The 142,626-nt window shown below is 45.0% G+C and overlaps 2 protein-coding genes and 1 long non-coding RNA gene across 8 annotated transcripts; 1 reads left to right on the top strand and 2 right to left on the bottom strand.

The window, feature by feature from the left end:
• Positions 1-12,792: 12,792 nt before the first annotated feature.
• On the top strand, positions 12,793-70,750 carry MXI1 (MAX interactor 1, dimerization protein). Of its 4 annotated transcripts, XR_008237025.1 has the most exons (7): positions 12,793-13,096; positions 23,987-24,119; positions 40,646-40,675; positions 51,339-51,423; positions 65,977-66,091; positions 67,301-67,472; positions 68,857-68,936. XR_008237025.1 is itself a non-coding variant. In XM_052799992.1 (6 exons), the coding sequence occupies exons 1-6, from the start codon at positions 12,913-12,915 to the stop codon at positions 69,018-69,020; spliced, it is 798 nt and encodes a 265-aa protein (XP_052655952.1). In that variant the 5' UTR covers positions 12,829-12,912; the 3' UTR covers positions 69,021-70,750. The 4 variants fall into 4 exon arrangements, 3 of the variants coding, with proteins under 3 accessions (XP_052655952.1, XP_052655953.1, XP_052655954.1); XM_052799992.1 differs by lacking the exon at positions 51,339-51,423 and having other exon boundaries at positions 12,829-13,096; positions 68,857-70,750; XM_052799993.1 differs by lacking the exons at positions 12,793-13,096; positions 51,339-51,423 and adding an exon at positions 22,767-23,261 and having other exon boundaries at positions 68,857-70,750.
• A 7,411-nt stretch (positions 70,751-78,161) lies between these two features.
• SMNDC1 (survival motor neuron domain containing 1) lies at positions 78,162-89,053 on the bottom strand. 3 transcript variants are annotated; one of them, XM_052799995.1, is made up of 6 exons: positions 88,930-89,053; positions 88,115-88,234; positions 84,077-84,219; positions 81,997-82,158; positions 80,696-80,849; positions 78,162-79,953 (listed from the first exon to the last, which is right to left on the bottom strand). In XM_052799995.1, exons 2-6 carry the CDS (start codon positions 88,232-88,234, stop codon positions 79,816-79,818), a joined length of 717 nt encoding a protein of 238 aa, XP_052655955.1. In that variant the 5' UTR covers positions 88,930-89,053; the 3' UTR covers positions 78,162-79,815. The 3 variants fall into 3 exon arrangements, with proteins under 3 accessions (XP_052655955.1, XP_052655957.1, XP_052655956.1); XM_052799997.1 differs by lacking the exon at positions 88,930-89,053 and adding an exon at positions 88,520-88,719; XM_052799996.1 differs by lacking the exon at positions 88,930-89,053 and adding an exon at positions 88,430-88,719.
• A 15,751-nt stretch (positions 89,054-104,804) lies between these two features.
• On the bottom strand, positions 104,805-121,415 carry LOC128147263 (uncharacterized). Its single transcript, XR_008236983.1, has 3 exons — positions 120,415-121,415; positions 105,811-106,108; positions 104,805-104,886 (listed from the first exon to the last, which is right to left on the bottom strand). It is a non-coding gene; the product is annotated as an uncharacterized LOC128147263 (long non-coding RNA).
• Between the last annotated feature and the right edge of the window lie 21,211 nt (positions 121,416-142,626).

The raw sequence follows: 142,626 nt of genomic DNA on the forward strand, positions 1-142,626 counted from the left end.
CAAACAGCCCCTTTTTTTTGTTGTTGTTTGTTTGCTTCCTCCCAACTTGTGTCCGAAGAGGCGTCTGTGGTGGACCCTGCGCCCAGGCGCACCCCGGGTGCCAGGTACCGGGTGCCAGGATGCCGGGCGCCGGGACAGGGTTATCTGACAGTTACCCATAAATTACCCCACGTTGTAGGTGTGGGTGTTAATGTGCAACTTGGTGACAAAGCAGCCAGTTTCATCGCCCGCCTGTGGTGTGTTAGTGACGGGAGGAGGATGCTGAGTGGTCCGGGGATGGGATGCGGGAGCCTGGTGCCATCCCAAACAAGTCTCCCCTCTGCAGGGTAGGGCAGAGCACTCGGGTTCCTGCAGACCCACGCATGAAGCGGGTGACCCACGGGAGTCACTGCTGCGCAGGCAGGATCGCACACCCACCGTCCTAAAAATACTTGGGGTGTCCAAAACCAGGTGATTCCCCAATTAATTTTAATGGCGATACTTCATTTCCAAGCATTTTAAAGCTCACTGCATGCTGGAAGTTTGCAGTCCTTTAAAAGCAATTCTGACTAACAGTGTAGTTTGTGTAAATATTTAAGGAACACTAAAATCCACCCATGATCTGTGCAATTGCCCTTCTTTCTGTATCAATATTGGGGATTGCCCATTTCTATCTTTCTTTCTAATACATGGCTGTATTAGACATGGTCATAAACACAGGTCTGTGTCCTGGGCCAGTACAAGGAAGGGCGTGTTTTGCTTTTTCAGCGCTCACATTGCAAGGGCAGGCTAATTTTTAACTCCCTCCTTCTCATTTATCTATAGCATCTGGGTGAAATCTCTCTCCCCTGGCCGAAGCCTGGGGTGCGAGGGGAGCCGGGGAGGGCAGCGATGCTCGGAGCATCACGGTGCTGCAGAGCCAGGGTGAGCAGTTGTGGCTGTGGGATGACGCTTTCCCTTTTTTGTTCCTTTTTTACCTACTTCTGCTGAAGCCAAAGTCCTAAGAAACACCAAGGGCCCATATTGGTGTAATGGCAGCCCTTCTGCCTCCTGAGTTAAAGACTTGTTGGGTTTTTAATCTCCAGCTGGGTGATTCTCAAGCAAGACCGAAGTTGCCATCTCCCATATACGTGTTCACACCACTAAGGTTAAAAAATAGCAAAGAGAGAAATCTTAAAATATCTTTACACCTGAAATTGAGGAAGAAGAAAAGGAAGTCCAAGAAAAGGGATGTGCTGAGCTGTAACAACACGTGGCCAGCCCCTGAGCTGGCACACGGCAGCCCAGCCCTGGTGACCTTGGGGGCACTTACAGCTTCACCCCAGCTTGCCGCAGCACAGGCGGGAGTCTCCTGTTATTTGACATTTTCCTTCCTCCTCCTGAAGACCGAGATGTCCGTCGCTTCGCATCCCGCCCATGTCTGGAGCCACCAGTTCCAAAGGGGAGCAGAATCAGACGGCGAAATTTCCCCGCTCTGCTGCCTTTGTGTGCAAACCGGGTTTATCTGTATTGTTTGACCAGTGCCGGCAAATTACACCCTGCCTAATGCGTCGTTAGGGAGAGGCAATTAAATACCAACCCAACAAGTATTGCAGCCAACATGACTGGGGAGAAACAGCTGCAATCTGCATGGCAGCTGGGAGAGACGGGTGGAAAATATTAACCTTTTTATTTATGTCTGTCCTCTAACCTCCGCCGTGTCTGGCTGCCCGGCTGGGTGAAACCCACGCAGGGCAGGGTTTGGCAGGCAGCGGGCAGGGATGATGCCTGGATCCAGTGAGTTTTCACCGGTTTGGCTTCAGCCCAAATGGCCGGCGATGCCCATCCTGCGTGGTGCTGGGTTGGCTCACCAGCAGCCACGGGACGCTTTGCTTTCGCCCTGCAGTCTCCGTCTCTGCCTTTCCCTGGCTGCTTTCCAGCCATTGCAGCCCTGCGGGCTGTTCCTGCTGGCAGTGGTGCCGGGTGGCCACGTCCTGTATGGCCCCGTACGACTTAGTGCTTCAGCTCCGTTGCCCATCACATGAACCCTGGTTTTCTATGGCATCTTGTGCCAGTGCTGTCCCACCCCGTCAGCCTCCCGCACCGTCCCCAGGCGGGATTTGCTGTCCCCATCCCGCTTCACCCGCCATGACCCGCAGCACGTTCACGTCTCCGTCCCACAACCTCCAACACTGGATCTCCTCAACTGTTTTGAAGACAATGAATCCTGTTGCTAATCCCGGGCACCCCGATAAATCATTCTTTCTCCATTTCCCAGAGGGCATGAGCACTCTGAAGGATGGGTCCATCTCTCTGCGGGCTGGAGTGTTTTCTCAGTGTTATAAAAATAAACAAGGGTAGGTTTGAACCAGGATCTCTGGAATCGGCTTCCCGCAGGTGCTGAAAGCATTTCTGGGTAGATTTAGAGGGGTACCTTTGTAAATAGCATCTTTAAGCATTGTCAAAGTGATGTTCATGTTGAAGCAGTCCAGCAGCTGGAGCAGGCGATGAGAAAATTGGCATCGGAGTCTCATCTCAGCCAAGGATTTAAACTGGCTGATGTGGACCAAGTCATCTGCCACTGAGTTCAGCAGTCTGAAATATAGAGCAGATAATTTGTATTCCTCTCTGTCACCGGCTTTCTGAGAGTCAACACCTGCAGGTTTGTAGAGTGTTTTGCGAGCTCTGAACGAAGGGTGGCTCAGGAAGGGAAATACCCAACACGGGGCAGCAAGTCAGTAACACGGAGCAAACATGTTTCTGCTGAAGATGTTGCCCACCATCAGCTGCTGATTTAAGCAAGGCGTGTGCTGCCTGGCCAGCCCTGCCAGGGACTCACAGTCACTCTCTCCTGCCCTGCACATTGGTTTGGGGGCATTTTATTTGGTTTTACTCTGCAAGCAGTTTGCTCTTTGGGGGATTATATGGCATCTGGGGTCTTGGAGGAAACAACAGTCAAAGGCCCAGAGAGGAAGGGGAAAGGGTTAAAAGTGCAATGAACAGGTCACGCTGATTTTGTCCTTTACAACCAGAGATTTTTCTAGGCCAGGCAATGCAACAGATCAAATCTCTTCTTCAGACACATATCTGACAGTGCCATGTGAGATGTTGTTAGTGGAACCGGAGCAGGTGAGGATTAGTGAATGAGCTGCAAAGTGGGTGACGCGGTGGCCAAGGGGAGCAGAGGGGCCGGGGATGTCACCCCCCACTCAGCGGAGCCTGGACCCGCACAAAAGGGGAGTTGGGACCGGCAGCAGCGGGTTTTGCTGCGACACGGTTGGCATAAGATGCAGGGATCTCAGTCGACTGGAAAGAAATCGGAAGCCATCCATGCAGCGTGGCTGTGGGCAGCAAACCTGGAGCCAAGATGCCGTGACTTGCCTGTGGCACTGGTGCAACCATCAGCCACGGCTGGGGTGAAGGCAAAGGATGCCGGGCAGGATCAGCCTGGGAGGATGCACAATCCTTCTCCTTAGTTACAGTGAGAGGGGGCAGAGGAAGACAAGGAGGAAGCTGTAGGGAAATACTGGGGAGAGAGAATAGCTTTTAAACCGCAGATAACGTTGGCACATGAACAAATGGCTATTAACTGGTGGGGGCTGCTGGGAGGCTGGGAAATTTGTGAAGGGGATTATATGACGCGGCTGCTCAGAATAGTTGGACAAAAATGACCCAGCAGATCCCCTCTGGTTTCGCCCTCCCCTTACAACACCAGGTGCTCTGAGTAGCAGTGGGGCCGGTCTATTTGTATTTGAATATTAGGATGTCAAGCAAGTAAAGATGAGGGTGGTGAGGCACTGGAACAGGTTGCCCAGAGAGGTTGTGGATGCCCCATCCCTGGCAGCGTTCAAGGCCAGGTTGGATGGGGCTTTGAGCAACCTGGTCTGGTGGAAGGTGTCCCTGCCCATGGCAGGGGGGTTGGAACTAGATGATCTTTAAGGTCCCTTCCAACCCAAACCATTCTGTGGTTCTATGAGCAAAACTGCATCCAAATGCTCCTGTGCTTTTTCTGTTCTTGGGATGGGCCAGGAAACCCTCCTGCATCAGCTCCTGGGGTCAACACCTGCCTGCCAGTGGCACGCAGAGGCACAGCGAGCCATGCCACAGGCCACGGAGGTGTTGGAGGGAGATGCTGGTGAGAAATGAAGGAAATCATTAGGCAACCTTAATTACACTGCGAGACTCACGAGTTGTCTCTCAATGCATGGCTCCCACGCTAACCCGGCAGAGCCGGTGGCTGGTGGCACCAGCTGCTCCCAAGGTTCCTCCCGAAGCGGAGCTCCTCCCGGGAAGGGCTGTCACCTCCGAGCCACGTGCTCACTTCCCCAGCTGGTCTCCATCATTTTTCGCATCGCAGCCAGGGGCTGCTTTCCTCTGCCTACCGTGGCACAGCAGTAGGGCCAAGCACAGCATCCTTGTGTTCCCCCAGCCCCCAAAGCCACCCCAGCAGCCTGTGCCCATCAGGCTCCTGCAGTCTTTCCCTGGGCACTGACCCCTTCTCCTGGCTGCAGGCGAGCAGTAACACCAGGTCTGGGCATGACCCCTTTAGCACATTTTTTTCTAAAATTTAATTAATTTTTAAAATTAAACCTTTATCCATCCTTTTATTCAGAATAACCAGGGACCCCCTTTGAAGGGCAGCGCGTAATTTTTCACTATTACTTTGTTGCTACCATTACTGGAGTCAAGTATTGGCTGTGCCCTGATGGATTTCCCCACCTTAACGCCAGCCCCAGCTTTTGCAAACCCCAATTTAGCCATGAAATCCAAGGGAACTAACTTGTCTGTGCAAATGCCAGGATCTCCTCTTTGTACAGACTGTGCAAGGAGTCCAAGCTCTGAAAGCTTTGGCAAAGCAGAAATGAGGTATTGCTGAAGGGATGGCCCGGGGGAGGGTGAAACCGAGCCCCTGTCCCTCCGAACCCTTGGGTGTTGTTTCCGTGTGCTCCGTCATCTTGTGGAAGAACAGCTGGAAACCTCCCAGGACGCTTCTCCTCATAAAGCCACTGCCTTTCTCTTCCTCTAGGCTTTATTTTCTGCAGCCAGCTTGCTGAGACATGAGACCCAGGGGGATGAAAGGGAAGAATGAGGCACCTGAGCAGCTAAAATTTGTGCATGGTCTCAGGGATGCATGGTTTCATAGCTGTCAGGGCCTCGGGAAGCCCATCCTGAGCTAATGCATCAAAACACAGTGGGATTGGGAGGTTATTGGCTAAGAAATCAGTTAAAAGGCCAGCTGGGGGGAGGTACACAAGGTATTCAAAAGCAAGAAGAGGCTCCAACTACCATCCATTGGGAGGTGTGGGTCCCTGTTTCCATGCTCTTCCCCTAGTGCATCCTGCAGGCCTTGCCCTAATGGCCCCACAGCCCCGGCCCAGAAAGCACAAATCTCAGCGATGTGTTGGATGTCACGGACATCGAGTTTAACATAAAAACCAAAAAAACAGTGCCTGCAAAATTGCACACTGCAAATATTACAAGTTCTTCCTGCCTGGAGCAAGGTCAAATGACCTTCTCTTTATCCACCAGCCTAGACTCGAGGATCAATCAGCCTATTCCTAGGAGTGGTGTAAAGTTTTCAGTTCAGCAGCCAGAGAACTAGATCCTCCACTTGGCCCATTTCACCAGGGACACGGTCTCGGGCCTTTTGCCACGTCCATCCTCCCACCCACCTCGGCAGATCCCATCCACCCCTTATGGAGCCACCCAGACCTGCCGGGAATATTCAGCAGTGAATCCACCCACCAAGAGATGTGCTTTTTTCTGCTGGCGCAACGCAATTTTAGACCATATGTGTGCTTTCCCTTAAGGGTGGGCAAGAAAAAATTCTTTATTATTTTTATATTACTACTGCGTAGCAACTACTGTGAAAGGCCAGACATGAACAGCAAAGAACCAGTAAGAGCCAAGAAGAGCTTGTGCCAGCTCACAGCCTCCGAGACAGAAAACTTACAATTGCAAAGAGGGAGAGCAGGGAGGGCAATTAGGAGGCAGGGGGGGGGAATAAAAAAATGCTTATTGTAAAAGGAGAGATCATAGCTCAGGTTTGCTTAATGAATGTCGGAGGAGATCGGGAGTCACCACACAGGTAGCTTGCAAGGAGGGATTTCAAAGGAAATGGAGGAGAAGCTTTAGAGGTACTAGAAGGATGAAACTGTAAATAATAGCAGCATAAATGGATCTGAGATAAACAGTATGGCTGGGCAAGACAGGGGCAGGCAAGAGGGAACATCAACACCCTTTCTAGCTTAGTGATTTCTAGCACACAAAAAAAAGAGAGCATCAAGTGACAGATCGCAAAGGCGATGCACCCTCCCTGCTGCCTGCTGTGCCCGCCGCAGCGCCGGGCAGCGTGAGCCTCCCCCAGCGAAACCACGGCACTTCCCCGAGCCCCAGCAAAGAGCCGTCGGGACCGCTCACGAGCCTAGGGAGCAACCCCACGCGTAAGGGCTGCTGGAGCAGGCACCCGAAACACTGACAAGCGCCATCCTCCTGGGGCACCTCCAAGTCATTCTGATCTCTTGTTTAAATCTCGGGAGCAAATGGCGAAGTGAAAGGTCGGTGTAACGATGGCTTCATAACAGAGGGCTGGATGCATCCCCCCACGCCAGGTCCGGCCAAGGGAGAATCAGGCTCTGACAGCATCTCTAAGGAGACACGCAACCCTTGGCTGCAAACATCTACCTGCCTCACAGAAGGACGTGTGGCCCTGCTGCAAATCCCGGTCCCGTGTCACATCTGGGGACCAGGGACAACAGGCGGCAATAGTGGCTGGCAGCCAAGGGCCTGGCGGGAGAGCCTGTAGCCAGTGCTGGGCAGAGTTTGGTTTATTAATTACTGACTAGTGAAGGATGCTCAGGAGCAGAGATACTCTCAGGCCATTAAAACGTTGCCCACAAAACTTCCCGGCTGACTCCTTGCAAAATCCGTGGGTTGAACTGGAAAATTTCATCTAAAAGTTTGAAACAAATCAGATTAATATCATAGGGGAAATGAAAATAGGAACACTCCTCCTCTTCTGCTCTTCCTCTTCAAAATGAGGATAGGTGTTTGATGGCCCATGAGGTTTCTCCGTGCTTTGAAAAAGTGAAAAAAATATTCTGATTGGAACATGAAGAAATACATCTTCTTTAAACCTCTCCTCAAGTTCCTTTTTCTTGCCATGAGCCTTTTCCCTTTTTTCTTTGAAGAAGGGAAATGTTTGATCAGTAACGCTGGATTCTTCCCCATAAATAACTCACCAACAGAATGAGTGTCATGAGGAAAGAGGGAGCTCTGGGAAGTGTCCGAGAGCTGGCTGGGTCCCCAACATCTGGAGAAATGCTGGTGCTTTGATGGACTGCTGCACCTGCACCCAGGGGCTCGGGAGATGTTTTATGGACGTGCTCTGGGCACACAGGGGACAGAGGCTGGCGGGGAAGCCCAATGCTGGTAACCACTTCTTCCCTAACCTCCTAAAGCCCAAACCTGTTGGCAGCCAGACCCTGAGGCTGGTTTTGGCTACCCTACAGAGACCACGCTTTGAACCTCTGATGATGGAGAAAACTTTCAGCCGTGGCCTTAGCAGGATCATGAATTGTCACCAACAAAGATGGGAAACCAAAAAGATGAAATACAAGATTTCAATGACCTCTGTGCATCTCTCTGTGCTGGCAGATTTCTGTACGCCGATTAAATCGCACCTGGGTGAGGAGCTGGGCACAACCTGCGCTCGCTGTCGGGCTGGGGCCACTTGGCTGACCGCAAATAGCGCTGGTAGTAACACATCTCCTGGGATGGAGCTCATCTGCAAAGCAAACCCCTATGGCCCGACACACCGCTGAATGCCAAGTCCAGGGGCTGATTTTTTTGCAAACCAGGTTGCAAATGAAAAAATGAGCACCTGGATATTTGGAAGTGAAAAGGCTGGTGTCAGAGTGGGAAAAGAAATGCTGAAAAACAAAATGCTCTTCCTCGTAGCCATGCTTCTTAGCAGGGATGGAGGCTTCCTGCTTCCCTGCTGCAACCCACAGCGTGTCCTCGTGAAGGTGGTGGTGCGGGAAGATCCCGACCCACGCGCAGCAGTTGCTGGGGTACTGCTGGGCATCCCACACGGGAACCCAAAGGGGCTGCGAGGGCTAACGGTGCCCACTAGCGCTGCTGGAATAACCACCCTGGTAGCAGCAGCAGCAGCAGCAGCTTCTTGGCTCGGGCCTGAGCTCATCAACTTCCAGGGTCCAACAGTGAAGTCGAGCCTTTAGGATTCACCCAGGATCCATCAGAGATCTGCTTTCCTTCCAGGGTACAACTGCTCCAGACGAGCTCTAGCCCATCACTGCAACAACAACTGTGTCCATACAAAAAAAAAAAGAAGACATGTGATAGTCCTCCAAACAATTTTTTAATATATTGGTATCATTCTTGTGCAGTGAGATATGCCTGCCCTTGGCAGATGGGCAGTGCAATTATCGCTTGGACAACAGGTTTGTCCTTCCAAAAGGGCAGCAGCAGACTTTTAAAGGCAGGTGAAATTTTATAAAAGGATTACAATGGGATTAGCCGGAAAGGAGAGAGAACAGGTGCCTCTAGGAGCCTTTGCAGACCAAAACCCAGGGTTGTCCTGGCCCCTACCCTTTTAAACCCTCTCCAAACCCTGCCAGGTCTGTCCAGGGGGTGGTTTAACCTGGTGCTGCCACTGGAACAAACTGAACAGGTAACACCTGCGAGGTGGGGAAATCGCAGCTGTGAGTGCGTGATACCACCAGAACAATATCAAAATACACCCACCGAAGGGGACTCACCATTCCTGCTCAGAGCGGTGGCTGTGTTTTTCACTGTTGGGCCCAACGAGGGCACGACACACACGCACGAGATGCCCACTGCAGAACGGAGTGGGATGCTCACACTTTAACCTGATGGTTTCTCATGGCAACTCACACCGCTGGGCAGGTTTGCACATAAACCCACACTTTGCTGTGTTACGGAGCACTGCAAAATAAAAGTACTCCAAAACAAAAGCACTCCAGCAATCTTACCTCTTACCTGGCCCAATGCCCGAATGATGGGGTGGCTCTTTTTCCCACTTCCACAAGTGTGAATTTGGCAGCAGCAGCACAGGCACACAACCTCCGCACCCCTGGGCCACGCTCCCCTCACCGTGCCATGCCATACTGAGGGCAGCATGCGGCCACAGGCTGCTGGTAAAAGGTCCAGGGATCTCCCACGTGGTGAGCGATGCTTTGGCAATGTGCCCAGGCAGCGGCAGCCGTGCCAATGGCGTGGGCAGTGGGGCTGTGCCAGTGGCTCGCCCTGGCTCACCCCATCTCCCATTCCCGTGGGCCCACGGGGCTGTACTCGGTCCCTCCACTTTTGTCCGAGAAGCAGCTCCACCATCGCCTTGCAGAGAAAAAATTGACAATACGACTTCAGGGTGAGCTCAAAGGTTAAACAAAGTAAAGGAGAAGGCAAATAAAGAGAGTATGCCCTTAACTGGCTGTATTTAGAAGGCTGCCATGGATGAGGGTGCTGGACCACGGCTGCTGGATGTGCAGAGCTGGCAATACTGCAAAACCTCCTCCCTTATCGCTCCTTCTGCGTTGCCTCTCTGATCTGTCCGTGTGCTTTCCCCTGTCCGCCCCTTTTTTTGCAATGTACTCCCCAGCCCATATCCCCTGGAAACCCCATTTCTCCTGAGCCAGTTCCATTGGAAATCCTGCCCTTGGACCATTCCTTTGGAAATGCTGGGATCTCCCTACGCCATTCCCTAACAAACACCATAACCCTCTGCTATCCCAGGAGCAGGCAGGACAGGCAAGTGTTCTTGCACCTCCTGGCATCACTGATGGGCAAGAGCCTGAGCTGTGCTTTGCCCTGGGCTGTCTCCGAGTACAAACCTCATGGGGACAAGGACCGTCCCCATGGGAGGTGTCCAGGGGCAGCCTCCAACACTTCTCCACCAAGGACCCAGCTGTGCATGGGCTGCCGGGATTCAGATGGGAGCTGTGATTTGGGGCCACCACAGCAAAGCACGAGGACAGCCAGGCCAATTCAGTGTCCTGCCACTGGCGGACAAGGATGGATGCCCAGAGAAAAAATGTTAGGAGAAACAGAGCATCAAAGAGTCCGGGGCATGGTCCCCCTCAGACAGGAGCTCTGGGGCTGGTAGCTGGGGCTTAACGCTGGGCCAGACCCACCACGGTTCTCGGGGGCGTCGGGGACATCCCGCAGCCTGGCCAGCCACGGCAGAGCTGCTTGAACCCTTCCAGGGCAAGCTGTTTGAGGAGACTTACAATTCAGATCACTTTACTCTGTGGAAGTAACTTTAAAGAAAAAAAATCTCAGAATTAAGCTAGAAGGGAAGGGAATCAAAATTATGATTATTCTGGCTTCAAACCCTGGGGATGTCACACTGGGAAAAGGACTACCTGCTACCAACGGCTGAATCAGCACCAATTCATACAAAGCATTCAAAAAATCCCAGAAGGTTTGCACAGGTGCACGAGGAGGATCAAGAAATGCAGTAGGTAACAGGATGCTGCCATTAGGCACGGGATCTACAGTATGAACTCCAGATGACCATACACATCCTCGTCTTCTTCTGGGAGAGGGGCAGAGATTTTTAACTCGTGATTTTTAAGCAATCTGATGCTGGCTGCCTCTGCTGCCTTTGATCTGTTTTCAGTAACGACTTCTCATACTTTAAGCTAAGGTCACAGAAAGCCTTCTCCCCGTTGGTGAGCAGGCAGAAAGATGCCCTCAGTACTATGCCAAGCTGGGCAGCCGCTTGTGCCCAGGTTTCCAGTGGATGCAGCCAGGGCTGGTCAGAGCAGAGTCGCATTCCCGGCTCAGTCTCTGCGCAACTAGAGAGCCAGAGACTTTCTGCCTGATGTTTTAATGGGAGTGTTTGCCAGTGCACGCTTGTAAAGTGGGAATTGTGTCTTACCTCAGCTAGTTAGTGGAGTTAGTAAAAACCAAGTACATTTTGAGTCCTTTGCTTGGCTGGATGTACTTTATGGCTCAGCCGGGCTCCCACCTCCACTCCTGCTCTGGTCAACCCATGCTCTTCCAGCTGAAGTCTTGCTCTTGCAGATGGCCAGACGCCCGCTGTGCTGCTCCACTCCTGGCACACCGAGCTCTCACCTCTGCCTTCCCCACTCTTCTCCAGGCCACGTCTAAATCCAGCTCATCCATCATGCCCCACTGCTTCCTAATCTTCCCAGGACTTCCCACCTCCGGGCACTGCCGGTCCATCCCGTGCCATCCATCAGCCCGTTTTGGGTGGTAGTAGCATCACTCTGCCAAACGCGGTCACGGGACAAGTCGTGGCATCTTTGACGCAGCAGCAGCCTGGGAAGAACGAGTCAGCCACGTGCTGCTGCCAGCGTGGAGGTACCATGCGGCCACGGGAAAGGCTGGGCTGAGCCACCTGGAGAGCCAGCCCAACTCCGGCACGTGCCCTGGGAAGGGCGCGTGACCGACAAAATCCTGCAGCCATGCTTCCCAAAAATAGCCTGCCGGCCCCCAGCAATTGGGAGCCGGAGGAACTTCATTGCACGCGCTGCCGTCTGGGGCATCGTCCCCTCTCGGATGATTCAGGTGCCTGTGACACTGCAGGCTCCAGGTACCAATTAACACTTACTAATAGGTCATCTTTTAAACACCACCGCGACCTCTCTTCTCTCCTTACCTCCAGCCAGTGCTGGCCCCTGCGAGGCCGGCGGAGGCCCACGGCAGCCGGGCGTTAGCAGGTCCCCGCGCCCCAGCACATCTCTGGGGCGATGCTTCGCCCTGGCCGCTCCCGCAGGGCTCCTCGGCGGATCCAGACCGACCCGACCGGCCGGGCAGGAGCGGGGTTTCGCGCTGCCGGTGTAGCACCACGGCTCGGGCGTTGCCGCCGCGGGTGGAAGCGGAGCCAGGAGGGTGTCGGAGGGCACCTGCTGCCGGCCCGGTGCCAGCGGGGTCCCCTCCTGCTGTCCCCTCCAAACTCACAGGCCCCAGACCGCAGACGGTTTGTGGAAGTGCGAAGACTCGCCTTCCTCCTCCTCCTCCTCCTCCTCCGCAGTCCGGGCCAGGTCCTGCGCTCTCTCCCCGGGGCGCAGGTGCTCGTTCTCCACCTGCCTGGATGCAAAACAAGGGGAAAATAAGGATATGCCCCAGCCACGGCGTGCCCGGCCCTGACCCCGGGTTGGGGGGAGGCTGGTGCGTCCCCTGCCTGCTCTCCAGCTGTGATTCGCTTCGGAGAAAATTAATTTATTAACTGCTTTTGGAGCCTGAACCCAGAGAGGGCTTTCTGGGGGGCATCGCTCAAAAAAGGAGGAGTAATCTGATATTAAACCGCCGGTGCTTCGTGCCGGGGGTCCACCGGAGCCAGGGGCTGCGCCCCCAGGGCTGGGCGTAGCAGAGACCCCCAGCCCGCCTGTCACCCGGGGTCCCCGGGCAGGGACGGACCCTCGGGCAGCGATGGGAGGTGACACAGGGTGACAAGGGGCACCGCGGGCCTGGCTGTGCCTCTGTGTCCCGGGTGCGGGTGCGGCAGGGCCCCCACAGCCACACTGTCCCCGCCAGCGCCCTGCCACCGTCCCCGGGGGCGCGGTGCCACCACCACCAACCCCCCCCCCGGTTCCAGGGGATCGTTGCCGCTGCCGGGGGGGGGGGTGGTGCAGGACATCCCGGGGCTGCCGGGGGGGCGACCCGCCGGTCCCGTCCCGTCCCCCCCGCCCCGAGAGCCGGGCAGCCGCCAGCGCTCGCACTCCGCAGGCGCGGCCGGGCCGGGCCGCCCCGCCGGGCCGCGGGGGGGGGGGGGGGGGGGGGGCGGGACGGCGGCGGCGGCCCGTGGGGCGACAGAGCGCCGGGGCGGGCGGGCGGCGGCGGCAGCGCTAGGACCGCGGCGGCCGCCGGGCTCGCCGGCAGAAGACGGACAGACGGACAGGCGCGCGCGCAGCGCCGCACGGGGAGGCGGCGGCGGCGCGGCGGGGCATGGGGAAGCGCGGCCGGCCGCGGAGGGAGCCGCGGGGCGCGGGGGCGGCCGGAGGGGCCCGGTGCCCCCTCGGGGACATCTGCAACACGGGCCCCGCGGCGGGCATGGACACCTTCCTCTACAACGTGCAGGTGCTGCTGGAGGCCGCCAGCTACCTGGAGCGGATCGAGAAGGAGAATAAAAGTGAGTGTGGGCTCGTGGCCGCGCGTGTGCGTGACCGGCGGGGGGGGGGGGGGAGAAAAATGATAACCCAAACTTTTGGCTGGCTGCAGGGGTCGGGGGCGCAGTGACAAAGGGCGCCGGGGCTGGCCTGCACGCCCCGCGGCGGAGGCACGCGTGGGACACCCCCCCCCCCCCCCGGCTGCGACCGGGGAGGCCGGGCCCGGGGGGAAAAGTTTGGGATGGAGAGCGGAGCGGGACGGCGGGGGGCATCTCCGCTTCTCGGGGAGGGGGGGGGCGCGGAGAGGGGTCTGGGAGGGGCGGCGGGCCCCGCGCAGAGCCGGAGCCGGTGGCGGAGCCGAAGCGGCGGGGGAGGAGGCGGTGACACGTCCCCGCTCCCCCCGCCGGGGCATGGGCAGAGTCACGTAGGCAAGCGGCAGCGCTCGCCAGGTAGCCGGCGGGGAGGGGAGCGCAGGGCAGGGCAGGGCAGGCCGAGCGCCCGGTGCGGGGCAGCGGCCGGTCGCGCCCGCCGGCCCCCTGCTCCGCGGGCGCGGAGGGTACGCGTAGCCTGCGCCTTTCCCCTGCGGAGCGGTCTCCCGAGCGGGCCGCGGGCCGCGAGGGACGGCGGCACCGTAGGGAACAGCCGCCTTGGGAACAAAGGGGCCGCGGTGCCCCCCGCGGCGGTGCGCGCCCGCGGAGCCCCACGCGCGGAGCGGACACCCGCGGCCCCGCGGCGCTGCGCCCGCCGACGCCCCGCCCCCGCAGCCACATGGTTCGCACATGGAGGCAGCTCGCCGCGCTCATTGGCGGCGGCCTCCCGAGGGGCGGGGCCGCGCGTCCCGCTCCGCCAATGCGCGGCGCCGGGGTCCCCGGTGTGACGTCACGCGTTGCCGAGCGGGGCGCGGAGCGGGCGCGGAGCGGAGCGGCGGGGGGGCGCGGGGCCCGGCGGGGGGGGGGGGAGGCGAGCCCGGGGGCTCCGGGGGCCGCAGTTCCCCCGGGGGGTGTCACATGCAGAGGCCGCCGGGAGCCCCGTGCTCCGCTCCCCCACCGGCGCTTTCCCCTTGTTTTCCTGGGCTTTCTCCGTTACTCTTTCTTTCAGTCTTTATTTTGATCGATTTTATTTTCTGTTTCTTTTTTTTTATTTCATTTTTTTTTCTCGTTTTTTCTTCCTCCCCAGTTTTCTGTTTTTCCCTTTTTTCCTCCTCTTCGTGGAGCGTGTGCTGCGTTTTCTTTTTCGTTTAACTTTACAAAGGGGTCAGCGAGTCCCTCGCCCCGTGTCTCCATCGTGCCGTCACCCTCCCCTTGCCGCTCACCCCCCTATGGCAGCTATAGGCCCCACGCAGGTGACAATATAGGGTGCCCTTGTCCTGCAGGAACTGCTGCGTGCACGCAGGCTTCCAGGGAAAGGGATCCCGCTGCGGAGAAGCTGCTCTGCTGCTAAAGCCGTGGTGGTGATGGGCTGAAAGCCCTTGTTCTCTGCTTGCCCAGAACAAATCCAGGCTGATATTTGCTGTTTTCCAAAGTTGAATTAATATTGAGGTGGGGTTTTTTTCTCACGTGCTAATCGTTGTTTCATAATGAATCTGCAAAGCCCTGCGTCTGAGGAGCTAAGCTGCACCGCGGCCGGTGGCCGCGAGCAGGAAAATGACAGGAGTTACCAGCAGAAATCGGGTTTGCGTGTGAAGGCAGCAGCACCGCTGCTTTGGAAATCAAGTGTGAGGCTGCTGGTTTGGTTTTGTTTTTTTCTTTAAGAGTGCTCTTGTCTTGCAGGGGAACGGTCAAAACTGTGCTTTTTTTCGGGGGGGGAGGGTGTAGAATTTTTCTTTCTGTTGAGATGGATAGTATCTGATCTTTTATACGCTCCATTTAAAAATGCATCATTTTATGCGGTTCCTTGTTTGGAACTGGAAAATGAGCAGGACAGCAGGATACAGGATTTTTTATTGCTAAATTTTGAAAAGAGGTGTTTCCATCCAAACAGCTCCATTCCTGAGCACTTGTTTTCACTGAAGCTTTCAGAACAATCGTCATGGTCATAGTACTGAAAATCCCCACTTTCATTAGGCAATTCTGCAAAACCTTTCAATATTTTAATTTGCTATCAGGACATTTTAGGTTTAAAAGTCCCATTTAACCGAAGGCTCAACTATCAAACGTGCTGTTCAGAATGTGACCGTCGTAAACCAGGCAGCTGTTACGTGTTGCTCCCAAACAAAGAAAAATGCTGCTGGGATTGGAAAACAATCTCTGAGCATTACGGGCCCTATTTAAACTAAGGAATAGCTGCAGAAGCAGGAGGATTATATCCTAACATATATACATAGTCTTACTGGGAAGAGATTTGCATGCGGAGCTCAGGTTCTTGCACCAAGAGGATAGGCACTATGCCCTTTCATCTGCCAGCGCAGGAGTGATTGCTCAGTGCACCCCGTGCTGGTGGCCTGGCAGAGACGTTGGTAATGGCTGGTCACTCCTCGTTACAGTCTCTGACCTGGCAATTAGCAATAACAGAGGAGACCAGCTCAAAAAAGTTTGGTGATGGAGACTGAGGCCGAACTCGGTTGCAGGCAGACTCGGTGCTCGCCCGCTTCCTGCAGGATGCCCAGGTCATTTGACCGCAGTGTTACGCAGGGCTGTAACAAGCTATTTTGGTGTTACTCCCATCAGGAAGGTGGCTGAGTCACAGCCCTGTTGTGCTAGGTGCTGTACACATAGGGGAGTGACAGTGCCCTGCCCCAAGGAAACACAGTCTTAAAAAAAGCAGAGGTAACAGGTAGATGTCTGTCTCCTCCTGGCCAGGACGGGGGACGGGGCTGGGTGAAGCACCGGGATGCTGGCTGGGATCAGCATCGCAGCTGTGTGGAAGGTGAAGGGCTTCGGGAGCCAAAGGCAGGAATTTAAGGAAGGGCTATTATGGCTGGGTGAGGTCAGGTGGTTCTGCTAGTAGTTCTACGCAGTTTCTGATAAACCACACTCAGTGCCTGCATTTGTTCTTCCAAGTCTTTGGTGGCTGTACCCGGTTGTTCACCTTTCTAAAACACTGTCCCGAGGAGGAGTGGATGCTATTTGGTAGAAGGGCCCCCTGAGACGCAGAGGCAACCCTGTCTCTTGCGGATCCAAACCCTTGGATATCCCAGAGTGTGCACGTCACACCTTCTGGTGGTAGAGGAGCAGCTACGAGGCCCTTTTCTGCCCCCAAAACACACCGGTTTCCCACCTCTGCCTGCAGGTCAGTGGTGTGAGGTGGGTGGCGGAGCCTTCCATGTCTAGGGCAGGACTTCCAGTTAAGGCAGGAGTTTCCTACCTGCTTGGTGCCCAGGGAGAAATAAGGAGATGATTTTTTTGCATTTATAAATCCCACATCCCATCGTCGTGGTCATGAATAATAGCAGAGGGGCTATGGGTTGGCTGGATGGTGTGGAAACAGAACCGCAGGGCTGAGAGCCATGGAGCAGAGTAGGATGTACCGTCAGGGCTATGGCAGGGAGAGACTATGCTTCAGGGGTGCCCTTTCAGCACCAGCAGTGAAACCACCCTTGTAGTATTCACTTGCCTTAAAAAAAATTGGAATAAAAATTATCTGTATTACGGTAAGGTGACGAGGGAGCCTAGAGTTCTGTTATCAGACTGCTTGGGTAAACTGGATTATTTTAGCTACTGAAATATAACTGAATTATTTTTCCAGTTGAGCCTCTGGAAATGAATAACAGTGCTGCCTGCCTGCTTGCTGCAGTTCTTACGGTGAGACCACAAAACCCAATCCCAACACACCTTGCTAACTGACATGAAAGGTTTCCAAATGACCTGTTTCTAGAAATTTAAGCTTGGTATCTAAGGAATAGAAACATCACATGAAAAAAATTACAGTGGCTGTTTTCAGAAATGAAAGTTGTGCTGAGGGCAGCTCTGTTGATGTATCTGTAACCTCTGCAAATGCCACTTCATGAATAAGCATGGCTGGAAATCTGTAGCAGCTGAAATGCTGGAGTTTGGAAAATGTCTTTAGAGGGACCTGGAGTAAACTCAGCTGAAGTTTTAGTATGTGCCAAGCATCCCCTTTGTGTGTGTGGACTCACACTTTTGTCAGTAGCATAAACACGTGATGAATTCTTTGGATATGACGACTTACCTGTAATAGACATGGTATGTAATATATACTGATCTCACTACAGATACAGACCTATGCTGCCATATCCTTTTTTAAAAGCATGAAGGCGAGCAAGCCACTGTAAGAGTGGTGTCCTTACTCACAAGTCTAGTGGAGGTGTGCACGCATGGGACAGTGGACTTTGGCCCCTCACGGAAGATAGCTAGATCTTCTTCAAGTGCTGGCTATGTTTATTGACCTTCTGACCAGGAATAACAAATAGGTGACCTTAGATTTGTCCTTTGCTCCTGAATAATCCTCTCTGAAGGAGAGGAAAACTGAGCCTTGAGGGTGAGTCAACAGTATCTTTGTCATGTGTCTCCTTCCGTTGTTTATGTGCTGTTTGGGGTCTTTCTCTGACACGCCAAAGTAAAGAAGTATCAGAAAACTATGATTAGTGGAGGGCAGAAGGAGCCGAGACCTGCCTTCAGTCTGTGCGCAGAGGTGCCATTGGATCAATGAGGGCTGAACATGTGGCTCAAGGTCAGTATAGATGGTCTTGAATCTTACGGTGGTGTGATATATGGAGCAGTACAGGGCTCCTTTATTTATATATTTTTCATCCATCTCAAAATAAACCCCTTTCATTCCTCCTGGTTTGTGACCTGGCCACAGTGATTCATGTGTTAGCCACTTCCAGGCTGGGTTATTTTGACTCATGCTGTTTGGGCTTCAGCGTAAAATTCAGAAGGAAGCCACAGCAGGAGAAATGATAGGGCAGAGGTAAAACTGTGGGACTGTGCCAGAAGCGCTGCCGAGAACCGATCACGTCCTTTGTCAGCAGAGCATCCTGAGAGCTGGTGGAGAAGTACCTTCTGCCGTTGCCTGGAGAACCCTACCTTTTTCTTATTTAGCTGAGGGACCCCATCCTGTATATGATATATTTTTTTCTCATGGGAGGTCCTCTTACTTAATTTTGCAGCTGGATCAGTTGAGTGACTTGACCAAAGTCACAGAATAAGTCACTGACTCAGAATAAAATGGGGCACAGCGCAGGTCTGAAAACAGAGCAACACATCTCCCAGAGGAACAGAGCAAGTAGCCCGAAGAGCTGGTGCACCTGTGGCTTTTGCCTTATTGATTGGCAGAGTTTGCTCTTTGAACCAGAGTGAGGTATACAGCATGTGCTTTATTCCTATTCAGACTCTTCGATATCCAGGTGGTTTGGCTCTGAGAAACGTCTGTCCTCACCAGTGGATGGGTTCCAGGCACCAGTGGGAGTGCTGAAAGGGATTATCTGATGCCTTGCGAAAGAATGAGGCTCATGGATAAGAAATGAGGCCATGTCCTATAGGCGGTGTAGGTCCCTTACTGAAGGTATTGAAAGCATTGGAAGGGTGTTGAGTAGGTGGGACTTGGGATGTTCTCCAGCCCGCTGCTGCAAGTCCTCCGATGCTGAGCTGGTACAGTCATGAGTGCAAGAACAGAGACCTGGTTGTTACAGTGTGTGCTGGTAGGTGGGATATTCAGGTATGCCAGAGCCGTTGTTCCCCTGGCTAGAAAAACTGAAGAGTTTTATGGATCTGCTGTCCTCAGAAATTTGGGGAATCAATGAATCTTTTCACTAATTTGGGAGCAGCAGAGAATGATTCCTACTGGGGATCTCTGTTTGTGCCTTGGTTGCAGGGGTGTTAGGTTTCAACGCTTTGAAAGCAATATTAAGAATTTGCAGGGTTTGTGTGAAGGTGGGCAAAGGAAGCTCTTGCAACTGTTGCCATGTTTATGTTCCTCCCAGAGGTTGCAAAGAGTTGGGAATAGGAAGATTTTAGAAAAAGCTGAAGAAGGGATGGGAAACTAGGCAGTTTAACCAAAGGCATTGCCCTTATTGAAAATAACTTCGACATTGCAAAGCATTGTGTTATTTCTAAGCCTTGTGTTCAAAGCAGAGGGTTGGGCATCTTGATTCGTGAGCTGTGTTCCTGTTCCACCTCTAGCTAAGGGTGTGTCTTCAGGCAAGCGATTATGCTGCTTACACCTCAGTTTCCCTTCCTGCAGAGTGGAAAGAAAAGAGCTAAAGTCATTGCAGGTTTGAGAAGCTTAAAACATTACTTTCTGGAAAGCTCTTAGAAGATTTCCCTGATGGAAGATGCTAGTTTAATGCAAGTGATGGTCATGTTGGTAAAGAACAGACCACATCTGTTCTAGTTGATTAAAATAGTACAGCAGCGTTTCAGATGTAAATATTAATTGATTTCTGCACTGCAGATTTCTTCTTGGATATTTAAATTGTTGCTAAGGAGGAGGGAAAGGCTATCAGGGAGATTAACAAATCCATTATTAAGGCTGGAAATGGAGGGCTGCCGAAGTGCCATTTAATAAAATGTAAAAAGCCCCTTTCTAAAGGGCGAAGCAGCAGAACACACAATGAAAGTGAATCACAGCTGCCAGAAGGGATGCCAAGCAGCAAGCACTTATAATCAGAAAACTGTACTTACAGATCATTCGGAGCCACTAAATTAAATGATCTCATTCTCCCCTAAAATACTCTTCCCTTAGCCCCTCCCCAGCATTGCCTGTGGATTGCTCAACCACATTTAAAATGTGACTTTGGGGGGTTTCTGGTCAGCAGTTGAATAGCATCGGGCCCCTTCGTGCCATTCACTTTCCACCCACTTTTGTTTCTCTCACACACAACTCTGGCATTTTGCAGGCTGACCTGCCCACACGAGCACTTGGGATGGCAACTGAAAGATTTTGCAGATCTGCTGTGGCTCCGTGGTTGGCTTGCCTGCCTCTTCAGGGCTCCTTCTTTGGGAAGATGTCCCACAGTTTATTCTCAAATTTGTCTTTGTTTCGCACAGAATTTTTTTTCTAATTGTACGTTGTTTACTTCAGAAACAAAGACTTGGAAGCTGACCTGATGTGTAAATGGAAGAGCTGATCCTACATCTTTTCACACAGAACTGATCCTGCTCTTACTTCATTCCAGTGCTGATTTAATTCACTGTGTGTATCAGTGTCCCCCTCCTTCATACTCTCTTGTTTTGTATATTGAACTAGCTTCAGGAAGCTGACACTTTGATATGTTCCTAAACTACCCCTTCATTTTCCAGCCATGGCTTTCCCTATTTAATCCCTAAAGTGACACCACGTTATCTCCAAATGTGCCATCAGAAAAACGAGTGGTGGATGCTGACAAGAGCCTGTCTTACAGTGATTTTGGGGCTTCATCATGGGGTTTTTTTGGGGGGGGGAGGGGTGTTGGGGTTTTTAAATGTTTAGTATTGCTAATCCTGGGAGGCAAATGGCTCCCTGGTTTTGGAAGCAGGTTAGATGAAGCACAGTTACAGCCCAGAAATGCTCTTGCATTAACCCCGCTGTTGCAGAGTGGTGTGTGCACCTGTGTCCTTTTCCCTTTGTCAGTAATCCAAGATCATAAAAGTACTCCCTGAGACTGCTCAAATTTGAAACTTTCCATGTGCTTTTAACAATCTGCTCTATTGGCAGTTTCCAGTGTAGCAAAAAGAGGTGGGGAGAGAGAGAATACTTCCTTCCCTGAGTTCTGCCCCACACAAAAGCCAATTTTTACAAGTGCTGTGGTCTGGCTCGGTGTAGGTACGTGAACAGAGGCTGTCCTGCCTGAGTGAGGGCTGGGGCTTGCTTTTCCGCAGTGCAGAATGAGGGAGGTATGTCCCTGAAGGTGTCCCAGCTTCCTTTATTCTTCAACTGTCCCATCTTAAGAGAAACAAAACAAATCAACCCTTTGAGATTCGGAGTTGAAAAGGGCTGTGTAAGAACTGAATAGTGGTATTATTTTTACCTCCATCAGCTGCAAGCCTGCAGTTTTCTGAGGAAACCTCAGAAATGGTGAATCAGCGAAATGTGTTTAAAGAAAAGTTAGCTACCCTGAATCCACCTTTTTTCAGGCCTTCTCAAGTTGAGTGCTGCCAACTCTTGCAACTTCATCCTCAGTCTCCTGACATTTTGTGCTCTGCTTAAAGCTCTTGCTACCAGACACAAGCCATTAATTGAGAGTCTCAGCTTTTCTGTGTTTTTTTAAAGGTACTTTTCCAGCTCCCATTCTGATGGAGGAATGCTTGCAGTCATAGCCTAAAAGTTCAGAGCCATGAAACATAATCCCAATTAGAACTATAAAACAATCCTTGGACGGTTTCTAAGTCAGTATCAGTTTGAGATTCAGATTTTTACTCTGGATGTTCTGAGTCTGATTTTGAATGTTCTCCGATTGTTCCCTTTATGAGTGTAGATGAAATATTTTAGTATCATACAGTTAAACGCTAACCGTTTTTTAAGCTCCATTCCAGCAAATGTTGCAGTAGTTGGCAAAATTCAGCCACAGAAGTGATCATGAGAGTTTCTGCCTGTATGAAAATCAGGACGTAAATACATTACCAAGATGCTGAGAAGAGTGGAGATCAGACTGCAAGGTGTAGGTGTGACAGTATTTATTAAAATGTTGAGATGGTCACTGTTGTTACTTGTTTACGTGCTGCTTCAAATATACAGAATGGTCCCCATAGTGAGATTGCTGGCCGTGACATCTGTTGTCTATGGTCTCAAAGGACTGTGTTCCCATTAAAAAGTGGGACTTGCACCTCTGCCTCCCATCAGAAACACCGTATCGGTCACTCCAGGTACGACTTCCCAGAGCCTGGCACCCTGCTTTTAGTTACATCTCCACAGGTGAGATGTGGAAAGCTCCCACCCTGTGGCTGCAGCTTTTTCTTTTGTAGCCTTTCTTTGCTTTATTCTTGCCACGGTCCTGGCACTTCTACCTGCGGAAAGCCCTGGTGTTTGCAAGGAGAGGGATGAAGCGGCTGCGGGTCCCTCCTGCCTCCCAGGCGATGTCCGTCTCGCCCCCAGGGTGTTGGCGGGGCGTGGAGCTCTGGCCTGCAGGCCGCTGTGGTGTGGCAGCACCTGTCGCCCACGGGTGTCCGGTGGAGGGAAGCCATGCCCGCTCATCGCCCCACCATTTACAGCTGGGCCTATGGACTGTGGGGGTTTGCGCCGCTGATGCACCAGGGGCTGCGAGCTGGCAGCGAGGACGGCAGGATGGGGCAGACCACCCTCGCCTCAGGGCCTGGGCTGGCGCACGGCCATCTCCTCGAGGGCCTGGCCACCCTCACCTCGCAGCCTGGCTGGGCGCGGAGCCGTCGCCTCAGGCGCGAGGGCGCACGGCCGTTGCCCCGGAGAGGGGGTTTGGGCCCGGAGGGCGCTCCCAGCCCCGGCCGGGGAAGGAAGGAAGGAAGGAAGGAGCGAGCGGGGTCTGTGTGGGGCCCGGTGACGACCCCGGACAGCCACCGTCCCACAGTGCTCGGCGGCAGCCGGGGAACTACGCTTCCCAGGCGGCCCCGCGGCGGCGGGCGGCGCCCCTCCCCCTCCCGTGAGCCCCGGGCAGAGGTAAACAAAGTGGTGCGAGGCGGCGGGGGCGGCGGGCGCGCGCGGCGGGGCGGGGCGGGGCGGTCTGAGGGGCCGGTCCCGCCGCGGGGCTGAGGGGCCGCTCCGGGCGGGGGGGGCGGGCGAGGGAGCCAGCCAGCCAGCCAGCCAGCCAGCCAGCCAGCCAGCCCGGCCAGGCGGGGGCCGAGGGGGTTGGATGCTGGCAGGGCCCGAAGTGGGGGTAAATCCCGGCCGGGAGCGGCGGGGCGGGCCGCGGGCCGGGCCGGAGCGGGGTTCGCAGGTGGGGGCAGCGCTGGGACGGGTCTGGGTCAGGAATAGCTGTCGCCTCGCCGCCTCCCTCGGCGGGGAGGACCCCGGCCCCCGTCCTTCCTCCGGCATTTCCTCGCGTGTTCCCTCGCCGCCTCCGCGCGCCCACCCCTCGCCCTCCCAGGAGAGCCGCCCCCCCGGGACGAGAGGGCCGTCGGTGTGAGGAGGCCCGGGGACTGGGGAGAGACGGCGATCCCTCGCTCCTCCCCCCCGCAGCCGCCCCCGTTTCCAGCGGGGGAGCTGGGAGCGTGGGGGCGGAGGGGGGCCCGGGGCCGCGGAGTCCCCCGGCTGCCGGCCTGGGGGCCATGGAGCAGGTCCAGATGATCAACATCCAGCGGCTGCTGGAGGCGGCCGAGTATCTGGAGCGAAGGGAGAGAGGTAATGGGGGGAGGAGGGGTGCTGGGATAGCCGCCCTCCGGGAGGGGGGTTTGGGGGGGGGGGGAGCGGGGTTGGGGTCAGAGATCCCCCCGGAGGGGTGAGAGTGACCCTGGAGAAGGGGATCAGAGCGAGTGTTTGCTGGTGGGCTGGTGGTAAATCCCCAACCGTGGGGGGGTTCGATGAGGGACGGGGCTGACAGGTCCTCCTGGAGGTGGTGGCTGAGGTGGAGGGCTTTTGCGGAGGTGGGGAGATTGAGGTGGAGGCAATTTCTGGAAGGAAAAGTGGGGATTGGTGTGAAAGTTTCCCACCGGCCAGGAAGGATGGTGGTGGGTGGCTCTGGCTTTGCAGCGGCCTCGATGGCACAGTGAAATACACCTGGCTTGTCCAGTTCAGATAGCTTGGACAGGAGGAGAGAGACGAGGCGCTCTCTGCGCTGTCATGTTTTCTTTTGATGTTTTCAGGTGTTTGAGTGGTGGTGTCCTTCCTCCAAGGTTGGCAGAGCCTTTACACTCCCCTTCCTCTCTTTTCTCCACCTCCCAGTCCACTTCCCTCTGAATACATCATCAGTCATTTCCCTGAGCTGTTATGGTTAAGGGCCTCCCCAGCTAGGCTGACGGGTTAGTGGTGAGGCCTGCCTGCTGACTTCTTTTTTTTTTCTTTTCTTTTCCTTTTTTTTTTAATGGCCCTTTTTTTTTTTTATGCCCTGCCTGTTGATTCTTATGCAGAGTGCGAACATGGCTATGCCTCGACCTTCCCCTCAGTTCCAAGTCCTGGACTACAAGACCCAAAGCCCACGCGGAGGCTGAGCCGGGCAAGGAAACACAGCGGCAGTGGCAGCAATGCAAGTATTGCGAACAGGTACGATGCGGACAGGAAAGTGTGGGGTGCAGGGCTGGCCAGGAGGGTGAAGCTGGAGAAGAAAGCTGGAGGCAGAGGAGAGAAACTTACCCTGTGGGGAAAACGGGAAGAGTCTGAGCACAGGGGGATTCAGAGCTGGGACACACAAGTACAGCATCCATTCTGGATCCATAGCACTGAGAGCAGAGGGGACACAGGGGAGCTGTATCTGAAGTGGCACTGCCAGTTGACTCTGTGCCAAGGCTCAGATGCTGCAGAGGGAAGGGGAATAGGGAGATCTGTTCATAGGGTTTAGGGAGGACGTAGGCAATAGCTATTCCCATTATATACAGCTGATGTCTTTCCAACCCAGAAGTCACTGCTTTTAAGGGGTAGCATGCGTGCAGCCTGGGTGCTTTGGGATTGTAATGACAGGCATGATTTGAAGCAAGGAAATGATGTTTTGAAATGGATCCCCTGCAACAAATGGGAGAGAGGGAGATGACTGGCTGCTCTGTACAATGTGTTAAAAATTCAGTTCAGGACTGAAGCTGTCTTTCAGTCTGCCTTTCAGGGCAGTGGGATTTCCCAGCTTTCTGATTGCTTGGTAATTGTAAAACTCCACATTTTTGACATTTCTCTTATTATACAATGCCACATTTCTTGGCTTCTTGAATTTAGAAGAGACAACAGGATTAAGCCTATCACTTGGTGCTGTGGTAGGATCTGCCTCTCCCCTCTTGTTCCTGTTCTTTTTGTTTTCCTTTGCTCCCTTCTGTAGAATTGTTCAGACCTCGTTGAGACCTTCTGGGATAGAGAAACTTTAGAAAGATAAAGTATAATTTTGAAAAGGCAATTGCAAGCTTTCTTTTACTGCAGCAAGGCCTATGCAATACATAAAATGGTGGCAGGTGGCTCAGGTGATTAAAGCTTTCTTAAGGCCGTTGGGAGGGACCTGTAAAGGCCTAGGGGAAAGGTACCTTTGCTTGAAGTGATTTTGCTTTAGCAGCATTTGATAATAAAGATTGTTTGAGGTGATGTTAGGACACCTTGCTGTGGGAAAGTTTTCTTCATCAGGATCAGCATATCCTGAGCTCTTTGTATGCTGCATGTTTCCATTTGCTTCCCTCCTTCATCTAGCCTCTCCCCATTTCAGGGCAGTTGTAGCCCTTTACTGTTTCCCATGAACCAAAGTCCCAAATCCCAGTGACTTTGTGTTGGGAAATGATGGCAAATGCTGAATTGAGATCTGTATTTTTCCCCTCCAGGTTTCTCACATACTATTTTTCCATCCCACACCTCTTTCTCTCAAAGGCCTTTGTCATGGCAACCTGCCCTTCTCCAGAGGAGGGCTGGAAGCACATCCCCCTCAGGAGCTCCTTAGCACTGAATCCAGCAGCCTGTAGGCTAGAGAGGGATGCAGAGCACTCACCGTCCCTGGGGCCTGGGTGCTCAGTGTGCCCTGCCGGCACAGAGCCCCCAGGCACAGCTCTCATGGGCATCTTTCTGTGCTGAGACCAGCCCGCTGGGCCGTTTAGCGTGACAGGCTGAATATATTGATGTGGGGGGGAAAGGCAACAGAGAAGCAGAAAAGATACTTTCTAGTCTTACTTAAAACCTTCATTATACAAGAAGTACTGAGGCCAAATTGAATCGTTAAGAGTGAGAGTGTTACCCAGTGTGTTGCCTCCCATGCTTGTTTCGGCTTCAGGGAGTGACCAGCGTCAGGTCTGCTCCAGGCAGAGACCAGAGCAGGTCTTTTGGGGAGCTCAGACCTTATATGCACAGTTGGAAATGGAAGTTTCTTTTAGCACAAGTCGTAGCAGCTTGCACTTGCTGTAGGAGATGGCAGGCCTTCCAGATGGCTGCAGTGCCGGGAAGTGACAACTGTGAAGTTCAGGGTGCCTCCAAATTCGCTGCAGTGTGTTTTGTATGACGCTGAGTATAGCATCAGCCTTGTTTAAGGAAGGCTCTGTATCATCTTTTCCTGTTAAAATCAAAGGGACAATTCAGTGAGTTCTGTCTCCTGGAGTTTGAATGGACTTTGAATTAAATATCAAGTCCTTGATGAGGGGCAAAACTTACGTTTCGTGTGTGGACACGAGATTTTCTTAGATTGCTTTTGTCTCAAAGTGTTTAATTAGTGTAGAGAAATTACGCATTTAGATCTCATGCAGATCTTGTCATTTAAAAGCCTCCTGTAAAAATGTGTCTCAAGCAACCTTGGCAAAGCACAGTTGTTTTCTTTTTTTTTTTTTTTCCTTTATTTACACACTTTTAGAAATTGACACGTGCATTGTTACTGGTGTTTACTGAACCAAATAATCCATGATTATGTGGCACAGGGTATTTACAGAGCCTGGATGGTCTTTAATTCATAGTTTAAATCCAAGTATTACCCTTCAGCATTTGCAGCCCAGACATGACAGCTAATTTCTTCCTAACGGGCTCTGTGCTGTCATGGCACAAACACCCAGAAAGTTCTAAGGAACAGGCAGCCCAGCTCTGGATGCCAATGGTGGAGCAAATCTTGTAGAACTACAATGGTCTCCCAGTCCCAGCAAAATAATTTTTTTCTACCCCAAACAGGGGTGTGCAGATAAGAGGGAATACATTGCTTCATTACTTCTGATTTACATGATGCGTTTTTAAAGGAGGATGTTTTGGCTCAAGTTCTCTCTTCCTTCGTGTCAGTTGTGCAACTGACAGCATGCAGATTGCTGCAGAGGGGTTCCCCTCTGCAATCCTTGGGATGTTATCTGTATGTATGTGTAGTGTTTTGCATGGGTATTTTAAAGACCTAGTGTTGCATGCTGTGAGTTAAAACCTGAATATATTTAAAAATATGCAGTCTTCCTTTAGTCAGGGACATTTAGGTACTGAAAATTACCCACTTGCAAAAATATGTGGAGAATCACAGTCGTGACCTGGACTTCATAATAAACTCAAAATAAAGGGAAACTTTTTTGAAAAAAATCCCATTTAACACATAGCTAAAAGCCAAAAAAATGCGCAAATCAATTATCCAACCTGTATTAAATTAGAATTTAATTTTGCTTTTTTTTTAATTTGCTCTTGACAAAAGTTTTGTCTGGTTTTTGGACTGGGATGAAAAATTTGCAGAGATTTATCGTAACATACAGTATCACTTATTTAATGTTCGTTCCTTCTGAAAGCGTTTCTGGGACAGAAGCTGAGTTCTAAAAACTCACTAGAGAAGTGAAGTAGTCCATGCTGGGAGTACAGTTCTGTGGGTATGTTAACACGTATTCGATGTCACTAGAAACTGCTCTAATGGACCCTACATATGCAGTTCTAAATAGACCCAGTTATTTGAAAGGCTCATTGTAGTTAGTTAGGATTAGACTGGTTTGATATTTTTACATTTTGAAAAATAATTGAGAAGACTTTTTAATCAATTTAAATCATTGTGTCAGCAGGAAATAAAATAAACAGCAGGGATGCTAAATGATTTTTTTTTTCCCCCCATAATACAATCAGTTTAATGAAGTTAAGATTTATAACGGAATCTGAAATAATGTTACAATATTAGATTGTCATTTGTGTTTTGTTTTTATTTAGACTCTCAGGCATGTAGAAAAGCCCGTTATTTTTGGTCTGATCCCGGGGAAATGCCAAGCACCCTCCCAGCGGCACTAGGAGCCTTCAGCTCTCCCGGGAGGCCCATGTTGTTAAGGGCACTCAAAGAATCTATTGCTCAGTTCCATGGGGGAGGGTTTGATCTCTGTCCAGTTTCTTTTTCCTTTCATTTTCCTCTCTTTCCATTATCCTCCCTTGTGTCTGAGGCTGCTTCCCAAGGGCCTTTCAGACATCTACAGTCCGGTAGCAGGTTGCCTGCAGTGCTTGGAATCAGCAGCTGTAATGGGTATGGTAAGGCATTTTGGACGTGGTGTCTTGAAAATCTGGGTGTCTGGGTTTCTTTACCCTTCTGGCTATTCTAGTGATGCAGCTCCTCATTTTCTCTGTTGTTGCTCTCTCTTCTGCCCCATTTGGAACTTTTTTCCTCGCATTTCTAAATCCCATCACTTGGTTTTGTTCTGAATCTTCTCTGTAGCCCTCCACTCTCATAACCTTTGAAGCTGTTTTTTGAGGGCAGGGATGGCAGCTGTACTATTGAAACCCTCAGGTACTCTTGGCTTTAAGCTTAATTTGCTCACAGTGTCCCTGAGCAAGGATTGTGGGGGGCAGGTAGGTGTGCATTAGGTACCTCATGTGCCTCAGGTGATGGCTTCATGTGCCACAGGTTCACAAACACGGGTGCAGAAGCTGAAAGGATGCGGCATGCATAGCTGCAAGTCAACCTTGGCTGTCTGGTGCAGAAGAAAGCCTGATTTACCAGAACAGCAGTGCTGTGCAGCTGTACCTCGCTGTGTAGGGGAGGAGTAGGGGGGTTGGTGAACACTTGCTTAAGCACAGTTTTAAATATATTCTATCTTTGCTGTCAGAGGAGGTTCACTGCCCCCCACATTGTGCTGATGACTGAGTACCTGGTAATTTTCAGTCCTTCCTACAGCCTCTGGAGTTAGGACAGTGCTGTAATTCTGATTTTATTGGGAGAGAGGAGGTGCAGGGGCCTGACTGGTTTGTCTATCTTGTGTAAGAAATTCCTGAAAGAGCAAATCACCATGTCAGCCCATGTTGGTCTACTTTTCTGCACAAAGCCCCTACCCCTTTCTTCATGTCCCAGAGAGCTGGTCTCTGAGGCTTTTTGTTGACAGCTTTGCTGCTTCCTAGCCTCTCTCAGTTGTTATTTGTTTCTGGATGCTACTTTGTTTATTTGCTTGTGGCTTTTTTTTTAGCCACTTGCACTTGCACTGGATCACACCTTACTCCACAGCTAGTGGGAGTTGAGTTTTGATTCGCTGTGCGTAGGTGGGTTAGAATCTGGCCCTTGTGTAATATGCTGGGGATAGAGACTGCTTTCTGTCTCAAGCCTTGTAGTGCCAGGGAGCTCTATTCTTGGCTCAGGACTTGGCTTTGCTTCATAGAGTACAAATCCACATGTGTAAAACAGAGAATGGATGAGATTTGCTGTGCCATGTTTTGATTTATGCCACATCTTGATAATGTACAAACAGTGTGATTACTATCTGGAATCTTCATGCTGCTGTTGAAATTTTGTCTAGAAATAGTTGGAGATGGGATCTTGCCTTCCAGTTGAGAGTATACATAAATATGCTAGTTAATTTTTCAAGAAAGGAAAACTGGACAAGGCTGAGCTGTTAAGGATTGCTTCTCTGTTAGGGATGTTGAGAGGGACTGGCCAGCAGTATTGACTATACTTAAATATGAGCATGACTTCTTTTTGAGAAAGCGTAGTGACAGTTTGAGTGTTAGACTGGGAAAATGGATTGCTGGTCCACACGAGAGGTGGAATCACCCCTTGTTGAAATCCCACTGTCTTCTGTAGGTTTGTACTGGAGTACAGTTGATCGGGGCAGGTTGGCAGGTAGGGCTCTACTCAAATAGCTCAGTTCAGCCTCAGCACATCCCATCTGCCAATTTGATGTAATTTGCCCCAATGCAGTCTGCAAGTGTAGGCAAGCAAGTTGTAGTGATGCTGGAGTTTCTGAACCTGCTGGCACTAAGTTGTGCCTTTCCTTGTCTCTGCTGATCTACATCAGAAGCTGAGATCCTGCCAATGATTTGGGGGGGAAAAAAAAAAATTACCCCATGTAGGTGACGTTTGGTATGCAGTGTCTTTTCAGTGATGCTTGGCTTTGCAGTACAACTGGCGGGTTACCAGGCAAAATACAGAAAGTGAGTGTGAACCCAGAAAATGGCATGAGAAGCATAAACCCCACTCCCTAGTGAGGAATGAGGCCTCCAAAAGTGCTAGGGCTGATGTAGCAGTTTCCATGGGGGAACCTGCTGTGTTCCCCTTTGTCACCCTGTTTATTTTATGGCCCTCCAAGTGGGAAGATCCTGCAGAACTGCAGTTCGTGCTTTCCTTTTTGTATTGGTAATATAGCCACGCATAGGGAGATCTGTGTGGCAGGGAGTCTATACAGAAACCCATGATTTTGGGCTGAATTTATACTTTGATAACTTCAGTAGGTGTAAAATTTAATTTGTAGTCTCTGAGTTGTGCAAAGAGGCCTTTGTAAACTAGAAGCAGGCCCAGTTGTTGATGTTACCTGCAACGTAGCTGTAATTCACTGCTGCAGCATCTGTCTGCCATGAATTGTCACTCTCTGTGGCTGAAGGCTCATGATCCCTTTGTCCTCCAGATTTGGGGAAGCCTCTGCAGGAGCGTGCTGTTTTGCAGCAGTGGGACTGTTAGTCAGGGCTCATGCTGTTCATGTTGCAGCACTCTACCCAGGTAGAGCTGTGCTGCAACTGCCGGGGGCTGATTTGCATCACTGATAGCAGTGCTGGCACAGTAACAAGAAACTTCAGGTTTTGGTGTTTAGGGTCTTTTGAAATGTGAAGGTTGTTCACCCTGGCTCCTAGAGAGATTTGGTGCCCTGGGATGGTAGGGAGGATATTTGGGCCAAACCTGGTCATCTGTTCCTGGAATTCCCTCGTTTTCTCTTCCCACTATATTCAGAGTACAGTCAGTTCCCTGGTTTAAGTAGTATTCCTTGTTTGTCAGGTGTTTGTGTGGGGGTTTTTTCCCCCCTCTTGCCACATTTGTATCCTTTTTGTATCTTCTCTGTGTAGTGCCTCACCCACAACACATGCAGGGATTTATCCTTCATGCTTTTGTTTAACCTGACCCGATCTTTTGCTTGACAGTGAATTGGTTGTTACTTGTAACAATGCTTTGTTTCCATCTGCTCCTCTGTTTGTAGGTAAGACTGACGTTTTCCTTTCTCGCTCCTGGTTGAGCTTTCAAATCCATTTCTCTTTCTGACCCAAACAGACCAGTCCATGTCCCGCTGCTGAGTTAATTGTCTTGCTGCTGTTCCTGCTGTTGATCATCTCCTGATCCCTCCTGACAAACTTCTGTCCAAATTCAAAGACTGGCTTCTGTTTGTTCTCCTCTTGAGAGTGTTTGCTCCTACTCCCTACCCCCTTTGAACCAACAAAGATAGGATTTGATTTTGTTGACTATTTTGGGCTCTCTTGATCAGAGACTGTGGGTCTCTGGGGCTGTGCACTTGGCTGGCCTTTGCCTGGATCTCTTCTCTGTGAGACACTGCCTTGTTGATCAGTTCAGAGGGAACAGGCCTGCTTTTTCCATTCTGCTGGATATATTCCCATGTCTCATTTCTGTGCTCCCTACTGTACTTCCATTCTCTGATATGAAAGTGATTTCACTTCAGTTCTGTTTCTTTATGAATCCAGTTTGAAGCAGCCTAGATGATTTCCAACATTATCTTAATTACTTGTTTATACTTTGCTGCTTGCTCTGTGACAAGCAGGCATGTGGACTGAGAGCAATTATTTTGCCTCAGTTTTGATTAAAGTTCCTCTGCATAAATAAGTCGATTATTTTCTGAACAATTCTCATTTATCTCCTTCCATCTGTTACACCACCAAGAAGGGAGAAATTAGGGGACAGATGACATTGGGATTGCTGTTGAGACTATTACTCCAGTGGTCATTGTCCAGGTGCTTGGGCAGCCGTAAAGCAATGTATAGATATGGTAAGGTAACATGGCACCAGTTCTGGTTTGCCTTTGACAATTAGGCTACAAACTGCAGCAGTTTGTGAACTGTTTCACAAGTAGCTTGGCCATCTGGGAGCAGTGGGAGGTAGCCACCTCGCTGCCTTCATGTTAGTTGCTGCTGCTTGTAAGCCAGAACTGTAAGAACAGAAGAAATCACAGCTCTTCTGTTTTTCTCAACCTTCCTTTTTCATGGATCTCCCAGATGCTAGATGAGTATGTCCCTGTTGACAATATGACCCCAGAGATCAGGACATCTGGGTTCTCTTCCTGATATTGTTACAGCCTGTGTAAGTCTTTGTGCCTCAGTTTCCCTAATACAGTGTGTAGCTAACAGTGGTGTTAATGGATTTTCAAGTATATTTCCCCTCCCTTCATCTCCATGCACAGTATTGTGGCAATATAGTTGTAACATGAGAGATAACTAACAAGTCTAAATAGAAGTGAAGAAAGTCTGGCCTGGCCCACAGCCATACAAATGCCATCAGTTTCTTTTCAAACAAAGTGCGTTTCAGTCAGGTGGCATTTACTCAAAAAGCCTCATTTTCCCCAATGCATCTGAAGGCAGTTTCTTTAGGTCAGAAGATGCGTGTTGCAGAGAAATACATGTTCCCCAAACAGACTGTTGCTCTGCAGATGACATTGCTAAGGCTATTTCTGGATATGACCATCTTCCTTGAAAGGGTAATGTTATGTGTGGGAAGAAGCATGGTATAGGGCAAAGGGCTGGCATGCTGGGCCCTTGGATTGTTTCCTGAGTCTGCTGCCGAAAGGCTGCAAGATCTGGGCACGTCAGATGACCTACATGGGTCCTACCATCTGTACGTTACATGGTTCCCACCATCTGTACATTGGGGTAATGCGCGCACTTTTCTAATTCTGTTTTCAGGAAGCAGAATCGGTGTTTTGGAGCTTGTGGCTGTTTGAAAGAAGATGAGACTTAGGTTCCTAAGTTTTCTAGGTGGATTTGAAAATTGCCTCCTGTGACTTTATTCTCTTTCTGTGAACCACTGCAATCTCTTTGCCATGCAGGTACCAGCAACTATGATACTGGTTCTGGTGGGACCTTGGAAGAGACAGAGTCCCTGACTGTACAGTGAGACTCATGGAGCCTGCTGGAAGTCAGCGGGGCAGGGACCACATAGAGCTTTCTGCGGTGTCAGGCCTTACCCTGCTCTGTCATGCACTTGAATGTTCAACAGAGAAAATTTTGTTAGCAGAGATATTAAGGTGTTAGCAGCGGATGGATGAAGTCTGTGCCTTGTTCTACTTAAATAATTCATTTTGCTTCAAATGATCTGGCTATGATGATTGTGTAGGGAGGTTGTCCTTCCCAAGTAGCACTTGGGAGAGACCTGGGGGACAGTGCACACCTGACATTAGTGTGAGGAAGTGCCTGTATTTTGCTGTCCTCATTCTGTGCCATGCTCTTCTCTCTTCATGGAGGAGCTTGGAGGTGCCGTGGTGAAGCCACCTGACATTTCTTGTCACCAGGTCATGAAAAACATGGTTTTGTCAAGGTATTAAAAAAAAAAAAGGCAAGAATCTGTCCACAAGAAGCTCAAACTCCCTTGCATCATGAATCATAGACGGGAATCTTGCCTTGGTGAAAGCAAAGAATATACTTTTTCCTGACCTGTGAGAATCTACCTGGCCAAGTCCTAAATCATAGAAGATGTTGACTGCTGTATGTCCAAGGGAGGTAGGCTAGGGTTTCTCTACTGAAATGGCTAAGATACCTCCTGAAATGAACATAATCAGCCTTTGTGTCTGATCTGTGTGCACGAGCCCCTTCTGATGTGGTTAACTGTGGGCTGGGAGGGGAAGGAGATGGTTTCTGTAGGACGTTTGCTCACTTGTCACAGAAGTTAGAAGGCAGACAAATGGAGCAGTGAATAGGACATTGGAGAACTCGCTTCACTTCTGGCCCCTGTCAGCAGTCCTGTGTACATTCAGCAAGTCCCTTTCAGCCCAGCCTGTTGTAGGAGACCCCCAAATAGTCTATTCCTCATATTGTGATCTTTTTCCAAGACATGAGCCTGGGAACTGAGCTGCACAGCCACAAGGGGCACCAGTGGGAGCTGTGCTTTGAACACGTAAAGTGGCCCAGAAAACCTGACCCTTGGAGGTCTTCATAGAGGCACTCAGAGGGATGAGAAGCTGCAACTCTGATTTCCCTGTCTCTTAGTTTTCGATTTGGAAAGGAAGGATGCTTGACAATAAATGTGCTTGTGAACTGCCTAGCTGCTGCTCTCGGTGAGCCTGTTGAAAAGCCTGTAAGGAAACCACCGGTTCTGTATTCAGAGCAGGGCTTGGCTTGAGGCCACGTGTTGAACAATGAGGGGAAAACAAAATATTGAATAGCTGCTTGTTCAGCAAACCCAGTTCCTCTTGGCTGTGCAGGGCCCTGCATGAGGGAGTGTATGAGATGCGGCAGTTTTCCCTCAGCACTTGGGACTAGGACCAGCCTCTGCACATAGCATCTCAGGTGGTACAGGAGAAGGCCCACACCAGAACACTTGCTCCCAGCCTATACAGAGGGGAGGGAAGCCAGCTGGGGACTTCTTTGCTGACCCCAGATTGCAGCACTGGATGCAAAACAACATTCTTGCTGTTGTGTGGCCTGGCTTGGAAAACCCTTCCCCTGCAGAGTGCCACCTTGTGCTGCTTAAAGGGGTGTTGCTTTGCTTTGGGGGAGCCCAGCTCTGGGACTGGGAGAGACTTGTGGTGCTCAGCAAGGAGGAGCTGTCTTCCTGCTCTTTCCTCCCTTGTGCTGAAAAAGCAGAACATGCACCAACAGAACAGAGTGCTTTGTTTGGGACTGTGGCTGCAATTCCTTCCCCACCTGAGGGTTATGCCTGATGTGTCTGTTGGATGAGTTTTATTGGTAAACTGATACTACTTTGCTCTTGGCTCCCATTTTAGATTCTTCTGTGGCACCTCGTACAGTGGCGTCTGAGAGTAGGGCTGGCTCACTTGGCAGACAGTGGGCAAGACATGAGGGCTGGTTTAGGTTTGGGTTGTTGTTGTTTGGTTTTGGTTTTTTTTTCACTTTCCCACTTGCAGCTTACAATGATGATGTCATTTTTTTGTCTTTGACCCAAGAATCGGATAGCACAAATGTCCTTGTTACATGTCTCTTTGGGATGCCTGAGAACAGCAACCCACTGATCCAAGACTTATCCTGGGGATCAGGGAACCCAAGTTAAGTACCCTGCTCTGCCACAGGCTTCTTGTGTGGCCTTGGGAAAATCATTTAGAATTTCTGTGTGTTGGTGTTGTCCCTGCTGCATAAAAAGTGTTAGGGAAGAGTTAATTTCTGAAGTGTTGCAAACAGAAATAATGATTATGAGGAGCAGGTACCAAACTGAGAGGGGCTGTGTAAATATTGTAGGTGGCTTTGAAGTAATTTAGTTCTTCAAGGGATCTGTGCAGTGTACGTTTTAAAGTTGTTTTTGACTGAGTGTTGCAGGAAGCTTTCAGGATACTGTGTAGAAACCCAGGGGCAGGTGACTTTCTGCAGTTGTGAACGGCACAAAGGAGCTCTCTTCCCCTTGTTGAGCTGAAAACAGACTGTGGGGCCATTTCTCCTTTTCCAAAGATGAACAAACATGAACAGATGCCAGTACATCTGTGTCCCCTTCTCTGTTGGAGACGGAGAATGTGAACTTTGGAAGGGGTCTGCCTTGATCCTGGGAAAACAGCTTTGATCAGAGCCTTGGGAGGAATCTGATACCATGTCCATTTAAGAGTGACAGAAAAAACTAGTCAGAGTTTGGGGCTAGGTTAATCTGATGCATCTCCATTGACGTCAGTGAGAAGGTGAAACAGTCTGTTCTGTCTTCTCACTTCAGCTCCTCATGGAGAAGCATTTAGCCTGGACCTCGAGGCCATACAGTGTAGGGGGATCACGGGATAGTAATGACTAAGATAACTTTTGTCTCTAGTATTACTTGGAAGGAAATGTTTTGTTAGATTTGCTGATATGCAAGGATGAGGTGAGGCTCTTGTTAGACTTGAGGCTGGTACTTGCAAAGGGCTTAAGGACAGCAGCAGAAGAACTTCTGCTCCAGCTATGCCATCTTCTGTTCATCTGCATCCCACTCCTCACTGAAGGAGCTCTTGGCAATGTTTTGTTCCATAAGCTGCTGTGTTCCCAAGGCTCCTGTGCAGCCCTCCAAGAGCTAGGCTCCTGGGCCTCCCAGAGGTGAGGGGGGTTCACAACTTCCTGAGAAACTCAGCCCTTGAGCATCTCCATCTGGGCAGGAAGATTTGACTCTTGTGCAGCTATCGTTTGTCTTACCATTGGGCTGAAAGCCTTACACACTGCTGCTACTGGTGGAGCTTCTCCATAAACTTCCCAGACTATGGCTTGTGCAGTTGGTTTCATAGACTACTTATGGTGTTGATCTACTGCTGCTTGAAACCCTGGCAAAACACTGGGGTTCTTCAGCCAGTAAGTTTTGTTCTGTGGACACCGGTGGATTTAAAATTCAAAAAAGCTGTTGATGACCCTTCCTCTTCATTTGTTTTGTTTTGTCATTTGGCTGTTTCCAATAGGAGTAATTTCTGAGGAAGAAGTTGCATAAAAGAGAGAGCAGTAGTGTAGTTCACTGGTTCCAGAAGGGTGGTTGATCTTGGCTTGGGGAATGAAAGAATGCATTTCCTGCAGGGGAATTTGGTGACCAAGTGAATGGGTGTCAACAGAACCAGAAGGGGAGAAAGGTCTGTAAAATGAAGAAGAGTAACATTGTATGTACATAAGCAGCAGAGGTGGCTGAACCTGAGTGAAGTAAGACAGAAAGCGGTTGGCCTGGTCTGTGGATGGACGTTCTTGCTGTTTAAGGACATGTATTGGAAGAGGTCTTTTTTATCCCCCCTGCCCCCTTTACCTGGCAGTAGTATATGGCCAGCAGCATCTCCTGAGCCACCAGTATCTGTTGTGATGGAGATGGAGCTCTAGCTCTTGGAGTTCTGGGCTCCTCTGGACCCAGGAGCTGGTGCCAGATACAGACAGGAGGGTAACCAGGTACAAGGAGATGGCAGGGTCATCGGGTCTAAATGCCATCTGTGTATCGCATGGGACAAGGACTCTTGATTGCTGTGTTTTCCCACTAGAAAATAGTTACCTCACTAAGAAGTCAAGCCAAAATGCAGATGTGCTGCAAATGCATTTGTTGGGCTATTTATCAATATTAAATGTGTAAACCAGAAAGGTCAGCTGTGTTTAATGTCATGTGGCAGCTTTGTGATTTTAATCACAGTAAAGAACCCAATGACAAATGAATTCAGTGCTCTTTAGAGCTTGTTTCTCCCTGACACAGTTTGTTTTGTTGGCTTACCTGTGTTCAGGGAAAATTTGGCTGCCTCTGCCATGGTAGGAGAGGTTTTCTTTAAATAAAGAAAATGGGATAAAGTGACAAATTATTTACAATGTCTCATTCACTGGGGGAATTCAGTGTAGCTTAATGTTTCAGCAACACCTTGTTGCAGTGTTGGATAGCAAGGTTGCAGGTAGAATCACAGTAACTGGCGCAAAAAGATTGTTGCATCTGACCTTAAATTAGAGTTACTGACAATTGTTGCTTCCCTGTTTCTTCCTATTTTGTACACAGTTCCAGGTATCTGGGGTAGAGAGGGATAAACTTCAGTTTCTTCTCTTTCAGCTTTTTGTTGTTTAAAATCCTGATGGGGACTGCTCTGCTGGTTTTGTTGTTGTTTGCTTGGCTCCTTTATGTTAAGCTTCTAAAACTCTTTCTTGATCTTTTCCCATGCTGTTTCAAAATGTAGTCAGCAGGATCCTCCTCCTTATATAACATTCCTTCAGTTTTTAGGGGTAGTTATCAGTTTGGGTGTTTTAAACTTACTGTTAGAGAACTGACTGCTGTAGAAACCTGACTTTTAAATGAGAGCCCTGCAGACAGTTTATGCTTCAGCTACTTTTAAATTGCAGCTGAGGTTTTGAGCAGTGCCGGTACGTGTGCTTGGGCTTTTGTTTTCCTCTCTGAACGTGTCCGTACCTGCATGGCTGTGGTTTCAGCTTTGCAGGTGGGGGCAAGGTCCTGCTTGCCCTGTCCGCCTGACAGTGGGGATGTGAGCTCCTCTGGTTTGTGGTCCATGCTCAGCAGTGGTGTCCTTATTTCACTGGGTGACACAGTCTGTGACTATCAACAGCAGCAAAGCAACGCCATACTGAACGCACAAGTTCCTTGCTGCTGTAAGTGCAGAGTGTTACAAGTAACCCTGAAATGTTCCCAGAGTGCTGCAATAGTTTACAGCTGTGGTGTTCATCCTGTACCCATCAAAAAGCTGGTGATGATGTATAAAGATGGAGCTTTGATTTCAGTCTGATGATACTCTCTAGGTTCTCAGCCGATGATAAGACGAGCTCAGTTAAAGAGGTACAGTTACATTTGTTTCTGTGCCTATTTAAAAGATTTTTTTTCTGAACGTCGTATCAACAGAGGTTCCTGTACTTTTTTCCACTTCACTGACAGCACTGTCCTTGTTTAACTCCAAATAAATCTTAGTAATATGTGCAGCCCCAAGATGAGGGGAAAATATTAATCTCTAGATCAGGAGCTACAGAAAATGAAATGAATTATGAATAGAAGAGAGAGGGTTTTTTCTGTATCTGTTGTCCAAGCAAAGGGAAACTGGCACAGAAAATAAGAGTTAGTGAGTGGTGGTAGTGGGAAGCGGTGCTGGGTTTTTTTCCTAAATTTGGATGAAAGGAAAAATTAAAACTTTTCCAAATGTCCCCAGTAAGACTAAACAAAGCATAGGCAGGTAAGAGAAGTAACATCCCCATAGGACTCATTCAGCATTCCTGAGATTCTTTCCTTTGCATTCAGATTCAGTGGGAAAGGGGGGGGGGGGGGGCTTGTTTTTTTCCTTGCCACCGATATAGTTAGAAGTCACAGCATAAATTTCCTGACTTGGTGAAAAGCCCGTGACCCCTCTCAGTTGTCTTGTTCATCAGAAGGCAGATAGGTAATAAAGAGTCTCCTGTGTGAGAGGAGTAGGGAGAACCTGCTGTTTTAATTTTGTTCACAGCAGTGGGCCAAACTTTGTTCTTTCAGTGCTGGCCTTGATAATTGGCTCGATATAATACAGGAATTCAAGCCATTGCATATCTTTGGCATTATAACTGCTAATGTCATAGCCAAGCAGAGTGCAAAGTCTCCTGCAGGAACATACAGTAAATAAGAACAATAAGCATGTTCCAAAGAACATACAGGCAGTGGTTTTAAAGGGCCTCAGCTCAGCCGTGGTGGGTTAATTTGTATCCGGGTTGCCTGGACAAATGGATTTTTCTGGTTTAGATTCTGTGGGGGATATGGGTTTGATTTGGGAGATTTTCTGGACTAAATAATATGTTCATGTCTCTGATTCCTGGGAACCAGACTTAAGGGGTCCCCTCTTTTCAGGAGGGAAGGATTTGCTTTGGAAGTTTCCCCAGCTTTAGGAGTTTGGCTATAGTGTGCATGCCTTTAGGGTATCCCATATCCTGCTGCACAGGGTACCTTGCACAGACATACAGTAATGTTTTGTTTTTCCTTTGGCCACGCACAGCTCTCGGCTACGGCTAGCTAAGGCTTATTTACCTTGTTTTTTGCAGACATCCATGCTTTATTCGTCATCTTCAATGAGGTTCTAACACCTGTTAAGTGCTCCTCCTCCCTTTTTTTGGAGAAGCATTTAATTATGACAGGGTTTCCCTTGGAGCACATCCTCCATTCAGTTCCCTGATTGTAGAATTCTCTGTGGGATTCTCCAGATGGGGGATAGAGGATAATCTTCTCAGAGCTCCGGAAGAAATGTGATGCCAAATTACAGAAAATAGATCCTTTTTATTAAGCTCTTGGGCTCCTTTTACTTTTATTTTGAGGTGACCTTCTGTTAAAGAGAAGTGTTGGATAAATGGCTACCCTTTTTAAATAATCCACAACAACCTTACCTGGGTTACTAATAACGTGGTTAGATTAGAAATCCTGAAAGGATTTAAGCTGGTTTTGCCACTCTTGCTGTCATCAGAGAGGCAAGGAGAATGAACTTGCCTGTTTCCCTTTTGTTTCTAGTTGGTCTCATTTTCAAGCTGCGAGCTCTCAGTTGGGGAGTGCTGGCAGCATGCTTGGTGTGGCGGGCAGGTATAAAGACAAAGCCCCCTCCTTTGTCAAGTGGTCACAGTGCCACTTCATGGGTCACTTGCTTCGCTGCAAGCTAGTGCTGTGGTGGTGCTGTTTCAATCCCTGAGGGGTTTCCAGGCATCCTAAAAGTGCTACTCAGCGCCGCTGATGTTTGCAAACATAGCAGTACTGGCCATCCCGTTTCGTGCCCAAATGCTGGCCATATCTGGAGTTTTACTAAGTTTGCTAAATCTAGCATGTGACCACTGAAGGGCTCCAGGGGTTGTCCTTACTGAGCCAATTCTGCCAGAAGGTTCCCATGTGTTTGATGTGCATAAATTAATACTCCATGAGCTCCTGTGTTAGCAGATGATACCAATATTTTTACAGGGTGGATGGAGAAACTAAAGCACAAAGAAACATAACTACAGTCCTGTAATGAGTTGGTGGCAGAGCCAGTAGTCATCTGGAAATGGCTGACTCTGGTGCCCTCTTCCAATCATTGCCTCTCTTTGGGATTTTGTGTGCATTTAAGTCTCTAGGGAACGTTTTCTGTAGCGCCAGTAAGAGTACCAGCTTTGCACGTAGCAGGTAGATACAGACTTAGGAGGGGAGGAATCTCTTGTCGGCAGGGAGGCTGAGGTTATAGGTATAGATTTTAATGTATGTAGTTGGTTGGCTTTACGCTGTGATATGCCACTGGGGATGTGTACAGCTTGCAGTGATTGAACTTTGGTGCTGAGACGTCAAAGGTGGCTAATCCAAATTTTTGTTTATCTTCCAGGTCTACGCACAACGAACTAGAAAAGAACCGGTAAGTAGCTAATGAGCTGAATTCTAAGAAATACAAGCCTAGTGAGTGTAATGTGCTTTAACCTTACACATGCAGGTGCCGTTTGATCAGCTTAGACAGCTGTGAATGACCACACTGCATCACGTAGTTTTAAAAGTTGGGGGGGGGGAAGACAAAAAGGATCTGAAAAAGAAGCCTTGTTTTTGGTTGGTTTTTTTTCCTCTCTCTGAAAAGGCAAGAAGTGACCCAGTTTTGTGACTAATCTGTATGCAGAGTAAATACTGTTCTTCTCCTGACACAGTGAAATCTGATTGGGGCACTTTCTGTACATGAGGTTGCTACGGGATCAGGTTTCTTGGGCCCTGGGTAATACGCGTTACCATGAACTGAAGGGCAGAACCCTGTGCTCTACACCCTCTCCCTCCCACCCCTCCACTGGGCTGTGATAATCTCTGCAGTGCAGAAGGAAATACCGTTGTCCAGAAGCTTGGAGGTCTGGCTACCAGTGCTCCTGTGGAGACTCTGTCTTCTAACCTGTTTTAGGATTGTGCCTGTTTATCCTTGAATCTGAAGTTTTAGCAAGCCTTGCAGTTTTGTTACTTGGCTAGCTCTGTTATATGACTCAACCCTTTTGTAACAGGAGTTAAAGTAAGATAAATACCATTGAGACAAGGGGAGCTAGTTCACACACAGATCAGATTATCGCCTTCCATTCAGGATGCTATAGTTAAGGTTGTGTCAGAGTTCCCATTATAAACTTATCTTGGCTCTTCTGTTGGATTTTAGGGGGACTGAGGGGGGGTGTCTGTGGGGTTTTTTTGGCTGTTGGAACAAAGGCAGTGCTGCTCCTGTGAAGAAACCCCCAGGGTGGGAAAGCTGAGTCTAAATAGGTTGATTGCCTCCTCTTCCCTCTTAGCAGCCATCATTTAACAAGGGATGGGAATCCTATAAGGATGGCCAAAGATACACAGAGGCTTCGAACCAAGTGTGTATTTCCATTCAGACAAGATCTTCCCATATAGCTTCAAGGGAATCGGAGCTGAGTACCTCATGCATCACTGCCTTCAGTTTCCCCCACATCTGCCTCCCCCAGCAGCAGCAGTACTGGGAAGCAGCTTGGCCTTTGCATGGTGTGGGTGTTTTCTTCCAGGCTGTGCTTCTACCTCCTGGTAGCTTTGAGAGTTACAGAGCTGTCATGGTCCTGTCTTTCTGGGTTGATGCAGGGAGGTTTTTTATTTCGGTTATGTTGCTCTCTTGTCCCCACCCCCGAGTCTCAACCTTTCCAGTCCCACGTTGAGCTATGTTGAGAAGTGTTGGCTCCTGGGTTTTCCAGTGCTCTCTACAGTTTTATTTACCAATGAGGGAAAGAAAATGCAGTGCTTGGGTCTGACCCAGAATGGAGGGTGCTTTTTTCTCCATGACAACAGTAAACCGTCACTAATTTTCAATGTGCTTATTTGCATATCTAATTGTTACTGCAAATGCTGCTTGCCCTCAGTACAGCTTTAGAGCAGAGCTGTCTCCATCTTTCCCTGTACCAGCCTGGTCCTCTCACATTGGCCAAGTTTGCATGGATATGTGACCATCTTTTTCTACCCTCAGGCTTGTGGGGCAGGCAGTGAAGCTTCAAACTCTCTGTGGGTGAGATCTCAGCAGCTAGCGTTCCATACTTACTGTCCAGCTAAGGACTGGCAAGTATTGATGGGCTTAGGATGTGCCGGATACCAGCTATCTGTGTGAGTTGAGGAAGTTTCTGCCTTGATTCCCTGTCTTTAACTGAGGACAGTAATACTACCTAGGGTGGGGTTATCATGAGGATTGACTACTGTCCAGCACTTTGTTATACATGTTACTAGAAAGAGGAGTATTATTACCTGTGCTTCCCCTTATACCACCTTTTTCTGAATGTTGACAAGCTGTTTACTTGCTGCAGAATTTGTCTTCCCATTCCCAGTTGGTGTAATAACATCTTTCTCTCTTCCTCTCCTTCTGTCTCAGTTATGATCTCTAGTTCCCCCCCCCCGCTCCAGGCTGAAGACTGCTAACCATCAGCCTTCTCAGCAAGGTCTTTCCTCCAGGGCTTCCCATTCCGAGGCACTGTATTCCAGGTCTGTCTCTCAGACATGGTTTTACAAAGCCTTGGTTTTCACCCTTCTGGGAAGGGCACACATTTGATCACATTGGGTGGTCTGTACAGGCAAACTCCTATATCTAGGATCTTTGGTCAGGAGCCCGCTGCTTGTGGTTTGGGATTGTCTGTCCCTTAATGCAGATGCTATGGCCTGGTCAGCTATGCACATCTGCAAACCAAGCTAGACCTTGTAGTGGCTGTGCTGGGTTTGCCATGTTTGTTACCAAAGATTTGGACAGTGAGTTTCATACTGGAGGCATTTATTTTCAAACTCCACAGCAGTGTTTTCTGAGTGAAAGGGGATAGCTTCCCGGTAGATGTTTACCCTGTTTTATTTGCTGTGTCGTTAAGTTTGTCAGTGTCTCCAGACTTAACTGTTGCAAAGATAAAAGCCCTGATACTAATGGCTTTGTGGCTGGCAGGTGCTCATTTTCCCTATTATTTGTGATTATTCCTTTTGAATCTCACTGTTATCTCCATTATTGACACACACTATAATTTTCAAAATTGTCCACTATTAGGTCTCTGACTCTGGTTTTTTCCCCTCTTGTCTGTGAACAGCAGCCTTCTTACATTCAGTTAAATTTTGTTTTAACCCATTCAACAATTACACAGAGTTTTCTTTCAAGCAGTAGCAAGAGAATACTAGAAAAACAAAATGGTCTCCTCCTCCTTTTTGAATATACGATTTAACTTGGACTGAATATTGCAGAGCTGATGATGTTTCAATGTATCAGGATTAAGAATCTTGTATGCCTTGGATGTGGAAAAGTAACTAAAAATATATTAAAAAAATCATGTTTTAAGCTCCACTCCTTTTTGTAGTCTTGAAATATTTCATGAACGCTCCAGTGGTTCTGCTAAGGAGCTATTTGATTTGGTACCAAATATTACAGCTAATATATAAGTGACTTCTCTTTCTGCTTTGATTTGGGTTTGGGTTTTTTTTATCTGAAAAGATTGCATTGAAATTTATATAAGGGGCTTTGTTTGATATGTAGAAGATTAAAGTTAATTTATAGTTATTATCTGTCATTAATCCTCATGTTGGAAAATTGTTTGTGTTTTTTATTTAATGGGTATGTGTTTCAGTTTATCTCTGACCAGAATGAGTCATAGCTTGCATTTAAACAAGAAACCAGTATTCTGCTTCTCATCTTCTGCAAGGCATAACTAAAACAATATTTTTTAGTCCTTTAACATGCCTACCAAAAAACTGATTTGTAAGCAACACCCCATCATTTTCTAAAAGAAAACATGATAAAGCAAGTGACTGAAAGATGAACTTTGCTAATGTAGCATTTTCTCAAAAAAGGATAGTAAATAAAATTCAGGCTTAAGTTAAATGGTGTGTGTTATACAGATAGCAGAATTAACCATTGTCTGAACATTTTAGACACACGCCAGTTTTGGAAGGATGTGGTCAGTGTGGTATTAAGAGAAGGTACGTGGCACTGAGATTACTTTCCTGCTGCTCTGTGAAGTGGCAGTTCTGGTAGACCAACAAGGTGGTGGTGTCTGTCATAAAAGTTACGTCTCCTGATAGAACAAGAAAGATGTTTGTAAAGCTATTGATCAGATTAAAAAAAAAAAACAACCCAACAACAACAAAAAAGTTTTTCTGTATATCCTAGATTGATCTATTTGGTTTTGGTGATTATTGCATTGTAATATAACAGAAGGAAGGAAAACAAACCTGAGTAACTGGGTAAAGAATGAGTTATTAGGGCAGATTTTTCTTATGGTAACAATAATTGAATTCAAACAAAAGATAGATCCGAGGAGGGAAAGAGACCTTGGGAGAATCACTGAAATTAGAATTTTCTGAAGATCTCACAGAATTCATGGCTCTGCAAAAATACCTCATTTAAAATTAAAAAGGACAAAGTCTAAAGGAGACAAAACTTCTAAACCAAGTTGCTAAAGAGTTGTGATTCGTGTAAAAGTACAGAGTGCAGTGGTGCAAGATCCTTTCTCTCTGATACCTTTTGAGATGATCAGAAACAAAGTGAAGACAAACACATAGCAATGATCGAGCCTTTCTGACTCTTACCAGGATCCCCCCCCGTCTAACGTCTGTGATTCCCCACCCATTCTCTCTTTAACATGAGAGACTGTTATTGCAGAGTGTTTCTCCAAAACAGTTTCACACACAGAGCTGACTGTTATGCTGCGTTGCATATTTGAGGTAGCAGATGAGATAAAGGAAAAACCCTACTGAATGTTAAGGAGAAAACCATGACCTGGGTCAGGTTGCACTGAAACATGGGGCCTTCTGAGGCTCCACAGCAATTGCACAGTTTGGTTCTGTTTCTGTAGAACAGGGGCTTGAGGGTGTCTATTAGCAAAATGCAAGAGAAGAAGGGGAAAACATTTAACGTAGGGCATTTAAATAGTGCAGACATGCTGTCTAGGCTGGGAAAGATAGAGGGAAGGGAAATGAAGGTATAGTGAATTCTTGCTACTCTGAATAGACATGGATGATTGTGCTTTTGTAGTGCTATATATACTTGCCAAGGCAATCTGATCAGTGTTTGTCTTGAACCAACTAATCAATGTGGTGTTGAGTTCAGTGCTATTTATCAGGAGAGCTGGAACAAGAAACTAATCCAGTAAATTTCATTTGTTCTCTGGAGTGGGCTTTGTTTTCATGTTAACTTCATGTAGCAAATGTTGACAGTACATATTGTTTTCCTCGTTAATAAAACTGGGAACCTGTGATGTTCCCTGCAGCAGTCAAACCACATCCAGCACAGCTGAGCATGCATCTTTCTTTGCCACATCCAAAGGTCAGAGCACGCACTGATCCAGCTTGCTCCTTGTGGGAACTGTAGCTAAACCCTCCTGTCTCCATGGCCAGTATGGAACAAGAGCTGGAGGTAGCTAGCTGTCTTCAACTCTGTCGCTTGGATGACAGATGCCTCCGTTTTCAGCTGGGACTAACAATTTTTGGCAGAGCTGAAGCATGTTCCTCTAGTTTAGGAGATCCGGATAACTTATTACACTGCTGTGCCTGGTTTTGTTTTACCTGGAGAGAGTGAAGTTTGTAGTTTGTGGAGTAAGGCTATCAGACAGATGTTCCTTCTGGATACGTTTAGGGTCAGTTGTCATTGTTCAGTGTCAGTCTGCCTTTTGCTATATTGTGGTTATTTCTTTGCATTGCTCTGGGAACTCACCGGTCAGATGCTGTAAAACTGTGATCCAGTCTCTTTGGCTGACCACCACACTTGTTCATGTGAAGTGCCTCCTTGTGCAGAAGCAGTGTTTCGATTCACTTACAATCGAAAGTCTGCAAAAGGCTTTGTTTCACATTGGCTGGGCAGCAGAACATTTTGAGCTCTTGAGTAAAGCTGCTGAAAAGGGATGGTTAGTCTCCATGCCAAAATTCAAAGGAAACAAAATGATCCTCATTTTGTTGAAGTCCTTTAGTACTGCTCGTATTGGAATTTTTAGTTTCAATATAATTTTTTTTTTTATTCAAAGTGATGCAGTGAAGAATGAATCCATGCCTGCCTTCCTTTTTGCTCCCAGATCTCTGCACCTCCCTTATGAAACCAATAGCAGTTGGAGAAAGAAGAGTAAAAAGAACAGTACTACTATTTTGGATAAACTGTTGCAAAGCAAAATGTTTTTGTTTCAAGAATGTTGCACGATAAAATCACTGTTACAAGCCAGTTTTCAGAAACAGATATTTATCACAAAGCCCTTCTCAACTAAGATGTGTTTTAGGGACACTTTCTGATGTGTTTTCCTCCCATAGTGTAGAAAGAACTGTCAGCGCATTCTACTTGGCCTTGCCATAATGGTCTGATGCTGAGAATCCTTTCATTGTCTTGCCTCCCAGAAGGGGGACTTTAGAGGAAACCCCATCTTCGAAAGAAACATGCTCTGCAGTCAGGTATCCCCACTTACTGGCTGAGTTCTTGCATTCAGCACCCTGTACTTAAGATTTCCAGAGTAGTGAATAGAAGAGGTATCAAATGGTGCGTTACTGGTTATTTACTGCTTTCAGGGAGCCAGGAGGGAGTGTGGTAGCTGCTGTGGATGTGTAATGAAAGCAGTCCTACGTACTTAGATGGTATCTGATTTGGAGTGCATCATTGCCAGCTTTGGTTCTTGAATCTCTTCCCAAACTTGCATCCTCGAATTTCTACTTGGGTGTGTTGCCACAGTTTTCTTTCAGGCTGAAACCTCTCCAGTTCTGTATGTTTATGGCTGTCCTGAAAAAAACAAAGACTGGGCAAATCCCTTCTGTAATCAGTGAGCTTCGACTAGGGAAGAATCTGGCCCCAGGTAGAAAGTCAAACATTCAGCTTTCCTGGCTCAGTTTTCAGTCATGACAGGGCCCTGTACTTGCCGTATCTCTCCCAAATGCATCTCTGGGGACTTCACAGGCTTTTGTTTTGTTTTGTTTTTTGGCTTTTTGTTTTTTCCTGGGGTGCTGTTGGAAGTGCCGAGAGCCAGAAATTCTGATGCGAAAACTTTTCTTGTTAAGTGACTAACGTTGCTCATGGACCTGAAAGCATTACTAGCTAAAAGCCACTTGGGGAGTTTCTGCCTTAGAGAAGATGAGGTAATAGGAATATAATTTTTGAGAGAGATTACCTGTTAACTACAAGTTTCAGGACTTTGTACTCTTGGGACAGAAGCTGTAGTTGTGTGTGCTGATCTATATCTGTGTCTGGTATATGTGTTGAGGGTACTATAGCAACATAGCCTATGCAGACTTGTGATAACCCAAGGAAATTCAGCATGGGATAGGAAATGTAGGCAAGAAACTTTCTCATTCTCCTTTCTGTATGTGGCCCATTTTTACCAAAGTATCAACAACTTTGGGAACCTATAACCTTGTGATATGCCAATGCGTGGTGGGAAGAGTCAGATACTCCCATTTAATGGGTGAGGAGCAGAAACACACATGGATCCAGTGCCTGGAGTAATGGGTATGTGGGAACAAGTTTGCATTGACCCACTCCTTTGCTTCATTGATCCACATCTCCAGCCAGTTGCCTGCTTTTTCTCTTCTTCACAAAAGTTTCCCCTGTCCCATCTCTGCTTCCTTCAAAACTTCATGCTCACTCCTTGTGTTCCCCTTAGTGTCCTCCCTGTAAGTGTTGCCCAGGGCCAGGAGGTGCTGCATGACATTCCTCCTCCCATCTGAAGAGGAGAGGGGCACAAAGTGAAGGTACCTTTGCTGCTGTGGGTGGCTGGTGAGGCTTGGTGCAGTATGGTCTAGCTCCTTGTTTTGGGTGCTGTGGTGGGTAGTGCAAGTGTGTAACAGGCGTTCATAGCCTTGTCTGGGAAATGGAAGCAAAGGGCTTCCTCTCGCAGTTGCTGTGGTTGTTGCCTGGCTGCAAATGGTGCTGGTCACCCCGAGCAGTTTGCATAGCTGTGGGCAAACAGACCAGGCAGGTTTCATCCCAAACAGTGCATATGACAACCATAAAACAATTAAATAGGCAATATGCAATCAAGGGTCAGGAATTCTCCTCCCATGAAACCGCCAGGTAATGTGGACAGGGCTAAGTCGGGGCCATGGCAGAACATAGCAGTAGATGGTATCATCTATCTACCTGCTTCCCTTTCTATATGCCTTGGGAGTTCAAATTTGTGCCTTTTTCAGAGGTGGCACTTGAGTCTGTCTGATGCAGGCTGAATATCATATAAAGGTTTTGGATTTGTTCAAGTCTGGAGGAATGCAGAGGAATCCCTGAATCCCAGAGCAGTGGGATGAGTCAGGTCTTCTGCCCCATGTTTCATTAAAAAAAATTAAGGGCTGTCTTTTGAAGGTATCCTTTATGTGTACACTGCTGCCTGAGCATCACTTCCCATTAGCTGTGTAATAAGATTTTCTGTCCCTCTTGCCTGTTAATTATTTACCTTTGAGAGTGCATTCATAAAGCAACATGACTTATTTAGGGAAAAATGAAAAGCTTTTTCAAAGGATGGATGCTTTTTGCTCTTATTTTTTTGCCCAGCAGTTTAAGTAGAGCACCTTAAGACTCAAGATGAAGAAGGGATTGCCATGAATGGGAGATTTCGCAAATGAGCATATTCAGCTCGCAGAAGGTGAGGCAGGAAAGGGGATGTAGCAGTTACACAGTGATCTTGTAACTGTGTTTACAAGGGTTTCTGTCCAGGAGGGGCTGAGAGAAAGAAGGAGGCATTACAGAAATTGATAAAAAAAGCTTACCCACTGAAACCTCCGGTGGAAACAGGACGTGAGCTTGAAATGCACTGTTACTTTCATAGAAATAGACTCTGTGAATGGTATCAGTGGGTTCATGCATGGTGCAGGCTGATAACAGTTCATATGATAAGGGTGTGGTTTTTATCATGGTAGGTAGTAAACAGCTGCACAAAACTTAGTCATGCTTATAAAGTCAAGTGCAGGCTGCTATCTCTGAGTTGGCTGGTTGCTGAGCTAGGGTGGAATGTCTAAAAGCATCGAATCATTTAGAAGGACACCTCTTAATGACTCTCGGATGAATACTTGCTCCTTCACTTGGGCAGTTGTTGCTCCTCCCTAGTTGTCTCTACAGTGCTGTAGTTATGCCTAGTCATTTGGAGAGAGTGCCAAGGGTTCCTGTACCACACAGCTTACTGTCCAGGACAGTGAATAATGCAATAACGAAAGGAGGGCATTTGATACATGCTGCTCTTCATGTGAATCATTGAGTGTATTTGTTTGTAGAGAAAGGGCAAGGACCCTTCTACGAGGGTGAAGGCTGGCAAAGCCACACACCCATCAGAGGGGGTATGTGGAAAGGAAAAGGAAGTTGATGCCAGGCTCGATTTTGCTGCTTATTTGTGTATGGGTAGATCTCCCTGTGAGCAGCCCAGGAGAGAAAAGGAACAGAACAGGAGGGTTCAGAGATGAGATCAGTGCTGAGGAGCTTGCTGTGGCTGTCCCTAGTCTTGAAGAAGAGCCTGGTCAGCCAAGAGTGTCTCAGGACCTAAGAACAGGCAGCTGCCAGCATTTCCATCTGCTACTGCTGCGTGTTCCTCTGCTCTTTCCACTCAGAGCTGGATTGTGCAGGAGGGATTGCTCTGGCTCTCCCAGGAAGTTCTGGGTGATGTCCTCCACATTTTCCTCCCAGGAAGGACTTTCCAGTGCTACTTAAAGACATAGCCTGTTGAACACTTGGGGCAGTTCACTGTAATTCCACATGGCCAAAGTCCAGCCCTTAGATGGGAAGTGTTCTGCTCCTTCTGGAAACTCAGTGAAATTCTTGAAATAAGTTATTCTGAAAGGGGGAGCAGTGTAACAGGTTTATTGTAGAAATCAGAGGCTAAAAAGATGTTGCTTTGTGTCTCCCATGTCTGTCTCTCATTCCCACCTATTTGGCCTTGTTCCCTGGGGTGGGTTGAGTTGTGGGTTGCCCAGTCAGACTTTGCTCAGCTGTATGGGAATCTTCCATACCATTCATGAGCTGCGCTTCGGTAATGTCAAGAGGTCAAATGTGGGACGAGTACTCACATTTGCACAGATGCACACAGTTACGTGCAAGCACACACAAAGAGCTTGCAGTTAAAATCTTATGTGCCCATCTCTTTTTAACAGGGGAAGACAGCCCCAGCTGTGTATACAGCTTGGTGTTTCCCTTTGATCTGTGTTTGTTTCCAGTGTTTCTCATAGACTGGACCCTGGCACTCCTCAGAGCTGGCTGCTCTTTTCCATGTTTGCAGCTGCATAACTGCATACAGAGAAGCTCACTGGGATGACTGGGGTGTAACTGGTTTCAGCGGCTTGGGGTGGGGGTTCCTTTTCCGTGCAACCTCTCCTGTTGTTTGCTTTGCTCCTGTCCTTTCCTCCAGGGGATTGTCTCATTCTGCTGGTGGAAACTGTACCTTGCAGATGCCTCAGGATCCTCCCTTTTACTTTGCCTACCTGCTCACACACACGTGGCATTACTGCCCTTTTCCAGCTGCATGCAGCAGCTACAGCTGCCACTCTGGAGCAAATCTTTTGCTCTTTTACCAGGGTCGTAGCTCAGAGAGGCAAAATTCCCCTTCGCTTTCCAGAGACTCGGCATGCTGCCCCTGCAGCTGGCTCCGGCCCTGTGTCTAAAGGAGGGCAAGAAGGTGCACTCTTCAGACTTACGTGGTGTTTTGTGAAGCTGTCAAAGATGGGGCTGAGAGGGACCTGCAGCGCTCATTTGGTTTGTCCCCTCACCCCAAGGCAGGGTAAGCTCTATCTAAACCTTTTCTGACGGATGCCGATCTAGCATGGCCTTAAAAGCCTTTGACAGCAGGATTGCCTAGGGAGGCAGTGCAACCTATTGCCCTGATTAACCATTGTTACCACTAGAAAGTTTTTCCTAATGTCTAACTAAGAAGAAAACTATTTCAGCGTTGTTCTAGGGGAGAAAAAAAGCCATCCAAAGTTGAGTGCATCTGTGTGTGTGTGAAGGGGAGAGTCCCAAACGCTGAACATAGTAATCAGCTTTCATAGCAAGAATCGCTCTGTTAGACTCTAGAAGTATGCTGAGGAATTTTGACTGAGATAAGCAAATAGGGGAAAAAAAAAAAATTCATCTTTCCTTTTCCCAGTACATGTGTTTGCCACTTCACCTACCAGAAAAGCAACTTTGATACCAGAAGAAGTGGGAAACCGGATGGGAACACTTTGTCTCCGGTGGATATTCTACGTAATATGACCCTCTTAGGAAATGTGCAGAGCCTGCTCTCTGTGGCATGACCTCTTTTAAACTTTTCTTGGCTTGGAAAAGCAGCTTACAGGCTTGGTGTTCACTGGAAAAAGCATATATGGGGATGCGTTTCAGTGAAGGGATTGCAAAGGGAGAGAAGAAGAGAAATCTTATAGCTGGTGTCATATACTTCAGGAAAACATGCAAAGGCCCTATGGAGTCAGGAGTGTCTCTTAGAGTTTCTTTGAGTTGTGGGGTTTTTTTTTTCTTAGTGATCTCTGAGAAAAATACATGTGGTGGGGAAAGAGCAGAGTGGGAAGAGGGTTATACTGTGTGTTGGGCACATTGTAAATGGTTAGCAGTAGTCAGAGTGGAAAGCTGTTGTGCAGAATTAGGGGACTTCATTAGCCCTCCAAGCTGGCTCTCAGGTCTGTGCAGACACTGCTGCCTTGCACTTCCCCTCAGCCATCTAGGGAAAGCAAATTGCATGAGTTTCTTAAAGGCTTTTTTTTAATTCTTTTTAAAGGAGCATTTGTTAAAACTGTTCTGTTATTTAAAGTGAAAAATATGATTAAGCTTGCCAGTGCTTGTAATCTCCACTGCAACTCTGGTGATATTCTGTGATTCTCAAATCCCAGTACCCAGAGTTAAGTATTTTCTATCCCCCACATAAAACCAGTGTATGATCCAGTGTAACCTATGTACTTAAAAAACAGAAAGAAGAGGAAGCACCCTATGTAGGTGTTTATGTTTGCTTTTTAAAATCATGTGATGTCTGAGCTACTCTGGTATATTTTTTTATGGGACCTAAATCATAATCTTTTGGACACATGGGATTAACAGTAGGACATCAGAAACTAAAGGTTTTAAAGAAATAAAAAGTTTTATGACTGCTTGATTGTAAAGTTAACAATACAGCCTTCATCTTCTTGTCCTGATTCTGACTAAACTCCTTTGAACTTCACTGAATGTCATCTTGGGAATTTCTTGGGATAGAGGTAAGAGGAGACCTCAGATAGTTTTTGCTGCATATATGGGGGGGAGCAGTGAGGGGTTATTGATCCATGTTGAGAAATGTGGCGATCTTGTACTCTGGGCATTATTAACTAAGAGAGAAAGCTGAATGAATTAGCTTCCCAAAGTATCCTACTCTCTAGGCACTTCACATACCAGTGTCATTGCTGAGCTCCATGAGCACCTGAAAACCAAGAGTGGATTTATCTGTGCAGTGCTCCGTGAAGGAATTAGGATTATCTCCATTTTGTGGATGAGAGGTGCGTGCTTCAGTTCCTCAAGGGATTTACCTGAGGTCATGCAAGCTGTCTGCGGACAGGTCTCCTGACTCTCACTTAAAGGTCTCGCCTGCTGCGTAACCCTTCCCTGCTTGCAGAGAGAGTTGAAATATCGGCTCTGGTTGCTGCTTCACCCTTCCTGAACGTGCATGCAAACTCTGCAAGCTCCTGGCTAGCACAGCACTAGGAAAGTCAAGAAGTTTGTGCTTCTGGTTTGCCATTTGGCTCTCATGATGGGGAAACCCACTGCAGCCTTTCCCCAAGTGAATGGTTTGCAATGAAAACTATCTTTTTTGTTGTTTTTCTTGTTTTTTAGTTATTGTTTTTAACACCAGTGATTTTTGAAACCAACAAGGAGTGATCCCAGGATGGGATGCCGTATAGAAAATATCTGACTGTGAAGCAGTAATTTATCTTGCCTAAGATTTATCTTGCCTAATTTATCTTGGCCCTGTGAGTGACATAAGCACTACAAAATAACAGGGAAGGAGGGGTGTGATTGTGGTTATAATGTGCTACCACAGGTATTTCTGTAAGCTTGTGTAGTTATTTTCTTAATATTGTCCCAATAGTTGAGCAAATGGAAACCAGTTGCCACCAAACCAGAGGACTAGGTGTTCCAGCTCCACTCTCTTTTTTTTATTTTTATTTTTTTTAATTATTTTTCCTTCCAAAACAAGCCATGAACCTTTCAGTGTCTGGTTTGTTCCCAGGTGGGATCCTAACCCATTTCCTGCTGGGAGAATACAGAGAGAGTGATTGTGAGGCAGCTAATCCTCTCACAAATGTTAGTTTACTTAACTACAGCTGTTCTTGGTTTGGGGTAATTAAAATTGTATCTGTTTGTGGTATTGCTGACCCAGGCAAGGGTCATAATCATCTTCTCCAGCTGATCAAGAGTTCACTAGGTAGAATGTCCTGTGCTTAATATAATGACTTTTTGAGCCCTGTTGGAAGCACTAGGAGTTTTGTAGTTCAGCTGAAAAAAAGTCAAGCAATTTTTATGTCTTATGGATACATTTTGTCTTGCTTCCTGCTCCAAGGAAATGGTTTCCAAGTGGCCAGCTTCATGCTTTTTCCCTGTTTGAGGTTTGAGCAGTTTTACATCTCTTGGCCTTCACACATGCCCAGAGGAGAGAGAGAAAAAATGCAAAGAAGGTGTCAAGGGTAGTTAAAGGGAAGGGGAAAGATAGGGGGTTTGTTTTGTTGGTGGTGTGTTTTTTCCACTGAAGTTTACGTTGTTTTAATTTTCTGGGTGATAAACCCTGCTCCTCTTTGGAAGAGCTGTATTGACAGTGAGTTTGTATTAGCACATCACACCAGTTAAGCAGAAGCAAGGTGTGTTTTCACACTCTTGGTACCTGCTTTCAAAACCTCTTTTCTTTCCTGGTACCTCCATATGTATGAGATCAGGACATGACTCATTTGCTGTCATAGTACTGGGAGCTGTGCTTCTCTGTTCAGGTTCCCCTGCTGAGTAACATACATAGTTAACTTGAGTTAAAACTGTTTATCACTTAACGTTAGCTAATTCTTAGACTTTTGAAATACAGTATCACTGTTCTTTGTGTGCAAAAATCCATATCCAATAGGAAAAATACTGCTAGGATCTCTGAAGTTGTTCTTCCTAGTGCTTTTCTCCAAACATGTATCCAATAGTGAGTACCTTGGCTGGTAATTCCTTGTTTCTGGGAAGTCTGAGGTTAAATTTAAAATAATTTTACAAGGTGAAATTACATGCACTGCTTCCTCTGTTCCAGATGCATGCCCTCTATACCTGAAAGGTATAGTAGATATTTGATGACTCCTTAAATATTTCTGACAGTGTGAAGAGGTATTAGATGAAAAGCACATGCTTTCCTTCTGGCATAAAAGATTTTGTGTAAACAAGTATTCCAAATGGTCACATTCTTAGAATATTTTTTCATTAGGAATTACGATTTTCTTCCGTGAGGTGAGGAATTTGCAATGTAGCTTCAGAAAGGAAATGTATGGGGTGGAAAAACTCCATCCTATCTTAATGAACGGTAACAATATCTTTTAGTAGCAGTAGTTTATCTGTGTAATTTAAAAAATTATGTTAATGACAAAAATAACTTCTAGTACCAGATCAGAATGTATTCTCGATATCAGCGTATTCCTTGCTCATTATTTTGAAAACAGGAACTATGTTTTCCCAAATAGTCTTTCACTGATGAACAAATGTGTGTCTTACAAAGGAAGTGCTTGCTGCTTTCAACTGGTTAGTGGTGTTAACCTGACTATATTTAGTAGGCACCAAAGTCCCAGGGTCTCTTTCAGTAGTATTACAAAGAAACAGAGGCTCTAATTTGAGGTACTGTCTATGCCTTTACTGCTGTGACACCCTGTGGACCATGGGTAGCTTTTCTGCTGTAGCCAGGAGACCAGCCCAGGGGCACTCTCTAGCTGCCTGGTGGGAAGCTGCCTGATATCTCAGGTTCTTCCAGTCTCAGTGTAGGCAGGTGGCCTTCAAGGGTCTCTGCAGATACATGCTAATGCATCTGTTTTCTGGTGTGCAACATCTTTGATTTCTCCATGAGAGGCTGCAAGGACTTGATGGTAGTAGATCCAAACTGGAGAGCTCTTCCCATTGCCTGGCAGTTCTAGAGGCAGTTAAGGATTATGGGGTGAGAGCATCCCTCCTTCTTGGTGTCCGACTGTAGAAACCTTGCACGAGCCTGAAATACCTCCTCGTTTCTTTTCAAAGGCATGGTGCTTAGCCAGGAAACCTCTGAACAGAGTAATCAAGAATAGCTGGTGAGTTTGGAAAATCTTGGCTATCTTTGCTGGTGACCTAATTCTAGCAGTAAAGCTGAAAATCCGTAGGTCGCAGCAAAGCAGGTTACTGCCTCGTCTTCAGTGAGGCAGGTTTCTGATGAATGGCACAGCTGCTTTGCAGGCATGTTGGTGGTGTGGAGGAGGACTCTGTGCTGGTTGGAGCAGCGTCGCCAGACTTTGCGGCTTTGAGCACACTACATATCCCTAGAAGGATAATTATAATGGTATTAGTGAGAATGAGGGCACAGGACACCACTGGCTATTTAAAGAGCAGGTTTATTTTTAACCACCTTTTAACAAAGATGGAGTTTTTGTTAGACTGGGCTAGTCGGGGCTTTATAATTAACCAGCCTGGGTTGCACGTTGATGTTTACGGCTTGCTTTGCATGTTCTCTGACAGTCAAATGCAGGATTGTAACTATCTTACTGCCAGGGTAGCAAAACTGTGAGACTTGCATGGTTGGCAGCGAGCATGATTGAAAAGTTGGTGCCAAATGATCTTGTGCAAGAGGTACCTGGATGTGACCGTGCTGGCAGCAACTAGGCTGTGTTTTTAAATCAGAAGGAGAGTATGGTGTAGAGCATTTATGGCCTGTGATGGCTACAGGTTTAGCATGCTGTTGTAAGCACAACTCAGCCTAAAAGGGGTTTAGCTGGTAACATCATGTATTGTGCTACAGTAAAGTTCAGTTAATTATATTCACCAGGGATTAAAATACTTTATGGCTAATGGCCAAGATCAATAATAGTATATATAACTTTAGGGGGAGATTAGCTTTGATAAATAATAATAATGGGCTCTGCTCCAGAGCATCTGTTGCTATCTGACATCTCTTAACAACTGTCCAAATTGCTTTCAAAGAAAGGCAGAAAGCCATAGAGGAGCTGGGAGGAGGGAAGAGAAACTGATGAACGGGCACTGAGAGCTCGGTGCTAGATCTGGATGAAAATGAAGGGGTGAGAGAAAATGCCAGGCATTGATTGACTCCGTTCCTCTGCTGGGCAGATGGCCACCTATCCTGCTCTCATCACCTTTTCATTGTGAAGCAAAGGCTGTTATATTTGATCTTTCTGTACTGAGTTAAGTAGTCTGTCTCTTTGGTGCCTCTGAAGATCAAAGGGTTTAGGAAAGGATGAGCAGTCATGTTACTGAACAGCTGTGAGTTCATTCTGGAGGAGGCACCTTCCAAAATGGTATCATTTTTATTACTGTGAGCATCAGTATTCAAATTTTTTTGCCATTCCTTTAAGCATCCCAGGTTTGGAAGTCATGGAATTACAGATGGTCTCTTTTTTATTATTATTTTATTCTTTTAAATGAAGCTTCTGTATTCTAGCCTTCTAGTTCAAAGAGAAAGACTTCAAGATATGCAACAAATAGGACCCAAAGGCCCAGAAGTTATTGTGTGAATAAAAATAACTCCAGATACATCATTTCAGCTTCAGTATCATAATGTTGTTTCAGTCTAATTGTTTGGGATCTGCTTGATTTAGGATTTCTGGGTACAGTCATGGGATCCTGTTTAGACGTCAGTGCATTTGGCAACTGTATTCTTGTTCCAAAGAGTTTCCAATCGAGTAGACTGTCGGAGAAGAGGACAGAAACAAAAACCTGGGCAGGCTGAAGGATGAGGCTAGTGATGACAGAGCAGAACAAACAGTCCAGCCTCTGCAGTGCTGGTCAGAGGACAGAGTGAAAAGGAAGGTAACACAGACTCAGTGTGAGATGAGAGCAGTCCTAACTCCCTGAAGCGCCCAGTGAGATGAGAGTAGGACCCCGAGTCTTACAGAAGTATCCTGTTCATAGCTGTGTCTGCAGTGCTGTGGCCTTGAATCCTGGAAGTGGAAGCTCTCTCATGTGTCCACATAACTCAGGGTGTTTGTAGGCCAACCCCTACACCCACTGAACAACATGATTTACACCTAATGTCTGCACGGTGTGGACAGACTGATGAGCCTTTGGGAAATACAGCCAAAAGTGTCAATTATCCCTCCGTGTTGCAGCCCAGGAGACACCTGTCCTGCAGCAAAGCCAAATCTTTCAGCCAGATGCCCCTTATTTCCCCAAGGGGTTGGAGACTGCCTGATTTCCCCTCCCTCCATTCCTCTCTTCCCCTTTTTTGATTTTGGAAAGCCTTGAAGTGATTAATTTGCCTTCAAAATCGTAACAAGATTAGGAGAGCCCTCTCAATAATACTCAGTTTTATACCTAGAAGGATCTCAGGAAAGGGAGAGACCTTGACAGTTGTGTGACATGGAGAGAGGTGGGGAGAGCATGTCTCCCTCCAGACTGCAGTAGTAGGCTAGAAAGACTCGTGTTGGAATGGACCAGTGGTGGCAACAGACCACTTGGCATAAGGTTTGTTGGTCTTGCAGCCTCTGTTTGCCAAGAGCCTGAAGCTTTTCCAAAGTTGAAATCAGTGATGAGTCTTCCCATCCAGGAGAGTTGGGGGTTGAATAAGTTCTGTGTGCCTATGAGGGTGCGCTTGGCCATATGCTAACTCTGCAGTGGAAGGCCGTGCAGGGCTTGGGGACAGTCAGGGCAGGGTTTGTAGGACAGCCTGTTTCAAAGCTTACAATGGAGAGTGTGGGCAGTATATTGTAAGTTAAAATCCTTGTTTTATGCTTACCTTAAGGCTTGCAGCTTCTGTTGCAGATGTGGAGAAGGGTTTGTGTGCTATAAAACTGGCCATTTTTTCCAAGTATTTCAGTTGTTTGGTAAGGTGCTTCCTCTCCCAGTGTACCTCACCTTGGTTTTGTGACTGAGGTGGCCTTTGGACAAAACGCTGCTGTCGCAGAGTGCATCACTACATTGCTGTTTGTATTTCATTTCTGCTTATGAGCTTGAATCAGGATGCTGCTTTCTTGAGCGCCGTACCACCTGTTAGCTCCCTGTTATGTAGCTTGTCACCATGCAGAGGTGCATTGATTTGTGTGACTTTGAAAAGCTGCATTGCCTTGTTTTTTTGGTTTTATTACTATTATTGTTCTTACTATTGTTTAATAATAGGTCTCTTCATTTGTGGTTTGTTTTTCATCTGCCCTTGATTTGAGAATACAGTTGGGTGCATGTTCATCTTCAACTTTTGCAGACAGATCTGGTATGGTTAAGATCAGAGTGAAAATGTTGCCCATAGAACTTTTTGTTCCTTAAATTCCTCTTTATAATATGTTGTCAAGTCTTTTTATTGTCGGTCCTAAATTTTCATTTCTTTGTTTATTTTAAACGATAGAAAGGCTTTTAAAAAGTAAAGATCTAAAGGCCTTTTTTTTTTTTTTCAATTACTTTTTCATGGTACATTTTATTAGCATTTGGAATACAAATACTCCTACATGCCAGGGAGCCATTGGTAGAAATTGACTGGAAACAAAGAGGCAAATGAGCAAGTATCTCCTTCAGCGGGGAGCAAATGCAGGAAAACAAATAATCGTGAGAAAAGACCTGATTTAAAATCAGAAAGCAAGGCTTGTTCTGAATGATTTCACAGCTCACGTGGAGAATATTAACTTTTAACTGCATATTTCTGAGCCGGATTTCCTTCTAAAACATGTGTCTCGTCTCTGGTGTCCTGTGGAATTGGGGTGAAGCGGGTGTGAGCGTGTTTATTGCAGGCTGGCTGGACGCCACCGTAGCTTTATTGCGCGTGGCTGGAGGGCTCGCAGCAATTGCATAACGCTCTGCAGCAGAGAAAGCACGGGCTCAGCCCCCAGTGCCCGGCTGCTTCACCATTCCTGATCCAGGTGCTTGGCAAAACCTCTTCCTTCACTGAAGACAAGCCTTCAGTAAAGCAGGAGGCAGATACTGTTGCAGAGAGGACTGGGCTGGGGGTTAAAGACAAGAGTAAGGAAAAAACATCCAGTCATATGATGGCTGTTAGAGATATGCATGCCTCTGACCTGTGAATTGCTTTTAGAAGGAAACCATATTTTCCCCCATTTTCCCTGCTCTGTGGTTTTTGCATGTGTTTCTCATTACTTCCATCTCAAAATCATTCTCATCCAGTGAATTATTGATGTGGGGTCACTTGCATTTCTCCAGGAATTGCTTTCTTTAACCAGTGATCCCTCCTGAATTTTTTAAGCAATCTATTAGCTCTGAAATCCAAACAAAGTTGGTGGTTTCTAATTTCAGGGTTAAATTAGACTCGACTTTGAAAAGGTGTAGAGGGAAGAGGAGGAGTACAGAGAAGGAAGGATGATCATGTCCTTTTCCATGTTAGGATCTTCCTTCTGCTGGTTCTTTTGGTGCTTCTTTTGGTTTGGTTTCGTTCTGGTTTTTTAACATCTCTTGGAGATCAAGTGTCTGATTTAGCCTCAGTGGGACTTGACCGTATTCCTAATGTTGAGCATATGCTTAAGTCCACTGTTGAATTCAAGCCCTATAGACCTGCAGGCTTAGTACAAAAATATCTGGGAAATGCTTTTCTTTTCCCTCAGATGATCCCTTCTTTCAACATACAAAAATCAGCATTCAGCATTTTGAAATGCTGCTGGAGGCGAGTTGGTCATTTCCTGCTGGGAGGGAGGCTTGATCTTTTAAAGATGGGAAGAGAGTGTGTGTGTGTGTGTGTGTGAGAGTGCGTGTTCGTGTTTTGCAGATGTTTGGGCCTTGATTCAGCAAAGTCTATCAGCAATGTCTGACTAGGGGATAGTGCTGAATCTGGTAAACCTGCTGCTTCAGAGCTGAGTGTGTGCACGTGTGTTTGGCTCCTCAGCAGCAGAGGTTTCTTGTCTCAGTTTCCATCACTTCTGCCCATGGTGGAAGCTGGAAAAAACCCCCAGAAACCCAAAATCTGGTCTAGCAAAGCAGCTGCAGTCTCTCCAGGGATGTTTACATTCAGGGATGGCTCCCTGAGAGTCCTGCCCGCAGCCATTGCTTACACCATCCACAAGAGGAGAATGGACCCGAGCATGGGGGTTGTCACCCACTTGGCAAGCGGTGCACAGGGGTTTGGCTGAGCCCACCAGGGCCTAGAGAGGGAAACAGCCGGTGGCCTTCCAGCCGTGGGCTGGCCCTCTCGGGGGGCTCCTCAGGCATTGAAGGAAGGTAGGTAGGTAGGTAGGTTTCTAGCCCCTCTGTAGCCACTTTGTGACCAGCAGATACAAGGCTTTGGAGCTTCCACCACAGATTCCTCAGCTCTCTGGGGACTTCCCAGTCAGAGAAGAGGCTGGAGGCTTTATGCCCAGCTTGCTGTGGTACAGATTGGTGGGGTAGGTTGATTCCTACCCAAACTCCTCAAAAATGTCCTCAGACGAGTGGGGGAAGGAAATGGGGATTTTTTTTTTTTTTTTTTTTTTTTTTTCACCCACACCTTTTTCTGCACTGCAGTTTTGATCCAGGCAAAAGGAAGCCCAGTTCCTGCAGTGGGATTTGGGCGCGTGTTGTACAGTGAGACAGCTGAAGCTATGAGCAAAAAGCACGCATAAATAAAGGCTTCGTCCCCGTGCTTTATATAATCAGAGTGGATGATGTCATTGGTAGATGGAGAGGAGAGCAGGCTGTGAAATTACAGCCCTCTGCAGCCAGGCAGAGCCAAGTGCAAGGAGGGGGTGCATGGAGCAAGGGCCAGATTCCTCTCTGATAGAGACTGAGGACAGAGGGCCTGGGGGCTCAGCCTTGGAGGGGAGCTGAGGGGGTAGAAGTAGATGATCCAAATACAGTCGGAAGCTCTTGCACAGGTACAAAGGGAAAGGGGGGAGAACCGCATATACCCAGTGGGCAGCAGTGGGGCTGCCACTTCAGGGGCCAGCACCCCCTTCTTCCACGTGCAGCCACCTATAGCTTGTTGTGGATCAGCTGGCAGGGCTATGGGGCTGCTGAGCTTGCTCATACCTCGTCTGCTTCAGTCTTCTGGCCCATCTGTTTAGGAGCTGACGTAACTTTTCCCACAGCAGCTCCTGGCAGAGAAGAGAGGGCATCCTCACTCAGCTTGCCCTCCACATCCCAGAGGAACTTGCTTCTAGGCTCCTTCTAGCCCTGCACAGGGGAGGAAGCGAAAGTGGCAGAGGGGCTCTGTCCTAGCCAGAGTTGCCAGGTGGAACAGGATAAAAGGTTGTCCTCAGCTGTTTGGGACAGAGAGGTACATGTTAGGCTCTGGTTTTATGAAGCCCCTCGGGTGCTTTGCTCCTTTTCTGGCCACCCTGATGCCCCACGTGGGAATCTCAAACAGGAGTCTTCCCCCTCATCAGGCTGAGCAGGAGGGGGGCACCGGGCTGATCTCTTGGGAAAGAGGAGAGCCCCCTCCTTTCAAATCCTCCACAGATTCCTTCTTCAGCATATCCAGCACCTACCATGTGCTCAGGATGCTGCTGTGAGAGCCTGATTTTTTCCAAGGCCACTTACGCAGGAGAAGGGGCTCCAGCTTCTCCCATCTCCCCTGCAGCTAGCATGTAAAGGCTTTGGCCTCAGCTGAAACTGGAATTCTCTTTCTGTCATCCTCTATCTTCCCCAGGATCAAGGCAGCGAGAGGCAGCAGCCCTTCGCACCAAGCCCGAGCTGTTTCTCTGTTATATAACAATATGGGCATTTAGACTTGTTTTTCCAGATATTGGCAGATGCGTCAAATATTGGCATAATCCAGTGGTTTACATGGAAAGCCGTCTGGCTCTGTCTGGAGCCTGTACAATGCTGATATTTTCACTGAATACAAGAGCCTGCAGCTTTGTCAAAGCCATGTTGCAACAGAGTCCAGGTAAACAAGGGGAAAAGACATTCATATCATGGCCTGACCTGTGGGATTACAGCTGTCCAGGTACAGCTCCAGGACTTGATAAGGAAGGTTAATAGGTTTGTGATTGCTTTCTCTCTGAAGTGGTGTTTTAGCTAAGTTTGCTGTGATGCTTTTGAGCTCTGGAGTTTTATTTCTGGGTTTTACTGAAGCCACCCATCAGTGCATCAGACCTGCCTGTGTGCTCTGTGGTTTAAGAACCCACCATGGTCTACTCAGGCTGTTGGAAGTTGAGAGAGGTCAGGGACTGTGACCGGCTTAGATTGTAAAAATAAAAAGGCATGGTATTGAACACTGCAGAGGGGAGAGAGCTGGGGAAGCTGTTTGATTTCATCTCTCTGAAGGAAAACAACATGCTTGTGTGCCAGGATGGTTTGCAGGCTTGGTTGCTCTTTGCTATCTCAGCTGCACCGGGCCAGGGAGCTCCTGAGTGGCTCTGCCAGTGTCGTCCGCAGCAGCAAGAGGTGAGTGCTGGGACGGAAGGGCCTGGCTGTCCCTGGTCTGCACCAGCCTGTGCACCAAGGCTGGCCTGCTGCTGTATGCTAATGTAAAGCCCTGTGCATTTCCCTCGGTTAGGCTGTGGTTGGAGATATAAATGCACTTGGGTTTGCAGTGGCATCAAAACTCAGCGTGGCTCAGCTCTGAGTGCAAAATAAGGGGAAAATGCAACAGCAGCACTGAAGTGATTGCTTTGGTCAAACCTCTTCCAAACCTGCCTCGGCTCAGCCAAAGCCACCTGCCCCTGCAGTGTGCTCATTGCCTGAGCCATGCTATGTGCTGTCGTGAGCTTATCAGCTTGCACTCACACCCTCTGTCACAGGCAGGTGTCCTCTCCTGATGCCTGGTGTGCCAGCAGAGGCCATCACCCCTGCTGCAGGCCATGGCCTTTGGCCACCAGCCAGCAGAGCTGCTGGCAGGAGCGGCTTCTCTGAAAACTGTCTGTGTGAGCCTGCGCCAATCTTCTGGGCTTTGAGAGCCAATGTGGGGATCCAGAACTGGGTGGATGTCCCCTCTGGGGCCACATGTGCTGGGGAAGTAACTCTGCCAGCTCTTCCAGTGTCCTCCTGGGGACAGACCCTCTGACTGCTTTGTCCCTCTCCCTGCCCTTATCAGGGCCCGCAGAGCACAGTAACCTTCATCAATCCACCATGGTCCTGCAGCACAATGGGAAGTGTTTCAGTGTCCAGGGTTTTATTATGTGGCTGGATCTTTGCATATAGCTTTCAGGTGCTTAACATGGTTGATGTCATCAAGTCTGCACATAAACTAGCTTTTGACATGGCAGATCAGTGCCATCCTATTAACTGCTGTCTCAGCAATCCAGCCAGCACTTGCTCCTGCCCAAAGCTGATCACAGGTTCCAGGAATCGCAGTTCCTGGTGCAGCGCCTTCCCCAGTTCCTGGTAAAACCTCCAGTGCTGAGACCGAGCCCAAAGCTCAGGCTGTAGATGTGTGTCCATTTCTCTCTGCATTCAGGAGTGGACTGTGATATGTTTGATACTGGTTAGATGTTGATTCCCCAAACTTTTTGTTTTCTGTTGGACAAATAATTCAGTTTTCACCATGGGCTGGGACCTGCCCTTGCCTAGCAGGGCAGGGGGGAGTCTGCGGTTCCTACCTGTAGCCGGTGCTACGTAGCAAGTCCCTTGGTAGGTGGAACCGGCCCTGCTCCTCAGCCCCTAGATCTGTGCACACATCTTTAGCTCTACTCAAGCTGCACTTTTAACTTGGGCTGATCCTGTAGGTGAAGTGTATGGCTGGTGCTCATACTCATGCTGTGAAGAGCCCATGCTGCTCTGTGCTGCAGCTTGATAGCTGTGCTCTGACGGCTCTGAACTTGGTGACTTGCCTCTGTGGCCGTTCAGGAAACCTGTGGCATAGCCAAAAATGGGTTAAAAACCCAGCATGTCTTTAACCACAAGATCCTCCTCCTCTTCCTTTCTCTAGCTGCAAGAAGCCAGCATCCAGTCTCCTGTAGGACGACATGAACTATAGTGCCAGTGTGAACCAGCAATGCTTTTTCATTGCTGGCCCTACAGGTCATTATGGGACATTGGGCAAACACCTGTGGTGGGTGCACACAACTCCTGTTGATCAAGCTCTACATTGAAAATGGGCTTCCAGGTAGAAGAAATCCCCCTGTGTCAGCCATATGGGTTTAGTATCAGTGGGGTTTGCCCTAGAGCAAGCTGGGAAGTAAAAGATGAGATTGATGTGATTACTGGTTTTTTGCAGTTTGATTTTTTTGGATTATGATTTCCCCTTTCCCACTTCTCCAGTTGTTAATATTTAATGAAAAACACATGTTCTTCAAGGCCCTTGCTGGTCATATGCAGCCCTGTGGCTGTTCTTGAGACAGAATGGTGGACCCTTCGTAAAGAGATTTATAATAGAAACAGTGAGGAGCTCACAGCTACAGCACCTCTAGTGAACACTCCCCTGCGCTGACAGTTCATCACCAAACCCCCTGACCCTTCCACCCTTAATCATCCTTGCTTGTCACTGACATAATTGCCTGATTACAGACTCCTCTCCCCCACCCCTTTCAAACTGGATGCAATAGCGAATTTGAAAAGCAAATGGAAATGAACTGTCCATGCTCTTTTTTTCTTCTTCTTTTTTTTTTTTTTTCTTCCCCTGCATTGATATGGATCAGGCTAAGATTCAGTTTCTTTGTGCATGAGCAGGGGCTGGGATAGGCTTTCAGGACTCTTTTGCACTGGTGTTTCTTGCATGTGAATGGTGGAGCTGATGTCATTGTGTTATTGATTGGGATGACAAGTTTGGACATAAATCATTAATGTCTGGGAAAGAGAGAGGGAGGGGAAAAAGGCAACCCACACTTGACAGTTTTCCATAAATCTGCTGTTCATTCCTGCATACGTGATACAGAGGAGAAGACAGCAGGAACAGTTTTCTTGTGTAGCCTGAGAACAATGTGCTTTGCCACTGCTGCCTGAACCATTTTCCCCAGAACATGCTTCCATATTCTGCAGCAAATGGTTCATATCATCAGCAACACTGTCATGCTTGAGCCTGTCTTTGTAGACATGAGCCAAGGTCAGAAGGCTGCCCAGGGGAAGGTCTCGGGTTCTCTTGTTCCCACAGACCTTGCACCCCCAGCAGCATTTCAGACCTGGGCCCAGGAAGGAGTAAGAGTGCAGTTCTTGGGAACTACCATCCCTCTAGCTCTGTTAACTGCCAGCAGGGATTGTTTGGGTGTTTTGGGCTGACCATTTTTCTCATTGTTCTTAATTTTGTGCAAAAAGATGGTGCCTAGATCAGTTCATAGCAAATGTCCCCGAACCAGCAATGCGCAAGTGTGCAGGGGGTAGCAGTCGTTCAAAACTACTTTCACAAAAGCTCTTCTCAGCAAGACAGCAAATAGCTGAGAGAGAGTGGACACCCACAAGATACTTGTACCATTTGCCTGTGTGCCTTGCCCCTGCACAAAGTTCATCCAGATGAGTCAGATTATCAGTTCAGACAGCAAGAAAATAAACAGTGTCTGTCAAAGGTTAGCAATAATGCAAGTATTGGTGAGCAGCTGATGTTTGCAGTGTAAGTAGTTTAGTGGCAGTCTGTCCTGGTACCTGTGGGGAATCTTGTGATGTGTGGAGAGAGGGAGACATGAAAACTGCCTTGTAGGAGGGAAGTAGAAAAGGAAATGACATTCCCTTTCTGAAAGCATAGCTCTGATCGTCCTCTTCTCTCCTTGCAGCCGAGCTCACCTCCGCCTGTGTCTAGAACGCTTAAAAGTTCTGATACCGCTAGGACCAGACTGCACCAGGCATACAACGCTTGGGCTGCTCAACAAAGCCAAAGCACATATCAAGGTAAGAGCTGCTTTTCCAAGCTGCTTTCAGTCTGGACTGTTGCGAAGTGCAATTCAATCGTTCACTCTTGCTGCCTAAAGGTAACTCTGTTGAAGGAGACTAACACTTTTTTTTTAAAGAAAAAAAAAACCAGAAAACAAAAAAGCAAGCAAGCCTTGCCCCTTTGGTTAATCATTTATCATTGCTACAAGCCACATTGTTAGAAGAGTCCATAATGAACTGCGCTAACTACGGAAATGATTGATTTGGAGAGCAGGGGTCTTGTTCTGTATTGTGATAGTTCATTGACAGCTGCATTTCTTTGAAGAAAAACATAGCTACTGTTGAATGACTGCATTTTGGTGGGAAATGCAGCTTTTTTTCTGATACGCTAGTGACTTTCCACTGCTGAAGCATCAGCGCAAACCACAAGAGTGTGAGGCAGGGTTGGCTTGCTGGGGTTTCATGTGTGAACTTGCCAGCTAGCCCAGCACTCTTCTAGATTCACTTTTGGCAAAGCAAAGCATGAAAAGAAAATGCAGCATTGTCAGTATCTGGAAGAGGCTGAAATACTTTGTTGCAGGTCAGGACAGTGGGAGGGAGGATGGGTGGTGAAGGAGAAAAAGCACTGCCGAAGGGACAGAGTTAGCCTGAAATGACTCCTCCTTATGCAATGTGCTTGTCATAAGAAACAAAGAACAGTGCCCTGGTAGATTTCCCAGCTGTGATCAAAGAAATCTGTAGTAGGTTATGTAAATCGCTTACTGAATAGAAAAGTGTTTCTGAGAAATCCTACTAAACCATGCAGCAAGGAACACAGAACTCCCAGGGCACGTTTTTATGTTACAGTGGATCATAACAAACCCTGAATTCGTTTGGTTAAGGGAATTGAGGCCCCTTCGTGGACAGATTTGGTAATGCAAGTGGCTGAACCTATGTGGAATGACCCACAAACTCCTACAATTCAAATCGTTTGCGCTGGAGAGGCTCTGTCCTCAGAGACTTTTTATACTAATGTGTATGATTTATCAGGACTTGGGAGGTGGAAAAGATGTGAGGAGATGGCATTATTCTTGGAGACTGCAAGGCAGCTTGATTCAGGGCTCTTTTGCAGCTTAAATCCTTCTGGGACCTGGGAAGGTCTAAGCAAAGCAGGTGGCTGGGCAGTGGAGGTGGGAGGGAAGGAGAAAAGGATGAAACTAATTATTGAGTCATATTTGATCATGTCAGAAACTTGAAGAGGCTGAGAGGAGAAGCCAACACCAGCTCGAGAACCTGGAACGAGAACAAAGATTCCTAAAGAGAAGACTGGAACAACTACAGGGTCCTCAGGAGATAGAGCGAATACGAATGGACAGCATTGGATCTACCATTTCCTCGGATCGCTCGGACTCGGAGCGAGGTGGGTGTTGTTGAACTAGCACTGAATCCCCAGGACTCTGTGAAGCAAGGGCATGAGATTCATCCATTTCTTGTCTCTCATCTATCCCCTTCTTATGGCCTTTGGTATTCAGGCTACTGATTTTGCTCACATACATGCATGTACACACACACAGACACACATATATATATATGAAGAGTTTAGTATTTTGCATGAGTTCTAATTAAGTCTGGAAGAAGTGTTGTTATTGTCAACCTGAGCAGATCTCTGTGGCATTTAAAGTGACCTGTTTCTCTGAAAAGCTCTCTAAAATCCAAAGCATTAGTTAGGAAAAATAATGTGATCACAAGATGGCAGCTAAATACCTGATGATAAAGTTGAGATATCCATTGTGCTTTTTGGTCAACTGGATCTCTCAGCAACACAAAGAGGAAAATCTAAGAAGATATTAGTGGGACTGGAATGGATGTTGCAAAGCAGCATCCAGCTTCTCATTCTGTATTTGGGCCGTGGTATAACCAAGGTACCATGGTATAACCAAGCAAACAGAACTAAGCAAGTTGCCTCTTAAAATTCCTGGAATCAGTTATACACAGCCTCCACTTTTTTGTTGTCCAAGCTTCCCACAGACTTCATCTTCTCAGTTAAAACTGGATAGAGATGATCTGAATAGCTAACTGAATTCAGACAATTTTCTTTTTTAAAATATCTCTGCTGTGGAGAGATACTTAAGCACAATAAATGGTTTGGTATTTACTGACAGACCCAAAGATGCTGTATAGTTTGGGTGTGAATCTGTAGTTTAAAAAAAAAAAATCCTTTTGGAAAATTCCTGAATGATATGAGAACCAGGATATCTGGTTAACTAGATCTCTGCTTTCTAAGTCTTTCTTAGAAATAAGATTTATGTTCTAAAGTCCACTGCACATCTCTGAGAGTAACCCAGATCCCCATGGTAATGCATTTTAATGCCCTAGATGAGTGGTCCTGGCTTTGGGAACATAGTATCAAGCAAGTAGCATGTTTTGGGGTAACTTCATGGTCCATTTTTTCTGTTTTATCTGTTTCTTTTTGTTTTCAACACTGGGGTGGTAGAGTTCCAAAGAAAGAGGTAGTGGAACAAGTTCAGTGTGTGTGGTGGCCCACCTATGCTGATAGGAGGAGTCATACATGCTGGAGGAGTCAAACCCCTTTGCCAAGTCCCTAAGAAAACTCCTAGCTGGTATCTAGTCTTTTTATAAATCATGTCCACAGCCCATCCCATTCCAGGGAGAACACTGAAAGTCTTCCTGCCTGACTGCTGCTTCATCCCTGCCTGGGGGAGTTCGAGCAGCTCACTGGCTTGAAGGGAGTAGTTGGATCTGTGGTGCTAACCTGTGTGTGTTTCTCTCATTTTCCTTTTTAGAAGAGATTGAAGTGGATGTTGAAAGCACAGAGTTCTCCCATGGAGAAGTGGACAATATCAGCACAACCAGCATCAGTGACATTGATGATCACAGCAGCTTGCAGAGTATTGGGAGTGACGAGGGTTACTCCAGCGCCAGTGTCAAGCTCTCGTTTTCTTCCTAGAACCAAGTGAGACAACAGTGCAGGGCGAATGATTTCACTGGGGTGATCAAACTGGGTCCTAGATGCCAGTATCCTCTTTCAGAAATGACATATTGACAGCTAGTCCTGGAGAGACCTGTATATAAAGCTTTTTGGGTAAAGGAAGCCTCCACAGAAACCCACATGTCTTCATTTGGTCATGTTACCAATCCCAATTCCTGCTGGCAAAAAGTTAGACCAAACACTACTCCCTTTGATGTCAGTGAAATCTGTTTGTTTCTGTGGGACCTGGATCTAGACCTTACTGATGAAATACTTTGTTTTGAATTTATTTGTTTGAAAGAGGATACTAGAGACTCATCCCTCTCTTTCTGTCATGAGATCTGAGAAATGTCAGAATTTCTTATATTGCATTCAGGTTGAACAACCTAGTTTAGGCCCTTCTGAAGAGCTTTTGTGGTCCTAAAAGGACCGTGTCCTACAGTTTATCACAATCCAGTGCTGTCGTAATGTGCTAGGAAATCTAAGAAGGCTTACGTAGCCTAGGAATAACAATGATGATAATGATTAAGGTCTCATTCTGTGCCCAGAGAGAGAGGGGCAGCAAAGAGAGATGTTCAGGGGAGAACACCATTCAGCTCAGCTTTCTGTTGGACATCATTTAAAAATCAAGTACCTCTGATGCGTGGCTAAAGCAAGAGGTACATACTTGTAATCTACCAGCACATCATGGGCTGTGTCATGCCTCAGGCTGTGACACTGACAACAGATCTCCCGGTAGATGTGTGCTCATATGCAGGCACACAACCAGCTGAGGACAGAAGGAAACCAGCACATACGAGAGGTGATATGCCAGAAAGTCATGCCCAGATACTGAGCCACTATGACCTTTTTATTTGAAGAGATTTTTTGATAAACATTTGTAAATGTGTTGGGAGGGAAAACACCCCAAGTCTGATGCGTCTTTTTAGAGCTTGTCCATATGAAACCTTAGATGTCTTTTATATGAATTTATGCCATGAGAAGATCTCTGTTTTGATGAAGCACTTGACCCAATGAAATGCAAAGATGCTTTTTGCCATGCACACAATGGATGAAGGCTGTGCTAGCTGGAAGAGGCCAGGTTTGGTGGGGGTTTCTTTGGTTTTCTTTTTAGAATCATTCCCTTTGCTGACTTTTGAAGTTCCAGTCCAGTAGTTAACCTAGTTAAGCTCAGCACGTCTCATGTTAATGTACCGTTTTGACTGCACGTCCTGTTCCCAAGGGCCTTGCCATCTTATCTGTGCAGGTGCTGTTAAGAGCTATTATAGCGAATGTTTTCTAATTTTCTCGGAGACGAGCATTCTAACCTGCACTTTTGAGGGCTTTGCTTTTTTTATTTTTGTCTTTTTAATGGCCAGGATTATTTTGTTTTCCGAGTTTTAAAAACCTTAATAGAGTCCTCACCTATGGCATTGTTTGAAACTTTGTATATCCTTAAGTAATTTAACTACCCCTCATTACTAAGAAAAAAAAGAGGAAAAAATGCTTTATAAAATTCATAACTTATTGCTGATTTGAATGGGTTGTTAATTTCAGTCCTTTAGATTTTATTTTATTGTTTTAGGTAGGGTTGGGCAAAAAGAAGTAAAATAAAATAAAAAAATAAAGACAACCATATTTAGCAGTGCAGTGGAATTGTGTTTATATGTTAGCATATGGTCCCCATTAAAGTAGCACTTTAACGCCATTAAACATTTCTGTATCTGAAATGAGTTGTGTTCTTCCATCTTGGTTATTTGTATCACTTTAGCTGACTCTTTGTTCTTTTTGTGCCCCTCGATCCTGTGATAAGAAGATCCTGAGTGAGTCTGCTGTAGACTTTTGCATTATGATAAGCTGCCTGTGTTTAAATATTCTGATGTTTCCCCCAGTCTCCTCCAAATGTGTCATCCCCTGTAAGAGGCACAACACACATGCTTGAGTAGAGAAATAGTCTTTCCATGGCTGTAATGAATGATTTCTGTTTGTTTGGGTTTTTTTAAATTAATTTGCTTACTGAGTCTGGATCAAGTCGCTGCTGTTAAATCTGTTTTCACTTGTGTGTATGTAATCCAGTGGCTCAGTACATCTGTTCTTCCTCCTCCTGGGAGGTGACCTGGCAGGAGCAGGAGTCTGCCACAGACTGAATTGAGCTCAGGTTAACAAATGGGGCCCGAGGGTTTTCAAAGAAGAAAAGCTGCTTGGTTTATGTTTGGGGTCTGTATAATCTCTGGATGACACAAGGTTTGGCACAGTCTTCTGAGTGGTGAAAAGTGCGGAAACTTTAGCTCTAGCAAGGCCTTATTTATTTATTCATTATTATTCTCCTTGAAAGTGTTGACCACTGGCAGCCCTGGTGCTGAGCAGTTGAATACTAGTGGGATTTATTTATTTATGACCCTTTTTCTGTAGCTGTCCCAGCACCTCCTCCTTCCTGTTATTCCTGTTTGTTTTAAATGGCCACTCGAGAAAGAAATATCACAGATGAGAAATACTAAAGTTCCAGGGGTGGGGAATGGCTTTGCTCTCCTAGTTGGTATAAAACAGTAAAGTGTCTGTGGTTGGAATACGCGTCTGAAGGGTTTACTTATGTGCTCCAGGGCCAGTTTGGTATCTCCTACCTTTTCTAGCATTGTGGACTCGAAGGGGTCTTGATATCAAGTGCAAATAGAATGGGAAAAATATAGCAGGAGGTGAGCTTCCATCTCCAGCCACCTGCCTGACCGCTCAGCTAGCAGCAGTGGTCCAGCCAGGAAGAGGACCAGGGATAAACCAAAATCAAGAGCCTTTATAATAACTGCTAAAGACATGGGGTTGGTTGCTCTGGTGCTGGGGGTTTTTTGTGGCAGGTCTTAGCAGATTTCAGCTAGAGCTTGGATAGTTTTTCCATCCAGAGATGGAAACATTTCTCTGGCTTTTTGAGGTTGTCCTGCACTGCTTTATTACTGCATTGTGGACTCTGGCCTTTTCTGTACGCTTGCACCTCACATGGTCTGTCAACACTCCTTATGTCTCCCTTCGTTGGTCTGGTCTGTTGCATTGAAATGTTCAAGATGACTAATTTGCTCAGAGAAGTTGCTTTAAGTTACTTTTAGATGATTGTACAGGCCAATTTGTATGGTTATGCAGGACATCAGTTAGATGATCATAATAGTTCCTTCTGCTTAAAAATGCATGAATCTCCTAAATTGTCCCTGTTGTGGCAAGCCAGAATAGTCCCATGTGCCAGATCTGCTTTAAGGTCACTTTTCAAAGTGCCATCAAAGTTTCTACTAGCTACCCTGAAATCTTGTAAAACAGAGTGAGTATCCAAAGGTGTAAATCCCAGCCCTTGAGAGTCAGGTTTCTCTTACCCTTTGGAAGCTGAGATGGTCCCTCACTACTGAACTCTAAGAGATCCAATAGAGCAAGTCAAATTTTCTGGTTTTCCCCCAACAGTGCTCACAAGCTTACTGTCTGTTTTGTCCAAACGTTGTCCTTAAAAAAGAGTTACTTTCTTTCACCCCAAAAGATAAAGTTGCTGAAAGTGTGTTGCTGTTTGGGTTCCCACCTCTAGTGTTTTTTAATGCACAACTGTGTGGGATTTGTGCTGCTTCTGAGGCCTTGTTTTACTCCTCTGCAAGTAAAGTGAAACACTTCACTCCCAGTCTTCTCCTCTGTGGCCCTAGGTTCTGCCCACCACATTAACTCTAGTTTCATCCAGAATAACACTTATTCTTGCCACATGGTAATTTGGGCATGGAATCACATTTTCCTTTCATCTTTGCAAAATTGTGTGAGGTTTTTTTTATGGTTCACTTTATGGGTGCTATTGTTTTTCTGCTTTATTTTTGTGCTTGTAGAGTAACAGAAGTCCTAAATCTATTCTCTCCTTAATTTTACAAGCATATGGTGACTTTTCCTGTAAAAACAGAATTGGATGTGCTTTCCTTAGGCAACTTGCCCACACAGTAGACACACATGCACGTGCGCACACAGCTCCCTCGTAAGCTCATTCTGTCAAGTCCTCCCTCTGTAAATTAGATCCCCAGCGGGCCCCTTTGCTACGGACAAACCCATTAAAAAGACCATCCAGCATTTTCCTTCTTTTGACACAAGCGTATTACAGTATGTCATTTCATGTCTGCAGACAAGGTGGAGATGACTATCTGGCTGTATTTGTCATGGTTATCCTGTGGCAAGTTGTCACTTGAAGGTCATTTTAATGTCCATTCCATTAGAGGCATGTCAGTGACGAAGGTGGTCTCAAATCTGTCTGTCTCAAGAAATCTGTAGGCCAATAGAAATGGGGTTAGCTATACAGTCGTATTGTTTTCCAGGTTTTGTGGTTGTGTTTTCCTTTTGTTTGTTTGCTACCATCTGTTTCTGGCCTGTGAGCTCCAGCCTCCTGCTTTTCTACTTTGTTCTCTTGTATTTGCTGCTCCCTGTTTGTAGTCTGTGTTTCTGTGTTGCCCTGTTGAAATGGATGAAACATTTGACTTCAGTGGAAGTGGGATCTGTCATGTGCACTAAATGGAGATAGTTGAGGGGTTTTCCCCCCCGCCCCAGGATCGTAAGCTTTTCTTGTTGTGTATTTTCTGGCATCAGCCATGCATCATTAGAAAGAGAAACTCGCATCACTTCCTGAAAGAGAATGGTAAAAACCAGGACTTCATTCTGAGGTTAGGGAGGTGATAATAATAAAAAAGAAGTTCATAAATAGCAGAATGAAGTCTAATGTTTTTTCCTGGGGCTTTGTCCTGTGGACAGATTCTCTGGTGAGTGATAAATTCTGTGACCTGACAGTGACTGAAACTCCTCTGCATCCGTGACACAGTCTCTGAATTGTCCTGTGGGACCCTTGGGGAAGAGGAGTGCGTCCTTCTTCCTCTCTGTTCACCACTCTGCACAAAATACCTGGAAAATACTGATGCGCTGTCACATTTGCTTGAAATTGGCCAACAGATCTGAGTGATGTTTGGGAGGACGAACGTGGGAGAGGAGAGTGGTTGTCTGCATGCACAATGTTTTCCTTGGGAGCGACCTGTTACAGAAGGGCAGGTTGTTTAATTGGGGATAATATGTCAGCACTGACCCCTGCTTCTCTGCTCATTTCCTCCTGAAAAGAGGACTGATCCCTTTAATTATTAGGCAGAAGCAGAAATAAGGAGTCTATGGGTATTGGTACTATGGCTGTGGTTGTAAATGTGTAGTATTTAGGGTTTGTTTGGGGTCTTGTTGCGTTTGACTAAAACTAGAGTTGTCTCACAAGGAGGGACGCTTGTGTTGAGGTCCCTTCAAAAATGTCAAGGATCAGGAATTGTTGAGCAGCCTGTGGGAAAGGTGGATGTGTCCTGTGAGGTGTGCGCTCGTACGGAGCTGAACAATTGAGAGTCACACTGTGCCGCTGACCTGACTGATGCAGGTCAAAGGTGTGAAATGTCATTTTCTTTCAGACAGATCTTCAATGTTAACCACACCGGAAGGGCTATGGGTAATATTTTAATTTTTACCCCACTGGAAAAAAATCAGACCCTTAGTTTGTAGTATCTGAGTGAGGCCCAGAGGAAGCTGGTGGGGTGAGCTGGTTAATTTGGTCTTTAACAAGTCATTCAGCATCTTGGCTTGTTGTCTGCTGTGCTACAGTCATGCGCTGAAGCTTCATTTTAATACAGCATTTACTCACAGGAAACAAAGGCTGCAGAGGACTGATGTTGGTCTTGAGCAGGTCAAGGGAAGGCAGCTGACTTCCGTACATTCCTGGGGAGTGCAGGGTGGCCCTGGCCAGTGCTTTTAAGGCCGTGAAGGGCGTTCATGTGCTGGAAATGTGGCAATTCAGAGAAATCAAGCAGACAGGAATGATGAGTAAGTGGCTCTGAGTACTAGTAATAATGCTAATCTTGCCTCAAGGGATGCTCCCAGGTTGGGAATTTCTGCAATAAGGTCCTCTGGGATGTTTCATCATACAGATCTGACTGTAGCGTGTATGGGGCTGGAAGACCTCGGCATTTCTTGTTGCCTTCCAGCAATCAATAGCTCTGGCGTGCCTCCTCCACGAGGTGATAGTTACAGGGGTGGTTTGAGAGGACAGAGATTTAGCCTTCATCTGTTCTTCCCCCATGGTGATTCCCACTGAAAGAAACACTAGTGAGCCAGAAAGCCACTCTGTGCATGTGCAGTCAGCTTTGGGCCAAATTCACCCCTTCTGTAAGGTCTCATTGGGGTCATGAATGTTGCAGCAGGGCTGTATTTCAGCAAGGATTAATTTTGATCTTGAGGGACATTACAGCAAAGCAGGATAAACCATCAAGGAATTTAAAGCATTTTATGGTGGTTTTGACATTGTGGTTGCTAGTCAGAATGTACACAGACATAGTTCATAACTTGACTTGGGCTACCAGTACTCCAGCTAGCGCTCAGTTTAGCTAAGGCTAGAAAATCCTTTCCATTTAATCCCTTTTCAAAAATACTTGTCTCAAAACAATTCACTGTTTTGGATCTCCTCCTGGAAGGCTTGATGGGCAAGTATAAAAGCTCTTTCCTCTCCTGGAGTGGTGGACAACTGTACAAAGTAGCACTCATCGCCCTAGGGAATACCAGGTTCATCAGGTCAGCTAAAAATGTAAGGTTTAAAACTTAGCATCACTTGTACTCCTCATCGAGAATGTCTCTTTGGGAAGTAACATCCCCTTTCAGTCTAGGTGAGAGCAAGACATTTTCTGTCAGCAGCCATCATGGGAAAGCTTTGCACTTCTACACAGACCAAAGAATCATTGCAAGGTGAGTTCAGCGTAGAAAGGTAATTGCTTTACAAAAGGAAATAATGTGAGTGCTTTTGTGTTGCAAAGCCTTCAGCTCAAGGCCAGAGTATTGACATGTCAGTGAAGTTGCTTAATCAGGTTGTATGTTAACAGGTCACTAGTGTGGGTATGTGGCATGGATGTTTACCATAGTCACAAGGCAAACATCCCTCCTTATCTTGCAATCCAAGTAAGTGAAGCTTTTTAGAGTGCAGATAAAGACTGGACAAATTGCAATGCAAAGAGCAGCACCAGCTGCAAGGTGGTGATCACTCTCTTGATTCTGGCCCAAGAATGTTTTCCATCATCTTACACTTAGTATAACCCTTGCGAGACACGCAAGTGGTGGTTGTTCCAGAAAATACTGCCGTGAGGCTGATTCAGGCAAGGGGAATATCAATGGGAAGTGTAAAAGTTTGCTGTCGGTTTTGCCTTCTAAACATCTCCATCATTGAATCGCAATCTAAGTTAAAGTCTTTTTTTGTATTTACAATCTGCTCAGGCCAAGCATCTACAGAAATAAGTGACACAACACTCTCACTCTGGCGTAGGGAAAGCAAAAGAGAAATGGATTGCCATGACCATGAACATTTAAAGTTGCTACTCTTAAGACTGTTCTAAATACTTAAACTGACTGGAGCAGTCCCAGATTTGAGAGTCAGATTTGTGCTAGTTTAATTTCCACAATAAATTACAGTTTGTACAAGGCAGAGGCTGTACTAGATAGATAAACCATTTCCTGTAGTAACTTACTTTTAAGAGGAAATGTGCGTCCCATGCTGGTCATCTCACACAGTGTCCTTATCTGAAAGGAACAAATCTGTGTTGTCCAAGAAGTAGCTTTTCCATAGTGTCTCTAGCTTAGTGGTTTTGCAGTCCTTACTTTTACACTGAACTGACTTTCCCTCTGTCATTTCAGTATTTCCAAGTACTGTCTGTTTTATAGTAGGATTTGCTAGCACTGGGGTAGGTACTTACTCTGCTTGCCGAGAGGCCCAGCAGTCAATGCAGAGCACAAGTTCTGGAAAAACAGGTTTCTTCTTATTTAGAGCAGCTAATAAAGCTGGGAAATAAATTACAAAAAACAACAACCCACCAATACCAAAACACTCACTCAGGCCACTTCAGCATTTGTAAAATAAGGAACTACTTTGTTTGTTTGTTTTGGCATTACCAACACGGCTTAACTCATGATTTATGTTTTCTATGTGAATTTCTCAAGATGGTTTACTAAGGCAGTGTTCCAAAGCTAGACTACACATGAACCAGCCCCATCCTGCAGATGAGGAAACAGCATAAACAAACAAACAAAAAAAATCAAGTGCCACAAGGAATGGCTGTGTGGCCAAGATGGCAGTTCTGGTGGGTTTTTTTTATTTATGCAAGTTTTCTTCAAAATGTTCTCTCTTCCGGTGATCAGAACACCCCAGCCACAGTGGTGTCACTGTGTCACTCCCTATTCCAGGTAAGGCATTTAAGGAAAAAGCGTATCAAAACTTTCTTTCAGCATTTCTTTGCAGTGCCCAATGGAAGAGTTAGTTACAGCTAAGCTCATTAAGCAACCCATGGTGTGCAAGAGGTGACAGTAAGTCACTCAAAGGAAACGTACAAGTTTGGCTGAATTTTTTTGGAAAGGCTGGGCACAAATGAAGTCATCCATGAGGCCAACGAATTTTAACTTGGGCTGGACTGTCCGTTATCCTAAGGGAGGCTCATGCACCCATTGTGTTCCGATGACTCACTGTACCTTAAGTTCTCTTCAGGACTAGTGAACACATAGTCCTGTGATAGAGACTATTGTATTTATTACATCAAAAGATGAGCACATGTAGTACATGGCAGGTATGGATTAAATCTCTTTCTCCAAAGACCTTTTTTTTTTATTTTAAAGAACAGGTAGAGTTAAGGAAATGCTCACATGGCTTCCTGAAAACTCCAGTTCTGTCTGCTTTAGTGTGTTTCAGTTCTAACTTCAAGATGCTCCTTTCAGGTAATGAAAGTGATACAGCAATATGTATCACAGCCATCTGTGAAAGACAACAGGTGACCCTCCTCAGCACATGGCTGTCTGTTTATCAGCTGTCACCTATTTACTGTCAGTGCTGAGACTTGTCTCTGTAGGGTGCAGGCTGTAATGCAAACTCCCTGTCTAAAAAGCAGTGGGGTCAGATTATTTTACTCTTAAGAACTTCTCTATGCAAAAGAAAATTTAAGCCCCTGCTACCAGTGAAGATGAGGAATTAAGCAAAATGTACTTCATCTTGCAGTGACTCAATTCACCTGTGTGTTGCATTCTGTCCAGCAGATTCTGTACTTCCCACTTTCCCCCCACCATGTATATTTTCACTTTGTCAAATATATATCCAGCAGATTTTAAACACTTTATTTAATAAAAGTTAAACATACAAAACTGAAATTAACACACTTTTTGTATTCATAAAAATCACCTTCTCCCATTATAGGGAGAACCTTTTTCTATGTATGGATTCTAAACTACCAGTTGTAGAGTTTAGCTTGAGTTGTGACTCAGGTAACTGATGGACATTTCCACCAATCAGTGCATCACCAATTGCTGACGTGACCTGATCTAGTTAACAAATTACAAAATGAGCTACATTAACATAATATACAGGGAAATAATGGTCAGGGTTAATGGACAAGAAACACCCTTTAATTATTTAACGGGGGAAATAGCTGATGTAGTCTTGTCCATTAACTCAGCCCTAGATTTTACAAAAATAATATCTACATTGTATACAGGGCTACCCATTAACTTCTTTAAACACATTACGGGTTCAGAGATGGCACCACTACCGTAAGTGAGACAAGTAACAGAGGAAAACAAATCACATATAAAATACAAGAAAGCAAGAGCTTTTACACATGGTTTCCTGAATAAAATTGAAGGGGCTCAGCAGCACTGTGATACAGCTGACATTACAATGAACATGAGGGGCCAGTCAATTATTTAAGGACAGAAACTTCAGACTAACCTTTACTCACTCACAGCTAAGTGGGATCTAGCCATTCATATCTGCTGCACTGCGGTTCTACTTGACTAGATGGAGGAGGCCCAGACAGAAGCTGTTACTGTATATTCCAGGTCTGTGGCCATACCATCAACTCTACAAGGTCTACAAGATGGGAGATGATGGCTCCTTTCCAAAGCACAACCATTTATGTTCTCCAACTCTCTGATCCTTGGGGAGGGGTGGGTATTTTTAAGTAAGTAAGTACTTTGTTCTCTACTTTGAAATTGGAGTCTAAATACCTTGTCCTATGGTTTTCTGGTTACATCTCAATAACCTCCTATGAGAATTTGATGAGTATTTAAAAAAAAAAAAAAAATAATTACTTCCCCTGCCTAACTTCTAGCACAGGCAATTCAGACTAGAATTAGTCAGATTTATTGTTTCTAGCACATGAATCATCATTAGTAGTAAAGATCCTATCGGCCCTGTTCTGCCCTCATTTACAGCTGTACAAATCAATCTTCAGTGGATTTGTAAGGGAGTAATTTAGAACTTCCTTAGCAATTCCACGTGACATATAAGCCAAGACAGAATCTAGCTCTCTCTCCCAGAGCTGCAGCAGCTCTGTAGTGCTGCTGAGACAGCAGACAGCACTGTGACTACAGAAACAAGGGAAGCTGTTAAGGTGCCATTTTTATACCACCACTTTCTTAAGGAAAAAAAAAAAGACTTCACTACTAGTATGAAGGAAAGATTCCGAGATCAAAGCTGCAGATAACTACTGCTTTCAGAGTAACAGGTAACAGCAGTTCATGAAAGCATTTACCTGCAGAATGTATTTTAATGCAACTACAAAAAGTTTAATGATTAGGGGGCTCAAATCAATAGCTGGAGATTTAAGGCTCGTATCAGCTGAAGCCAAAGTGATGGTGACAAAATGGACTACTCGCTATGTGCCAACAAATAATTTACTTTTAGAAAAATATAATGATAAAAAGATAAGTGTAAAGCCCTGCAGAGATGAAGTTCCACATTTTTCCCCCGTTACTGAGGCATCAAATGCCTGACATTGTATTTAGAGGTATCTTGATATTGTGTCATAGGTTTGTCTGCAATTCCACATGTTCCAACTCCAACCTTGCCAGTTACGCTCTCGGGGGAAGCAAAAATACTCCTCTTTACCTGCAAATGAAACAGAAAACACCATTTCTGAATAATTACTAACTGGCTCTTAAAAAAACAAGCAATCATTACCATTTGAAGTGTTTCAATATTCTCAACTTCTTACTCTATAGACAGGCATACTTTCTAAAGGCTAGCTCGTCTGTGGCACACTATCGGGAGGTGAGACAACAGAACTGGGAATTTCCTGGCACCTAAGTACAGGATGTGATCCTGGTACTCGGGACCTTGGGTCAGGCCGATAATGAATAAAACTCACCCCTCTCATAAACTGATCTCTAGTAATTGTTCGTAAGGAAGACTAAAGCTTTACCACTACATCTGTCAGCTCTTGGTCAAGCCATGATAAAAATGAAATAAGGCTTTAAAACGTCCTTGCTACCTTTTTTGCTCAATGCTTGCTCTTCCAGGGCAATTACTTAGTGCTGCATCTGCCAGGTCATAAACACAGCAAGAAGTTAGGCTGGAGGTTTAGACAGGCCCTCAGGTTCTAAGCTCCAACAAACACCAGCTGGCAACTGACAGTGAGCCCACCTCTCCAAGCTAAGTGCAAGCTCAGCCTCTTAAAAGCCTCCAAAGCCATCCGGTACAAAACCAGGCCTTTTAAGTGTACAAAATACCAAACCACACACTTCAGAATCCCCTTTAAATCCCTTCAAAAACCACTTACTCCTCTCTCCCAAAGTACTGCACAGGATTCTATGCCCTGTTGTTATTCACATACTAACAAAACCAAACAAACCTGGCCTTTTTTGTTTTTAGAATAGGCTCTGTTGTTAAACTGTTGCCACTTGACTTTCTGGTCCTCTCGTTCCTGTTCCAGTTCTTTAATTCTCTGAGCTTTTTTCAAAGCCTTCTTCTTTTTATACTCTCGTTGCTGGGCTATCATCTCTTTTCTGGAGAGAAGGAAAAAAGACATTTTATGTTTGTGCCTTTTCCTGTAAGAAACTAAAAGCCCTGTAAGACAGACATGCACAATAGTTTTCCATAAGTAAATGACAGAAAACAAAGCTTGTAAATATTCTCCACTTATAGAAAAAAAAACCCCAGACAAGTCTTTCCATGCATAAGCGTTACATTGCTTACTTATATATGTGGGTGTAAGAACAACCACCCCACCTGATTAAGACCAGACCAAACGCAGCGACTCAGGGGATTGTGTGCAATTCATCTCTGAAACTGAAAATGTACCTATCAGCACTTCTGCACTTCAGAAACATCTAGCATTTGGAAAATTTAAATAACCCATTCGAGTGAAAAGCCCAAACTTTTCTGGAATATGCAGGACTCTCACGCTACCAAGTATTGGACAGGGATGGAAGGAAAAGAACAAAGATAAGGTACTTCAATAAAGGAAGTTCACAGAGTCGATCTATGCCACAATGCAGCACCCTTCAGAATGATCCCGTAGGGGGGGGAGGGATCATTGCCTGTAACAGACTCTGAAACTGTACCACCTTCCCCGCCCCCTCCAAAAAAAAAAAGTTTTCAGCCCTTAAAAATACTTTTCTATGTTAGACACAGCAGGATACTGAGTAAAGCACATCTCCTCAGTGGTAGGGTCAAGACAGCTATCCCAACACAGGGATGGGGCAGAAGCAGAAGTCCTTCGTACTAGTGAGTATACTTGTTAGCCAAATCACAGCTCTGAGAACTGCCTGCGCTAGATCTGGACTGAAACTTGTAGGCTCTCTGCTGTCAGTGAAAAAGTACTAACTTTTTTTCAATCTACCACTTACACACTTGATATCTTGAGATAGCATAATCTGGGTAAAAACAAAGTCTATCATGTTGTCTTACCAGGATACAGAAGACACATGATACCAGCCACAACAACGTACCAAACATATGCTAGATGGATTTAAGATCCTTTCTCAAGCAAACATGGAGATATTAAAGAGGTGTAAAATTTCAAAAAGGAGATATTGTTTCATTAACCAATTTTTACACCTTGGGGGGGGGGGGGGGAACAAACAAAAAAAAACCAAAAAAACCCCACCAAAAACAAAGCAGCTTTCAGACTTCTGCCTGTATATTACTTACTTGGACATGGGTTTGTTGCCACTGTCCTCTTTTGCTTTTCTTCCCTCTTCCACAGGCTTGAGGTTGAACAGAGGTGTAACTTCAGCATTGCCATATCCAGCAAACGTGACCGCAGCTGTTCCATTCTCCTCATCTATTTCTTCAATCTCAGCTTCATAACACCTGTAAAGATATCATGGCTGTAAGCATGTGAGTAAAGCTTTAATACTCAGCCCTTCAACACCTACACTCTCAGCCAGCTAATGGCATTAAGTAAAAAATTTGCAAATATCGGCCTTCATTTTCAGGGACAATACACAAATCTAACTACGAGATTATTTTATTAAAGTCAAAGGAACACAAGTACAGTGACTGGAATCTGCTGTACTTGACCTTTAGCATCAAGAAGCAATGGCCTCACAGTTATCAAAACTAATGATTAATGCTGGGGCCAATCTAATCAGATATCCTGATTTGGTTCTAGTTCTGGCAGGTCATGGGACTGAAAAAAAAAAAAAAAAAGACCCAACAAAATACAGAACACAGCTTTCAGGGAATTCACTGAGGCATTTTGGAAAACATCAGCTCACAAGAGCAAACCTTTGGTTCCATTTTTCTCCATATGAAAAAGAATTAAGAAAAATTGAAGCTTTCAAAATATTCCCCCTTCAACACTTACAAAACTTAAAAGTTTTCTTATTGATTTAAAATAGTGATTTTGAAATTTTAGCAAAAATCAGTCCATTTCATACTTATGTGTATGAAACATTTTGGTCAAACTGACCTCATAATGGGAAAGAGGAAAAAAAGACAAGTGGCATTTCCAAAAATATTTAAAATAATTGAGTCTAAATTCAGGATACATCTAAAGCAAATAGAGGAATAAAATGAGATGTTTCACAGCCAATATTCCAGTTAACATTTACTAAATCAATTTCTTGCAATTTTAGTGGGCCAACATCATCCTGAGTTGAGCTAGGTGAAAATACATGTAAACCCAAACTGCATGAAGTAAAGAGTATTAATCTCTGGCTAGCTCTTCGTGAAACACTGGTCACTTAAGAAATGTTGCAACAGAAGCAGGGCGTTACAAAAAAAAAAGCAATACAAGTCCAGTAAGATCCACTTCAGCAGACACTCTGGCACATTCTTCCCCAAGGTCTGATCCTCTAACCCAGTGATCAGAGCAAGAAGAATGACCCAATGGTGACCTAAGACAGTAAGATTCAATTTTGAAGTTCTTACACAGAAAGATTTTACTCAATAATAATCTGTGACAGAAACACTGTTCACTTTTAGGTTTGTTTTCTACCTGGCATCAGGTATTGAGACATCAGTAACTATACCAAAATCTCTATGTGGTTACTACATTGTTAATAGAACCACATTTGTTGAACAAAAGAGCTTCTCTGTAAGTGGTAATGATTGGGATATTAGTCCTGCATAAATACTAATTTTTTAAGAAGCTGCAACAATTATATATTTTTGCAGTATGGAAAGTAATTTTAGAATGTTTATTTCAAAGATTATGAGGTCAGAATGAACTGCCTGGGTTCCCAGAACTTCACAGGCTAATGTAATGGAGACTAAATCCAAAAGGTTGATTAATTCTATAGGTAACATTACACAGCTAGTTATTTCAAGGCCAAAACCCAGCATTTCCAATTAAAAATTCATTTCCAATTAGAGGCACAAACTGAGATACAGCAAGGATTTTTCTTGATAGCAATCAATTACATATATATGAATGCAATGACAAATTATGAATTATACATCCTGAAACCTTTATGAAAGACTGCTCTGACAAATCAATTCATGAAAGCCTGCCATTTATTACATTAGCAAATGGTAATTTACCAAAGCTACCCTACTTTTATAAGGTTAGTGACAAACAGGGCATTTCTAGAAAATGACCCCACATCTCTTTGCTTCTTATCTAAAATACAGACCTGTAATAAAGACAGTACAAGAATACCTAATATCATATTTATTTCCCAATTTCTTTTTGCTTTTAGTCACCCTAGGGGCAGTTCAAACTGAATGAAAGTCTCTTACCATTGAACTATTTCATGTAACTGTTAGAGAAGTTTTCTACACTTACTGTCCATCCTCACTCCATATCGCCATACACCTATCCCCAACCTTCCAGGAGTGACTTGGCAGAGCAGAAGCAGAACTGTCAGAACTTGCAAGAGTTTCCGAAGGTTGTGTTGAAAGGAGGTCTTTGGTTAATTCTATGACTTCCTATAAAAGACAGAAAACCCACAAAGAATAATTTTTCAAACTCTGTTACCATGCATATTTTTACCTCAAGTTTACTCGTTTGGTTTTTTTGAAGTTACTGTATTAAATTCGTAGCTGATGTAAAGTGGACTAAGTTTGTTTTGTTTTTTTAATCATTTAACTAAACTCACTCATTGCCAACGTAGATAAAAAGATGTACGGTCCTCACTGTATTGCAGTAAGGTTCCCCATGCCCTCCTCAAAATTTCAAAAAGTAGCCTATCATTTTTATAGCATTTCTTTCTAGATGAATTGTTTGTCCATAGGCATAGAAGACACAGCTAGACAGTCTCAAAAAAAACCCCCAAAAATCAACAGTGTGACTCTGGACACATGGCTGCACGTGATGTTGGTTACTGAACAAAAAAAAAAAAAAAAAAAAAAAAAAATCACACAACATGTGGCAGAGCAAGTATTCAACAGGACAGTGCTCTGAAGACAAAACATGAAAGGATGTAACGCTTCTGTTCTCTCTGTAGCTGGCTGTTTCTTCCACACCCCCCCCTTTGGGACTGGCTGGCTATATTATACATAGTAATCTCTAAAACACACAACAACTACAAGTCTAATTACAGCATTTCTAAGGGATGAAACATTTTTCAGTTTACTCAAAAATACATTGATTGGCTGAACTGAAGCCCCAGAGCCAGGGTGGAAGAGTACCTTCCACGACTGCCACTCTGTAAAGCCCTCTCATTTATAGAAAGCATTCAGGTGCATACTAAAAAAATTTATTTCCTTAAGTCATTTTGATGTAAGTGTTTGTTTTTCTCTAAATTCCCTGACCTTTAAGATTTCAGGTCAGGCCTTCCCTTGCTAATCCAGCAAGACAAATAACAAAGTAACAAATTTTTTAGAGTTTCTTTAAATATTATTCATTCACAGACAGGGGCATGCAAAAGCCCCTCCCCAACTTCCTGTCAATATTATATTCTTACTCTGTATAATCAAGACCACTGGTTTTCACTAGCCTTAAAAGTCAAAGGAACCAGCACCTAAAATTTAAACTTTCCATATAAGTCAAAGCAACTCTGCAGTCCTTAAAGAAGGAAAATTCTTCAGTTCTTTGAGCATCTCAGCATGAACCATTGTCACTCTCCTAGCTAACAATAAATATTTCAATTAGGGGAGGGTTACAGGTAAACAATGTTCAACTGAGGCTCAGTGGAGCTTGAGCTTTCCTCCCAGTTTCACATCCTAGTTCAGCTACGGGCATACAAAGACTAGCTCAGGAAAACACAGTAAAGAAGCTGTTCTTCATTCCTCAAGAACCTGAAGGATCGTAAACAGTTCCCAAATAATAAGTTAATACAATATAAACTTACATGCATTTTTATCTGATAAACTGTACAACTGGCATGAATGGCCTAACAGTTTGTTTCTGTTGCAGCTGTTAACGTCTGAACTTTCAACAACCTTCCTAATAAAAGTTCTGCCCTTTGTTTTAGAGGAGCTGCTAGTTAATAAGTGCAACAGTAAGCATGATCAGCAGCAACTGTAAGCACAGAAAAATGCTTACAATTACTTCTACTACTTTGGTCTTCATTTTCCGTAATACTACGGCTGAACCAGAACAGATTTTGATTATCAAATTACCTAATTTGAGAGCACTCTGCAGAACATACAGCATTAGCCTAATTTTCCCTCCTGGATGCAAAATCCCAAACTATTCCTCAACACAACTGTATTCTGCAAATCCAAGAGGCATCATGGTTTGAAATAGGTATCTTATCTCAGCAGGTCGAATACAATACGTCAGGCATAAGCTACCTGCAAGTGAGTGTTTCAGCTCTGTAAACTACCAGCAATATGAAACTGTTGACTTATTCTTGCCACATTCATAGATGGCTTATTGTAGAACTCAAATGTGAATAGTTTCAGACTCGTCTACCAAGGATTCTTTGAATTTGACAAAGTCACTTACACACCAGGCTATAAACAGCAACCGTTTGGTAAAAATTTTCATCTGATACCACCTATCATAGTGCTAAGCACACAAGATAGAAACATTAATTTTATTGCAACCCATAACAGTTCTAAAATCTTTAACAGAATCGCTCATTCAAAGAAAATTTCTGAGCATGAGTTAGGCTACCACAGCAGCTCAGTACAGCCAAATGGGTTGAACAATATGGCTTGCTGCCACTTCCCCGTGACACAAAGGTGTGACCCGCAGAGAATACTAGTTAGTTTGCCAGGATTCTTCCTGACCAACTGGTCTTTACAAAGCCAGACAGAGCTCTACACTCCAGAACACAACGCCCACAGGTATCATCTCCAATTACAGAAGATGACAGCTGCCATCAATTCTACTTGATACAAAAGTTAAGTTTGGTTCTTGGGTGCACAGACACTGTCCTAGAAGTGCTTCAGTGAAACAAAAAATGAAAAGCTAAGTATTTATAAAAATTTCTTTTAATATTTATTTTAATCTTGTTACTCAGGAATAAGCTAAGTATACAAAATGCACTAGTGCATCACTATAACAGAAAAAAAATGTTTCAATTACATAGTAACAATCTTTCTGAACAGGCAAAAAGCTGTTTAGTTGGGACACTGAAGCATCAAACCCATTTCTACAATCGTTTGATTGGCATATATTAAGTCTGCAAAACATTATGTCATTTTCAAGGTGGAACATATGGATAGCAAACCTTTTGGGGACGAAAGTGTAAAGATCTTCCCCATTCTGTGCAGAAAGCTTTTATAAAAAAGTTTGCAAGTTGTCCTTTCACATCAATGATCTCTGCATATCAAAGCCGAGGTCGTGTTGGTATCGGAAATATCATCCCATATGGGTTTTGCTGTGCATTTTAAAAATATAAAAATATACACATGCTTTTAACAGTGTACAACAAAGGACATTAAGATGATCTATAAAGTGCTTTGTGGGCACAAAGCCTTTGTAATTTAAAAGGAATTCTACAGATCACTGATTTGAGGCACTACTTGTATTTTGGTTGAAGCATCGTTTTTATCACTGTTATTTCCATACAGAATAGTGGTCACTGAATCTTGTACTGAGTAGACTTATGTATTTTTAGATCTGATGGCTAAAGCAATCCACAACAGAAATGAAGGAGCATCTTGCACTCTCATGACAAATTTTAACAGTACTGCTGGGTTTTTTATATGCCAATGTGTCTTTATACGCATGAGAAGCTAAAAGACCACTATCAACTTAAAAGTTAGGCTGGTGGTCTTCCTGTAACTGAACAATACCCTAAGGACCAGAAATGGTTTTTAGCTCTCAAGAATGCGGTATGCTCTCAAGTGTTTAAAAAAACTGCAGGTGGCAAATGAAGAACACGACTCTTCCTTTCTTATATAAAAACCTTAACACAGTCAAGGCTTAGATGTACAAGGAATACAGAACTACATTCTAAAGCTTTTATCATTGCAAATGCGTGCAATGAATAAACAGATTCTGGATCAAATTATTTGACAACTCAAAAATAAGCAGAAAGGCATAACGTTAAGCCCAACTATCAGGCTTCGGCATAGTATAAGCAACAAAAAGTAATGACTTTCTGAGAAATGCTCTAAAGAAATAAAGAAAGAGATAGTAAAGACAGCACTGGCATATCTTTCATCACTCTGACTAAAGTTTTTAGCAGAAGAGTTTGCTATATCAATTAGTACATCTTTTTCACTAATCTGCAAGACAGGTTTAAAATAGGCCACGCTTTGGGTTTTTTTTTTCAAACCAACCCCACCACAATTGTATCAAATTACGTGAAAATAAAGTAATAAACCCACCAAGCATATATTTTTGTTGCAACGCAAGTATTTAGGAAAGATGAAACACCTGCTAAAGACCCTGGAGTTTCAGCTACTCATACCCTCAAGTTCTCACCTGTAAGTCCTTCTTCAGTTTTAGTAAATCTTCATTTTCTGCATTCCCAGATAGGGCAGCCTCAACTTGCTGAAGCTGAGCTTTGTAGCTAGCTAACTGCTTGGCAAGGTCTTCTGACATCTGCAAAAAAACACACACACACACACACACACGTAACACATCAAAACAACACGCTTGCTGCTTTTTAATCACGTCTTGCGGTGCGAGTACAGTGAAACTGATAAACAAGTAACACGAAAAGGTATTACTAAAATACTAAAAATACACCTGACTAAGTTTCAGTAAGGCACTACGTGACTATAGGTAGCCGCTCACCTTAATTTTCACGCCGTTCAACTACTCCCAAGCAATTTCTAAAAAAGCAAGCTTAAACACGTGCCTGCACGGGGAAAATGCCTAACTTACAGCGGGCGAGCGGCGGGGTCTTCAGGCAGTCTCGAAATTACCCGCGTCTTTAGAAAACTACCACGCACTACCGCTTCTCCCCGCTGCCTGCCACCGGGCACCGTCTTCACGGTTACAGCAGCGAGATCGCCCGCGGCAGCCGGGACCGGCCCCTCCCGGGAGCCGACCGCCCCACGGCCACCCGCTGCCTGTCGGACCGAGCCGAGCGACTCGCGGAACGGCGAGGACGGCGGGCCCGTGAGGAAGGGCCCGCGCAGGCGGACAGGCCCCGGCTCAGGCCTAAGCCGAGGCCTAGGCCCGGGCTCCCTCCAAGCGGGAAGGACGAGGCCGCCGGGCGTGAGGCGCGGGGGGGGGGGGGGGGGGGGGGGGGGGCGGCGGCGGCGAGGCGGCGAGCAGCCGCCGGCTCTCACCTCGGCGGGGGTGCGGGGCCCGGGCCGGGCCGGGGGAAGGGGGGGGGGGGGTGTCCGCCACTCCGGGTCCCGTCGGGCCGCGGCCGCTTCCGTCTCCGTCGCCGCAGCCGGGGGGAGGGGCGGGGCAAAGGCCCAGCGCGCGCCGGCGCTCGCGAGAGCGCCCCGCCGGTCACGTGCTGCCGGGGCGCGGTGCTGGTCGGCCGAGCAACGCGGCCGCCTCCCGCCGCCTTCGGGTCACGTGCAGGGGGACGGGGGAGGGGGGGGGGACGCGGAGGTCTCGTGACCGCCTCGCGAGGCCGCGAGCGCGGCGCGGGAGCTCGCCCGGGGAGGCCTAGCGCGCGTGCGCGCGGCAGCGCGCGGGGCCGGAGCGCGAGCGCGAGCCTGGGCGGGCGCCGAGGCGTGCGGCCTGCACCGCGCCGTCGTCTGCACCGCGCCGTCTGCACCGCGCCGTCTGCACCGCGCCGTGCGGCCTGCACCGCTCCCGCCGGCGGCCGGGCCTCGGGCCCGAGGGTTCCCTTGTCCCCGTACGCGAGTCCCGCGTAAGGAGGGGTCAGCAGCCTCTCCTCGGGCGCACGGTCGTGGCCCTCCCTGCTGAGGCTCGGCGGGACGGTCTCGCTGCGGTTGTCCCGACAGGGTTGGCATCAGCAGAAGCTGCTAACGGCTGCGAAATCTTCCTCTTTCGGGCAAGGCGCAGCGTTCCCAGAGGAATGATGTCACATTTCTGATCGCCTGACCGCTCGCTGCTGTAGGGGACCACAGGGTGCCGGAGACTGCCTGCGCCCGATGGAGACCCTCCCTCACGTCTTTGCTCTTGACAGTACCAAACGCGGTACTCTCTGGCTCCTGAAGTGACAATTAGAACCATGCAAAAAGTAGCACCAAGCAGTTTAGAAGAGAGTAAGTTTCGATACTTGGTCCTACAACAGGAGAGGAAAAGCTCCGTGGCTTCTTCAAGCCCGTCACAGGAAGAAAAAAAAATTTCCTGGTGGAAATCCAGTAATTAATTTGGCCTTGAGCCTGCGAGCCGAGCAAATCAAGCAGGCATCCAAAAAGCTTCTTGGTATTACCAGGAGGATCGGTGTCTCTTGCAAACATCCTGTCCCTCGTGGTCGTCGGCATGCAGGGCTTCACAGGAAGATGACTTTGCTTGGACTCTTTGGGTTTGTTTACATATTAAGGGGGAAATACATCTACTGTGTTCTGTGACGCTTGGTTTATGTCCTCAGAGGATATCCTGTACTAGGATAAAGTATGTTTCTGTATCTTGGTGTTTGATTTGGTAATTAAAATACAGAAATTATTGGACGCTGTTCACAGACTGATTGATGAGACCAAGTGTAACAACAGTAGCATCTTTTTAGTATTTTCATCAATAATCTAGAAATAGATACAGAAGACATCTTCTGATAAGGCTTTTTGGACAGATCTGTGACTGTTGAAAAGACATAAAATTTATTGATACAGAGCAATCCTAATGACTTTGTGGAGCGTACCTATGAGTTAAAATGCACATTAGTACAATCAATTTAAACTTCATCTCTCAAAACAAGAAATCTAGGCCATATCTGCAGAATTGAAGCAACAGAGAGGGGCTGAGGAGGCACAGAGTGTCCAGTTATCTCCAAAGGCAACAGCAGCAAAAAGGAGAACATTTCTGTGGTTGCATCAGCAGGAGCAAACATAAGGAGGTGTTTTACTTCTGCAACAGTTTCAGTGAGAGTTAACGCTGAAATAGTATATATGGTTCTGGAGTCTGGAGTTTTACAAGGTTTGCAGACTTCTAAAAAGAGCCGCCAACGTTATTCAATGGGTGGAGAAAACACCCTTCTCTCAGCAAAAGGCTGAAATGCCCAATCTCTTTAGCTCATACAGGAAGACCAGGAGGTGACTTGATTACAACATGTAACTAATTTCACAGGAAAATAGTATGAAGTACTCAAAACATAAAAACATTGCAATGCCCAGTTGACTAAAAGCTAAAGGTACAATTACCTTTAAGAGTTTTGGGGTTTGGTTTTTTTTCTCTTGGTTTCTTCAGCTCAGGATAGTGCCTTTTTAGATGCTATTTCAACACATGCTATCATTCAAACACCCACTATCATTCGAGCACGTGCTGCTACGTATAGGAAGACAAGCCAGATCTTGAAACCACTGATCTTTAACTCTTATAAATTGGAAATTTGCATTAATTGCATCCTTAAAACTGGATTTGTCTTCACCCAAAAGTAGAGATTTTTTTTCCTATATTTGACTAAAGAAGCTCTTTTATACTATATTGAGGAAAAACACAGTGTAAGCAGGACATCTTCCTGCTATCTGACAGATTACAATTTTTAAATAGTATGTTTTACGGTTCATGAAATGGTTGGTGCTTGGAGGGATATCTGCATAGTAGCACATTAGCACTATTCAAAATAATATATATACAGTTGTTGTCAAGATTTTGTTCTTTCTGTATTTGTTAGGAGAACAAAGCAAGTTCAGGTACGTTTGTGCCAGATCTGAATGTTTCTAACTGCATCTAGTACTTCCATCTTATCCGTGGGCAGCAGAGTAGCTACCAGAACTGTATCTCTTCACAAATCCTTACTTTTTATGAGCCATTTATACATTGTAGTGTGGTATTACAGTGTATTCATAGAATTGAGCCATATTATTCACAGGCTATAAAGATACACTGCAGTAATATCATTATTACAAAGTAATTGATACCATGTTACTGCAATATATATATATTACATTTTTCATACACGCTACATAGAATTTTAGTGCAGCTTATTGCCAAATGAAGGCATGTAAATTTAAGACAATACTTCATCGCAAATGCCATAGAATTTATTTCCCTAACTTAGTAACAGAAAGAAAAGGCAACTTGATCAGCTTTTATCTAAGCCAAACTCTGTTGCCATTAGCGTTGAGGCTTTCAGCTGTGATTCCTAGTGGGAAGCTGTCTGATCGACCTGACTGTACTTGGGGAACAACTAGGAAAAATTGGTGTAACTGGAGACTTTCTCACCATGCTGGTGCTGTGGGGTAGCAGTTAGCGTAGCGGTAGCGGTGATACTCTGTAGTGAATGGCACAGCTTGTTGGGAAGGTGAGGTTTCTAGTAACCAGTATAGCTGCGCATGCCTTGGGGGTCGTGAAGGGGATGCATGTCAAGGCAAACTAATGTATAGTTGGAAGAGACACTGGAGCATCCTGCAGCCGTGCTTGGCTTGTCCAGGAGGTGGTAGTGGTGCTGCACAACACCTCTTTATCACCAGCCCTGTTTAACTGGCAACGCAGGAAACTTATTCTGTTGTAAGTCCACAATTATGTCCCTTTTTTACAGTCTGCTGCGTTATTTTTATAGCTAGGGCTAATGGGAACATATATCTGAAGTTATTTTTGAACACAGCTGGGACTATACAGCCTGTTGAAACATATATGAGTTACGGTGAGTAAGTACACTTAAATCAACAATATCCTGAGTTCCTTAATGTTAAATCCTGAAGCAGCTAAGGATCAGAGATCGGAGTGCCCAGCAGCAACTAATGCCCTGAAGACTTTATTATATCCAACTGGTTTAATGTCCCTGTTTTTCAAATTTGTCTGTATGGATGGATTTTTGTGCTCAGCATAGGGACCTAGTCACTAGCAAAAAAACTGGCTTCTGCAAACAAAACAGCCTGCCTGTCCTCATGGCAGAAATTACAATCCAAGTCTAGGCCAAAATGGAGACACTGGATTTTTTTAGGCTGTTCTGGTAGGCTGCCTGCCTGGCAGGCATTGCCCTGTTAGTAGGGCAGTATGTCAGGCTTGAAAGTCATTGGTATATTCATTTGTATCAAACCACCAAGAAAATATTGTATTAATACTTCAATTTTGAGGGTTGTTTTCCTGAAGATGGGGGGGGGGTCTTTCAGTTGACCTGTGCCTCTGAGCAAAATTGCCTTTATTTTTTAAATTTTTTTTACCATTTCTCATCATGGGCAGGGCTGTCAACTTCATCCATAGGTGCAATTATGTGATATTTCCCATTATGAGGCATTTTTTTATTGTTGCTCCTGCAAAACTTGTTTCTATAGGCTGAATTTTTTTCTGCACTGGCTGTTTGGCTCTTGTTTGGAAAGCTTCAGCAGTGTGACACAAAATCAAGTTATAGAAAGAAATGCTGATTGGCTAGGCATTTTGAAATACCTGTTTACACAGAAGTTTGTGTGGAAGTGAAGTCAGTTAGGTGAGCGTGTACACATTTCTGAACATAATTTAACTTTCTACAGCTGTGGTAGTCAACACAGATTGTGGTGCTAAGCAAAGGAACTGAGAGCTCAAACATGTTCTGTGTTCTGAATGATTGCAGTAATTATGCCCCATCAGTGAAAAAGGCACAGTGACTAAAACTGAGGAGGAAAAGTGAATCAGAACTGGATGAGGAATAAGAGCCAGCGTGGGGCAGCAGGGAGATAAGGAGAAAATGTCAGAATTAGGAAGAACTGACCAAAAGCCTGCATCCATTAGGACATCATCCGCTTCAGAAGGGTCTGAGGCTCTTAGATTTCCATTCCCCTGCAATTGATGGCTTGTGAGAGCTGAGAAAATGCCGGCTTACGTGGGAAATGACAACCTGCCAGTGTGATCATTTACTTTACCGGCACAAGCAGCAGGTCCATTTGATGGGTCTTAATCAGGCCTACACAACATGCAGTTTGTCAGGTGGTATTTTCAGCTTACATCAGTCTTCGGTTGGGAGCAATATGCCAAGTCAAGGTGCGACTTCTTTCTCTGAGACACACTGCCACCTGTGTCAGGGAGCATGTCAGTGCTGGAGGCCCCGGGGACTTCAGGAGAAGGCAGCTGGAGATGCTGGTTCTTCTTCTTGGGTTGCTGGCAAGTCTGTTGCTGAGGCTCCTTATGTCCAGAAGGGGTTTGAATGGCACGAAAGTTGAGAAGATGAGGGGAGTTTGGAAAGTAGGGAGCAAGGGCCATTGCCCTGGGCAGAGGAGCCTGGGAGGATTAGGAGAGGAGCTTGAAGCAGAGAGCCAGCAGTGTGGGAGGTGTGGGAAGCAGGAACTCGAGGTTAATATGGGAATAGCGTGGGGGTGTTTTGTATTTGTGTGTGGGGAGGGACCTGGGAAGTAAGGAACAAGGCAGACTGCTGTGACGGATTGTGGGATTGCTATGGGGGAGAGGAGACCTAAGTCCTGCAGTAGTGAGGGTAGACAGAAGGAAAGGTATTGTATCCATACAGAGAGGGAAACTTGTAATGAGTACATGAAAGGGGTGGGAAGGGGATATTAGGTGCAGCTGACAGCAGTGATGACTATGTGCCTTTTCCCTAGTACGGGTTTCTGCCAGCTGCATGCCACGCGCAGGCTGGGGTTTGTGGCAGCCAGTTAGCAGTCACCCACAAAGAGCTGGGTGGCTGCTGCGTGCTGGTGAGCCACTCTGCTGTGTCCTGCAGCTGCAGCTCAGCGCTGGCAGTCAGCCTTTGGTGGTCCACCCACACGGGAGCTGCGCACTGCTGGCCTAAGCGCTCTGTTCAGAGCGCAGGATTTAACTAATCAAGGATGTGTAGTTAAAAATAGGCTGTTGTTTGTAGGTCCTGAATCTCTGCTGAATTTTACAGGAGCTGAAAGAAGAGGAAGAGAGCTTTGCAAGAGGGCTACTGAATACCACTATAAAGATCTGGATTTAGTCTCCTGTGTAGGAGTATCTACGTAGTGTGAGTGAGGCAGACCTGTGTATGGAAAAAAATAGAAAGCTCAGAATGTAAACTTAGAGCTAATTGCCCCATGGGACTTGTCATTGAAAACTGACCAAAGAAGCTCTGATTCAGCTGGAGGTAATTTTGCTGCCACTGGGGCATGGTTAGGTTGCTTTTAGGAACTGTCATACATTCCTAGGTTTTGAAAAATCATAGCATCTTGGCTTGGGAGAGCTACCACTCCTGATCAGTTACTTAGGCCATATGAGTATTTTTGGGGTGACAGTCAAAAATAGAAAGAAGCAATTTGAGACAGTGGTACGTATTTATAAAAGGGTTCTGATTATTTGCTGCCTCTTCTGATGTTAACAACATCAGAACTTTAAGTTCTTGGACACTTTTGGACCTCTGTATCTCTGTTTCTTTGCCCTCCTGTAGAACAAGGGATAGTAAAGCTACCTTATATTGTAGAAATGAATACTTAAAAAATACTGCAACATAGTACTGATGAATATCAAATGAAAGCCAGTAAGAAAATGAAGGATTCTCTCTTTAAAATAGAATTTGAGGAGTCCATGGCAAATAGTGAGTTCTGCTGACGTAGAACCAGATTGTGAATGCCTGGCAACAGAGCAGTATCAAGGACTATTGAAGTCTGACTTTGTCACACCATGTTCTACTTCCATCCTGTGAACCTGGAAGTTGCCCATGGTTAACATTTTCGATGCTGAACTGTGATAAGGTTATTTTTGCTAACTACACTGTACATGAACCTTTAAAAACATTAACTATGCTATAGTAGCTGCAGAATTCATATGCATCGATGTGCTTGCTTTACCAATATAAACAACATGTACAGTTTGCATAAAATGCAAAATATGCGCATCGCTGTTGCAGACTTTTCCATCCTTCATTTTACTGACAGACTTTCAGACACATTTTCCTGAAGTGAGAGAAATTCTGGAGTATGCACGTAGCGGTGAGAGATGACAACCACCCATCCTGTTGCATGAACGAACTTGTTAAATGTTCCCTTCTACATCATGTTAGTCACTACTTGAGCAGCGAGACTGCTTTCATGTGGTTTAGCATCCTGTTCCTGGTAATCAGAGTGTTGTCTCATGTCCTACAGCTGATCCAATGCTTAGAGAAACTGAAAGTCCATCTACAGATGTTTCCTCTGAAAATGAAACTGAAATGTCTCCTACAGTAATTGTCTTGCATGTCCTTGCAGCTGTGTCCAAATGAAGTCAGTTTGGATCCATGGCCAACAAATGGTGCTTTGCAGAGGCTGCTAATAAAAGAAGAGTATAGTAAAAGATGGGCACTTAGAACTCTCTTTACCAATACTTCTATTTATATGTCACTTGAAGGAAAAAAAATGCGGAGCTACTGGTTGATATTTCTTTAAATGCTAAATTTCATGTAAAAAATGTTGTGGTATCCATCTTAATGTGACAGGGAAACCAAGATGACAGTTTACCAAGAGTATACTAATATATAGGAGATTTGGAAGCCTAACTACATGATTCTTGTTCACACAGAGGTATCAACACCATGTTTGGGCTCTGGGATAACTTTTACTCATTGTGTATTGGCTAAAAATCTATGGGAGGTTTTTGTTTGGTTGGGGTTTTTTATCTTTCTTTCAAGGTTTTTAGCAATTTCATCTTACTCTTCTTAAGTGCAGTGCTATCTACATCCTCCACTTACAAAAGAAAAAAAGTATAGTTGATATGTTGTGCTGTTTCATATGCTGGATTTTTTTCCATGAAGCTTTTGATTCCCCGTGCTATGCTTCCTGTGTGAGAAGGTTTCAGTTCTTTAGTGTAGTTATAAATCCAAAGTCTTTCCAAAGCTTTAGAGCTGCAAAAGGATTTACAGCTTGGCTTGGTACTGTGTTGATTCAGGGACAGGTGATGGATTCTGATTAGGTGCCTTGAAATTATGGGCATGTTTGTCCTCATCTTGGTTAAGCCTATTCATGTAATTTGGTGATAGGGTAAAATATGCTGTTCCATGGGATTCGACCCTGTACTGTTACCAGCAGAGAGAGCTTAAAATGAAAAGCAACCAATATCAGTGGGAACAAGATGATGATTATTGTCAGTGACCATTATAACGGGTATTATTTGATACTATTGCAGTATCTTTTGAATTAAGCAACTGAGCCTATAATCACACTAATTATTGAGATGCAGCCTGCTTTTCTCCGAGTTTTTAGTTAAGTGCCAGGTCAGTAATGTACTGAACTTTTTCACAAGACATGCAAGCAAGAGCATATGTAGATAAACACCTGTTCTTCCTGTGTTCGGCAGGAGGATTTGATGTGTAGTTTTTAATTGAATATGAGAAGGCACAGTGTTTTACAGCATAAGTAAAGATGGACAGCTGATCGGCTGAAGTGCAGCAGAGAGCTGAGCCTTCTGAGTTTGCAGGCTTGGTGGGTTTTTATGTTTGCTTTTTTTTAAGCAACAGTGTCAAAATCTCCTTGGGATTTGCCAGTCAAGCAAATAAATGTGAAAAGCTATATATGGATCCAAACTGCTGCAAGCAGTGCTGATCCATAGATTTTATCTAGAGCCACAAAGCAGATGTCGTATGTATCTAACTTTTTTCCTTTTTCTATCTTCCCTCCCACACCTGATGAAACTATTTAGCCTTGAAATGCTGGAAGGCCACATACCTGAAGCGGCAGTGGGCTTGTTTAAACATCATTTTCTGGTATTAGTTTTATAGATCCAGATATGACTAATAAGGAAGTTTCTTCATTCAGTGTCGTGGATGACCAATTTTTACTAGTATGAGGAACAAAGCTGGTATGAGGAGGTCGCGTCGCCCAGGCAGCAATTCAATCCCCAGAGTGAGTCATGACACTGGTATCTTAAGCCACAGGGAGAAAACATGGTAGCAAGACTCAAACATAGGTTTTTTTACTTCTGCCTTGTTTTGGAGATATTTCCAAGCAGGCTTATTTCACTAACACTCATGGTGTTAATATTTCTAGATTTAGGGCATTCATTCGGGCTCTCCGCCTCCCTTTTATTGTAATAGAACGAAGACGGTAACTGCCTGGTAGATCAGAATGGTGAGCATAGGAAATACCATTTGCATATCTGTAGACGAGTTTTCAGAGTATGTTTCTCCATTTTTTAGTCACTTTGGGGATTTGAATGTACATTGCAGCAGTGGAGAAGGCAGAGGTTTTTGTGGTATTGAATTAAGTTTTTCTTCCAGTGATGGTGTTTGCTTTTGAGCTAGAGAGCAGGCACAACATAGCACAATTGTCATGTCAAATTATTGCACATCCGAAAATCATATTGATAACGTTAGTGGGTCTAAAGGCAGTAAATGCACCCCTAGTTCTGATGTACATAGGCAGGTCCATTCTGTATCACAGATTTCTCTACAGTAGAGTTGCTGGGTGCATGGAGAGTAGTTTGCTCCACACTCTCCTCCCAGGATCACTGCTGAAATTGGAAGGGCAGGATATTTGCAGTTGACAAAGCTTTTAGTGGCATCTTCAATTAAGTCTGTAGATCTTTCCTAATTCCATTTCCTCTGCACTAAAAAATCCCCACTAGTAGATGATGATGCTTTTCAAACCATGAAACCATCTTAAAAATTTAATCTGGATAATATGTAAAACCAGTAACGGAATCAGAATTCAATAAAATATAGATATGGTTTCAGACGAATGTAAAACAAGGCCAAATTAGGCTGTGATACAATATTAAGGCTAACCTTGAGGGAGCTATTGTCAGGAACTGTGGTGCAGAGTGGTTGAAATATTAGATCAAGTGTGTTAATCCTTTTTTTTTTTAGTGAAACCTCTTGGGAAATAATCTTTCTAGAATTTCTTTGGAGCATCTGTATAGATCTGAGCAGGGAAACACTATTGGTTTTGAAACACTAAATCACTGGATAAATCTCCATGGACTAGTCCTATCATTGGTTGTATTAATAATGTAAGTGCTTTTACAACAGAGTGTTCAGTAGATATTGATTCACTTCTCTTTTGGAGCTGGTCAAGCTTTCAGATAGTATAGTTGCATTTACATGGTGTTAAAGGACTCCATGTGTCTGATAAGACCAGTTAAGAACCTTCTACAGCAAGTTGTTCGTTGGAGAAATTGTTGAAAGTGAGGAGGAAAATTTTGTCATAAGTAGAAGTCAGTATCCTTAGCACAGAAACAGGAAGAGAGGAAGGAGAGTATGGGATAATAGAAGGAAGGAAATTAGGCGTGGTTTAAACTACAGATGAGAGTTAACAGTTCGGGTTCTGCTGCAGGAAGAAATGCAAAATTGAGTCAATGTGTAGCGCATACCACATGGACATGCTAAACTGAATAAAATGCATATTCACCTCACAAGAAACAGAATAGTCTTGTGGAGCTGTTTGTTTTCATTAGGAAAATTGGCCTCTGTATTTGTCTTCGAAGCTGTAGACAATATAAGCCAGTATAGAGCAGCTAAGTGCCATCATTTAGTGTACTTTTGTGTAAAAATTTATTTAACAGAGATTGTAAGTTTATTGAGGGGCTGTTCCTGTAATAACATACCCTTTAAGTGCAGTTTAAATAATTTTTACTTTACAATTTCTCTTTTCAAATGTTCTTCAATTAAGATAGACTTCCATTTGAGGTAACTTCAAGTGTGTCTGCAGTTCACTTGTTTGGGGACAAGACTCTGAGATGTCCCTTGGGCAGAAAGTGAACTGCGCATTGAGAAAGCAGCGTCATTCACACAGATAGCGTCAGGATGTGGGCACCAGTGGAAGGGCTCTCCATGTCTAAATAGAGCCATGTTTAAGCTATGTGTAAAAGCTGAATGTAAGGTGCAGAAGAGCTGGGTGCCTTAATATTTCAAAGGCTGCCTACACATTTAAGCCATTTATGAATCCTGCATTTCTGGTTTGATACTGTCTCTCACATGGTCAGGTGTGATCTTCCTTTTGCCTCATGCAAGCCTCTCAAAACAGAGGACGTGCAGCTAACTTGTGCATGCACCCATGTTCAGACTTTGCTCATGCTTGTGAGGAAAGGTAACTGAGATAAGATGCCTGGTGTTCGTTTGGTGATGCGATCCACCTCTCATGGAAGAGCCAGGCTTTGCTAGATCAGATCTTCCAGGCAGAGGATTTTTAAGGATTACATGGAGAGGGTGACTTAAAACCCGGAGGCCTGAGGTATTGATAGGGCTTTTGTTCTGCCAGGGATTTGCAGTTTAACCCTGGGCAAAGTTACTTACCTCTTGTCCTTGCTCCCCATCTGCAGAGTGGGAATACCACAGGATAGAAGCTAACACGCACAGAAATACTGCCGGATGCTCAGACTTCTCTGCTGGAGCATATGATGGAAGGAGGGTGCTTGGTCACTCATCTAAGTCATTTAGTATTGCCACTTAAAATAGCGTCAAGTCAGCATGACGCGTGCTCTGCTGTGTTGTGGCCCACATAACATATGTTGACGTACAAGCTGTGAGCCCTCTGTTCCTCTTCCCTAACACAGCCAGCAGACATCGCCTGCCTTCTTGCGTGCTGTCGCAGTCTGACCCTTGTGTTCAAACAGTGCAGGTGGAGTGTGTGGTGATGTGGAGGAGATGACAGAGCCAGGAGCTTCTGAAGCACACAACTTCAGAGAGTTTCAACTTACAGAAGAAATGAATATACATCAGGTAAATCTGCGGCTGTAAATGAAACCTTGGGACACTTCTACAGCCATGACTAATCCTGTGGACGCTGTGACTCAGCTAGTGAAGCATTTATCAGGAAAGGTCCCAGAGCACTCAGTTATAAACCAGTAAATAAAAACATCTTGTTTTCTGTAACAAACAGAATCATTGAATCTAATTTCGTCACCTGTTCCTTACCCCTTCAAAAATAAGCCACCCAAATGTAAGAGAGGGAACATCATTTATAGTAAACACCCCTTTGCCTTAAATTCATGTGTTTGCCTCCTGATTCTTGCTCTGTTTCCAAGTTCAAAATCATAAAACTCTGAAACCTGACTGACTCCAAATTATTTTGTAAAAACGTGCTTTTGGTCTGCTTTGTGGTTTATGAGCTGTGTGATGAAGAAACCAGATGTAATTCATCAGGTTTATATCATCGGTAAGCTGCATAAGTTGGCTGAGGGTAGTTAGAAGAGACTGTAAGACACACAGGTTTTTTTGATGGACTTGGTAACAGAACTTAAAATAAGTACATTATTCATAGTTTGGTTACCCCATAGTAAAAAAACCCACAAAATTCTAGGCTGAATCCAAACTTGACATTTGATTTACTCTAAAACATGAACCAAGGCATGCAGATCCTATCGCAAATTTCTGCAAGGCTGTTAGGTTTATTATGCTTTTCCATATTTTATTATTTCCGTTTTTTAATTGGTCTTTGAAAATAACATTTACAAGACAAAAATGAGTTAGTAAAAAAAATTTATCAAAAATCACAGTTTCAAGGTGGTTTTGTTGGCTTTTTGGCTGAGTCAACCCCTAAAATAACACGTGCAAATTTTCTTTCTCCCTCCTTTCAGCTCAGCTTGTAGCATTTATTGCAAATTAGTATTTAAGGCTGCATCTTGTACTTTGGGGTTGTTTTGTAGTTTATAAACTGCACCTGTCCCAAGATCTTTGTGCACAAAATGTAGCAACCTCTGCTCTAGATGAATGTACAGGGAGTATTGCTGGCAGTGCAGGTGCTCTGATCTAAATGAGGATGCTTTTTTACAGTCTTAAACCACTAAAATGTGGGATTGTCACCTCTCCTCATCTGATACTGCTGAACTGGTTTTGTATATTACTTTGTATCGTGCTTGAGTCCAGCACTTTTTCTTCATGTTCATTCTTTCATGACAAACTTTTCTTCTTTAAATACAATCAATGTCTTCAGAAATTGAGCATGTCCAATGTTTTAGCCTATATGTTTTATTCTCTATCCTGTGACTGGCTTTGAGGAGTCTGTTTAAGGAACTTTTATACCAAATACGGCCCAAATATCCCATTTTCTCGCTGTTTTAAATCAGGAACAGACAAACATCCACTGAGTCCAAAGGTTGTGTTTGGCCTTTGATGGCTGCTCTATAAGAAGTATTTCACATGTTTTGTATTTTTCCTGGTTCTTTAGTTGTGGGTGGTATGAATGGATAGAAATAACTTCATTTTATACGGTGATAAAATTGGTTGCTGTGAAAATGTAGTTACTTGAAGATGTCTCAGTTGTGCTTCTCATTTTCGTTGGAGACACTGAATTAAGCTATCAGGCGGAGTGTGATTAGTTGATCCTGGAAAATGAAATGCCTCAGGGTATCTGTTCATTATTTAGAATATTTATCCTTACATCATCTGGATGATTCCAGCTGGAATATGTAGTAGGTAAAATTTTACAGTGGGAGCCTTTTGCTAAACCTGAAACAGGCAGGCAAATCCCGACCTGCATCTTAGTGGACAGGAATGTGTGTGTAAAAACTGCATCAGTTTTGATGGACCACCAATCGTTCAGGGGCCAAAACATTGGCAGAGTTACACCAAGGCTGTTTCTATGTAATGCATGGGTATAATACACCTCTCTGTGTTTCCTTGTAAAATCCAGCCTGAAATCAGGCTAGTTCTGTCTAGCAAAACCACTGAAGTTCTTAGCTGACATGATGGAGACTTGTTCTTGGTGTAGATTTGTGTTGTCAGTTAACTACCCGCATGCTTGGCATGGGAATGCCCTGGCAAATTAGAAATACACCTGCAAATATATTTTAAAGATGCTGAAACATCTCACTGCATAAAGTTGACACATATTCAGTCAATGTAGCATGTTTCAAAGCCAACAAAATGTAATTGCAGGTCCTTTCTTCTTTTTGAGGTGTTCCTGCCAAGGAACCCAGCTGGGTGGGTTTTGGAAGACGGTACTTCGACACCTCAGGGTCCTATCTAGAGTGTGCCAGTCAAGCAGACACCTTGCTTGTCAGTTCTTCTCCCCCCACCCCTCAACAGCAGTTGCTATATTCACAGCTACCCACTTATCAGCTATGGTTTGTTACAAGACAGGTAAGCTAGCAGATTTGGCTCAAAGTAAAATGCCTTTGAATAGTGAAGAGATTAGCGGATACTTGAAAATTAACTGTTTTACTAGCACGAGAGGAAGAAAATGCCCTTTTTTTGCTTTAGAATGTCATGTCATTCTTTCTGTTTGCTTTTTGAATAGTGTGTCATATACGAATGGCATCTGCCAAATAACAAGCAGGCATTTGAGTTATTTGTGTCGTCATTCTCTATGGAATAAATGGAAGGGGCTTGAGTGAGAGCATACAAGGCAGTCTTCATACAGCAGCCTGTCACTTTGCAAAGCAGCTGTGAATTTAATGGGAGTATAAATGAAAAGCGGCTGATAATTAGGCTGCTGGGTGTTTTAGCATTATTATTGTTAATTTCTAAATATCAATTAGGTAATCAAGAGAGTGCTATTGAGAAGCATATATTTTTGTTTTTTAATATCCTAAGCAGGGTTCCAGCTGGGTGGCATGGTAAGTTACAGCTCCTGGGAGGAATTGGATATCAGAAGGGACTCAAGGGACCCACTGAGCCGAAAGGAAGGGGACTGTGATGGGCAAGATGGTATAGTGAAGCATGATGGTTATTTGTAATAAAGGGACTGAGAAGCTTAGTTACGATTTTTTTTTTTTTTAATAACTGTGCATAGTGTTAGAGGAGCTTCTCTACCAGCTGGCAGGTACAAATGTCTAGATGCAGATTTCTGCCATCTACGGATCATATAGTGATTTAAGCTATCTTAGATTTAGGAAAAAAACTCAGTCCTTAATAAGAAGTCTCATGCTAGCTGAATAGAAGATGAGAGTTTCAGAAACGAGTGGGGCTTCAGACAAGTATGTAGGGGAACCAGCAAAAGAACTTAAGTGCTTGGAAGAGCTTCTTGCACAGGCAGGAGCTGGGACTTTCGAAACTTCTGTCTCTGATCTACCTCTCTGATGGCTGTATTATTATTTTAGAACACTTATCAAAGCATACAAGCATATGAAAGGGAACAGATAAGGAATACAGCTATTCCTCCATTCCTGCAGTTACAGACATACTAGATACAGCATTTGTCAGTGATTTGGACTTAAGAGTTATAAGACACCATGACAGAAGGCATGATGAAGTCTGAGCTTTCAATGTGTGAGTAATTATTCAACTATCAAAACTCCTCTGTGCAATCTAGAGGAGATGAGACCTCTTGGCATAAATCAAACTGTAAGACATATCTATATCTGAGTTGAAAATCTTACATCAAAAACAGGGTCTGAACTGGACATGACTGACAACAAATTAGCAGTTCTTTACACTCTGCTTGTTTTATATTGGTATGTGAATTTCCTGAAATTCAGTTTTGAATTCGATTCACATTTGATTTACATGTTTTTATTGAATCACGTGACTTGCACATCTACATGTTAGTAATCAAAGTAAGCACTCATGAAAACATAGGCTCCTTCAGCTTCAAAGCCACCCCTTTGTAGCCAGGGACTTCAACGTTCTCCTGCAAACACCATGCTGAACACCCTTTGCTCCCCCTGAATCCAGTCATGAATCCGATCATGCAATACTTACATGATTTATTGCTCTTTTATTACTGATGTGATTTATATACGTTTTATAGTGGGCATGAGAGCAGCTATGAAACTTGATTTCTGTGGTGATCCAGTCTTATTTGTGCTTGGAGACAGGCTGTTGCATGGTGCTAGTTTCTTTCAACCTTCCCCATTTATCCAGGCAGCCTCTGCTGCCTTTCCCCGACTGCTCTCTGGGCTGCAGAACAGCATTCCAGATCATGCTCTGCTTCCCATAACCTCCCTCCAAATCCCTTAGCCTTTTCTACAGTGTTCACAATTAAACACTAACAATGAGTTGCATGGGAAAATAGTTCTGCATTACAGCTGAATGTTGTGCCAGGTCAGCAAGTTTGTGCGCGGCTGCCTAGATATCCTTCCTGTGCCAACACAACAGTCATTCTCTCTTTTTCTGGACTGTGAAATACAGAGGTGGCTAAATGCACTTACTGCTGTGGGATTTTGATTAGGGGAGGGAGATAGCAGTTTGCTGCCACAAAATTGAAATTGTTTAAGGGGAGCAAGAGCCTTAATGGTAAGAAGGAATTGCCTGCCTCTTGCAGTGTGCTTGGGAGGAGCCATGCCTCGTTACCTTTGATGCTTGTTTTGCTGTTCGGGGTGCAGCAATAGCATCGTGAAGTGCCAGATCAGGGACACTGATTCTACAGCATTGCCTGAGAGGAAAGAGAGTGTGTAAAAATGGAGATTAATTCTTTGAGATTTGCTCTGCTTCAGCTGTGGATATAGCCGATGCATACAGGCGTCTCTCTAATGATAGATCTGAGTTGGCATGTGAACGTGGCACTGAGTGACAGCTCTATACCAAGCACTGTCCAGATGGCAAGCTCCTGTAAAGCTTTCCTTTTGTTCCTCTCAAACCTAGTTATTAGGATCTTTTGTATCCTCACATGATCAGGTGTGAGAGCAAGTGCTGGCTGACAGCAAGGTGAGGGGCAGAAGAAGTGGGGAGGCTCCACAAGTGGAGGGAAAAGAGGCTGATTCTTGCTGTCTTTCTCAGGTATCTGCCAGTAGTTGCTGTCAAAAGCAGGATCCTGGTGTAGTTGATCTTGGTCTGTTGTGGCTGAAGCAGAGATGGTGGCATGAAGAGAGGCATCACATCATGAGTGGGGGAAAGGGAGAGAGTGGTGCAGTGGCAGAGTGCTATGGATGGGCAAAATGTAGATCCTGGTGAGAAGTGGGAAGAAAGAAAAGCTGGGAGAGGCATTAATGGAATAATACAGAGGTTAGGAGAAGAATGAAGGGACAATGAGGCCAAGGAAGTGACAAATCTATCTAAAGCTTATTCTATCAGCAGCCTGTTATAGCCGGCTAGTAGCAGCACATCCATTTGGAGCTGAATATTGCCTCAGTCACTGTTTTCATAATCCTCTTTCTACTCTAATACTGCCAATTATGCAAATGTGCCAGGTGCATGCTGGGTGCAGGATGCTATGCAGAATCTCTTATGAGCATGCAAGGCTAATAGGCAGCTTTTGTCCAAAGCACAGCTCTTCCGTGTGACTCAGGGTACTGGCTGCTATTGTAAAACCCAGTAGAGTCTGGGACCTGCCAGACTCTTTCGCTTCTCTGATACTTACCTAATAGCTAAAGTAATCTACTAGGTTCTTTGCACTCCAGGAACGATGTGGAAATATGCCCAGCTGAAGAGCCAGGACCTTATTTTCCTTTAATCATCTTCCAGATCTCATGCTGCCCGGCTTGATGTGGCAGGGAAGAGTGCTAGTGCTGGTGCAAGGATGGTGATCCAGGAGGATAACACCTTAGCTCTGCCACGGATTCTCTTTGGCAAGTCATGACAACTTGTTCAACTAGTTGTACAGTGGGATCATCCTTTGCTGCAGTGGTTTCCTTTCCATCGATGGTTAATTATTATCCCTAAGAGCATAACAAAACCATAACACCTCAGATGTTACTTGCTGGTAGCATGACAGATGCTGTTACTGTTGTGGTAATCAGCATGACATGTAGGGGTGGTGCTAGCTCACTAAAATTAGAGCTGAAGGCTCAGCCTAAAGTACAAACATTGCTATTATGTGACTTGCTTGTTTTTGGCTTTTAGCTAACAATTGTCCCATCAGAGTAAGGATAATGCACAGCAGATGAACAGCAGTGATTTTAGTGAACTCTCCATGCAGGTGACTCATGTGTTGTTCTATTTGCTTTTTTCTCAGTTTAATTTATTGTAAAAGACCAGCTGCTATCCCAAAACATATGCCAGGGAAAGAAACATGAAAGTGCAACGGTACAAAGATCTTCCTTTTGGATTGTTTCAAAATGTTTGCTCACAGACAGGTATTTCTGCTGCTTTGGTTTAAGGAGTTGACTTTTCCTCTACTTCCAAACTGATTCACTCTCACCTATGATGAGAGGCATTCAGCTCCTCCATTTTTCTGTTTCTCTGTTCTCAGTGAGTAACTCCAGTGTTTCTTTGGTTAATTAAAGTTTACTGCAGGAGGAGCAGGAGTGGGTTGAGAGCACTGATGAAGAGATGACTAACAAAGTAATCGGCATGTGATTAAAGTGTGGGCTGCCAGGCACAGATTAGCCCTCCCTGGACTCTGCTTTTATCTTAGCTCCATGTTTTGAAATAATTCTGTGTAATAATATATAGAATTTCTATCCCATCTAGCTTATCACACTAGAGCAAACTAGGCAAAATGACTCAATTTCAAAAGGCTCTGATTCAGCTCAGGCTGCAGCCACTCATTGCAAATGTGAAGTTAGGTGACTGGCTCCTCTTTTGTTTCTTTCAAATTCTCACCCTGTGGGAAGTATAAGGGGGAAGAAGTTGGTTAGAGTGGAAAATTAAGATGGTATTATAAAGCCTTGTGAGATGCATTGGTGACGATCACGTCGCAAAACTCTGTGTGAACTGGCAGCCGCTGAAGGGTGGGGAGGATGTGGAGGTTTGAGTGGTGGATAAATGACAAAGAGAAAAATAGAACTTTTCCCAGAGGGAGAGCTGCCACATACACTTGCGCATAAAGTTGTTTGTTTGCTCCCTGAGGTGGTTTTTACAGTTTTTTTACAAAAAAAAAAGGTTTTTTTCAGTTTTTTTCTTTTTAAATGAGAAATCTTGCTGGGCTACTGACACCTACCTGATGCAAGAGGACAGAAAGACCTGCTTTAAACGTGCTATATTAACACTTCCTCTTGCTACTCATATCCTTTTCCCACTCTGTAATTCTAATATCCCGTGAGTCTAATACTGAGGCATTAGCTTAGCTGCTGTGCAGTTAACAAAATAGTGGTTTGAGGGAAGCACCGACATGCAGAGAGAATAGCAACAAGTCCCGTCACCCCCCCCCCCCCCGAATTCCTCCATCTGCTGTTATGGCCACAGTGAGGACAGTGTTTGGAAACTACAAGAGTGAGCATACAAGCTGAAGGTAACTGAGGACACGGCAGGGAAGGGAAAGAGAAATCCTATGAAGAGGTGATGTCCGTGGCACACTAATGACACAGAGGCTTCTTCAGTGGTGACTGCTGTAAAGTGCAGTGCTGAGGTACTCATCCCATTAGAGAGCACAAACAGCATCATCTAAGGTGCCTGAGCAGCTGCTGCTGGCAGCACTCATCATGAAATATTGAATGGTGATCAAGGAAGGGAACTTAAATCACTGAATAAGTTATTAATGGATTATTTGTGGAATCTTAGAATAAGGAAATAGAAAGAAGTAAAAAAAAAGGAAACCCCAGGTTCCTGGAGAGTTCAGTAAAGTTTTAGTATGTCATTTTCCTCTGAGCATAGCTCACAGTAGCCCAATACTGCTTGTTCTCAGGAGCTTCTGTCAGAAGGTGCAAAGTTGCCACTTCCAGCTGCGGGGGACATTGGGGAACTATCGGGAGACTGTCAGTGCACTGCCGTCGTACTCGAGGGTAGTAAAATAACTTGAATAACTCTTATCAAGGAATGGATAGTACTTCTGAATAACTCATTTGTAATCACTGCTTAAGACAGCTGTGACAATCTGCATTTCTTTGTTGAATGAATGTATATCAAACTAGTCTTAATGAATTGGTAATTTTTTCTTCTTCTTGCAGGGTAGAATTGGTTTACCTCCTTGATTTTAAAATGTTCTTTTAAAAGAGTTCATTTGTCATCTACTTAAAGCTGTCAATTGAATGTTTGTTTTAGAAGAACTTACAAGTTAAAATAGTGTCTTAATCAGGTTTCTTGGCACAGCACTTAATGATGCTCTCTTTAAAGCCAAAACAAAAAAACTCATGGATGCATTCTTTATAATGTAAAGTGAAGAAGAGATTAGATGCTTCGTGCCATAATGAAGCATGAGTAAGCTTGCATGTTAGCTAAACAATATCTACAGTTTGCTAAGTTAGTTGTTGTCTCTATACAGAGAAACAAAGTCAGTTGCAAAAACACAAAGTCTGCAAAAGTTGTTCTTGAGATAGAAATGATCCTTCAGGTGCACGAGGCAGCTAACAACAATTTTGAGTGTCATGTTCAATTCAGTGTGAAGTCCCTGCAACTGGTGCAACTGCAACCCAAGCCTCCCCCTTCTCCTGTTTCAATTCTTGTTTATTTAAATATGGGTCTCAAGGGAAATGACTAGAAAAACTAGGTGTTAAACACTGTGATGCTCTTAGACTCATAGAATACTTTGGATTGGAAGGGACCTTTAAAGGTCATCTAGTCCAACCCCCATTATCTTCTTTATCTTGATAGAAATTAGAGCCTGAATGTGAATAACACTAGGGTGGGAGGGTGTTTGGACTGGCTCCATCCCCCCTTGTTCTTGACCAGGTGTGGGGAGGAAGCAGCCCTAGGTTTTAGAGATTTAGAGGGGCAACTGCCTGTTGTGGGCTGTTGCTTGTAAGTGTCAAAAAGTCTCTCTAAATGCCTGTGAAATCAGTTAGATTGTCTGAATTGGTTTGTTGGTGTTTGGGTTTTTTTTTCCCCTAAGCTGATTTCAAGACCCATTAGTGGCACTCTCATTTTGATCTGGAAGCCAGATGAGTGTTTTAAAAAAAAAAGAGATGGTGAGGGAGGAGGTACTGCCTAACTCAGAGTTTGTATTGCAGCTTTAACTATTTTGAAAATTAGCTTTAAGAAAAAACAAAATCAAACAACTTCTTTGCTAAAACAGATCATTTGGCTGCGGTTTTGCTTTTTACAGCAAAGTTGCTGAAGTCATGTTCACCAGCTTTTATGCCAGGTTCCCCATGATGCTAGCACAACAAAAAATACCTTTTTTTTTCATCTGGATCAGTTATCTGGTCTGGTTGTCTGTGTGGGTGTCCAAACAGCCGTGCCAACTCTGGTGGCAATGATGTGGGATGTGGACTTCTACTAAGGAAGTTCTTGGAGAGCCACACTCACAGTAACTTTTGAACGAGTAACTCACTACTGTAACGGTCCTAGGTCTGGCCATCCTGATGAGTGACTAATTGGCCTCCTTGGAACGAGGGAGAGAAGCAGTTCCTGGCACGTGGTTATCAACTGGCAGCTCAAGATAGACCGGCAACATGAGTTCCTTCTTTGTCTAGGTGTTTGTATGGCATCAGAGCACCAAACCACCAAGTAGAACTTGTGTGGCAGGCACTGACCTGCAAACAAAACTGCCCTCCTTTGTATCTGGCATGCCAGAAGATTCCTGTGGTCTCTGGAAGTTGCAAGATGACTGGGGGCTTAGCAGGTAGCTAGATTCCATTTTATTTGTTAGTCTCCCAACTTGATGCTCTGTTGTAACATTTTGTATTTCTTCAGCCCTGGCTCTAAAATGAATGCTGCTTTGCTTAATGGCAATGAACATGAAACCATCTATTTGTCTATGCAGCTGTCAGTTTTGGTTGTCATTCTGAATGCTGGTGTATATGCAGCTTGGAAACCTGTTGGTCTCTGTGTGTTACATTACACTGTAGTAAAATCTCATTGAGAGAGAACTGGAGATATCACCAATGATATCACCAAGGGAGACAATGAAATTGTTCATAAGAACAAATTAAAAGAGCTGAAAGTTGTTTTCAAGCTTCCCCTTTACTTGTCCTGAGTGAGGCGAGGGCGGAGGAAGGACCTGCTTTTTGCAGATGGTAGAATGATTCACCAGTTAATGGGATCTTAATGCCTGGCAAGAAAAGATGTCATTAGCTGTGCTGAATCTCTGTGTGATATGCACATTTGGTCCAGTGTATAGCACACTTCTGTGTGCTCCTTCAGCCTGCTGCTCGCTCACTGACTTCCTCTCTTACTCCTCTGCTTGCACACGTCAAATGTTGCTTTTGATAAGCTCTGATTTATGGGCAAGTGACTTTTTAATGGAAAAGTGCTCTCATCTGCTAGGATGATGAAGAGCTACTCTTTGCTTATTAGGAGTGGCTTAAGAGACAAACTGCTGGTTAATCAGTGGTGAGATACACAATTAGGTTACATTTTTTCATTTAAATCCCCTTCATTGGATATACACAATAACAAGAGACATCATTACAGCAACTACTGTGGTCAGAATGTCTTGAAGTGAGTTACAAAATAGCGTTTTTGTTAGTACCTCCAATATTTGTTAGCCTTTCACAGCTAACTAACTTTCAGGCTTCAATAGGTCGGGAATAATAGCGCAATGGGGATTATTTCTTAATCTTTCACACTAAAACTGAAGTGCAGTAGTTGGGAATTATAATACTTTAGCAGTGGCTTTTCCCATGACCACAGTTTATGGGATAGGCTTCTACTTTACTTGTGGGAAGTTGGACAAAGGGGTAAAAAAGGTTTTAAACTTTAAATGAACCAGGCTGTCACAGAAGGTAACATTTGTTTTCAGGTTGCAGGTTGGTTATTGTCCAAGAAGATAATTTAGTTTCTATGTTATGACACTTAGACTACATCATTTTAAAGCTATTGATATTCCTAAGAGGAGCGGTATGTTTAAGAGAAAGAAAAAAAGAAAGGAAGACTGTTTCTGTTTTTAATAGGGAAAGGCTGAAGTTCTTCAGCTGGAGAACTCAGTATATCTGCGTCAGTCAGCTGAGTGACTCAGTGTTGTGATGCTAATGTAGGTCTGACTCTGGATTGGAAGCCTAAATTTATATAAGAGAGAAAAACTCAGCATAGTTTAGGTTGAGAGAAGTGAGTAATTTTTGTTTTCTTGTTGCACAGCCAAATTTAAGAGCTTTTCTCCTTCTCCATAATATTTCCCTCTTCTTCTTCTGCTCTTGCATGTTTGTTCTGACATGATACCTCAGAAATAGCTGTTCCTCTCTTTTTCATAGTAGAGTTGTATTTTTTCTGAAAATCTGAGGATTTATCTGCACAATATTCCATGATAATTTAATGTTTTAATATTTAATAATATTTTAGAGAAATGGTACCTCCTTTAGTTTAACGTCTTTTACTTGGAAGGCAAATCTTTGAAGAAGGTAAATCACAGCAGTCCTGCCTTTATTCTGGATTAAGTTTGAACACCAAATTGTTGTAAGATTACTATTGTCTTTAAGTCTCATCTATCTTGATCTAAATAAAATTTCAGTGGTAGGTAGGTCCTTTCTTTCTTCTGCATTGTTTTAAATGATAAGAGCAAGGATGTGACTAATTACCTTCATTGTGAAATTACACAGAGCTAAGAATTGTTTTCTTTGGCCAGCTACCTTACCTGCTTGGTTTGTGCGTTCTGTCAGGGAAAACCAGTGTGATTCATAATGGGAGAGAAAATAAAGTGTTAGAATGATAACAGGTGTTGAACAATACCCATTTGTAAGGTGCCACTGTTGTATCTCAAAGGGTTTTTATAGCTGCTGTTTGACTTCCAGCTGTCTACTACTAGTGATAATGTATTTGAAGACCATATTATGTATCCCATAGGGGAAATTTGCTGACAAGGTTTCCCTGTAGTGAACACTGAGATTTGGATGTGCCACTGTAATTTATTTGCTCTTATGCAGTTGGTGTACAGCAGGCAACACTGTGCTGGCAAGGGACATGGGGTTTTTGGAAGAGAGATATTCTGTACTAAAAAACTAAACCCTGTTACATTGCAGGCTCTCATGCTGCAGCTTACTGCCAGTAGCAGCCCCTGAAAATGTCTCTACCTGGATGCCACAGACATCCACAGTTGCCAGCTGTCTAGCACAGATAAAGCTAGAAAGACATTTCACTCATATTGTGCTTCAGCTATCTGGGGTAAATACTTCTTTAATTCTGTTCTGGAGAATGTGTACTCAAAAGTGGAAGGAAGGGAAACTTTGGGGTTAAACAAAAATAGGTCTAGTAAATTATCTTCCAGGAAAGCACCTTTATGCCATCTAGGGTAGGAGGCTGAAAATGATAACATGGCATAACTGATAACATGGCATAATTGATGTACTGTGCTTAATAGGGGAGTGCCTTATTTGGGAATAACGTTTAAATATTTCCCTCTTGCTAGATTGTACTAATAAGATTACAAAAAGAACTTACCGGCAAATAAGTTACTTTGTACAACACTACTCTTTAGTATTTTATAACAAAAAAGCTTTTTACAAACACCATCAAATTCTTGTGAGGCTGTAGAGATACAACATCACTTTACACACAGTCTAATGGACCCAAGCAGAGAGTAACGGGTTTGAGGTAGCTGGAAGTGGAAAGGGGGCTGTAGGTCTTGGCTGTCTTTTGGAACAAGCTGCCTGTACCAGCAGTATGCCTGGAATGGTCTTGGCTTGCCAGCACAGGCTTTCTCTTGACTCACTCTATCCTCTGACAACAAGTGAAAGGGACCAGAAATACAAATGCTGGCTTAGCAAAAGGGAGAGAAGTTAGTACGTGCCCAGACGAGCTGTCAGCCCAGGATATCGGCTTGGAGGCCCTGGCCAGAGATGTCAGAAATGTCAGCTTGAAGTCAGACATCAGTTCTTTTCCTGTAACGGTTTTGGCTGAGATAACTGGTCACCAGTCTGGTACCTTTTGAGACCAGCTGTGAAGAGCTGAGCACAAGCTGTGGCCAGATCTTTCTGTAACACGGCATCATCTGATTTCTTTGTTCCTGGCATTCTCAGTTACCTTTCTAAATTGTGTGATCTGAGGGGAGGTGGAGGAAAAAAATGTGGGTTTGCTGCAGTGCAGTGTAATATACATGTTGTTATATGCAATACAAAAAAAGAAAGAAAATCAACTCGCCCAACATTGGAATGTGAGCAATTCTCTCCTATTACCCAGGAGCAGTCACCTCAGGAGCTGGTTATGTGTAATGCACCAGTCATAAAACAGTAGGTGTATGTTAAAAATCAAGGAATGGAGTGGAAGGGGGGCTGGGAGGCAATCTTGGAAATGAGTAGTTCTCTCCCACTCAGCAAGCTAGCTCCATTATCTGAATTAGTATAAAAATATGCACCCACCCCAAGGAATGCACTAACTCACTCCCTCCATGCCAGATATCTTTGATTGAGAGTAATTGCTTGCTTTTGACAGATCCCAGAGTGGATCTCTATGGAGTGCTTGAGTAGGAGGTGAAAAATCAGTAGCTAATGTGATGGCTTCTGTTTTTATTTATTCTGAAACTGTTTTTCAAGCCCAAACAGCAGCCTACCAGGGAAGGTGTCTCTGCTTGGGATTCATTATAGTTATTATCAGTAGCAACATGCCTCTAGCTAATTGCACATGGTTTGTGAGTGACAGCTTTTGATTGGACAGTATTGCTTCCCCCTCCTGGGGAAGGGGATACTTTTCAGGTCACAGATTAAGTCATTGCTAGATGATAATTTCATGGTATGTTATGGCAGCATATGCATGAACTAAAGACTGCCACTGCTTAACTCTCTCAAGCTACTTTTTCACGCATCTGCTAGAAATAGGAGACAGGGCTCAGATCTTGCATCTGAATATCTGCCAGTTTATAGCAGCATGAAGATCTAAATTTGCCACTGCAAGCTCATTTCTAATAGGAGCTGGGTATAGAGTTCAGTGACTTGATGTAATGATGTCCAAGTTGTCCAACTGGATGCAGGGACAGTGATGGCAGATGTATGGTTGGGAGCTTCACAATGAGGCATTTCAAAGAGTGACTTCTCTGGACAGTCTAAGGGCTTTGGGTACAATTTCAAGAAACTTAGGAGCTCCTACAAAAAGTGGCTGCTGTCAATAATAATTAAAGCATCCCCCTTTGTCATTCAGTCAGGTGGACAACATTTCTGACAAGTGTTGCTGCAGACCCTATACCACCTTTGATACTGAGTGTGGAGCATCATTCAAAGACCCATCTGCACATTCATTAGGAGCTTTTGGTCCCCTCTTCTTAGCCGAGGCCAGTGTGTTGGAAATGACTTGAGGAATGTGTGATTCCTGTAGCATTTTGTGTTTGCTATTTGAACTGAGCTGCTTAAGGAATGTACACAGCATTTTGCTAACAGATTTTAACTACCATCTGCAACCCTTAACAAACACCATGTCCCTCTCCTTGCCCTAGCATTTTTCGTGGCTCTCATTTTGCACTACTGCTAATGTGGAACAATGATGCGGATAGCCTGCCATCAGTATTACTCTCTCTATTAACTCTGAAAGTCTTTTTTCGCTGTGCAGAATGCTGGAGCTCTCCCAACTCATTGCAACACTTGACATGAAAGGTTTTTTTATGTATCTGGTTGGAAATGCATCAGCTCTTGTTCTGATCTGAAATTCTTGCTTCCCTTTGCTTAGAGGAAACCTAACACCACTTAAATGACTAAGCAAATGACAAATCTCTAAAGAAGTAAGAAAATACTGCTTGTTAGAAACAACTCTAAAATTTCTACCTAAAATTATAGCCCCTTGTGTGTAAGGCTCACAGCAGTTGTCAGTGGTGTAATGATCAAAACAGCAGTGGCTGAGTTGTTCCTGCATTCCTCAAATGAAACGGAGAGCAAGATTTGAGCAATGATGAGAAATATTAGCAAGATACATTCCACAAAACAGAGATTCCCCTGAACTGCTGTGGGGAAATGTCTCAACTTTGGCATTTAGGAAGGGTTGGGTTTCTCTAATAGAGGGGAGGCGATGCCCTGAGGTCAGCTGGGTCTCTTCAGCAGCTCAATCACTCCTAAACTTCCTCTTCTGGGTATCTCATTTGTTAGAGACAGACCAGCTGTTCTGAAAAGTCAAAGGAGAGTCAAATCTTTCTTCCTGGAGGGTATATGAGTTAAGGGGAGGCAAGAGAGGAAGGAAGGCAGGTTAAACAAGTGTTCTCTTTATTGCTTTTCTTTATTTCTGTTTTCAATAGGGCTATAAATGTCACTTCCCTCCCAATGTATCTGGAAGTTGAAGCACTCCTGCTACTGGAAATGTTCATATGGCTCTAGCAGCCACATAAGTTTCTTTGTGCTGTTCTCCATCTCCCTTCTTGAAGGAAGCATCAAAGGGCAGGATAGGTAGGTGTGCGTATCCTTTCCCTTTTAGAAAGCTTGCTTTTGAATGCCTCCTGGTTTTGTTTTTTGTTTGTTTTGGTTCTTATAAATATCATCTAAAATAATTTAGTGGCCTTCATCAAGCCTGTAATAGGCAGAGGTCTGCCTCACGCAGTTATTATTTTCCTTCCCCCTCTCCAGCTATATCTCCTTAGCTGGTAGTCTTAGGACAGAAAATGAATGAATGAATGGGTGCATTCTTTCCTGCCTTTCCTAGAAGGTTCCTCAGGTTGATGTACATTGTGTAGGAGAAAAATTGGCTTTGTGTTTGCCCTCGGTCTGCTTTGCAAGTAAACCAGGGAATTCAGCTCATAGAGATGTCAGTCAGTTTGGTTCCTTTTGCTTGCACAGAATTCACTTGGCTTTCTTTACAGAAATATTTATGAAGCTTTAATTAAATTTTTCTTGTGTACTGTAAAGTACTCTGGTGAGCAGAGCTCTGAATGCAAGGGTTTAAACAGCTGAGGCAAATGGTACTACACATGCTTAGAAAAGCATTTGCAAAATGCTTTTTGAAACTGTGAACTTCCCACGCACACCTACATCTGATGCATCATGCAGCGTCTTCCTAATGAACTCTGCAGTGGACTGGAGCAGAGCTGCCTGTTTAGAGGTGTGCTACAGAAATAGAGGCAGAGAAAGGAGAGTTTGCTGGCTCATTTTAAGGACTTATCTACCTCAATTTATTTGTTGTAGGAGAATCTCTGATTACCTTTCAACTTCAGCATGATAAATAGCAGAGCTTGCCACCAGCTCACATACTCTTGTAAACACAATATAAATAGGTGAGAGATAGGAAACTGAAATGCCTGTAGGCAATACAGGTAAAAATACAGCTGAAGCAGTATATGCTTCACAGCCTTTTGCTTTGCATGTTTGTAATGGACATTGTTGGCTATAGACAGCAATGCTTTGTCTGCCAGGCTGGTATCTTCATTTGATTCTCTTTTCACTTGAGTAATGTATTTTTAAAAATTAGAATTCTTTATGAGGGCCAAATAAAAACTTTAGTAATCATTGTGGCAGAATAGTACAATCCATGTTGTATCCCATTGTGCACATTGATCCTATCTTTGCAACAGCATACCTGAGTATGAGGCGTGTCTGAGATCTGGCATAAATTTTATGGCTTAAACTCAAATGCAGTGGGAGTTGAACCTCCAAACACACAGATGTTTTGCACATAGAGACTTTGTCGTATGTTAATGCTCTGGTATCTGAGCATGCTTGCACATGCTGATGAATGAAATTCCTCTACAGCTTCTCTTTTATCAGGAGAATGATTTATAATTTTTAGGCACCCACAGTCACAGAGGAAGCCGGGAACAGAATCTGACTCTCAGTTGACTTAACCACAGAACTGTCCTTCCTCCCACATGGTGAGTGGGTTCAGATAAGTGCAGGGAGGTTGACCTGGCTGTTTCTCCTGAAGATCAGTATTTCATTTCTGGCCAGAAGGTCGGAGATGGGGAAAAGAAGTTCAAAATTATAACTGAAATCTACCAATCTGAAAATTACAAAGTCAGTTTTGCAAGGCTGCTTTATTCTCTTGCTGACCTGAATTTCCCCTGGGTCAATTAACCTGCCTTATAAATGGGACAATTCCAGGCTTTTGATAGAAATTTTCTGTTTACGTCTCATCTGCATATAAACTGTTGTTGCCTGAAGAGTGAAAGACTTGAAGTCCTATTTTTTTCTGATACGGGTGTCAGAATTTACTATCTTTCCTTCAGGACTGTTTTCTGCCTATAAGATGCTGCTTTTCTGTCCTGTCAGGCTACTTTTATACTGAAACTTTCTGGAGTTCATTATAGCCACATGTCTACAAATATACTATTTTATATGTACATTTAGTATCTTAAGTTAATTGATAGTTATGTGTGTGTGTGTGTTCAAGGTCAACTGTGTTTTCCAGTTGTCTCCACGTGATCAACAACTTTGTAGGAATAACTGGGCTACTTTGATGGGGTTAGAGTAGTTGAGTAATACTTGCTATATCCTATTAATCTACATAATTTCATCAATGTTCCTCATGACGAAAAGAAAGAATTTTGCTAGCAGCAGTAATCTGTTAATAGGACTTAGACTATGGCGTATTTTTAAGATCTTGAAGCTGTTTTAGCCAGTTTCTTCCCTTTCATAGTTGCTCACTAAAGACAGCAGAGAGGGTCTTACGTTCTCATATCTGTGCCGAGAGGAAGGTGCCATGGCAGTGAAGGTCACATTGATAGTTAATGTACATACGAAGTTGTCTTGGCCACTTTGAAGCTGATTTCTTTTGACTTCAGCAGGTGAGCGTTTTGCAGAGATGGATTTCAGAGAGGATAACCATATCAGTTGAACCAAACTAGCATTTCTAGTGTTCCTCCAAATCTAAGGTTGCCATTGCAGATAACAATTACTTAGTAGACCTAAACATATCTTGTACTCAGGTTATCTCTGGCCAGAAAATCAGAGAGAATTTACGGGAGAACTGAATTGAGGATCAAGAGATGCAACTAAGCATTTAGTGAAATTCAAGGAAAATTTGGGTTCCAGAGTGACTTTTAATATTTTCAAGATTTGATATACTCAGCTGTGACTTCTGATTTTAAAAAACTGTTCTTTGCAAATAATATTTGTTTTAATTTCTTTTAAAACTTAGAATAAATTGGTGAATATTCTGAAAGCATGGGAGAAAATAGAAAGGAACAGAGTTCAGCTGAACCAGTCAGAAGGTGGTATAGCACCATGCCTTGGCTTGGCAGACCTGAGTTGTCTCAGCTGTCTTTGGGCAAATTATCTAATCCCTCAGTGGTTCAATCTGCTCTGTGATGGGGACAATATGATTGCTTCCTACCTCAACAGTGCTTGTGGTAATGAATGCCTTTAAAGATTATGAGATGACAGAGCTGGGTTGGTGTTGCACAAATGCTCTTACAATTAGAAATGAGGGCACAGTGACAGTGTTGAGTTTTCAGCAGCAGGTTTTTTTTCCTCTTTCTTTCCCCTGCTCCAACTCCAACATAAGCAAATTTTCAGAAGTGCTAGTAGAGTATCAAGAAATGAGCAGCAAGTAGGCAGGCTAGTGGAATATCAGTCATGTCAACCAATGTCTAAGTAAGTGATATCATCAAGGGCAGTGTTGCTTTTTTTTTTTTCCTCCCCCCCCCCCCCGCACCCCACAACATGTAGCTTCAGTTTTTAATTGTGACCTTCAGTGTAAATTAAAAATGAGTCTATGCCTTTTCCCTTTCCTTTTTCCCACTTATACAGGAAAAGCCTTTAAAATACTGAATCCAATGGAGCTTTTTCCTCCAGTGGATATCTACAGGGAGATTAGAGTCCTGGTTCTGCATAGGTCACTGGTCCCTAAGTTTCTCTGCCACTGCCCAGCGTAATGAGCAAGCTGTTTCCCCAGGGAGCCTCTGATTCCTACCGTACTGGAATAACTGCCTTTGCTGTCTGCACTTCTTTCCACATCTTTACCAACACCATGTTTTCTGCAAGTCGTGGTGACAGGAGACCAGTGAAAAAGGTTCTCATGTTTCTGGTTCTGTGGCAGAGTGCTGGGCACCCTACGTCACCAGGCTCTAATAAATGCAGACCAGAGACTAACCAGTAGTAGAAAATCTCATGAGGTGAATCAAGCAGCAATTTGAACTTGTGTTGTGTGGCTCCTGCTGCTACCTGGAAGATGGATATACTCTGAAGCCTGTAGAACAGCTAAGAAATAGATGGAGATGCCAAGGGAGGGGAGTACCGGAGTTGCTGCTTAGAGAGGTGCTCAAGAGGTTTTGGAGCAGGATCATGGCTAGCAGCGTTCTCCCTTGCACAGCTCGACCCAAACCAGCTACAGCGGTGTAGTACCACACAGTACTGTGCTGCAATCATGTACTCGTAATTTCTCATCTGGAGTTCCAGGAAGGGAACAGAGGGTCTCTTTTCAGTATAGCTTTTCTTATATCTATAGCAAAGATTACTAGAGTATTCCTTCTTCATCTAACGTTTTGCAAGCTTTCCGATCATGTCACCAGCATCTTTCTTGTGTTTTAACTGCATGTCAAAAATAGCCACGTTAGGAGTGAAATTGTCACGAAAGCCTCACTGAAATTACTGTAATTTGTTACTGTAAACAGATGATCTGTATGTCTTCAATTACATTTCAGGCAAGCAGTCTCTGAAAATGCAAATATGTGGTTTGGTGCGGCATGGGCTTGCAAGGAGGAGGAAGAGATGCGTAGGAGGGCTTTTTACTACTGTTTGATTTCATGCTGCTGATGGTAATTAGCAGAGGAAAGTATAGTTTATTAAAGTGCAGGTTGTAGCAAAAAGTATCAACTAGGGACAGTGGCTGGCTGAAGAGAGGTTTACAAAATGCAAAATCTTTCACTGCACAGCTCTTGGATTCAAATCTAGCCCAGGGTGTTTGCTGGATACTGTTGGATATTGGATTTCATATTACAGTAGCAATGAGAGACCCCATCCAGGATAAGGACACAAGGTGGTAAGCACAAGAAGAATGTAGTCAACAGTATTCATGTTCTAAAACGTTTGCAATCTTAATACATTATCTAAACAAACAAACAAAACCCCAAACAACAACAGGTTCAGATACCCAAATGCTGATTTTGTCCTCATGAAGCTGGCCTCCCTTAGACTTCCCCTGTATTCTTGCAGCTCCTCCATGCAGCTCAGAGGATGCTTCTTGGGATTCTCATATTCCCCATGGACAACATGCATGTAATTAGCTGATGTCCTTACAGCATGATGGGTCTGCAAAGTAAGCTGCCCTTCTCTCTCAACAGTGGTTCTCAGGGCTGGAGACTTGTACCCACCCTCTGACTTTTCCTGCTCTTCCTCAGCAGCTCCATTCAGGCATTAGCTGGGCTGATCTGAAAGGCCATGGTTGTTCTCCTTGCCTTAGATTGGGTCCCCAGGCTCCAATGCCAAGCACTGTGATCAGGTCAGCAGATTAGCTGCATGGCATTTAATTACCTGACAGTCTTGCTTTTGGCAGCTGTGATCAGTGGTCTGGAGTGGCAAAAGCCCTGAGCTTTTCAAAGTACATAAGGCATAATTTCAGCAAAAGTGTAAAACATCACAAGAGAAAATTTTTACAAGTAGAAAAACTAGAAAGTGGTTTCAGCTCCCATGTCTCTCGGAGCTCTGGTTCTTCTGTTCCCTGTATGTTTCACTCCCTTCAACCTCTATGCTTTCATTCATTCCAAGTTTTTGTTCCAGATTATTTTCTGCTAGGGATCTTCTCAGAGCATAGAAGGTGGGAGCTGTTGCCCTTCATTTCTTATTATACCAGTAAATGTAAGGACTATCTTTAGACTGTTCCCCCCTTTACCCCACTAGCTCAGCAAATCCCTAAAACAGGGGAGCAGTCCAATAATAATGGGACAAACAGATGGAGAAACAGCATCTGTGATATCTACAGTAGTATAGTATTTCTTTCCTCTTCCTCTTGTCTGGAATCTACCGTGTCTGGTAGGTGCTGTTAAAGACAGGATGCAAAAGTCAATGAATTTCACATCTAATTAACAATACAGGAATTTCCCTGTGCGTTTCTTTTGTTGTCTTTAGGTTTTGCTCCTTTGTTTTTATGGGTTTGTTTCACCCATCATACATCAAAAGAAAAGGACATACAATTCAAGGCAGGTTCAGTAATGAAAATACGTCAATATCAAATCCAAACAATATTGTAAATCTCAAACTGAGACTTCTCCATATGGTATGTTGATATTGCCAGCCAAAAACACAACATGCAACTTCCAGAGCTGGGTTCGGTGAACTTTAAAATCTGTACAAAAATAACTGGCGACAGCTTTCCTCAATGTGAAATCCTTTCTACTCTCTCCCAGAAAGACCTGTTCCCCTGCTGGTTTTCAGCACCTCCTCCTCCCCGTCTGCTTGTTCCTCCCTCTGTTCTGCTTTTTCCCACGTTTGTATGAATATCCTCCATCCTCAGTTCTTGTTCTTGTGACAGAGAGAGGATGCATCAGAGCTCTCTGCCCATCTTGCTTTCCAGCGACGTTACATCACCTGCTGCTGAACAAAGCTGATTCCCTGCAGATTTCCCTTTCCCAAACATGGTCTGTCTTGGATCAATTCAGTTGTCTGGGTGTATGAATTGGTATTGCTGACCAGTCTCCAAAGGCTGCTGGTTCACTTGCCCTCAAATTTCCAAAACAGCAAGCAGCTCCCCAGACCTGGAGCAGAACACAAATGTGTGGCTGAAACCTCAATTCATCTCAAGCTGAGGAGAGAGCGGGCTGTGTGCTGGTGCTCACCGACCATGGGCTGTGTGAGACAGAAGGTCAAAAACTCCCCCCCATCACAGACCTGCTCTCACGGGGGGTCTGCAGGCTATGTGAGAGCAGACTGGATGTTGCTGGTCTTCCTCTCTGCTGTTGTCCCTAGCTTTGGGAGGCTGCCACCGCTGTAGTTCACAGGAAGAGCCAAACATGATGTTAGTGTGCAATAATTTACCTTCCCAGTGTTGTAGGCCAGTGACAAGTGGGGGTGATGCCTTCAGGCTTGTTTTGTAGGTCACCAGAATTTTACTTGATTTTTATCAGGAGTTCTTCCGATATTATATCTGTGGGTATGAGATTCAGGATATCTTCACAGATATGATATCCAGAACTGTGAAAGACCCCTCCATCAGAAGTGTTGGTGCGAGCAGCATACCTCCTTGCTGCGTTATGATCAGAGCGTGAAGCACTTGTTGCACTGAAGTGGGAAATCAGGGAGCAGAGTGCTGAGTTAGCAACAGTGCTAAGAGCTGCACAGGTCACTGCTGATGGCAGTGACATGAGGCTTTAAGGTGATTGATTGCAGGACAACAGTAGGTGACAAGAAATGTTGTTCTCTTGTTGTTATTTCCTGGGCAGGCTATCTGTCCTCAGATTGCTGTTCTCAATGATGTGATTAGGCTCTCTTCTGTGTGCCTAAATAATGCCTTCTTATCACATCCTACTCTCTTGCTACTCATTTCAGGTCTGTTAAGTACCACCTGTTACCCGCTCATCTATCTCATGTAAAGAAACTCCTTGTGTTAGTGCATTGCTGTTCCTTAAGGCAGAACCTATTGGGTTAGTCTGGTTTCTAGTAACAGCCACACAAGCATGAGTATTCATGTGATTTCTGCCAAAACCCATGAAACTACTGAGGACAATGACTGGCACAGGTAGGTTCAGTCAGACATCTCAGTGTACCTATTTGTTGTGTTCTTTGATTGAGTCAACTATCTCTAAAGCCTCCAGCTCCGAGGGATGAAAGCCACCCTCAGGGACCCCGTCACAGGAGGGCTCAAGGGCCAGAAGTGGTGTCTGTCATATGTTGGTGCCTGGTCTATGTGCAGCATCTGCGCCAATGTGGCTATACCCATGTACACGTGGGCATATCTGCATGGTATGAGCCTTCTGGTGACAGGTGCAGTTAAATGGGAATAGAGGTCCTTACGTCAGTAAGACTTACTTATTCCTGACATATAAGCACCTTTTTAAAGCTTCTGTTTTATAGACATTTCATAGAGAAATGGCTTAACTTTAACCGTTAAAGTTACACACATACAAAAATGTGCGTAGAACAGCACTGAGTCGGAATGTAGTGAATTAACACATGGTGATTAAGGACATCCAGCTAAAGAAAGGCTGATATTTTGGGGGAACAGAGGTCTCCTCTGGTTTTGGTGTGGGTTCTGATGAAAAATGTGTCATTGTGGAATAACCCCACTAACATGAGATCAGTAGGAAAGCCCTTTATTTTCTATCACTTCTCTTTTTCAAACCATATCTGTCCATCAGTGTGGAAGGGAAAACACATCATAATGCTCTAAGACCTGAATTGGAAATGACAGGACAGATAATAGTGGATGTCACAGAGATGAGTCAACACTGAAAGAAGTGGATGAACAATATGAACACCAGAAGATGTTCTGAACAGCTAGCGCCAAAAAAAGATGTATTTTTACGCTGTGGAAAGAGAAGGAAGTATCAGGGGTGGGAAAGTAGGTTGAAATGAAACCTCAAAAAAGACATGTGAAGTCCAGGGCAAGTCAGGAAGTTAAAGGCACATGTGAGAACTTTAATCAAACTACGAAGCAAGAAGTAGAAAGATATTGTTAAGTTAGCTTGAGTTAGAAAATCACTTCATAAAGAAAGAAAAATGAGAAGGTTTGCTTGTTGCAAAACCTGATATTTTCTGTGTCCCAACAGACATTGTAGGCCCCATTTCTATGAAAGCAAAAAAGTATCAGTATCACACTTGTGTTAATTTTTTCTAATTTTATGGACATTTCATAAGAGTATTTCTGTGGAAAAATTAATTCATTTTAAATAGATGCCTAAGGTTTCTTTACTAAGATACCAATGTAATGGTGCTGCAGTACTGTGGAGTCAGTGGAAACTTGATTGTAATTTTACTCCTTATTCTCATTAATAATGCTATAGAATAGCTTTGTTTTGGTTAATCATTGCTAGGTTTTGGTGCAGGAGTTTGTGAACACTTCTGTAGTTTTGAAGTACGTCTTGGTGGTAATGCTAAGCAAGTTGTTTGAATTATTTTTCTTTCTCTTCTTTCTTTCTTTCCTTTGTTTCTTTCTTTCAGGAAGACAGTATCGTTATGACACTAAGGTTGAAGGAATTAGCAGTTCCTCAGCAAAAGGCCTACTAAGAAAACTGGAGTAACTTAAAACAGAAATACATGATAACCAGTGTTCTTTGGTTGCATCACAGGGTATAAAGCACCCAAGGATGCCAGGGAGCCAAGAAAGAAATGGAGAGTCATGGCACTGGATAATCTGAGTCTGTGTCAGGGGAAATGGTTGAAAGCTGTGGATAAGCAGCATCATTTTCCTTCTGATGCCGCAAAATATGGATGACTTTATGGGTACAAATTAAGAGAACTTTTTTGGCCATCATACTTTAACAGCAATATTCAAAATAGGGGTCAGGGGAAGAAATGAAATTAAAGGAAGGGAAGGGCTCAGCTCTGATCTTGTTCTTGGTGAGAGAGCAGATTCAGGTTTAGCATAAAGGGAAGAAAATGAAGGTTGTAACTAATACGTGTTGTCTAGTTCATTGAGTCATCTGTGGGGATTCTCCACTGAACAGTGGCAGTGCCTACACTGTTAGTGTGGGAAAGGCCCTGGTTAGGACCAAGGTCCTCTCTTCCCCTCTCTCAGCTTACTGGCACTGCTGGAAACTTTCCAAAATAAAGGCCAGCTTTCAAGTTACTGGACTGAGGGATTTGCAGGGTTTGCTTTTAAGGCCCTTTCTGGTTTGAATACTACATTTCTCCCCAGCTGTGCTCTTCTCAAGAAAAAAAGAGAAGGGAGAGAAAGCAGTTAGTGGTACGAATTTCTCTGCAATGTATTTGGTTTAAGATTTCTCAAGCTCTTCAATCATTTTACCTTGCTTCATGCTATGTTAGTCTCTGTCAGGTTAGTCAGTGGTGTGACAAAAAAGAGATTGTGAAAGGATGCTAAGCAGAGCTGACATGATGGAAATGGGAATCTGTTGCTGCATACCCACTACTCGCTAGCATTATGGCAGAGACTGAAAATACATCCCGTCTACAGAGTTTGTGGCTGTTTCTTAGAGTTAAGCCTTAAATTATCTTCTTGGGACACAAAGGGTGCTGGACAGGAGTAGGTGCAGGGATGGTTGGACACCAAGACCAGCAACCCAAGGGAGCACGTACAAGCCCCTGGCCTCAGCTCCATGGAGGCTATTCTTGCCCAGAAAATTTTGATAGCAGGTGTAGGCTAAGGACAGCTAATAGAAGATCACAGGCTGAATTAATTGAATCCACTTGTCACCTTCATGATTTTAAGAAATTAGTGTTTTCAATTCATATCATTATTAAGAAGGCTTCCCCTGACTAACTGCTGTCCATCCAGAAAGCCTTATATTTTATCTAAGGTGTCTGTGTTATAGCTGCACAGTTTAAAGCAATCTTGTGTATACTGGCTATTCAGAGAATGAGGCTATCTCTGCAAGCAGATAGGGAAACCTAAATAAGACAAAGTACCCAATGAATTTCTCTACTTACAGTCTACAGTGTTGTTTTTTTATTGCCCCATTGTGTCAGGAGTAACAAGTCTTTATTCATGTATTCTATTTTTTTCATAGGATACTCTGGGTCTTTTTCTTGTTCCCATGGACATCTACAGAAAATACCCTCTTTGTTGGCACTTGCTGTGATCCCCTCATAAAAGAGTAAGTGCTAAGTCAATGGCGAAATGAGCCATGAAAAGTGAAACTCTGCTTTTAGTCTGGAAGCAGTGTCTCTAGGTCAGATATATAAGCACAGCAGCAGCATAAGTTATCACTTGAACCTTTTTCTGATAAATGCACCTGGGAAGTGTTTCTCAGTGGTGTGGTTTGTTAAGGATTTAGGCATGTAATTATTGTTATGTTGGGTGGCTGTTGGAGATGCAAATCCTTTATGAATCACTAAGAAAATGGAGTTTGGTCTGTCACATGCATCTTCCACTCTATCATCTAGGAAGGTCTACAGGGAACATATTTGCTGTGCAATACATTGTACCCTGAGCAGTGTGCTGGGCTCCTCTGGTGCTGAGCTGGAAATTTAAAATGTTCCTCTTCTGCCCCAAGCAAAAAAGATTTAACAAAATACTTAAAAGCTGATCATGGCAAGATAGGAGAGGTTTTATGACAACCGATGTTGACAAAAGGCAATACAAATTCATTTAGGAGGATTAAAAACCTGGGCAGAAATCAACATTGAGGTTTGGCTTGGGCAGACTTCTAAATCTGGGAAGAAAATAATCCAAAACTCATGTTGTGAAAAAGAGAAATCTAGGAAATGGTAATTGCTAAAGAGAGCCAGACGGAACAGGGAGATTAAGCTGGCAATGGTAAGCAAAAGCAGAAAGATAATGTCAAATTGGAAAGTGTTTGGAGGAGTGATAGGTCTGGGTCTTGATGGAGAGAAACAGTTGAGTTTAGGCCTGGCTAACACATGGTCACTACTTTCCTCAGCCAGCACCTGAGGCAATCCAGAGGGATTTACATGGGCCAAGACTAATGGCAGGTCAATGCAAAACATTACACTGCTTTGATTATCAGCAGTAAACTGAGTCTTAGCAGAGTAAACCAGCCTCTACAGAGTTTCCTGGTGTGTAGGGAGACTATTAGCTGTGCCCAGACTAGTTCCTTTAGAACTAGCTAAAGAAAATAAAAGAAATAAGCATGAAGAGTTTGTTCTTATTTCTTTGAAACTTACTTATTTAAGCGAGGATGAGGACAGCATATCTTAATGTCATCTGTAGTTGTTTTATAATAGATTGAGTAGTCATTTTTGTTTTGTCAGGGGCTATGTGGTTAGTTCTCTTGGCTTTTCTTCAGGTTCTTTAGGTTTGGGGGATTTTGTGGGGACGAACACAGGTCTTCATATTTCCTTCCCCTTTCCAATCCTTCAGTGATGTTATGGGCCTGTGGGTGGGAAGCAGTTTCCAATTTTGTTCCTGCAGTCAGCTGTGGTTGCAGTGAATGCCCTCTGGAGATCTGGCTACCTGATGCTCTCTGCACATTAGGCAGATAATTAACAATGATCATTTGTGACTTTAGTTATTTATATATGCAGAAGAACATAGCTGCAATGAGGATTTCTGGGCCCCTTGGAAAAACGTGACCCTAAAATTGTTAGCATTTATATTTCTTGTTCATAAAGTGTATTTGAAGTGAATCTGAAGTCAAGAATGAAGTTCTAAAATTAGCTCATTGGGCCAGTTAAACTTGTTGGTCCCTTGCAGAATGATTCAATGTACTCTCCAGGAGGAGAGAGGAAATCGCATCTTGCTGAGGACAAGACAGACATCGCCCTGAAGTTTTTTTGAGAGGCGTAATCAAGAACACAGCTTCAGTGAAGGGTAATGAATAAAGAGCACTTTGCACAATTACAGCTGCTCCTACCTCATGCTGGGGGCATTGTGATCACTGTGGTGGCAATCTTTTCTTCAGGAGAGGTTCTTTCCACTGCTGTGCACAGCCCCAGTCGCCTTCTGATGCCTTGATTTCTGCTGGGTGGATTTCCTGCACTGCAATGCCCACACAGATGAGTACCATGTGGAGTCATTTTATCCCAAGCTGTGTGGTGGAAAAAGCCTCCTCTTGCATGTGTGTGTGTCTCTTGCATTGTAGGTTTGTCCTGGAAATTTACCTTAGCTCCCAATCCTGTAACCATTTAGACAAGGAGCCCTTATGCCATTGTGTACATACTTCTAGCATGTGTTTTCTTGTCCATCTGGTGAGAAAGATTAGAGCCCAGGCTGCTTTTGAAGCTGAGCTCTGACCTGCCCACTTTGCAGTAAGGATGCAGATAAAGTCAGGGGAAGGGTGCTCAGCTGTGGTAATGTTCCAGCATGGTCCTGTGAGTTATTGGGCATAGGTTTTCCTCAGGCAGTTCTCTTCTTTCTAAATGAGCATTTTATCTAGGAGGACTTTGAGGACTTTAGATATTTGTTTGGGGTTTTGGGATATCTCACAACCCAGCTGCAAGTGTGGAGCATCAGAAGGTGCTGGGCTCTGGGTGAACCATAACTATAGTATATATAAAATAGAGTTGACACCATCATGGACATGTCAGACTACCCCCTTCCGTATGTGTTATCCATTACATATACACCTATTTATCTCTGAGATGCTCCAGGCAGACGTGGAAGTTCTTGGACCTAAAAGGAGCTTTTTCAGCATGCCTCTGAGAGCTGAACCCTTCAGTGGGTCCTGGCTTAACTTCTTCAGGAAAGAGTGTGGGTGCCTCAAGTCTGTGTTCAGTTGTGAAGCTGGAGATACCAGGATTGCCTGGATAACCACTGTCCGGACAGACACTGTCCCAAGTGAAAAGCTTCCATGGCAAAGCCTCCCATATTTCTGTGGCTGCTTCAGCACCTTTCAGGGCACCAGGAGAAGCTTTCACAGAAGCATCAGACCTCACACCACTGATGGGACATCCAGAACTCCCTGTGCATGTCATGTCCAGGTCTCCTGCCCTGCTGTAAAGCGACTGTCCAAGCTCCTGCTCAGTCCTCCAAAAATTTTGTGACAGCACCGTACCCAGTCTCACAGGACAGATGTTCTGGGAACAACTGTAGCAAAAAGGCTGGGAAACAAAGAAAAAGGCTCTTGGAATCTTCTCCGGAGAATGTGAAGAAAATCTTTATCTTCAACAATTCACATTCCTGCTTTTTCCTCATTCTTTGTTTGACAAATTGTTTTCTATTTACAGCCAGCACTTTTTAATGCATTCTCCCTCCCCCAGCCTACTGGGTTCCTATTTTATCCTTCTGACAATGTTACCATATGGTTCTATTATTCAGAGATTCCTAAACATGTATTGCAACAGTCCTGAAAAATAATTAGGTGCTGCTGTGGTGTAAAAGCACATCTGTGATCAATGGCTCCCTCTGGAAATTATGGGATAAAATGTCCCAAGACATTTTTCTATCTTTCTACTTTCCCCCCCACCATTTTCTGTCCCTCCCTGTCCCCCAGAAAGTGTTACAATAAAGGAAAAAAAAGTCTGTGTCAACAGTTATTTTAACTTTCTTTCTTAAAAGCAATGCACAGTGTGATCGGTGGTTTTTGAGCTACGACTAGGGGAAGAGATCTCCAGGGAGAAAAAGATATATATTTAGACTCTGTACATTTAGAATAGAACTTAATTCTATGGTGATAACCAATGATTTACACCCTTTAATCCAAAAGTCCTCCTGTGCCCTGTGGGGAATACAACATATGTCCAGCAAATTGGTAACCATATGCTTTGGTGAACGTGCAGTCCCTCATCCCTTCCCCTGCTCCTTTCCATTGATGGTTCCCTGCTAATGTGGTCTGATCTCATGATTTACTCTCCCTTTGTTGAAGGCTTTGTCAAGGGAAGGGTTCTTCTTGGATTCCTTTTAGTACTGCACTTTCTGTGATTTTTGAAAGGTTTCAGGCAGTTGTTTTTGCTGGAGAATTTCACAAGTGAATCAATGAGTAAAAGTTTTCTCAGCTCCTGATGAAAGAGGCAGGCATATCTCCCACACAACTTTTTCTCCCAAGTGTGTATTGGGAAAATAAATGAAAATCAGTGTTATCAAAAACAAGTTTCACAGAGGCTTTTCAAAACCAATTTGCTCCCAAACCCTCTGTTTCACCCTATCATGATATCAGCCCTCTGGTACTGATGCTGAACCTGCACAGATGCAGTATTTGTAATGAAATAAGCCTTACCTGTCTCCTTGGCACATCATGAAATAGAAACAAAAAGGACACTGATACATGTTTTTCCCTCTTTGTGGCCACCTTTAAACAGAAATGCTGTAATACAGCAGGAGCACTGGCTGGAAGATAAAACTAGTTCATGCAAAGGGGGACCAAGAGTGTTATCCTGCCTCTGCCCTCCTCCAGCAGGAAAGATTATCCCAGATAAGCAACAGCAGGGTAATGTTCAACAAATTAGCTTGACTGATGAACCCTGAACTCTTGTCAGTATTAATGCCTGCTAAGTTAAGCAGGCCCAGGCTTTATTATGAGGACTTATCCTCAGAGGCCAATGCAACATAACCTATTTTTTCTTACAGATACTGCGTAGGAGGGGTCTGGGTCTTGTCCAAAGATCCCAACAGGCTTTTACAGATGGATTTTTTTTTTCTGAACCTGAACAAGCCATTGTACTGACAGTGACTGGAGGTGAGTGGCTTTGGTGGTGCCGTGGGTTGGGGTATCCTCTGCTAAGCGTTTTGCAATAAGGATGATCTTTGTTCTGTGTTTGCACCGTGGTGAGGAGCGTGGGGTGGCTCAGCCCAGGACTGGTCTTTCTAGGCACTGCTGCAATAGTGGTAATCCAGGCAAGCCCTGGACAGTCTTGATTACTCACCTGACAGCATGGTGTCTTAACAGTTCACATGCCTTTTCCACATTTACACACTTGTTTCCTCCCACTGCCTACCCTCAGCCCGTCCCAAATTCAGACTTGAAAAACCGGTGTGCTGTCAGTCCTCTGTCAAAGGGTGCGTCTGGGAGAGCATGGTATTACTAAGGTTTACCAGCCCAATCTTCATCTCAGCAGCCAGGTGCTACTTGGTCATTTCGTGGAGGTTTTCTCAGAGGGAGGTAAAAAAAAAAATCTTCCAGAGTCTGCCATGGCGGTGGAGTCAGCCTGCTGCAAGAGCCCCAGTGCAAAGTAGGATTTATGGACTGTAGCTGACAGCTGGGTTGTCACAGAAGCGTGGGGCCAGGTGTGCTGTGGGGATGGCATGCCTCCCTGGGTTTGAAAGGTGGGAAGACCCTCTTCTGTTCGTCCGGCCTTTCTTGCAAAGGCAGCCTCCTTTTTAGCACCAGCCTGTATCACAGCGAGCTACAGCAATGAAGGGAAGGTGGCACGGGGAGTCAGTGTGGTGCCACCAGCCAGAGATGATGGGAGAACCTGGGGCAATGGGTGCCAGCTGCTGGGGTTGGCGGACTGGGAGACCCAAGGGGACACCACTGGGCAGCGAAAGCCTGGAATCGAGCTTTGGTTTAATGCATTTTAACGTGCTGAACAATCATTTCACAGTTGAAGTCTTGAAGCAATTTGGGAAGTGGAGTGTGGGAGCAAATCACACACTCCTCTGACTCCTCTGTTGATTTCCTTTCTACCCATTTATTAATGGGCATTTCTTTAAGCCACAGAGAAAAGCAGTTGCTAGAAAGGAAAAACACACCTTAAATATTTGCTGATACATATTTGAAAACCATCTGGAGTGAGTGGAGTAATTGGTGTCAGATGTGAACTCTCCTGGGATGTCAGCAAAGGGATGGGAAATGTCGGTGCTCTGGTTTACGGCTTGTCTGTGGGCTCCCAGTGCTTCCGAGGTACAAGAACAAAGATCAACCTTTTCTTTGAGCTCCAGCATCTGCTGGAAGGGGCCTTAGAGATACAGTTCCCATGAGGAAGAGAATATTTGTCCTGTCACAATGTCAAATTCTCTTCCCCTCCTATTCCCAATTTGGCGTGGTGCTTGCATATCTCCTTCCCCAGGGTACTTGCTTGGTTTCACTTGCCTAAAGGGCAGATTGGGAGACAAGAAATCAAGATTTTTATTCTTGCCTCTGCCAGAATATTCTTGTGACCTTGGGCAAACAGATTTCTGTGCAAGACTGAAATAATCTTTTATATAATGCAGGCAGTCATTCCCTGTTTCAGAGGAGTATAGGGAAGTTTGTTTGGTTCACATCTATGAGATTCAGACCTGAGCTGAATTTGCTTAGACTGGTTAGGGGAATCTGAGATTGAGACTTGAGTTCAATCTGTTCAGTTCATTTTTGAGATTCTTCTGGGGAGGCTGTTCAAACTGAATAGTCTTCCCAGCAGATAGGCTAAAATGTAAAATATCTATGTTTATTCTGGAGGAGTAACACCAATAATATATATATTTTAATTCTCCAGAAATGTGCAGACTTCAGTGGAAAAGCTATTTTTGTTACAGAAAAGGCTCAAAAAGAAAATATCCCTGGAAAGAGCTGCGCTGTGTTCGTTGAATATTGCTGCGTGTCTTTGCTTCTCATCCGCTAGCTGGAAAGGAGTGCCAAACAAAAGCCTTTTTGTCATGAAAATCACCCACCAACCTCTGCCAACTGTCAGTCAGAGAAACAATAAGTTTGAGAGCCAGATGTGCCACCCACCAAAAATGTGTATGTGAGCTTGGGTTAAAGGATGTAGAAAGAAATTTGCTCTCATAATAGTCCAGCACAACAGTGCAAAAGCAGTTCTGCCAGCACCGCTCCTCTCTCCCATCAAGGGAGTTGATGGGACCATCTGGCTTTCTCTGGGTTCAAGTTTTCATGGGCACAGTTCCCATCAACACCACAAAACGGAAATAATTTGTTCCCAGACCTGATTGCAACACAAGTTGTAATTGAGTCCTTGACTGTTACAGTCTAGATTGGGCCATAGGCTAATTTAGGATGAACCAAGAATATAGATGGGAACAAATATGACAGAGGAATGTCATAGGTTGAAAGTAAATTTGGCCACAGCTCATAAATGAAAAATTAAAATCGCAAATCCCCAGGCAAGCACAAAGGGTTTTATGAGGCAGTTCTTGTTCACATGATGCAATCTCAAGGTTTAATGCCACCAGGAGTAATGACTTTTCACCACTTCCTTTCTCCTTCCTGATGTCAGCTGGTACGTTTGGGGACTGAGGAGTCCCCAGTGACGCTGCACCCTACACATGTGTCAGCACACCAGCTTCAAATGTCGGAGCTGAAACGACGGCAAGTGCGCTGGATTGAGTTGAAGGTGCAGTTGAAAGGGACCATCCAAGTAAGCAGCTGGTTGCTTTCGGTGTGTCCTGGAATCATAGGAATAGTATAATTTGATACTGATGCTGCAGTTATTTGGGACAGACTTCAGGCTATTCAAATCAGTTGTCTGCTCAGCAAGCCCAAAATTACAGTACGACATGCTTAGTTTGCCTGAATGGACAAGGAAAGGGAATAACCACCTCTAGACACAGCAACAGTCAGTTACAGCACCAGAGCAGGTTTAACAGAGTAGAGCATCAATAGGGCATCTCCAGTGGCTTTTTAGCATTTACTGGAACAGTGATGATTTTGAAGCAGGAAAAATATTTCACAATAGAAGTAATTCCCTTTTAGCCCTAAGTAAATATGTATGCCATAAATAATGTTATAGGTATTATGTAATGCTGGGGGGGGTTGTCTCTGGTGGCTGGCATACATTGAGCTCAGGATTCCTGCTATCCAGTAATTTCCAAATGCTTTGTTTGGCACATCAAATCACGGGCCTCCCTGCAAGGTGTTCAACTGACCCAGCCTCGTGTCCTGTTGTAGGTAGCAGGGGGATGAGGTACTAGTGTAACTACGCTGCTTAGGTGTGTGGGTTGCTTCTGTTTTGTTTTTAACCAGGACAGTTGTAAAGCTTCCTGCAACTATGCTGCTGTTCTAGTAATAGGAATTTTTTATATAACACAATGCTTATTCCCTTCCCTCTCTGCAAACTGTGCCTCTCTACTGGGTGCAGGTGGGACTCCACCAGCCGTACTGGGGGGCCGGTTAACACAAAGTATTGTCTCCCTATGTTGGGGTGCCCTGGGTACTTATTAGGATTCTCAGCCATCACAGCGTTCAGTTGTACTTTTTACCATATATAGCCAAGAAAGACTTGCTGATAAAATCCCTTTCTCAAGGATTGCACTTAGAAGCCATGTATGTGGGCTGCAGCTTTAACTGCATCATCTTTGTTTTTCGTTCCATTACCCATAGATATCAGATATATTCAGATCCTCTCCTACTTTCCAGAAAACATTGATCAAAACAGTTCTGTGAGGCTAAGCTGGCCTTTGACCAAAAATATTATATAAGAGCTGTACAGCTACTGAGAAAAACAGCAGAGCATCTCCATCAAACCCATAACAAGCTACAGACTTATATTTCCTCCCTCTCTCCCTCTGCAACTCCTCTCTGCCTCAAAAGAAATTTCTCAATTTTTCCCAATGATGAAGCAATAATATACTACTCTTTACAAAGCCAAAAAACTGCTCGTGTTCCACTATAGCACAAAAGGCTGCAAACCAGGCTTTCAAAAGATAATAATGCTTTAGTGCAGCTACATACACAAAAAAATTGTTTGAGGGAAGCAAGATACCAAAATTAGAAATTCAGTGCCGGAAACCAGCATGCATTTCCTGTCACTGTGATGTTATATAGAAAAGGCTGCTGCTGGGCCAACTCTTCTGTATCTCTCCTTGCTAAATAGAGAGAATCTACCCACATATCAGCCCTTCTCTGCATCAGCTCAGTGATCTTCTTAGTAACTTTCAAATAACTGACCCTAACAGACTTGCTCTGACATACCCTACTTGTAAATAAGTGCCCCCTAAGTAAAATTCTACCTGATTCATGGTGTGACACCACATCCCTCTTTCATTTGCCATGTTGCTACCTCAAGTGATGATTTGGGGAGGTTGGTAACTAAATGGGTGGCCAGGAGAGATTTCCTGGCTCTCTTGGTATTGCAGACCAGATTGACTCAATATTCATGGCAAAATCAGGGGTACAGCACTTCTACTTCTCCTCCAGTGACATGAACTTGGATCACTCTCAGAAGCAACCCCATTTGTGTTCCCATTATCCTGGTTTATAACACAGAAATGATCCGCTACTGTTCAGACTTGAAACATGCTTTTAGAGAGAATTTCATCTTGCTTATCCTTGCGCTGAGTTCAATAACTTCTGGCTTTTTTTTTTTTTTTTTAAAGTACATCCCTCAGAAATACATCCTTGTTTTCATTTAGAAAATCCAGAGATGAAAAGTCCGGCCCTACCATGGTTAATGTAGGCACAGGTGATGCAGGAGTGACACAGAAAGATCTGCATGTCAGCTGTTGCCTTCTTTGTGCCTATTGAAGCAGCTGTATCAAAGTTCATGTAACACTGAGGAGGGTGGAAGGTTTGTTGTCAGCATTTAGATCTGAAAAACTGGAAATACTGGGTCCTGGCAGTGGTTTCCTCACCAAGTTCTGGCCTGGAGATAGGCCTGGACTGAAGCTTTGAACCTTTTGCTTTTCGAGTGTTTGGGAAAGCACAGATTCCAAATTGCACTAAAATCCTTTCAAATGAAAATAAAACACATTTACAAATCAAAAACCCAAATTCTTAAATGTGTGATGGGTTATAACCCAAGTAAGTGATATCACGCCATTGCTTCCGCCAGTCCAGTGAGTCTTCTGGACAGGGCGAGTCAGACAACGGGTGAAAGTTGAACTGTTACCTTGTCTCTCTGGAGAGAGGTTTGGCAAAAGCTGTCTTGTCCACATGCTGCAGTGAGGAAATTGTGGCCCTAGGGACAAGAAAAGCTGGCCGTTTCAAGTCGCTCTCCCATGACTTGGCAGTTGGAAGCTGCATTTCCACACTGCCAAGAACCGCCTGCACCCTTTGCACTGACTGGCATCTGTGCTAGAGGCTTGGGGGGAAATGTCTGAATGGCTCCTGCCTAAGCTAAGTCTCTGCTGGGAGAGACCATCCTGTCAGGGTTGAGCTATTTGCTAAAAGGACACCCCATCTTCAACTGGTGCTCATGCTGCTGGGCCAGGAACCCCATAGGTAGAGGGCATCAGGCTCAAGCCTCTGAATTGAGTGCTTACAGTATTTCTTTATGTTTCAAAAGGCAGGAGAAAGTAGCTGTTGTGTTTCCGTTGCAGTTTTCCCTTCTAAAGAGGATGAACTGCTCATCTGGGAAGCGAATGCATGTCTCATTTCGACATGCAGCTTTAGACTACAGTCTTCTGCAGTTTTTGGTGACCAGTGAACCAAGGCTGATACATCTTTTCAGAAGTACAGAACGCTCATGAGGTTATTTGACGTCGCTCAAGCGAGTGGAATAGGGGTACCACTACCACGTTCTCTAAAATTAGGCATTCACAAATCTGTAATCTTAGAAACTCATTACTGGGATGTTCAGTGCTTCACATCAGCCCAGCTTTACAGAACTGCCCGCCCTGACATCCGCCAAAGTGTTTGCTATGAAGGAAAAATCTGCTGTCACGAAACTTCTTCCATTAAAATTTAGTGGCCTTTACCCACATGAGGCCAGAAGGAATTGTGCAGTGCACTGATTTGCTTACTTTTTATGTATATTTTTATAGATATATAATTAATGAGCAAATAGTATTGGCTCAGTTAATTTTTTAGTAGTAAACCATTCTACCTTGGAATTTTTTTTATTTATTTGTATCATATCAATGCTGGGGATCCTCAGTACACAAAAAGCAGATTGCTTTGCAATTGATGAAGCAAATATCTATTTTTATTGTTCTGTGTGACAGATGCAGAATGAACTTTCAGTAAAAAAGGTCAGCATTCAGACATGTCACCTTACAGGTGGTACTATTATGTTGCTACTGCAGTTCAGTTTCTGGTTTCCTCTAGGTCATCTTTTAATGTTTCACATGAAAGTTCACCTCTGAGGTAAGTGTACTCAGTGGGGACACTGAGCATGTACTCTACCTAGCTATTATGAATTAAATGATTTTTCTAGAGTGCTAGGAGTGTGGATTTATGCTTTAGGTTTGCACTGTGGCCAAAAGAAGCAGTCCTGTCCTCCCCTGAAGGTCTGGCTACATCTTCCTGCCAGCTCCCTTCTCGGTGCTGTCACTTGGGATGGGGAGAAGGATTAGTTTCTGCCTGTCTGAACACTTTTCCTTTTCAGGATTTTGTTTTTCAACTGGATCGGCAGGCCAGTCTGGCACTGCACCTAACCCTGTGATGACCAGTACCCACACAAGAGAGCTGATGGCAATGTATGGCAGGGAGGAAGCAGACTCAGATTGGCTTAAACTGATCATGAAAACAAATCCTTTAATGAAAGCTGCTAGTCTGTGTTAGCACTGGTTCTCCTCCCATGCATGTCACAGCCATCCTACCTCTGAGCGCTGGCTGGGTTTCCTGCTTGGAGTTATTTGTAAAGTCTTCGCTCTCACTAAGGTCCAGCTTTGATGTAGGTCAAGCCACATTATGGAGCTGAACAGAGACTCTAGTTTTCATCTAATTAGATCTATCTGGGGATTTACACTACACCCTCACCCTAAGGTTTCACTTCTTCCTTCTCATTCAAAGGAACTACAAAACCTGAAACGAAAGTTAGTTGAAGCCATGATAGCTCCCTTGTTACCTTTTTTGCTTTGGTAGCAAAGGCATATGAAACTCAATCTCTGGGTAGCACTGAAATTATTGGCCAACTTAGTTCAAGAGGCCTTTAGCAAACTTACCAAGCCAAGGCATACGTTGGGACCAGAGCTCGCAGTACGACCTTTGGTGTTGGGTTTGGTGGCGAGAGGTTTGTGCTTTAGGGACAACTTCTGTGCTGGGTTTCGTGCTTCAGGTGCGGCGTTGTGTTTCTAAGGCAAGTTGGCTAGATGGCGCTGGAACATCCTTGTGTCCTGCCGGGAATGGGACTGGGTTAGGATCGAGTGAAAGGATTGTTTTAGGGTGAACTAAGGAAAAAAAAAAACAGCCAACGGTGCTTTTCAGTGCAGACATGACTGCATAAGTCCCCCGTGCAGAGCTGGAGCGGGAATCTCTGCCGTTTGCTGTATCCTCCAAGCACTTAGACTTGGGACAAGGTGCCTGTGGGGTTCATGATCACTCAGGGTGTCTGTTGAGCTGGGGTAGAGGTGTGTTAGCATGTCTGTACAGGATGTCCCTTACAGAGTCACCTGGTGTGGAATGGCTCTGCTTCCCTTCTGTGTGAGAAGTTTCAATGACAATGAGCTGTATGTCTTTAGTGAGACTGCTGTTTTCTTTGAAGAACCAGGAGGCATGATTTAGGGGAATTAGTAGACTTACCTCACTCCTGACATCCAGAGTGTCTCATAAGCAAAGTCCAAGCTCTGGGATGTTCGCAGACTGATAGCTGAGATGGGAAATATTTCTTCTGTTGTTGCTTTTATGGGAAGAGCGCTTTTAAGGTTTTCTCACCAACTGGAGCTGTACAAAGCTGTGATAACTGTGTAGAGAAGACTCTTCACCTCTGTTCTGAGGGTGTTAAATGATTATTTTAAAATATGTACATGTTTTGTGTGACCTTTGATTGTCTGATGAAAGTCCCAATGCCATCTGGCAGTTGAGCTCCAGCACGGGTTATCTACGCTGGTCTCAGCCACTCAGTAAGGCCCCGTGTAGTTTCTGAGTGCTCCAGCTGGTCTCCTCCATCAGACAGCACCATGTAAGGCAAGGTGCTCCATTTGGGATCCTACAAAACCACGCAAAATGTGAGAGGGCCTCTAAAGAAGGGTCCTTGCAAGGTGTCTCAGTTTCCTTGCTTGTCACCAGTCATCCCTTCTGGATGCTCTTTCATGACATGATGCTTGTCCCCAGATGCAGATATGTTGGTTGCATGGCACTGCACAATGAAGGGAATTTGTTTCCTCCCTGAGAGCTGGGTGATGTCCGTAGCCTGCTGTGAGGCTTTCTGATGATTCATTTCTCTCCTGAAGGGTTTCCACTGGTAAATTCACAACATTTTGTTCAAAGTGACTATGACCAGCATTATTTTGTAGGCCTCTTTCACTTGCTAGGTACTGACCCACTCTGTTTTCCAGCAGCTGCAAGCAGACAGCAGAGCTGCTCCAAACTCCCTCCACCAGAAGCTCTTCTTTATACCTATCCGACATCTCCAAGTTCCTGTGGGCAGACACAGCTCTGAGCACAGATTAAGTCAACATCTGGAGAACTCTGAGTCTTGGGCAGTTGCTTCTCTCTGTTAGAAAGTTGACCGAGGGAGGAACTGAAGGCAGTCAATGAGCAGAACTGACTCTGGTCTGTATCCAGGCCATGACAGCTCTGCTTTGTTTCAAAAGCCCTCTGCTACAAACAAGTAGCGGAGAGTCTCTAGGGCAAACGGCAGCATTTCTTTCCTTGCTATTAATAGTTGCTTGAGGATTTGGTGCAAGATGCTTGGGACTTGAAGGCCTGCAGCAATTAAGTGTTATGTCCTAATGCTGGACTCCTTCTAAGAGCGCTTTCTGGCACCTGCCTCTCTGAGGAGCTGTGTGTCTTCAAAGGCTGAGTAAGTTGGACAGGAGAATAGCTACTTGGGCATGGCTAGAAATAGCATGAAAAGCTTAGCAAAGGAAATGGCATTCCTTGTGGGGATATCTATGAGGCAGCATTGCGAAGGAAGTGGTTGAAACCCCTGAAACTTGTGTCACTGCAGGCTGGGTTGAGCAAAGCGCTGAGACAGGGAATGGTCACGGACTGCTCACAGATGACCTTCAGGATTACAGTGCCCAAGTCTAGTGGCTGGATCTTCCTTTTCAGAAGAAAACTGGGTTGAAAATCCTGCAGCTGAGCAGCGCCATGAAATCCCCACCTTTTCAGTGGCCTAGCAAGATTGACAAGCAGGGACATTCTTCAGAGTTTGGGTACAGCTTAAGTCTATCACTAGGTGACTCCTCTGGACCCATCAGCAGGAATTTCTGCTGCATCTGCCTCAGTTCGACCCACTCCCAGGCAGAAGGGTTAGGGTCAGTTGTTAACCTCTGCTGGCCCACACTCCTCCAGAAGGCTGAGAGGCACAGGCTGCTTTGTATATGAAATTCTCAGTCTCTGAGGGAAAGGCACTGCCCAGACCAACCATTGCAGCTCTCCCACCCCCAGTTATCCCACAGCTTCATTCCCACGTTATAGCAGCGAAGAGGAAACAGTGAGCTAGACCAAAGGCATTGCTGTTACTTAGTCACTTCGGCCACCAACCTCCTCCTTCCAGACTTCTGTGGAAAGGTGGATTTTTCTATAAGTCTCAGCTTTTTGGTTCCAGCCTGGCAGACAGAGAAGTACACAGGCTGTGGGACCTGTCTTTTGAGTGGCTGTGCTCTTTCTTTTGTCTGTGGGTCGGAGATTGCTTCTAAAATCAGTGCATGTGATGAACTAGACAAGTTTTTTTTTTTTCCTTAGGGAAGGGAAGTTTACCAGAATAATTATACTTTATGTTACACCAGTACTGCCACCCTATATGAATGTTCTTATTTTGAAATAAGTGTGTCCAAACAGAGCTGTACTGGTGTTCTTAGCAGTATAATTATGCTAGTAAATTCTGAGTGGAGACCAGCCTTTAGACACCAATGTTATTTTGTAGGGTGAAAAGCATTGTTACAGACAACCATTATCTTCTGATTGTTAGCAATCTTGTGTTGACTTATGATGTTACTTATTTTCACAATCTCTTTTTTTCAGACTCTTTCAGAGTCATCTTTAATTATTTCAGGACCAAGATCCTTTTTCACTGCCTCTGCCTCACATCTGAAATGCACAGCTTTCTTTTACAGGCTGAATTTGATGACAATCACAAGTGCAATTTGAAAACCTGGCAGTTCTGAAAAGCAAGTGCAGAATTTCATTACACACAAGCCCCTTCAGTCAGGGCTTGTACAACATGTGGCTCCCCCCAGAAGCCCAGCAGCAGTGCACTTAACAATTTAGGCTCAGCATTATTGTCAATATCTTTTGCAGACGGCAACAGCTTGTGCCACGTGAGAGGGAAGGGAAATTTCCTAGCAGACTGCCCTTATGTACAAGCTTAATAGAGACACCTTTAGAAGGACTCTGTCGTTAATTAGAATCACAGTTCCCCCCAGGACATTGATGCAGGCTGTGCTTGCAATGTGTGCAAAACCACGACTCTCAGAAATATGTTTGGCAGAGCAAATAAGAGACACGCAGCATCCTGAAATCCTCCACCTGAGGAAAAATCAATGTTGCTTTCCTTGAAGTGGTTACAAACATCAGCACCAAGCAGCCAGGAAGCCTTACGAAAGGGAAGAGCAATAATTTAACAGATCATTATCTGTATTCCATTATGGACATAAGGCCTGTTTAGCTGTGCAGCGTACGCATGAATTAGTACCTAGCAGCCCCAGTCAAGGGTACGTCTGCACAGTCACGTTCCTTTGCCAAGGCTTAAGTGATACTGAGATGGTCCTTGCTAATGCATCTAAATGGCTTCAGGAACCCAGCAGCCCCCAGCTCTCTGGCGAGGCTGAGCTACCATATGACTGTCTGCATCTGACCACGTAGACGCTTCCTGTGGTATGGGACGGGTTGTGCTGGCATCTGTGTGCATGCACAGGCTGTGATGACTGCAGCCAGAAAAGACAAGCAAACGATCTTTTTTTTTTGAGAGGCGAAGGCTTGCGCATTGTCTCACAGTTGTCTCATTTCCCATCCATCCCCCTCCGTGAATGCGGAGCCCTGGGCTGGGGGCCTGGGCTGCACATCCAGCTGGTTCCCCGTATCGTGCCCATGCAACCATATCATCCTTGGCATGTTTTTAGTGAGAGGAGAGGCAGTTCATAGTAAATCTGTAGAGTCAGTTGTCTGCTGTTAAAAATCTTGTGAAACAGAGATCTAAAAAAAGTTTCAGTTACCCAAAGCTTGTCTGCTTTTTTTCCAGCTACATTCACTGGCCCCAAGGAAAGTTTGTTACTTCTCTCCAAAATCTGGCTTCCCAAAGGGCAGAGGAAGAGCTCCACTCCTCCAAACGGCATCCACCAAAGCCTACCTCAAAGAAAGGAGCTTTTTAAGGGAGCCAGTAGGAAACACTGAGCAGAATTATTTAAATCTTACTCCACTGTGGCCCCCGTGGCCTGGGAGGGGTCTGCCAGGCTTCATAAAGCTTGAAGGTCAGTGCTGGTGCCTTTTCTTTCAAGAGCCGAGCAAGGAGCATTTCTTTCCAGCAGAAGCTGGGAGGAGAAGTGACTCCAGTAAGAAGGTGTTGGACACTGGGCTCTTCTCAAGAGGGAGGATGCCTTTCCAGAGCCCTGCCTCATCTGCCCGAGGGTTGTCCTGACCACCAGGCTAGTCTGCTTTGTGGAGGAAGGGGATGTGCAAGATGTGCTCTTGATCCACCTTGTTGCGAGTGTGTCACGCCGCGTAAACTAATTCACTGCTCAGCCAGAGATGTGCTTCTCCAGCTTGGTGGCTCAGAGGCTTGCGTGAGGGACAGAGGTGGTGGTTTCAGTGACTGCTTCAGGCCCTTAGATAGGGCTGGGAGGAGTAGTAGGGCTGGAAAAAAAAAAATCTTATTTTAGCCCAAGTCCTTATTGCGAATCCTGGGTTTCTTGTATTTGGCCCTGTTGTGTCTCTGCTAAAGTAGAGATGGGCTCAAAATGAAAGGCAAGAAGAGTCGTGAGGGGACCCCACCACCTCAGCAATAGAAATGACAATAAACAGTCGTTATTTCTTCCCTGTTACAGGTTTTGCAGGATGTCCTAATTACCTTGACATTATTAGTGCGGAAGTTGTGCTCTATCCACCCACTAAGTACAGGAAACGTGCCCAGTGTGTAATTCTATCCTTCACCTTGCATGCCTCTGATGGGCTGGAGTCTGAAAGGAAACTGAATAGCCTGGAAAGGTTAACCAGAGACAGAGAGAAATTAACCCTTTCATTTTCACTTACTGCCCATTATTTTTGGAAAGTAGACTTGGTGGGTGGAGCGCAGGGTGATGCCATAGAGATGTTGTTTAA

Source organism: Harpia harpyja, chromosome 10 (assembly GCF_026419915.1).
Source record: "Harpia harpyja isolate bHarHar1 chromosome 10, bHarHar1 primary haplotype, whole genome shotgun sequence".
Lineage (NCBI taxonomy): Eukaryota > Metazoa > Chordata > Aves > Accipitriformes > Accipitridae > Harpia > Harpia harpyja.

Excerpts from the sequence above, each read along its gene's own strand:
- MXI1 (XM_052799992.1), top strand. The coding sequence starts at position 12,913 with ATGGGGAAGCGCGGCCGGCCGCGGAGGGAGCCGCGGGGCGCGGGGGCG. Across the intron at positions 13,097-23,986 it reads GATCGAGAAGGAGAATAAAA|AGTGCGAACATGGCTATGCC; the intron begins GTGAGTGTGGGC and ends ATTCTTATGCAG. Across the intron at positions 24,120-40,645 it reads AATGCAAGTATTGCGAACAG|GTCTACGCACAACGAACTAG; the intron begins GTACGATGCGGA and ends TTTATCTTCCAG.
- SMNDC1 (XM_052799995.1), bottom strand. The coding sequence starts at position 88,234 with ATGTCAGAAGACCTTGCCAAGCAGTTAGCTAGCTACAAAGCTCAGCTT. Across the intron at positions 84,220-88,114 it reads AACTGAAGAAGGACTTACAG|GAAGTCATAGAATTAACCAA; the intron begins GTGAGAACTTGA and ends TGTCTTTTATAG. Across the intron at positions 79,954-80,695 it reads CTAAAAACAAAAAAGGCCAG|GTAAAGAGGAGTATTTTTGC; the intron begins GTTTGTTTGGTT and ends TTTCATTTGCAG.